At 39.1% G+C, this 124,774-nt stretch overlaps 6 protein-coding genes across 8 annotated transcripts; 4 read left to right on the forward strand and 2 right to left on the reverse strand.

The window, feature by feature from the left end:
- Positions 1-634: 634 nt before the first annotated feature.
- Positions 635-24,236, forward strand: LOC134646791 (protein mono-ADP-ribosyltransferase PARP11-like). 2 transcript variants are annotated; one of them, XM_063500726.1, is made up of 6 exons: positions 635-817; positions 1,073-1,197; positions 1,755-1,875; positions 2,059-2,134; positions 2,470-2,542; positions 17,697-24,236. In XM_063500726.1, the coding sequence occupies exons 1-6, from the start codon at positions 772-774 to the stop codon at positions 17,781-17,783; spliced, it is 528 nt and encodes a 175-aa protein (XP_063356796.1). In that variant the 5' UTR covers positions 635-771; the 3' UTR covers positions 17,784-24,236. The 2 variants fall into 2 exon arrangements, with proteins under 2 accessions (XP_063356796.1, XP_063356797.1); XM_063500727.1 differs by lacking the exon at positions 17,697-24,236 and adding an exon at positions 4,813-5,183 and having other exon boundaries at positions 636-817.
- Positions 4,842-29,909, reverse strand: LOC134646790 (sodium- and chloride-dependent GABA transporter 2-like). The gene is made up of 16 exons (XM_063500725.1): positions 29,804-29,909; positions 29,386-29,586; positions 29,092-29,226; positions 28,645-28,785; positions 28,422-28,536; positions 16,421-16,468; positions 15,633-15,762; positions 14,851-14,985; positions 13,197-13,300; positions 12,978-13,102; positions 12,441-12,553; positions 12,228-12,365; positions 11,908-12,010; positions 8,125-8,225; positions 5,241-5,387; positions 4,842-5,009 (listed from the first exon to the last, which is right to left on the reverse strand). Exons 2-16 carry the CDS (start codon positions 29,573-29,575, stop codon positions 4,842-4,844), a joined length of 1,893 nt encoding a protein of 630 aa, XP_063356795.1. The 5' UTR covers positions 29,576-29,586; positions 29,804-29,909.
- Positions 29,910-31,938: 2,029 nt separating this feature from the next.
- LOC134615722 (protein mono-ADP-ribosyltransferase PARP11-like) lies at positions 31,939-40,296 on the forward strand. 2 transcript variants are annotated; one of them, XM_063460327.1, is made up of 8 exons: positions 31,939-32,122; positions 32,378-32,502; positions 33,061-33,181; positions 33,365-33,440; positions 33,775-33,847; positions 35,467-35,594; positions 37,557-37,704; positions 37,789-40,296. In XM_063460327.1, the coding sequence occupies exons 1-8, from the start codon at positions 32,077-32,079 to the stop codon at positions 38,089-38,091; spliced, it is 1,020 nt and encodes a 339-aa protein (XP_063316397.1). In that variant the 5' UTR covers positions 31,939-32,076; the 3' UTR covers positions 38,092-40,296. The 2 variants fall into 2 exon arrangements, with proteins under 2 accessions (XP_063316397.1, XP_063316396.1); XM_063460326.1 differs by having other exon boundaries at positions 37,553-37,704; positions 37,789-40,295.
- Positions 40,297-40,432: 136 nt separating this feature from the next.
- Positions 40,433-42,156, forward strand: LOC134615902 (protein mono-ADP-ribosyltransferase PARP11-like). The gene is made up of 7 exons (XM_063460584.1): positions 40,433-40,638; positions 40,728-40,842; positions 40,927-40,996; positions 41,122-41,185; positions 41,311-41,444; positions 41,524-41,675; positions 41,781-42,156. The coding sequence occupies exons 1-7, from the start codon at positions 40,543-40,545 to the stop codon at positions 42,077-42,079; spliced, it is 930 nt and encodes a 309-aa protein (XP_063316654.1). The 5' UTR covers positions 40,433-40,542; the 3' UTR covers positions 42,080-42,156.
- A 2,825-nt stretch (positions 42,157-44,981) lies between these two features.
- Positions 44,982-47,382, forward strand: LOC134615906 (protein mono-ADP-ribosyltransferase PARP11-like). Its single transcript, XM_065469513.1, has 6 exons — positions 44,982-45,074; positions 45,169-45,209; positions 46,358-46,415; positions 46,541-46,674; positions 46,753-46,901; positions 47,008-47,382. The coding sequence occupies exons 1-6, from the start codon at positions 44,982-44,984 to the stop codon at positions 47,304-47,306; spliced, it is 774 nt and encodes a 257-aa protein (XP_065325585.1). The 3' UTR covers positions 47,307-47,382.
- A 6,293-nt stretch (positions 47,383-53,675) lies between these two features.
- tmtc2a (transmembrane O-mannosyltransferase targeting cadherins 2a) lies at positions 53,676-117,993 on the reverse strand. The gene is made up of 12 exons (XM_063500850.1): positions 117,595-117,993; positions 86,635-87,250; positions 74,065-74,899; positions 73,023-73,137; positions 72,242-72,327; positions 70,103-70,287; positions 69,779-69,857; positions 67,556-67,677; positions 64,580-64,661; positions 62,009-62,123; positions 59,781-59,844; positions 53,676-55,519 (listed from the first exon to the last, which is right to left on the reverse strand). Exons 1-12 carry the CDS (start codon positions 117,675-117,677, stop codon positions 55,316-55,318), a joined length of 2,586 nt encoding a protein of 861 aa, XP_063356920.1. The 5' UTR covers positions 117,678-117,993; the 3' UTR covers positions 53,676-55,315.
- Positions 117,994-124,774: the final 6,781 nt, after the last annotated feature.

Here is a 124,774-nt window from a genome sequence, read left to right on the forward strand (position 1 = left end):
TCCTCTGGTTTTTGTGAACAGTTTCCTTTGTCATCTGTGCCATCTACACAGTGATGTGTAATACACAAAATACATGTCAGCGTTTTAATAGGCTACATGAGCTAAGCGAACAAGCACCACAGTCCGAAATGATAACAACGGTGCTAATGTTTGAAAAGTATTAATTATAAATTGGTTCTGTAGTGTCGTACGAGACAATCAGGTGCCAAAAAATAATGTTTTGATGGTTTGAGTGTACATGGCAAAAATGATAATTGCCGTCATTATTTAGCTTACCTAATACTCGATTTATTTGTTTTATTGACTGCACTGAAAAACAAATAAGTCAAAAATGACAGGTTGAGATAATTATTACCCCTGATTTTTAGATTATTACAGCGACGTTTCGATTTTATTTTATTTTATTTTTATTATTATTTTTAGGGAGTGGGGGTAATGACTTCAGTAAGTAAGTTTCCATACATTCCTCTTATTTTATTTATTTATTTGTTTGTTTATTTATTTATTTTTACCGCGTGTGTAACTTTAAAAGACCTGAGCCGTATCACATTGCACAGTATTGCACCGGTAGTGCGCCTGTCAGGACAAACTCCGGGAAACAGTCTCCCGATTGTAGGGAGGAGTTACATGACGTCTACGCTTTGACGTGGAGTGTATGACGAACGGGGAAATAAAAGTAAACAACGCCTAGGATAACGAAAATGGTTTTTGGCGTTAGTCCCCCAAGCTTAGACGGAACCTGTGATTTTTCTGAGGCTTTGTTGATCATGTATGAAGGCTTTGTTTTCCGATAAGGACAGAGGCAGGCTGAAAACTGGTAAGACACCAGTAGAGTCGAGATGAGTCGGGTGCGGCATCCGCTAATGATAGCTTAGTTCAACATGGCAGTTTCCTGTATTGTATGAAATTGTTTACAGGATGTAATGCTCTCACGACCGTTGCTAAAAACAAGTCCTCAACGTCAGGACTGTCTGACGACCAAAACACCACCTTAGGCCCTCCCCCATACTTTCTTGTATTTTAGTTGCTATTTGCCTAAGTGTGTTGGCGTGTTTTCACTTATTAATTTCAGATTTAGCTATGTTAGCCATCAGATCGTCAGAGGAGGAGTCCACTGAGATTGAGGAGATGGACACCTCAGAGCCCAACTGGTGCTGGTTCTACTTGGCTGAGTGTGGAGTGTGGCATATGTTTGAGGTAGTTCACATGATACCACAACTTTATACACAATAGCAGACTTTGTAACTGGCTTTACTCTGTATGCCCAGCATATCGCCCCTCCTTTGGTCGTATTTTGCCAGACTCTGCAGGTTTTTATTCCCCCTTTTAGCTCATCATCAATACATTTATAGGAAAAAAACGAACAAAAAAAAAACATTGCCTTGGGTTGGTTATAGGGAGGCACAATAATGGCCATCATGTGCCACTGCTTAGGTTATGTGTTAAACTGCAATTAAAAGGAATTTAACGATGCGATCAAAAGAATCAAAAATCCATGAACACATTTAAAATGTGTTTTTCTGATTTATCAGTTTCTGACAGCGAGTTACACTCAGATGTCTTATTTATCCCACCAGTAGCTCAAACCTCCAAATATATATGTATCGATTTACAAGACAAGCTTTAAGTCAAACCAAGAATTGATGTTTTTTCAGATAAATTTTAATCCTTTGACCTAAATAAAGAAGCAACTCTCTTAACTAACTGTTAATTAACTGGTTAACTCCTTTTTTTTCCTTTTATTTCCCTGTCAGATTGATCCCAGTGCAGCCTGCTCTGTAACCAGCGCTCAGATTGAGCAGTGCTACAACAGGAACCAGCGTGGTGTGATGGAGTTTTACACAGCCAAGTACACATACAGACTGGACTTCTCAGGTGCAAACTCATGAGTTAATTAAAGTAATTCTAAAGGTACTTTACCCAGGCTGAGAGTGTTAAAGCTTTTTTAAAGGAAATCACGTCGCATCAGTTCTATTGAGGATGAGTCAGTTTTTCTGTTGTTTATTTTGTTAAAGAAATTGCACATGAACACCTAATTGTCATTAAATCCCCAAACAGTTATGCGACAGATAAATGTAACAACAGGAAAGCAACGGCCGATCAAACGCTCCCTCCACTCTGCAACTGGATTTAGGTAAGATTTGATGGTTTGAGTGTACATCCAGAGAGCCTTTTTATATTTTGGTTTTATTTACTTGCTATCATGGAAAAGTTATGTTAAAGGGGTTTAAGAAGACCATGTATTAAATGGAAGTTCAGGGGTCAAGCATCTCTTGTCCTTAAAATCCTGGAAATGAAAGTAACAAAAGAAAAGAGAAAAATTGCCTTTTACCCCCCTTTTTTTCTTTTTTCTTTTTTTTTTTGCAAGCATTGAATTATTTTTGTGTCTGAGCATAAAGCAAATACATCCATTCTCATTCTGATGCAGTGATTTGTTTACTGACTCTTCTCCTTTGCTGATCCTCTCAGGTTTATTTGTGATAATCTCGCTTTGCCTGTTCCCTGTCACTGGGAGAGAATAAACACAGATGAGCCCTATCAGGTGAGTACAGAAGTACGGAAACGCATCTTATTGTTCCACTTAGCTTGGTTCACACATTTTTAGTATTGAGACAATACCTTTATGTTCTTTTGATTTCTGATGTAAAAATAGTGGCAAACATGGAATAAAAGGTTATGCAGTTGCTACAGAAGCACTGAGACTCCTACACTTAGTTATGCTTTATTTTCAAAAATCAAAGACATGGACTTGGGGTTCTTACAGAAACAGTGCAGACTGGTCAAAACATTTAGACAGGTGTGCATGTAATTGTATGTGGTGTTTTGTCAGTCCAGAAGTTCCCAACTTTGTTCAGTCTGAGGTCAAACATTTGCAAATGAGAGAGAAAAAGAGGCAAAAAATAAGAGCAAGGCACATATTAGAGAACAAGTTGCAATGTTCTTGGAAGTAATGCAAAGAAAAGCCTTGGTCTGAATAGAGTCCATGTGTGAGTGGTCTGGGTGATGAGGGTTGCTCAGACCATGGCTGAAACTGCTGAGGTGAGTGGGCAGGGGTGGGGTGTGAGGAGGTAGTATTTACTGACAGTCTGAATGGCCCAGGGGAAGAAGCTGTTTGTGAGTCTGGAGACGTGAGACCTGATTTACCTGAGGCGCTGACCAGAGGGGAGCGGACCAATCAGGTGGTGGACGGGGTGCAAGGGGTCACCTATAATGGCCCTGGTTTTCCTGAGACAGGCAGAGGGCAGACAATTAATTTTTGGGCAGTGTTAATTACCCTGCGCTTCCTGTTCTCAGTTGTGGCCGCTTCAAACCACACATCCAGGCAGTAGGAGAGCACGCTCTCCACTGAGGAGCCGTAGAGGCCCAGCAGCATCTTCTGGTCTAGGTTATTCTTCTTCAGCAGATGGAAGAAGTGCAGCCGCTGCTGGGCCTTCTTTACAAGGGTGTTGGTGTTGTGGGTCCAGATGAGATTGATGGATATATAGGTGCCCAGAAACCCGAAGGTGGAGACAGATTCTCCATTCATATTGGGAGGGGAGTGGTTCTTTTGTTTTAAAGACGTTCAGCTTCAGGTTAATTTCTGGGCACCAATGGGACAAGTTCTCTACGCAGTCTCATCTCCATCAATGATGAGCCCACAATGGTGGTGTCATTGGCATACTTGACAATGACGTTGGTTTGGTGGGTTGGTGTGCAGTCATAGGTGTACAAGGCGTACAGTGGGGGGGCTAGGAGTGCAGACCTGCGGGGATCCAATGCTGAGTGACACTCAGGAGTGAGGGTCATTTTATGTCAGTGTAGGACGAGCGGGGGGGGGGACTGAGGGTGACGAGAGGTGGAAGACAACTGGGCGGAATTGTCAGTTAATTGAATGCCAGCTTGGATCACACAGATGAATGAGCATGGCATAATGACAGAGCATTAGCACATTCGCTAGTCACACACATCCAGTGCCATCACACATCAACGCTGCATTATTGCCTTCTTGTAACCACAGACATGCGTGACAAAAAACACGGTAGGAAGATAAATGTAATACTTTTTTTTTCTTGATACAAAACAGGAAACATGAGTTTAATTGATTAAACTGACTTGCATAGAATAGACTGGGATATTTAGCGTGTTGATATGTTATATGTAACATATGATATTTTATATGCTTGCACAAGCTACAACCACATAAAACACAAAATCATCCAAATCTGTCCACTTTTATTGATTGATTTGACAGATTACAATATTTTCAAAAAATAAAAAAAATGTTTTACAAAATAGCAACCTTTAAATTCATGAAAAAACTTGTACAGTAAAATAATCAAACAATTCATATTCAATGCGATTGGCCTTAATTTCACTGGATGTGACAGTTCTGTATGTATATTGCATTTAATGAAGACAAGAAATTTGCAGTTTTTGGTAAAAAATTGACCAGAACTCGAATTAAGACGTGTTTTAATGCATTATATTTTAATGTGACAAGGCACAGATTTTGCATGTCAAAGTTGAGGTGCTGGTGTTTGAGAGGTGCAGGTCACTGGGGATAATTTATACGTAAGCTAAACTATTATTCCTCATGACTCCATGAGTGTTACAAAAGGCACAATGTTAAATCAGCAGAGTGCTCTTTTAATCCAGTTACAGTATGCAGGATTAGAGGTATACAGGTACATGTACAATGCACAGGACTCTTATTATTCATAAGCAAAAGAGTAGTAAGGTAAAAACTCATGTTAGCAAAATAACAAACAAATACCCCTGAAGACCCTTAAGATATAATCATTTATATAAAAGGAATTTTTTTTTTCTCAACAGGTGAAAATATAAACTTTCATCAGTAAACATCAAGCACTACCAGGTTCTTCCATTACCAGCTTGTCTTCTCTATACTCCACCCTCATGTCTGGCTGCCCCTGTGCCTTGACTATGACATAATTAAACAATGTGAGCGCTGGGTTGTGTGGCCGACTCTGGCGCAGGTCACTGGATGGTGTACTCATGTTTTTGGGATCCTGATTGTTATTAGAGAAATGCAATTAATGTCATGAGATAGTCACACCAGAGAAGAATCTTACAAGTGCTGAAAAATACTGCTTTAGCTTTATCCTAGTTAATAATTTGTATAAAAAAATATTTTATTATAGTGATAACACATTTCATTTTAGATGCCTTTTAAAACACTCAAGGTCACCTTATATAGAAGAGTTAAAGAAATAAATACAAGAAGATCTGAGTTCACTCACCCTATATAGTGAGACCAGAATGAATACTGGGATGCATATCAGGGGTGTAAGAACAAGCAGAGAGCCCAGTGTGACTCCCCAGGTGCCAGGCTCAAAACCATATACAACAAGAGGCTGACTTTGTACCAGGTTATACAGCAATGTAAGCTAGGGGATAGGAAAGAGTCAAGTTAGAAAGACAGACAGCAGAACAAATGTGGTACCGCTACAGCATAGATGAAACAAGATTAACATTCATTTGGAATCATGTTTCAGGCAATTCTACAAATGTAAGTCAATTTTTCACTCACTTTTATCTCTGTTTTTGGTCCTAACATCCTACTGGCTTATCCATCTATATGAGTACATGGCTGTCAGTGGAAGAATTGGTTTTTAATTTACAGTTAGGTCCATTATTTGTTGGATTAAAACACCATATTTTGTTGTTTTGCCACTGTACACCATAGTAGATTTGAAATTAAAGTACAGACTTTGAGCTTTAATTCAAGGGGGTTTGTTATTTGGACGGGAATTAAAGCCATTTTTATAGACAGTTCCCCATTTGTAGATGCTTACATTAATTGGGTGACAATGACAAGCTTTTTTGTGAATTAAAAAACTAAAATAAAATATCAGTTTGCATATGTGAGTTTTAATTTGTATCATATTTGCTACATCTGGCCTTTTTTGATGTTATTTATTATTTAAAAAATGTGCTTTCTTTTTCTTTCTTTTTTTTCTCCATTAATGATGTAGAGCTCTAAAAAACTGAATATCAAATATTTATATTACACTTGCCATTACAAGGTTAAAAAGAAGAAATGCACTTGTATCAGAAAGGTAAAAATACAGAGAATGGAACAAACATTATCTGAAGAATACCATAACATATATACCAAATATACCATATCAATTGAGTTAATGTTTTGGCATGGATATGTATGGCAGCTAGAGGAACTGAAATACCAAGTGTTAAGTGAAGATAGAAGTAGCAGGAAGAATTCTCAAGTCTAAGACTGTACTCTCATCTCAGATTCAGCCAAATGCTGCAAACCTCCCAGTGCCCAAATGACCATATTGCAAAAGCAACCCAAGAGTTTCTCAAGGCAAAGAATTTATTCTTCACTGACAAAGTCAGTCACATGATCTCAGCCCAAAAAAGAGCATGCTTTTCATTTACTAAAGTCAAAACTGAAGGCGGACAGACCCCCAAACAAAAAGCAACTGAAAGTGGCTTCACCTCAAGGGAGGAAATAGCATTTGCTGATGCCCATATCTTCTAGACTTCAGGCAGTTATTGACTGCAAAGGATTTTTTATCCAAGTATTAAAAATAATCCCTATATTTGCAATTATGTTAGTTTATCCAATTTACTTTTAGCTGCTGAAAATATTGTATGAACAGTTCATACAATAGTTTTGGAAAATCCCTTGAAATGAAGCTAAAAGTCTGCACTTCAATCACATCTTGATTGTTCGATTTCAAATCCACTGTGGTGGGCAAGAGAGCAAAAGCTACAAAAACTGTCCTTGTTCAACAAATTATGGACCTAACTGTATGAACCAAATGCGCACAAGTAAAACCAGCTAACTGCTTTTTTTGGAAGTATAATTTTTATTATCAAGTAAAAATAAAAAAGATAATGAAAAAATCAAATAAACACTTTGATATTCCCATTTAATCTGCCTTAATCTGCCCACTTTGTGTGACAAGAAAGTTACTGACTCCTTTGTTAGTTGGACCTTATAAGCTGCCAGCAAATACACTGTGGTGGTAGCTGATTAAATAATGAATGTAATCTTATCTGCAGTATAGCATTATGTTAGCAGTCCCACTACAACAGTGACTGGACACACCTCCTTAAGCAGGTCAAGGCACAGAACACATCCATCCCAATAATGCAAAGGACTGCACTGAGGATTAAACATGCTCAGGCGCAGCACACATCATCAAATGTGTGACTACATGTGACTGCTCAATGAGCTGAAAACAGTTGTCTGGTGCAGCAGATATCAACACTTTGAAAGCTGTGACAGAGAATCAAAACACAGGCCAACCATAGCGTGAGCTGAAAATCAGTCTGCAGCTCCATGAAGAAGGGAGGTCGAGACTTGAAATATAATTCTCTGGAGATTTCACATAGTCTCATTGTCTTCTAAGATTTATTTGATGCTTTGTGATTATAAACTCACTGCCTCCAACTCTGAAATTACATTGTGCTGATCATGCCTGCAATGACACGATGTTCACGTAAAAGCACGAGCCTCACTTTCTCCTTCCCGTATGTGTATTTATGCGGGATACTATGGGAAGATTTAATTGGATCTCTTGCTCATGTTTGTTCAGGTAATGCCTTCTGGGTTATTTTTTTATGGAAGAATACAATAAATAATATGACTTCCTGTATATTACAAAATTTTCAAGAACTTTATACTCCAGCTTTTGGTGCGTAAAATTAAAAACTAGTGTTTTATTAGTCTGTGTATTTCACAGTTGAAAGAGTATGAATTTCTCTAACCAAGCTAGCCAGCCTTACCCTCTACTATCTTGATAAAGAGTGAAGTGTTAGGTTAATTTCTGATGCGAAAGCGTTAACCTTGGGACTTCAAAAACCAATGGATGATGTCATAATGGATATGTCCATCTCTTATACATAGTCCATGAGTTCACTGGCAGTTAGTTCACTGCCCCAACAATCGTATCTGTACCTGACAAATGTAATCTGAGTGCAGTAAAGCGACCTAAAACTGGTTGTCAGAATTAGTAACAGGTATAAAACAATGAATATGAATAAAAAGATGAGAGGAAATTGGCATTAAAGCAGAGATCCAGTGTGAAAGACAGAACAAAGGCACAAAGCAAATGAATCAGATTAAAGAGATATGATACAGGAGTGAAGACTCACCCCGCAAATGAGCGGTGTGATGAACAGCCAGCAGTACTTCAGCATAGGGAACGGAGGATACCCAATCATGTCTTCAATGTTGTCATAGAAACGGTCCGCGCCTGTAATGTGCACAGCAATGCAAGGGAAACAGAACTGTTTCAGTTTTACGGGAACTGCTCTAACACATAGGGCACTTCATAAATACAATGAGAAGTTGAAGCTTCATCTTAATAACTTACTTTCACTTCAACATTGTTTATTAAAGTCATACAGAACAGTTACTTCTAGTTATCGCTGCTAAAAGTGGTTCTACAAGCTAATGAATAATATCACGTACTTCCATTTTCACGGGACTAAGTTTATTTCTTTTTTTCTACCTACATGACTGTAGCTGTAATAGTTACTTAAATTGTTAGTTTGGAAATCAATCTTGTCACATTACTTTGATGTAAGCAGGGTCGTTTATACGGTATTAAATGAATCCATTAAGTCTCACACAAGAATTTAGGTCCACTCTTCTTTACAACATTGATTCACTTCTGTGCCATGCCCAGATGTTATGGCTACAAAAACAAGCTCAAAACACCACACCACCACCACCGTGCTGACAGTTGATATAACATGTTTGTGATGATATGCTATGTTTGGTTTTCACTAAGAATGGTAAATGGCATGTATTTGTATAGCGCTTTTACTTAGTCCCTATGGACCCCAAAATGCTTTACACTACATTCAGTCATCCATCCATTCACACACACATTCACACACTGGTGATGGCAAGCTACATTGTAGCCACAGCCGCCCTGGGGCTCACTGACAGAGGCAAGGCTGGCGGACACTGGCGCCACCGGGCCCTCTGACCACCACCAGTAGGCAACGGGGGAAGTGTCTTGCCCAAGGACACAACGACCGAGACTGTCGGAGCCGGGGCTCGAACCGGCAACCTTCCCATCACAAGACGAACTGCCAACTCTTGAGCCACGATCGCCCGCGAGAATGGCACAGTGCATTATGAACGAACGTCTCCACTTTAGTCTTATCTGTCAAAGGACATTGTTCCCATTAATAACTGACATTTGATTAGCAGCACCTGACTCTACTTACTTACTTATGGAAACTTTCTTTTTCACATTACTATAAATATTCCCCAGTAGTATGAATACATCTTGATATACTAATTACTACAGTTTATAAAAGTAGACTATAAAAAATCCAGTCACATTGGATTTTGCAATACAACGTCACTAACACAAATGCTTATCTATGATGATTCAGTACATGAGGAAGGCAGAGGAAAGAACACCAAACAAATCAATAAACATCATGAAATAAAACTCAAAACAACTGTATTAAAAAAAGAAGTTTTCCAAATGAGAAGAAAATGACAACGCATGGGACAGCAGTGTATAGGTTAATGAGGAGCTGAGGAGGAGGAGTTCAATTGGAGATGAAGATTAGAAAGCAGCTCACCTTCATTTGCTACCGAAAGAGGCAGAGACATTTAAAAACAGGAGGAAAGTTCTATGAGATTGGAAAGTAGACGATCTGCAGAATGGAGAGACATCCAGATATTGATTTTCTTTGCAAATGCATAATAGCTGAAGAATTTGCCAAACCTACTTAGGAAGGCAGACACAACTCCATGAATGATACAGTAATCAACCTTGAAACTAACTACAGCTTTACGGAGGCAGAAAGAGAGTGTCCTCGCACTATGCTGTGTTGAGTATCTCAACACTGTGTAGACTCACTTTGAAGAATAAGGGAGGCCAATTGAATGGATAAACAGCTAACAAAAAAGGGGGAAGAGGAAGAAACTCATCAATATCTCCATGTGCTTCAGCAGAGTATAAGAATACCAAAGAACAAGCAGTTCAGGAAATTGAAAAACTCTTTTCAGTCATAATTAGTTTCAGTCTCATGAAAGAAAACTGCCTGGATCCATAAAATACAGAGACTCTGAAAAGTGAGAATCAACCAGAAAAAAGACAAAAGATATGATCTATTGTACACTAATGACTTTGTGATAAGTCTTAATAACTAGCTATACAATCATGTCATGACACTTTTGTATATGACTTTCAACATTAATCAAAAGTGCATGCAGTAAGATTTACTGATCTGCTTGCACCAGATAATGACTATACATTTGTCAAATGTGTCTTTTAAAAATACTAGAAAATACAGCATTGGCAAAAGGTAAGATTCAAAGTGATAGACTCTAACAGAGAAGACATTTTATCAAAAAACAAATATGGTGACATATCAGAGCAGTGCTGGGAGCATTATCTATCACCAGAGTGAAAGAAGCACAAACAAGAAAGATGAAATCACGAAGAGTGTGTAAGTCTGGCTTTTATACTTTTTGTGACCTTTGGGGCCCAATCAGTGATGGGCCCCAAAGGCATGCCTGAATAAAGCCGTAAGTGGGTGTGTACAGTACTGTGCAAAAGACTTGAGCCAACCTTTATTTCTTTATATTTTGTCAGGAACCTGGCAAAAATGCTGGTGGCACTGTGACTTTCTTATCATGTCTTTGAGTAGTCTTTAGGAATAGTTCTCCAGGCTTCTTGAAGGATATTCAAAATTTTTCTTTGCATGTTGGATGATCTCTTTCATAACAATCCCGCACTGCTTCAGTAATGCTGAGATCCGAGCTCTGGGGACCAATCTTGACTGATACGCAGTGTTCCATTGTGTGTTTCTTCTGCAAAATCTGTTTTCAATTTTGACTGGCTAAAATGCATACAAACCACAAAAAAGCCTCTAGCCTGTTAAAACTGGTTCTTTGTTAAGTTGTCTGTTATGTAACACATGTTCATCCCTTGAGTAAAATGCATTTTGTTTTTGTTTTTTGCTAGAATGATTTATAGATCAGTGTTAAGTGCCTTAACAAACAAAAAAAACATACCTCTGAAAATGGTCAGGTATAAAAACTGGACTGAAAATGAGTGAAAAAGCAGCTGGTGTCCAAAGAAAGCCCGGAGAACTATCGCTGAAGAACCACTTTACAAAATTACAAGAACATCTGGCATCTTGGAAGCAAAATATAATCAGAATCAGAAGACTTTATTTATCCCCAAGGGGCAATTAACATACAACAGAGGCAGCATAATGTTGAAGATAAGTACAGTAAGAACAGGCAATAAGAGTGAGATAATCAATCTCATTGCCTGAGCAACTCAAGACTTTTACACAGTACTTGTGTTTAAAGTGAATAACTGTAGTCAGTGAGCCTCACTGTCAGTGAACATTGTTATATATACTCCATTCCCTTTGAAGAAGTTATCTAGCTTTTACCGTGTGCGGTAGCAGAAGTAAAATTAAATAATATTAAACATAAATAAACAGACAATACTCTTATCCCTGCATCATCATTAAAATTCCACTTTTAATGCTGGTCCTCTAGCTGTTTTAATTTTACTTTGGACAGACCCCAACAACTGTTTCAAAGTTGGTCCCTAAAAGCTATGCTGATGCTGATGAAACAAAGGTTTCTGTATGAATTGCATGAGCTAACTATAATAATAAAGTTCCTTTCTGTGGCTACTGTGGATGTACTGCAGTACTGATGATGTTGATATTCTGAAGATAAATCGGTGAATCACATATCCCTATTACTTAGGTTATTATAGAAGACTGTCATCTTACTAATAAAGAGCTAAATTAGTACGCTTTAATGCAAAAACATTTTTACATTTAGAGGAAAATACTTTGAGAAATGATTCAAAGAACTTACAGGAAGATAATTACTTCTGCATGGATAAATTCTGCAGTACTAGTTTAGAGCCAATAACTTACCATATACCCAGCCAATAACAATGGTCTCTGCGCAAGCAATAAAGAGGAGGCTGGTTCCACTTGGACCATATGTGTCAACCAGCTGGAAGAGGACGATCCCGCCCTGAAACAAGTAGAGAAAAATTGAAAAAACCCTTCTGATAAAACTGTCAGATGGGCTGTTTTCTCCTGTACTGTTTTTAATGTCACCATTATCAGAACCCTATACATGCATCATGAAATTGAAAAAGCTTTAACTACCAGAGAATACGCCACCTTAACAGAATGGTTCACTTTCCTACTTTATTTGAACAAGTGCTGATAGTGCACATCCAGCTTACTTCAGTAATGAAGGGCAGCCCCAAACAGAAGCAAACAATAGCGATGACCAGAACCAATATCTCTCTGGCACACGGCCTCCTCAGATAACGTGGAAACAGGTCAGTGAGCGCTGTGGCCAGGCTCTCCACACACACAAACTGTGAACACAGAACTGAAGATTAGCTTATTTTGATTTTGATCTGATCTTGGGCATTGTGCATTGCATACAATACCTGACTATCTAGGCCAAGCAAAAGGAGCATGAAGAAGAAGAGCACAGCCCAAAAGGACGAACCAGGAAGCAATGACAGAGCTGTAGGATAGGCAATGAAGGCTAAACCAGGACCTGTAAGAAGAATGTGAATGCATCTATTAAAACATGCCATACGCATTCCAAGGCATTGTTAAGGTCGTAGCTTTAAGCTGTACATGAGTTTGGACTCATAGAGATGAAATAATCCCAGATTTAATGCAAAAAAAAAAGTAAACAAATTATAGACAGACACAAATGAGTTAGTGGTCATTTTGTGGGAAAAACTGTATCTGCTCATCTTTTGAGGCACTTCATTCCCAAAGCGAAAAAAAAGAAGAAGAAAAACAGCATCACAACCCTCTGACTCTATCTGAACAGAAAGTGACATCTTGTGGGCATTGGATGAATTTAAACTTTAACACACAAAAACTAAAGACAGCATCTTTACAGGAATAATTTATCAGGTAATTATTTAGGAAACTCTATTTTACTTCCTTCATGTATGCAATTATCTTACCACCAGCTGAAATCTCTTCCAATGAAATGTTAAGGTCCTGAGCCATGAATCCCAGCACTGAGAATACAGCAAAGCCTGCAAAGATACTGGTAGCACTGTTCAGACAGCACAGTGCCAAGCAATCCCTGGAACAGGACAGAGAGACAAGCCAAAAATATTGAAAAATTAAAAAAGCAAAAAACAATAAATGTGATGATGTCTGCCTTTAAGGAGGCTGACCTGTAGCAGTTGTTGTTGTATTTGTTGTAGCTCCCCAGAGCCGTCAGCACTCCCTGACAAACAGCATAGGAGAAGAACACCTGAGTCCCTGCATCACGCCACACCTGGAGAGGGACAAGATTTCTGACATGTTTTGAAGCTGAAATTGTTAAAATAACTGAAGGCATTTCAGATCCAGCAGATTAAGAGCTGTTTTTTTGTGTTTTGATATATAAATTACCCAGGTATACAGCATTTGCATATTCCTGCTTTGTTGTTACCCAGTCATAAATTACAAGTACATGAGAGAGCGTGCACGTTGAGGCTTGTGGATGTGGGCAGGTTTGTTTTCAATATTGTCTATCTGCAGGCTACAGTTGTGACAGCATCTGGATAACATTAGAGACGCCACAGCTCTGGCTTGCTCATGATAGACCTGGCAAGGCTCCAAAGCTATATAGAGGCCTCTACTCTGACCCAGTGGTGGGCTTGGTTTATTCCCTGCCTCGGGTCAGAAATGGAAGTCTGAGACTGTGGCAAATGATCTTTACATCTTATTCTGGACAAAGAGGGAAGTGTTATGTCCCTAGAATTAATTATATTTTGAAGTCCTCTGAGCTTCTCCGCGTACATATTCAAACACGCACACTGACACGGAGACAAAAGGAGACACATTCACACAATAAACAGACCGCAGATGTGGGCCAGAACTGAACCACTCCTCTGCAGTGCACGGGAAAACAGACAATCGCACGCTAAAGCAAGTCTAGAAACCAGAACAACTAGATCTGGCGCTGCATAAATCTGCCCTGTAACCATAAGCGCTTTCACCTGCACCTCTCCAAAACATTATTTTCACACATTTTCCCACACTGCATTGGGGCTATTGGGTTCCTACAAGGGTAGCAATACTTTGTCTTCTAACTCAAACGGTCACATGTGACATGACCAGATCGTTCCCCTGATTTACACGATTCTTCTTTATGAGATAGTAACACAGCAGCTGAGCCAAACAGACAAAGACTGGACAGGAGAGAGCTGAGAAAACAGCCGATAAAAACAAACACCAAAGGGCTTCAACTCAGACTAGGGTGGAGAGGGCTGAAGACCTGCAGGACCCGAACAACCAAGTGTCGTAGTGACAGAACATCCTAAAAAATACAGAATGAAGATTAAGTGTGCTGTTTAAATGCAAATATAAATAAGATTCACTGAATCAGCTTACAAAAAATACTTTTTTGTAAGGTATTTAAACAGGTTACTTCAGGCCCTTATTTACTCTCCTTAGTGAGGAAGATGTATAAGTCTTACTGAAGATCATCTTTGGGTTGCTTTTCTTGTTAAGGCTATGTCTTGGGACCGGAAATAGAAGTCATGGCAAAGAAAATGGAGGGGGAGGGGTGCATAACTGAGGATAACAGGACTCTGTATTCATCCTGTTAGAGCGGAGAGAAATCCAACAGACAGTGTTGTGTTGAGAAATGAAGATAGACAGATGATGTTCTGGTTGTTGGTGACTTTCAGTGCAGATGGAGAACTCGTTCTCACTCCATCCTTCACAATGTGGCTTTCAGATCATGGTAAAGTGGTTGTACTGTGTGCTGTGTTTGTGATTTTTGCATTTCACAACCAAAGACTTCAACATAAACATTTGATAATCAGAGTGAGCTCTTACATCTGGATCACTAAGTCTGGTGAAGTCGGGCTTGAGGTAGTATTTCAGGCCCTCTCCAGCTCCTGGGAGCGTCACTCCACGGATGAAGAGCACAAAGAGCATCAAGTAGGGAAATGTAGCAGTGAAGTACACCACCTACAAACATATAAATGCAGGTTGTAGTTTTGCATACTTCTCATACACTCATCCGTTGGTTTTAAGTTGCACATGAATAGTTTTAGAATAAACAAAGCTATAAGCTGCAACTGTCTGGCAGTTCCTTTTGTAATGGCATTTTTGCCACCACCACCTCCTGCAGGAAAAACACTTCTCGTACACTGCTATGTGTTCCGCTGTTTATACCGGGTAGTCATTAACTTGGTTTTTATAGCTGTTTTGTCTTCATGTAATAGAAAGGGATAAAAGTCTGCGGCTAGAAGTGGGGTTAATGAGAACAGTAGGCCTGAGCCAGAAAAAGCACAGTTGGGGTCTGTAAAAACAACAGAGCTGAAGCATATCTGTCTCTACAGCACATCAAATACATATTTTCTGGTTAATATTAACATAACAGTCACAAACACCCAAGAAATATCACACAAGCAAGCTAAAAGTGCTGACTGACAGCTTGTGCCACCTTTTTAATAGGGAAGGGTTTATAAGCTACATATTTTTGCAGACTGAGAATCCCTTCTTACCCACCGACCAAACGGGAAAAATGTAACACATAACTTTGCACACAATTATAAAGCTTTAACAGGGACAGCTTTAACAGCTGATATCCTCCACGTTAAGGAAATGCTTACCTTTCCAGTTGTTTTGATTCCCTTCCAGATGCAGAAGTAACATATGATCCAGGCAAACATAAGACACAGAGCCAGATCCCAATGTATCTTACCCAAAGACATGTTTTCTGATATTCTTAACACACGGTTACTATGAAAAAAGAGACATGTGGGAACACATGAACACGTGCATGCTCTCCAAATGCTGATGAATGCTCACTAAAAACCCCATTCTTAAAATCTTCTCCCACTGCAAATAAACAGATCCTCATATATACATCAAAAGAACACCACCAAGCATCTCATCATGAATACAGATGTTGAAACTGCTCCCTGTTTATTTTGGATGAATACGGTTTACATTATAAATGGGCAGAGCAAAGAGCACATATTGTTTTCATTATGGAGCATAGTTGTAGTGCTGAGCGATTTCCCAATATTTGTTCTCACACCAAATCAGGAGGTTATCATGTGAAAAGAGGCAGCCATGTTTCAACATGTCTAAAAGAGAGAGGAGCAAACAACTTTGAATGAGGGTTGGAAGTCCAATAAAAATGCTATTATTCAGTGCTATTATGTCTTTTGAGAAATGTAACTGGCTGCTTGCTTTATTTGGGTGGCCTCGGTTCACCTTCTGTTGGCTCACTATTCACACCATGTTTTCTAACTTACAATTATCTTTTGATATCTGGGAAGCATTGAAAGCTATTGCTGAGGAATTTTCCACCCAAAGACAAGCTAAATAGGGAGGTTGACTGTCCAGCTCTTCTAACGTTCAAGGAAAATAAAGCAATGAGTGAGTTTCTAACCTCCAGAACTCCTCTTCTGGTGACGTGCTCATCAATATTGTTTCATTGCTGAAAAGAAAAAAAAACAAGTGTATAAGGAGGGGTGAAATTAATCCTTTAACATTCTAACAGCTTCATAAAGACCACAAACACGTTTATTTTCATAGTAAATGGATTTTTAATTTTAAGTGGATCTTATGTACTCATTTTTGGCTTCAGATTTTTATTGTTCAACTCTACTAGAGTAGCTTTGCATGATTCACAGTTTGAAATAATCCATATTTATCATAATGGGACTTGTTAAAATCCTTTACTTCATCATAACAAACAAACAAAATGTTTGAGTTATTCTTGCTGTAATCGGAAATCTAATCAAAAAATAAGAATATAATGCTTAAAATGAAATAAATCTAATGTTTAAACCTTTCAACCCACACTGTTTCTGCATGTGTGTGTGTGTGTGCGCACGCACTCTTTCTGTGCAGATGTGGCCTTGACCTCTGTGTGTGCATCTAAGGACCCAGCCTAAATATTTGTCTGTTGTCCGAACAACACGATATGTCTCAAATCAGGCGATTGCACATCACACTAGGTGCTTGGTTGTTAACGTGGGATGTTGGTTGTCTCAGATGTATAAAAACCCTCTACAGATAACAATTAGCCGTTTTTTTCCTCTGGGCATCGTTGAAGTGAGCAGATTAGAAGACAACCCAGTGGATTTATCCTTATTTTTCCAACCCACTATGAATTCACTATTTTTGAGATTTGTTCTGCTCACTACCGGAATCATAGATTGGGACTTAGAGGAAGTTTTGGGAACTTTGTAATGGGTTCTACCTCGTCAGAAAGAATTTCTGAAAGAACTCATCTACAGCCAGGGTGTTCTCTCTGTCCTCCACTAAAACCTCATCAAAACTGGTAATGAGTTATTAGCAACAGTTTAGATTTCATTATTTTATATTTTAAAATGTGTTACTTTTCTTGAAATGTTTAAAATGTAAAATGATTTTATTCTTAATAATTGATGAGCTGCTTGGTTTGCCCTTGTTAAATTGCTTAATAAAGTATCACATCTGCAATTAAACTTAATTGTGTGGATGATCCCTTTTTGATTTTCTTTTTAAATGAAAAGGTAAAACTTTGGTATGAGTTTGAACATCCACTTTTGTGAGGTTCTTATAGGTTATTCTAGCCTTTAAGAATTAACAGATCCCAAATTTGCTGGCAAAACTGATTGTACCTTATTCAGGGTTGGTAGTGTGGTGCATCATCTAAGCTATTGTGGTACTACCCCTAGGATCAGACACTCAGACCCTTTGAATGGAGACCCAGTCCAGACTTCTGTACAGAGGTAAGTGGGATCTTAACAGGCTTTAAAGGGTAGATGGGGCTATTGTGCCTAAGATGGGTGAGTACGAACAAGCTTGAAGTGACTTTTTGTGCACTATTGCATTAAGATCTGGTGACTGTGGAGCCCATTTGAGTACGGTGAACTCGCTGTCATCTTCATTAAACCAAATTATGGAAATTAGGAAAATCTGACCTTTGTGACATGGTGTGTTATTCTGATGGAGGTAGCCATCTGAGGATGTGTACACTATGGTCACAAAGGGATGAACATGGTCAACAATCAATACTCAGTATGTCTGTGGGATTTAACTGATGCTCAGATGGTACCAAGGGGCCCTAAGTGTGCCAGGAAAATATCAAATTACACCACCAACAATAGCCTGCACAGGCTCACCAAATTTGGCAAGCCTGTGCAAATTGTAACCTCCATTTCCTGTTCTCAGCTGACAGGAGTGGCACCCTGTGTGGTCTTATGCAGCTGTAGCACATGTGCTTCAAGTTCAATGTGCTGTCTGTTCAAAGATGTTCTTCTGCATACCTTGGATGTAATGAGTGGTTATTTTTTACCACTGTCCTGCTGTCAGCTCAAAGCAGCTTGGCCATTCTCTTATAACCTCTAGCATCAACAAGGTATTTTCATCCAGATAACTGCTGCTCACTGGACGTCTATATGCCTATGTACAGAGTCCCTGTCACGTGACTGGTCTGTTATATAATTACATTAATGACCATTTGAACAGGTTGTAATATTTAAAGAAATTAGGTCACTGCTGAACTGTATATAACCATCATCCTTATCATTACATTAATTATCATTTCATCAAAGCATTTATTGAAGCTGTTGGCATTATGTTATAATTAGTATTACAGGGGTTATCATAATTAAATATTAACATGTTTATTACAGGTGCAGTTATAACTACTTTAAAATGATTGAGTTAATATATATATATCATAACTCATAGCCTGAGTATATTGTTACAGTAAAATAGTAGCTGAGCAAAGGCCTGAATGTATTCAGCTTCTTGTGGTATTTGAGTTTGCTTAGTTACAGGTGACGAAAGGATGTCCAGTCCATGGCCTGAGATCTTTACCATATTTGGATGGATGGGGAACTTCTGTGTCTGCAGTTATCTCTTAAAATACATGGATGTTCTCTACATGCAAATTATGTGCTTGTAAACGCATGAGGGGGCGTTACAATACCCTGATGTTATAAAAGCAATCTAGAGTGTATTTTGGGTAGAGATGTACAACTGATGTTTTGCAGTTTACACCTCTCCACGCTGCGTGCATTCATTAAAATCAATTGTTTGACCGACCTCTTCTGGACTATCATTGTTTTACTCTCGTCCTCAATTTCGAACCCGTAACATTTGGTGCATTGGCCGAGGGTTGAGGGGGAGAAAGTTGGAGATTGAGACCGAGAGGGTCTGAGGTGCTCAAACGGGCAGACACGAGTCAGTGGTCGAAGTGAGTGGACATAAGCCGGCTTATTCAAAGGTAAGGCACTACCTGTTGAATTATTTCCAAACTGTGCCAGATTGACGATTACAAAACTGAAAGTCTACTCACTGACATTACTGGTAAAGGTCTGTTTTGATTTTGGTGAAAATCTCATGAGAATTGAAGTTGAACTAATGATAATGTAAGGTTAAGTGACAGTACTGATTAAAGGAAAAGCAGTTGGACTGCTACGAGGATTTAAATGCAGTTGGACTGCTAACGAAAGAGAATTTAAAGTAGTTGGACTACTGAATTTAGGATTATAGGTAATTTGAAATCTGTATATGGTAATGCAGTTATAATTGAATATAAAGCTGGGCTTGGACATCAATGCAGTCGGTTTTGTGGTTTCATAGGATGTCTTTAAAAACATAACGAAATTTCTGTAGAACGGAACTGTGGGATGTTCTAAGAAGTGCATTGTTCGGAGGTGACGCTCCCAATTTCCTGGGGACGCTCAGGATTTTCCTTTGGAAGGGATAGTCCGATTGGCAATCGTGGACAACTGAGGACGGTCCAAAATAGCTACTGATTGGATCAGTTGACCGTTTGGAACGGTGTTTGCACTTTTTTGGGTAGCAAAGGTTGGACCTTGGGCGTTGGACGCTTTTAAATTGACTTAGGAACTTTAGCAATTAGACCAGATACAGGTTGGACCTGATACTGTAATTGATAATCAAAAACTTGGAGTTTGTCCCTTGGAGGGTTAACTTAAAATTTTGTCTAAATTCTGTAGGGTACGCACTTTTAAGGCCTTGTAAATATGATTTTTTATAAGACGTCTGTGTGTCATATTTTCTAGTGTAATGTTTATGTTTGTATATATTCTCTGTCTGCCACGGGCACTGCAGCAGGCTGGTTATTTTGAGAGTGTGTCTGTGTCTATGTAAATGAGATGCCTGTGACTTATTTAGAGTGACATTTCCTGTTTACTAATGAGTGGCTAATGACTGACTGCAGAGCCTGGGTTAAGGACGACTTGAATTGGTCTTTTAAGGGAAGAATTGCTTTTATTTCTACTTTGTTGGCACTACGGTTGTTAGATACGATGACTACCTTATGATACATGTAGAACTGGAGTATGGGTTTTGCTTTAACACGTCCTTGAACGACGTAACACTTGTTGAAAGTAATAGGATTTGTGTTTTATTGACTCTTTGTAATCACACCGTGTTTTTTGACTAACATTTTATAACAGTTTGTGTAAATACACATGTTGGATTCAGGGTATTGTGTCGTTGAATATACATGGACAGGGGATGTTTATGATGTAACCTGTCGATGTCACGCTGTGGTTTCAGATACCCATTACGGCTTTTTAGTAACTTCAGTAATAAGGCGATCAGAAGAAGCATTATTACATTTTGCATGTAGTAGTATTGTTATATTTCGGGCCCTGGAATTATACTGTAGGCAGGATAGAAATCTAAATCCCACTGACGCTGATTGAAAACACATAAGTATATGCACTTAGTACACCCACTCAAGAAATGATTGTGTGACTGATGCTACAAAACTGACCTAAAGAATGGTGATGTGTGTGGAGAAGTGTTAGTTGTCCTGATGTGTGAAAGAGCGCTATTAAAATGTGTGTGAGTGAAATGAAGGCATATTGCTTTTAAATAAAGATTTAGTAGAATTACTGATTATTTGTAGACTGTGAAATTAAAAAAAAAGTCTCTGCAGAAGCTGTAGAAACAGGAAACCGTGTGTGTGTCTGGGACAGGAAATGCATGCCCATAAAAGGGAAGCTCACGGTGACAAGTGTGCACCCAGAGTCGAGAGAGAGAGTTAACTGTGGGCAGATGAAGCAAAAGGGAGGTTTTAAGATAAACAATGAATATGATACTAATTATATGCTTTAGTGTGTTAATACAGGTGAACGTCTCTAAACCTGGAACCCTTGAGCACAGCAGCAAAAGCATAGATTAACACAATTGGGAAAAACAGGCCACTCTTTGGCTTAAAATTATAGCTTCACCTGGCACTTTGTCCTTGACTCTGAGAAGAAGCTCAAAGGCCAGCTAATCTCCTGATGAAGACCGACAGAACATGGTGGATGAACAGGAGACAAAAGGAACCGAACTATTAACACTGACGACGCCAGCAGCAGCATGTATGCAACATGTACTGTGAATTACAGGCTGGGCAGTTGAACAGTGGGATAAAGAACTGTGGAAAAGCATTGGGCACTGAGTTTCATGTTTGCCATGCTGGAAAGAGAAGACTGAAAGATGGCTGGAGAAGAACAAGAGAGTAAATGAAAACAAGATTGACTGACGACTCCAGAAGCAGAATGGAGGAAACCCCATGATAAAATATGCAGGGGGAACTGGAGGCTGGTCAAGAACAGTGTCAAATGACTGGGGGGCACTGAGGCGAAGGAACTGAATGTGGTATTTTGCCAGACTGGAACTTAACGTAAAAGAAGAAGACGGAAAGATCAAGACAGAGAAGAAACAGACTGTGTTTGCTTTGAAGGCCGAACAGGACAGTGGGAAGAGAGGGACCAAGGTCAGGTGAACCAGGACAAGTTTGACTGCGAGCATATAGGATATGATTGGGTTGAAGTTGAACGCTGGACTCTCGAGGTTTTAGGGATGTCCACCACATCACAACAAAGAGGTAAACAATACAAAAGGTAAAGATAATCAAAATAACTGACAATTATATTAATAAATAGAAAACACACATATACAAACTGTTACATGTGAGATTATTTTCGAAACGAATCAGAAGTGAGATAGTTTGAATGTAGAGCTCAGTGAAAAGATGCATAAACTAAATATGAATACATGAAAATGTAATGAATACATAAGGATGTATTCTTCATTGTATTTCTTCATTGCATGAGTGTAAGCTGCTTAGCTTACACTCATGCAATGAAGAAACTGCTTACACTTAATTAAGATGATCACCTGGCATGCAATGAAGAAAACAGCTTACACTGCATTTACATGACAACATAACGCAAGGAAGAACACGCTTACATACATGACGCAATTGGTATTTTTGACTAGAAAAAGAGAAATGGGTGGTTTAGTGGGTCGTTTAGGCACCCGTGATAATAATGCAAATGTCTTAGTTTGTTATTTTTAGGAGCAAAGCAGACCCGGACCAACTCTCAAGATCCAGCAGTTGGAAGAAAATTGTAGGTTAACGCCAATGGATATGTTAAGGCAAGTCTCTGGTTGAATTGTTCACAGAATCATGTGTCCATGAACCTGGAAAACAGGCCCTAGCTCCTGGCTGAAGATTAGGAGTGCTTATTTAAGGTGGGAAATTAAAATAGAGGGTTAGTAATTCGGGGAAAGAAAAAACTGACTGCTTAACTGGAGAATTGGAAAGGAGTTTGAAAGACTGTGAAGCCATATATGCAAAATAGCAAACATAAGCATATGCAATGAAGATCTGCTTGCTGCTTGTATGAGTGATAGAATGGTGTGAATGTTTAATAAAGTAGTTTAAAAGGGTGACTTAGGAGTGCTCTTGCACTGATTGATAAAACAAGTGATTAGTATAGGAAGAAAATGAAAATAATTGAATAATGTGATAAGGTTTAAACATGCATTTATCTTGTGACTGAGTATGAAAATTAGTTGGAGAGCTAATGTGAGTGATGACAGAGGAGCTTGCTGTGTGTGTGATTGAGACCTTAGAGGAGAAGTAGACTGTTACGAGGTGAAAATTTGATTAAGAGGTTTATAAATTAGTGTTGACATATTGTGAGAACGTGCTTATATGTTTGGTTGAATGTGAGTTTGGTAAAGTGCTTAAAGGGGGATATTGTGTACGAAACGGTGTAGCTTTTTACGTTTTGGGTGTGTTCTATGGCTGAAATTTAAGATTGTTGAAGATTTTTGAGGTTGTTGTTTTATTTTTAAAGAGGGAGTTTTAATAAACATGGACATGTTTAAGGGGTTTTGTAACAGTGCACTTATAAAGAAAAAACCTGTCAGGTGATTTTGTTTTGTACTTTGATGAGCTAATACTCAGCTCTCTTTTTTCTCATTTTTGTTCTAAGCAGGCCTGCAAAAGACAACAATGAATAACGGCGCCGACAATAGTCTCAGGAAAACAAAAAGTAAGGTGACCTTTTCCGAATTACAATGGGTCAGATTGTGGGTCCCTGGCTAAGAGGATTGCAGCGAGTCAATCCAGTCCAAAAGTATAAAGAACTATTTCTTAAGAAACGAGTAAAAAGAAAATAAATGATTATATAAATAAACTGAGTTTGCTGAAGGTGGTAAATCTGATTATTTGTGCGGAAGTCTACCAATACCCGATGTTAATGCGTGTGAGTGAATGTGTGGGTGAATGGACGGACCAGGCAGACCATAGGTTGGACCGACTGGACACTGACAAAAGACTGGACTAAGGTTGGACACATGACTGATAACTGTTCTGTTTTAAGTTTTCTTTTATAACACAGGGTGGATCATAAGTGGGAGAAACTGAGTATGAAATGTGAAGTTCTGGTTAACACACAGGCTTTGTTTCTAGGACGTTTCAAGGATGCAGGCTGTGGATGGAGCCAAGAAGGGATTTTGACATGATGATTAATTTGATTTCATTCCTTAAACACAGGTTTGAAGGCCCGGAGCAACTATACCTAATATGATATGATTAACTTTTCTTTTAATTTCCTAACCTGAGTGAAGGATTTTGAGTTTGTAACACATGAGATGTGTCACAAAAAGGGGGGTCTTAATATATGCGATTAGCTACATGAAATGTGCTCTTTTAGGGTTACTAAGCAAATGTCTACGTGACCTTTACCTAATAACCTTTGTGATGATAAACTTGTTTACCGACTTGCTCTCTTGTAGAACATACAGACTTAGGAAAGGGGAACCTCAGCTCTGAGTGTATTAGAGCTTGTAATTAAATGTGGGACTTGAAAAGAGGAAGCAAATTTGGTACAGGACGTACTTGAGATGATCAGATGAGAGAAGGAGAAGGTCAGGAATAGTTTAAAGTAAGATTGAGAAATTAAATGGGGTAAAAGGGGGTGTAGCTTCAGGGCAGTTCACAGCCCGGCGTAAACGCAAGGTGCTGTCACACAGCTTAAGTTATTTGGTTGATTTAGTCTATGACAAAATAATAAGGAAACATTAAAAATATACAACACGTTGAGGAGATCTCTTTTGTTATATTTTAGTGTTTAACATGGAAGATGCCTCTCTGGAGCTTCTCTCCTGATGCTACTCCACCAAAAGACGCTTATCCATAGAGACTATGTCAGCTCCCAAACAGACAACAACAAACCAAGACTAGCAATAAACAATCTAAACATAAATAATAACAAATAAAGAACAATACAGAATAAAAATTTGAACCGAAGAATAAAATAATGAAATGTGGATTATTAAATATTAGGTCTCTCTGTTAAAAGGTCTCTGTTAGCTGACGCCAAGCGGTCGCAGCAGATGGCCGCCCGTACCTGAGCATGGTTCTGCCGGAGGTTTCTTCCTGTTAAAAGGGAGTTTTTCCTTCACACTGTTGCCAAAGTGCTTGCTCAAATAGGGGGTCACAAGATTGTTGGGTTTTTCTCTGTATATATGAAGCACCTTGAGGCAATTTTTGTTGTGATTTGGCGCTATATAAATAAAATTAAATTGGAATGTATTGAAGTAAACTTAAATGTCATAAACTAGGAATTAGTTCATTTCTCAGGGGAGAAATGAAAAAACGGGGACTGGTGTTAGGAATAAAAGCTATATTTTTAATATGAATCTGCTCATTATGTTGTTTTATGTACTTTAATAATGAAGGCTGGCTTGTAGAGCAAGGCCACCTTTTACTCACAAACAAGTGCTCAGCCAGACTGAAAAAACAGGACGTTTTAGTGCACAAGGCATATTAATAAATATAGACACAAAAAGAGGAACTCCCCATATAAACAACATTCAAAATGTGTGAAGTATAAAGTACCGAAATAACACTATATAAGTCACAGCTGATGATTCTAATGTTAGAGAGCTCTTGCAACTGGCGTCTGAGCTGTGCAGAGGTCGCTCTTAAGACAGGTACTTATGTAGGTTAACATAAGGTTGAGTCCAACAGAAGCAAGGCACCCTAAATGCGCACAGCATGCAGCAGGGGTGGCCAAAATAATATAGGAAACAGCACATGTAGGGAGAGAATACTCACTAAAAGTTCTGACTAACATAGTGTGGTGGCTTATGTGAACTTGCAGGTTTTAACTATGACATCATTAGCACAACAGAGACTGAGTAAAGTTTTAGATGCTCGAAATCTGACACTTACACATGAAGGAATCAATATGGCAGATGTAATGGGATTAGGAGGACCTAATTATTGTACTAAGAAAGCAGAACTTGAAGGGAAAGTGAGGGAAGATTTAAAAACAGGACCTGTTGGGATTGGGGATTTAGAGATTTTTATTGCTATTATATAATGTGCCTTATGATGACTGCATTAATAACAGGTTGTACAGTATAATTTTAATAGTATTGAATATGTTTGTGATAACAGTGATGTCTCTATTTACAGGTTGAGTTTATTTCAGACACAATGCATAACTGTGCTTGTTTAGAGTTCATGTTCCGTCCAAAAGGGTCTTAAGCTTCACTGGTGAGAGTGTCCAGGTGATACATGTTGAGGGAAGATGAGAACATAGCAGGTTAATTGCATGCACGCTTACAAACACACATGATTTAAATATAGGCCAGGCCGAAGGTCTGGACTTTATGTAGCTTTTAAATTTACAGCTCCTAACTTGCAGGAATGGCGTGGAGTGTAATGAATGAATGCAAAACATGTTTACAGACACAAACATGAAATGGATTTATTTTACAGGGTAAAGGTGGAACACATGTTGCTTTGTTTCTGCTTAGCAACTGCTGAGGTAAAAGGTGTTAAAGATAAATATGCAATAAGTGAACAGGAAATGTGTGAGGGTGAGCCGGGTGAAACAAAATGTTGTAGATAATGGAAACTTGTCTAACTGGCATTAACAGTAACTTTTGCATGTTATGTATATGCTTGAGGCCAAAAGAGGCGTAAATCCTGATAGAAAACTTTGAAGTGTGCTTTTTAGCGGAGATTTAGGCTGACAGGGGGATGGTGTGTATTTTACTCTGTGTTTAATAAAGCTAAAAGCGTTGCTCACACACATAAAGAGTATTGAGATTAAGTAAAGTTAATATAATGGATAGAGCCCAGAACATGATATTGTGAACCGACTTTGAATAATTCAAGGAATATTAGATGAACACAGTAGGTTAGTAAGGTGTAGCAGAGAGAGGCTGTTTGTTTTTTATCCCTTACAGGAGAAGATTTCCACTAGAGAGGGACCCAGAAAAGGAGCAGGGACCACTTAAGCATGAAGTGTTTTCAAGTGGGAGCTGGTGTTTTATTACTGGACCACCTGGAGGACATGAGGTGGTTTTCTGATTTGCTGAGTCAGAGGACGGCTAGAGAGGGTCAGAGCGAAGGAAGTGGACCTGGGAATGGTGGTTTCGGGGCCCATGATGCCATTAATGGATGTAGAGGTGACAGAGTGGGTCGAGGAGTGACACAAGGAAATGGTGTGGTGATGTCTCTGGAGAGACATCAAGAGAGGGAATTGTAATATTTAAAGAAATTAGGTCACTGCTGAACTGTATATAACCATCATCCTTATCATTACATTAATTATCATTTCATCAAAGCATTTATTGAAGCTGTTGGCATTATGTTATAATTAGTATTACAGGGGTTATCATAATTAAATATTAACATGTTTATTACAGGTGCAGTTATAACTACTTTAAAATGATTGAGTTAATATATATATATCATAACTCATAGCCTGAGTATATTGTTACAGTAAAATAGTAGCTGAGCAAAGGCCTGAATGTATTCAGCTTCTTGTGGTATTTGAGTTTGCTTAGTTACAGGTGACGAAAGGATGTCCAGTCCATGGGGACCTCAAAGGCCTGAGATCTTTACCATATTTGGATGGCTGGGGAACTTCTGTGTCTGCAGTTATCTCTTAAAATACATGGATGTTCTCTACATGCAAATTATGTGCTTGTAAACGCATGAGGGGGCGTTACAATACCCTGATGTTATAAAAGCAATCTAGAGTGTATTTTGGGTAGAGATGTACAACTGATGTTTTGCAGTTTACACCTCTCCACGCTGCGTGCATTCATTAAAATCAATTGTTTGACCGACCTCTTCTGGACTATCATTGTTTTACTCTCGTCCTCAATTTCGAACCCGTAACAAGGTGTACGTGATGAAGCATCAGTTGAGTCTATATTGCAAAAAATAAGGAATACTAGGTCCACTTTAGTAAGAAATATCACATAAATGTCCAATCAATGAGGATAATAGGAATATCCAAAGCAGTGCTTATAATAATGTAGAGAAGACATTGCATTAAATATACCTTAAATGTGGCACCTTTCAAACATTTGACATTAAACTAAAGCTTGACAAGTCCTTCAGATTTATTGGGTTGCTTTTCACCCTCATATTATCCTTATATTATCCCAAGGTAGGAGTAAGTAAGCATTTCCTACCCTGAAAAACATTTACAGTACATCTGGAAGGTGCTTCACTTGTCCTTCATTTAATTAAGTTACAGCCTTATTCCAAAATGAATTCATTTTTTTTTTCACCTTAAAGTTCTAAACACAATACCCCATAATGGCAAAGTGAAAGTAGTTTGCTTGTAATTCTTGCAAATTTGTTAAAAACTTTTTTTTAATGCCATGACATTTAAAAGAAATTAGCCATTTTTACCTTTTTTGGACCGTGGAGCAGTGAAGATAGACAGGACAGTGAGGAGAGAGAGAGGAAGACTTGCAACAAAGGGCTGCAGGTTGTTTTGATAAATTTGTAAGAATTTCAAGCAAATGTTTTTTATTTTGTTATTATGGGGTGTCGTGTGTAGCATTTCGATGTAAAACATGACTTTAATCCTTTTTGGAATAAGGCTTTAACATAACAAAATGTGGAGCAAGTGCCATGAATGCTTTCCAGATGTTACTGTAAAGCATGGGTGCGTTTCAGAGATGCTATTGTGCTGTTTAATCCCATGATTACTATTAACCTTTTCATAGTCAGACTCTTTTCAAGTCCACATGATAAATTTTCAGCGAAGTAGACAATGTGAGGACAGTTAATTTGTACAACTCAAACTGTAACTTACTAAGTTGTATTCTCATAGTAGTCCATTGAGGTGACGTTGTGTAAGAATGACCAGTTGGACCCAGCCTGAAACAGCTGGGGGTTTGCAAAGATGCTCATGCGACTGTGGCACGAGTCTAAGCGATTAAAGAAAGAGGGATAAAAGTGAGAATGTTAGCTGTTTTCTCTTGGGGAAAAAAATCAGTGCTTATCAAATACAGATGTGTTTAAGCAAGCATTCTTACCAGAGTTCCACCAGTTGTCACATGTAGACCAGGGCAGGGGACTTTTGAAGGAGTTTATTAGGTAGAAGATAGCCCATGCCAAAACAATAATGTAGTATATGTTCAGATAGATCACAATCACTTGGGATGCAAACCCCACCCCTAGAGGACAAGTGACATTTCAGACAGTTAAAGGACATCTTTGGCTGCTGTCTTCTTTTCTTTTATGACAAGAAGACAGAAACATTATATAAAAGCAATTCCCATCACCATGCACGGTCAATAAATCCTCTGTTTTATGTAATTAAGTTAGATAACAGCTTAGTCAGCTACTGGATCTGAAGCTTGGAAATATAGACTCATATGTGACTTTCTTTACTGCTAATTGCTACACTATTGTTTTTGCAATTTCCATGAAGAAAGCACTGTCAGAAATATGCAGTTTCTTAATGTGAGCCTTATTTTTACCCTGAAACATGGGACATATTTTCCTCCAGGCAGTCACCCCACCCTCACTGGTGTACTGTCCCAGCGCTGTCTCCAAGAAAAACACGGGGATGCCACAGAAGAAGAGGAACACGCAGTAGGGGATGAGGAAGACACCTAAAATTATAGACACAAACTATTTCATCTGCAAGTGGTTTTCTTTTTTTTGTTTGTTTTTTGTTTCGTTCTTTGTTTTTTAATGAAGGCGCTCCTAATCCTTATCTATTAGTTGAATGTTTCCATCAGAAAAACTCTCCCACAAACCCAACCTCTCACCTCCTCCGTTCTTGAAGCACAGGTAGGGGAACCGCCAAACATTTCCGAGGCCAATTATTTCACCAGCCATAGAGAGTATGAACTCCATGTTGTTGGCCCATTTTTCCCTCGACAGAGCCCCTTCCTCAGGAGCCTGTTTTTCTGCCTCAGAGTCTGCAGCAGGAACATTCCCGGTTGTTTCCTCAGTCATGGTCTTTCTGTCTTTTGTACAGCATTTAAATAAATATCATGGCATACCTGTTATATTCTCCCCCAGCTCTTTCTTGCATGCATGCAATTATAGATCATGAGCGTTGTAATTTAACTGATGAGCCTCACATTCGCCCTAATAACGCTTACTAAAGAGATAAAGGCACAAAAAATAGCATTTAATTTTTTCCTCCAGTTTCTCATCGAGATTTGAATTGATGCAGCTTACCAGTGAGCTTGCAGCGAGCGCCACGGTGAAATTCCTCGACTGTATGAGCGAAGTTTGCAGGAAAGTTTCATTCTGTTGAGGGGCGTGTCCTGAAGGACAAGTAGCCACACGCGCTCTGGATGTGCTATACCATCCCTACGAAAATGCTCGTGGATTTTACTCAACAAGCGGCGTAATGTCATACACATGCACACAAAGGCCATCTCAGTTCAGTGTGTTATGCGCAAGTAATTGCAGAAATTGCACTTATTGTCGTCAGATGGAATAAAATTATGCACGATTATGTATTATCGTAGAATAATAGCGTATGTAAGCTATGTATGTTTGGACCCTAACTTCTAGACGCCTTAACTAATCTGGATGCTACTATATAAACTGCCTAGGGTACCATATCAATAATAATAATAATAATAATAATGGATTGCATTTATATAGCGCTTTTCGAGACCCTCAAAGCGCTTTACAATTCCACTATTCATTCACTCTCACATTCACACACTGGTGGAGGCAAGCTACAGTTATAGCCACAGCTGCCCTGGGACAGACTGACAGAAGTGAGGCTGCCATATCGCGCCATCGGCCCCTCTGGCCATCACCAGTAGGTGAAGTGTCTTGCCCAGGGACACAACGACCGAAACTGTCCGAGCACCGGGCTCGAACCGGTGTGCCAAAAAGTGATTGTCTGCCAAAAAGTGATTTCCGGTATTTGCCAAAAACTGATTGCTCGTATTTAAACTGCTATAAATAACTTGTTGGGCTATAACATGTGAAACATATGTCAAATGCATCCCTCATGGATGACATAAAGTCATCTTGAGCCACAAACAACATTCGTGTAACAAGGTAGAAGCCGCAATCAGTTTTTGGCAGTGACTTTTATATAACCTTTATTTATGCAGTTAAAAAAAAATCTCATTAACATTAAAATGTCTTTTGTAAGAGTAAGCTGGCCAACAGGACAGCAGGAATGGCAGCAAATATTACAATAGTTCAGTAAAAATATTTTAAGTGGGGATAAAGGACCGGATTGGTTACAATGTAAGTACAATAACACAGAGTTATAAAGACACTTGAAAAACAGATAATTTTTGAATTCTATATATAATCCCTTTGTAAACCCTGTTCACCGAAGTCTATTTACCAACATACGTAAAGATATTACACATAAAAAATACACAGAAACACTGGAAATCACTTTTTGGCAGGCAATCACTTTTTGGCACAACACCTACAACCGATTACAAGACGAACTGCCAACTCTTGAGCCACATCGACACAGCTTTTAGGAATTAAATTTATAACATGCTAATTTTTCATATATATATATATATATATATATATATATATGTTTAGTAGCTGGTCTGCACGTTGTTGTCTGTGTTATCGTCTGTACATAACTGCTAATCAAACAGTGACGTTAATAATGCCGGACTTTTTTCTCCTACAATGAATATGCAGCTTGAGTAGAAGAAAAATAAGAAATATATGTATGTATTATTCATTCCTCTGGTTTTTGTGAACAGTTTCCTTTGTCATCTGTGCCATCTACACAGTGATGTGTAATACACAAAATACATGTCAGCGTTTTAATAGGCTACATGAGCTAAGCGAACAAGCACCACAGTCCGAAATGATAACAACGGTGCTAATGTTTGAAAAGTATTAATTCTAAATTGGTTCTGTAGTGTCGTACGAGACAATCAAGTGCCAAAAAATAATGTTTTGATGGTTTGAGTGTACATGGCAAAAATGATAATTGCCGTCATTATTTAGCTTACCTAATACTCGATTTATTTGTTTTATTGACTGCACTGAAAAACAAATAAGTCAAAAATGACAGGTTGAGATAATTATTACCCCTGATTTTTAGATTATTACAGCGACGTTTCGATTTTATTTTATTTTATTTTTATTATTATTTTTAGGGAGTGGGGGTAATGACTTCAGTAAGTAAGTTTCCATACATTCCTCTTATTTTATTTATTTATTTGTTTGTTTATTTATTTATTTTTACCGCGTGTGTAACTTTAAAAGACCTGAGCCGTATCACATTGCACAGTATTGCACCGGTAGTGCGCCTGTCAGGACAAACTCCGGGAAACAGTCTCCCGATTGTAGGGAGGAGTTACATGACGTCTACGCTTTGACGTGGAGTGTATGACGAACGGGGAAATAAAAGTAAACAACGCCTAGGATAACGAAAATGGTTTTTGGCGTTAGTCCCCCAAGCTTAGACGGAACCTGTGATTTTTCTGAGGCTTTGTTGATCATGTATGAAGGCTTTGTTTTCCGATAAGGACAGAGGCAGGCTGAAAACTGGTAAGACACCAGTAGAGTCGAGATGAGTCGGGTGCGGCATCCGCTAATGATAGCTTAGTTCAACATGGCAGTTTCCTGTATTGTATGAAATTGTTTACAGGATGTAATGCTCTCACGACCGTTGCTAAAAACAAGTCCTCAACGTCAGGACTGTCTGACGACCAAAACACCACCTTAGGCCCTCCCCCATACTTTCTTGTATTTTAGTTGCTATTTGCCTAAGTGTGTTGGCGTGTTTTCACTTATTAATTTCAGATTTAGCTATGTTAGCCATCAGATCGTCAGAGGAGGAGTCCACTGAGATTGAGGAGATGGACACCTCAGAGCCCAACTGGTGCTGGTTCTACTTGGCTGAGTGTGGAGTGTGGCATATGTTTGAGGTAGTTCACATGATACCACAACTTTATACACAATAGCAGACTTTGTAACTGGCTTTACTCTGTATGCCCAGCATATCGCCCCTCCTTTGGTCGTATTTTGCCAGACTCTGCAGGTTTTTATTCCCCCTTTTAGCTCATCATCAATACATTTATAGGAAAAAAACAAACAAACAAAAAACATTGCCTTGGGTTGATTATAGGGAGGCACAATAATGGCCATCATGTGCCACTGCTTAGGTTATGTGTTAAACTGCAATTAAAAGGAATTTAACGATGCGATCAAAAGAATCAAAAATCCATGAACACATTTAAAATGTGTTTTTCTGGTTTATCAGTTTCTGACAGCGAGTTACACTCAGATGTCTTATTTATCCCACCAGTAGCTCAAACCTCCAAATATATATGTATCGATTTACAAGACAAGCTTTAAGTCAAACCAAGAATTGATGTTTTTTCAGATAAATTTTAATCCTTTGACCTAAATAAAGAAGCAACTCTCTTAACTAACTGTTAATTAACTGGTTAACTCCTTTTTTTCCCCTTTTATTTCCCTGTCAGATTGATCCCAGTGCAGCCTGCTCTGTAACCAGCGCTCAGATTGAGCAGTGCTACAACAGGAACCAGCGTGGTGTGATGGAGTTTTACACAGCCAAGTACACATACAGACTGGACTTCTCAGGTGCAAACTCATGAGTTAATTAAAGTAATTCTAAAGGTACTTTACCCAGGCTGAGAGTGTTAAAGCTTTTTTAAAGGAAATCACGTCGCATCAGTTCTATTGAGGATGAGTCAGTTTTTCTGTTGTTTATTTTGTTAAAGAAATTGCACATGAACACCTAATTGTCATTAAATCCCCAAACAGTTATGCGACAGATAAATGTAACAACAGGAAAGCAACGGCCGATCAAACGCTCCCTCCACTCTGCAACTGGATTTAGGTAAGATTTGATGGTTTGAGTGTACATCCAGAGAGCCTTTTTATATTTTGGTTTTATTTACTTGCTATCATGGAAAAGTTATGTTAAAGGGGTTTAAGAAGACCATGTATTAAATGGAAGTTCAGGGGTCAAGCATCTCTTGTCCTTAAAATCCTGGAAATGAAAGTAACAAAAGAAAAGAGAACAATTGCCTTTTACCCCCCTTTTTTTCTTTTTTCTTTTTTTTTTGCAAGCATTGAATTATTTTTGTGTCTGAGCATAAAGCAAATACATCCATTCTCATTCTGATGCAGTGATTTGTTTACTGACTCTTCTCCTTTGCTGATCCTCTCAGGTTTATTTGTGATAATCTCGCTTTGCCTGTTCCCTGTCACTGGGAGAGAATAAACACAGATGAGCCCTATCAGGTGAGTACAGAAGTACGGAAACGCATCTTATTGTTCCACTTAGCTTGGTTCACACATTTTTAGTATTGAGACAATACCTTTATGTTCTTTTGATTTCTGATGTAAAAATAGTGGCAAACATGGAATAAAAGGTTATGCAGTTGCTACAGAAGCACTGAGACTCCTACACTTAGTTATGCTTTATTTTCAAAAATCAAAGACATGGACTTGGGGTTCTTACAGAAACAGTGCAGACTGGTCAAAACATTTAGACAGGTGTGCATGTAATTGTATGTGGTAGTGCTGGGCGATATGGAAAAAATATTTATCACGATATGAATTATTTTATATCACGATAACGATATATATCACGATATACCACCTGACCTGTGGTCATCTGGAAAGTATGCAGTCTTTAAACAGCGAGTGGAGAGGGTGCAGTCTTTGTTTTGAATTACTGTAAAGCATGTCGCAAATCCGGGTGCACGTAAAGCAGCACCATGTTGCAAAACCACAAGACAGAGTTTCTTTGCGAAAAATATCATTTTTTAATACTTTATTTTCTCTTGTTAAGAGTATGTATAGTGAGAAGACAACACTAATATATTTGCACAGGCTATTTAACCCTTTAAGACCTACCATAGAACCAAGTCCGCCAGAGCTTATCTTTACATTTATTTATTTTGAGTGTCTTCTTAGTTTTATTTTTGAGACACACAATTTTTTATATACTACAAGAAAAATAAAAATAAATAAATGCAAATTTGCAAAAACACAGCATGTGCATCAAAATAAACTATTTACAACAGTGTAATTTGACTTCTAAGCATCCCAGAAACGATACAGAAGAACATAAAGTCAAACATGACTTTTAAAAACACCAACATAGGCTTTGAAGCTAAAAAACTACATTTTCCGCGAAAATGACGTCACTTCCGGTTTCGGGCAGGTAATGGCGGACATGCGAGAGTTCGCGCTGACTTATATACAAACTAGGAAGTGTTATGAACAGCTGATTGGATCGGCAAAGCCTGTTTCTGGAATATTATGTTTTTGTTGCTGCAAGTCTGGAATATTATGTTTTTGTTGCTGGAAGTGCTTTTTATGCAATTTTTGCAAAGCTATATGTGGAAGAAAAGCTAATGGAATAAGATGTAAGTACAACCCCTACGGTTTCATATGCAAAAAAACCATTATTGCGCTACCTTACGTGGTTACAGTTCTACAGGGATTTAAAAATAGTTAGGCAAAACGGAGTGTGCCTGCTCCGACCGGTTGTAAAGGGTTAATGATATATTTTATGTAATAATTTGTAAAATTCGGGCTAGAAACGATAGAAACGATAGAAGACAAATGGCACGATAGACACTTTTCTATCGTCCACACGATATATATCGTCCACACGATATATATCGTCATATCGCCCAGCACTAGTATGTGGTGTTTTGTCAGTCCAGAAGTTCCCAACTTTGTTCAGTCTGAGGTCAAACATTTGCAAATGAGAGAGAAAAAGAGGGAAAAAATAAATATACACACACACACACACACATATATATATATATATATATATATATATATACATACATATAAACAACCTGCAGAAAAAGGTAGAGCTATGTGAGTGTTTCTTGCCTTTGCAGCTCATCCAGCTTGGCAGAGACACATATGAATTTAAAGAAGTAGCCAGACTGTATGAAAGAACAATGGATCATCCAATTAAATCCATCCAGAGGATCCAGAACCTGGATTTATGGGAGTTCTTCTGCAGGTAGAATATTATTTTCTACATTTTTGTGAGGGAAATTTTTTCCTTGTATGTACTGCCTTAATTATACTTGATTGCACTCCATAAGTGACAGTGGGAGAAATGTAAATTCTAGTTTTCCCAAATTTCCATTAAAGATGCTGGCTTTTTTCTTAGCATAAATTAAAGAATTGAACTGAATTCCATGAATCCACCCCTTTCAGCTGATGTCTTTTTCAAGCTCGTCTCCTGTGCACAATGTGCACTTGTGCTATTTCTAGATCGCTTCGTGGAAATTTCCAGTATGCATCTGTAATTCACACTGGATCACCTGCACTGTGTCAAAAAGGCATCTCTTCAACTTGAATGTAATGTAATTTTCATTTTATAAAGGAAAACAAAGTCTTTTGAATAGGGCAAAGGAAGTAAAACTCCTGCTTTTACAGTGCTGGCTGTGTGGGCGTGCAGTGGCATGTTGGCAACCGCTACAGTTCAGGGTGTGTGTGCCAAATTTTTTCTCAAAAATGTCCCAGAAATGTAATGCCAGTTTGACCCCGTGGGACGAATTCACAATGCACTTGTAAGTTTACGTGGTTGAACAAATTAATTCACTAAAAGGCGTCGCTTTATACATATACCTCCAAAAACGCTTTGTGATTGGGAGGTTTCTGAGCTGGCTGCTCATTCCGGCCTTCTGAAAAGGCAGAGGACTCTTTTTTTTCTTTTTTTTTTGTTCTTTGTTTGATAATAACCATTCAGCTGAACCAGAAACGTATCCACTTCAAAGCCCGCGTTTGTACATATTTCCTATAAATTGTTAGATTAAACTTAGCTGTATTCCCCACGAGGTGAACATAATGCAAGGTGACTGGGTCAGAAACAAAAGCTGTTTTCAGTTTTTTTCACTTGCTAACACATCCTAACATGTCAACACACAATAAATTACTGTACTGTTGTTATTATAATTGTTCTTATTGTAAACATATATTTATTTAATTTTGTATTCATAAACATCCAACACTTTAAACACCTTAAACATATGGCAGTAAGAAAGCACTAAGAACACAAGACATTCCAAAAACAAATTAAAAAAATAATTAAAATAATAATAATATTAATAATACTAAAGGAAATTAAAAACAATATAAAATAAAATACAAAAAAAAGTACAGGATAGTCTATACTGTATACATTCCCAAATTTAGTTGCATATTTTCATTACTTTACTCTTTCTCCAGTTCCTCAACGTCCCCAGTCTTTAATAGCTCCAGAAAAATCAAAAAAATTTGATGATCTTTTCCTAACCACATAGGTCAGTTTCTATTATTGTTCTCATATTGTTATTGTTTTAATGGTACTTATATTGCGCCTTCCTGCTTAAAATAGTACTTAAAGCACTTTCTATTACAAGTGTCGTTCACCCATTCACACATACATTCATACACTGCTTTTATCTATACCTAAGCCCTTTCTCACATTCACACTGCGACAGATGTATCAGGGTCAACTCGGGGTTCGGTGTCTTGCCTGAAGATAATTCAGCATGCAAACTGTAGGAGTCGAGGATAAACCAACTGGCCTTCCAAGTCGGTAGACAATGCGCTCTACCACCTGAGCCACAAGTGCTAGAGACTAGGGGCACTGGTGCAAGGTATTCAACTTCACAGCTGACAGTCCACAGCCATTTCCAAACTGTTTAATGCGTTTGAATTTAGTTGAAGTTTGCTTTCTGCACTGTGTACAAGTGGTCCAAGCAGGCCTTCCAGGAAATGATCTAAAAATAGCAGCAGTACTGGAAGTGATATAGAGGTGCACAGGGTGAAAATCCTGAATTGCATAGATGGGGCAAAATTTAAATTGGGTATGATTTTTGCTCTTCATGGGAAAAGTTGCTGAACTTTTCACTGATCAAACTTTGTACAGTCATGCAGTATCAAAGTCATTATTTGTTTTATGTTGTCATTCCTTGGTGCTCCTCTAAGGAAGAAAACACAGTTGCGAAAAGTCAAGCGAACACTGGATATTGAGGAGCGAATGCTGTTTCATGGCACGGGACACAGCAATATACAGGCTATATGTACATTTAACTTTGACTGGCGGCTCACAGGAAGCCATGGCGATGTCTATGGCAAAGGTAGATCTTTTATGTTGTATCATGAAAGACTTTGCTACTCTCCTTTTGTCCAGTTTTAACATTGCGCTCTTGTCTTTCCTGCAGGGAGCTACTTTGCCCGCGATGCCAAATACTCCAGTAAATTCTGTCACACCACAGGGAAACACAACACCACCTTACAGAGACATGGACTCGCACCACCGATATTTGCGAGTGAGCCGCCTTATAAGACCATGTTCCTGGCCAGAGTGCTTGTTGGAGAATACACAGTTGGTCATCCAATGTACTGCAGACCACCCTCTAAGGATGCCAGTTTCACCAACTTCTATGACAGTTGTGTGGATGATATGGCCAATCCAAAGATCTATGTCATTTTTGACAGTAATCAGATTTATCCAGAGTATCTGATTGAGTTCTACTGATGCCTAAGAAAATGATACCAACTTTTTTTTTTTAATAAAGGCTGGAAAAGCTAGGATATGAAATTAGATGACAGGATAATTGATTTCCATGACTGAATGGAGCATGGGTCATCTAAGTGCCTTTGAAGAAGTTGGTAAGACAGTAAGGACTTTGTGTCAAATTGTATACTGTACAGCATACATAATTGGACCCAGAAGTTAGAACGTTTCCATGACTTTAAAAAATGCTAACCGAAGACAGTCTTTGTGCTGTTTTTATCTTTAATCCTAAGTCTATGCTTGCTTACTGAATATGTGTGCACATTTGCTTAGATAAAATAAGAGTGGTGCTTGCAGCCTGTAGATCATAGGCAATATCCGACCACCGGCTCCATCACTCCCTCTACTTCCACAGTGCCATACATATGCTTCTTTATAAATCCAAGAACATGCTCTGCTCACTCATTTTGCATCATGTTCTGAAAATCTGTGTCTAGTAGTACCATGTATTATATAAGCATGGATTTTTGTTCATGTTTTTGTCATAAAAACGCTCCTACCTCTGCATTTTTTTTATCTTGCACTTTTCCGCCCTTTCCATGAAAGGTTTTGTAATTGTGTCATATTGACATAAACATGTGAAATGTGTGATGTCGTCCCCGAGCAATTCGTTTCTGTGCATCATTTCTGACCGCTGAATTTCATTGGGGTTTTCAACCAAGTTCGTCTGTCCATCCGTTTTCTAAATTATTTTGGGTCTGTCACATTCATAACAGAGAAGCAATCAATCATTCATACTCACATCCACATGTATGGCCAAACTAGGATCACAAATTAGCCTAAGATATATGATACATTGCCAAAAGTATTCACCCAGCAGTGCAGATATTGAATTAAGGCGTTCCAATCACTTTCATGGCTACAGGTGTGTAAAATCCAGCACCTAGGCATGCAGACTGCTTCTACAAACATTGTGAAAGAATGGGTCAATCTCAGGAGATCAGTGAATTCCAGTGTGGTACTGTGATAGGATGCCACGTTTGCAACAAATCCAGTCATGAAATTTTCTCATTACCAAATGTTCCATAGTCAACTGTTATTGGTAACAAAATTGCAGCAACTGGTAACAACAGCAACTTAGCCACAAAGTCTTAGGCCACATAAAATCCCACAGCAGATTAAGCTGATGCTGAGGTGCATAGTGCCGCAGAGGTTGTCAACTTTTTGCAGAGTTGATCACCACAGACCTCCAAACTTCATGGCCTTCAGATTGGCTCAGAAACTCAGCATAGAGAGCTTCATGGAGTGGATTTCCATGGCCGAGCTGCTGCGGTGGTTGCCAGGAGAACGGTACTTGTCTGACCTCACTGTGCCAAGTGTAAAGTTTGTTTGAGGAGGAATGATGCTGTGGGGTTGTTTTTCAGGAGTTGGTTCGGCCCCTTAGTTCCAGTGAAAGGAACTCATAATGCTTCAGCATACCAAGCCAAGACATTTTGAACAATGTCATTCTCCCAACTTTGTGTGAACAGTTTGGGGATGGCCCCTTCCTGTTCCAACATGGCTGTGCAGCAGTGCACAAAGAAAGGTCCATAAAGACATGAATGAGGGAGTGTGGTGTAGAAGAATGTGACTGGCCTGCACTGAGTCCTGACTTCAGCCTGATAGAACACCTTTGAAATGAATTAGAGCAGAGACTGTGAGCCAGGCCTTCCCGCCACTTCCTTGCCACAAAGGCACAGGGACGCCCCAGGCAGGATAAACCCTATTGCTGTGAGGTGATACCACTGCATCACCGTGTTGCCTCCAATGAAGTTAATTTTTAAAATTGTAACAATTCAACATTGAATTTAATTTCCAAGTCATCTGGGTTTGATGTTAAAACCTGAATAACGCAGGTTTATTTTTGCACTTTGTATAATTTTAAAACAAAAAAAAGCAACAAAAAAAAGTGCTCAGCACACTTGTTGTACTGCAATGTAAAATTATTTTTCTGTGTGCATTTGTTCAATTAATTGTATGACCATGTTTGTATGTGTTTTCGACCTGCACAAGGTGATGCCACAAGGTGGTGCACTTGTGGTACTTTTGAGTTTATTTATATTAAATGTATGGGGGGAAACATCTTACAGCTATGCGTGTGTTAAGCTATACTTGTCTGTAATTTGCATGTCACAATTAATAAATTTTTCAATTTAAACACATAAAATAATTATTGTAGACCATCTTTCAGGTTAGAAGACTGAAAACAAATTATATTGTGCATGTAATGTCACATGATCTACTTTGCCTTCTAGGGCTATGTAGAAGGTGTGTCTATGAATGAGGTTTGAATCGTGAGGAGTCAGAAACACCAGTAGTTTAGTAGTAGTTAAGTCATAGAGAGGAAGCAGGTTAATTTTTCAGCTTTTTCTGTGATATAATCAGTTACATTTCTGACAACAAGAAACAGCAACAAAAAATGTTGGAAAATACAGAAGTGGAATACATGGATACAGCTGACACCCCTTGGTGCTGGTATTACCTGGCCGACTGTGGACAGTGGCACCAGTTTGAGGTAATTTGTGTATTTCTTTAGATCACACTATCTGTTTCCATACTGTCAAGTAAAGCTTATGTTTCTAGTTTCTTGTCCCTTTTCTGTAGGATGACCCCGATCTCCCCTTTAGCAGCGAGGCTGTTGAAAATTTTTACCTGAAAAACTCCAAGGCTGTTTTAAACATATCTTCTTTCAGTTACAAGGGCAAGATTGATTTCTCTGGTAATTTTTGTGCATTTTCATGCTCACAGTCTTCATTCACATATTAAGAACTTGGCTCAGATTAATACATGTGTTTCTGTGCAGCGATGCTACTGACAGACCTCACCGCAGGGAGGCAAAAAAGAATCAGGAGAAGCTACAACACTGAAAAAAGGTTAAAAAAAAATGTATATTCTCAATTGTAACAGCAGTGAGGTTTACAAGTTAGTGTCAGTATAGTTTCTATCAAAATGAAAGTGAAAGTTTCAGCACAATGGAAACTTAACTCTCCTCCTGTAGGTGTTCCTGTTTCAGCCTTGCTCCTGTTTTCTGGGAATCGTTTGATCCCGAATGTCCATATCAGGTGACAAAAATGTTGCTTAATGTCCAAAATCCATACAGCTAGAGCACAAATATACAATACAGTTAGAAGCATAGATTAAAATGGCAGATATTTCAGGAATAACTGGTTTCTGATACTTTTTAAAGTTAATCCCTCTGAGTGAACACTCCCCCGAGTATCAGACAGTGGAACATTATGTAAAGACCGATGGGCTGTTGAGCAAAACCATTCTGTCAATCTACAGGATACAGAATTTGGATCTTTGGGAATTATATTGCAGGTAAGTTAAGTTTTACACTATGTCTTTTGTGAATAATTTCCATTCTTTGTTACCAATTTTTTTTCTATTTGCATCAAAGGAAAAAGAAGCAGCTAATGAGGATTCGAGGCATCAAAGAAATTCAAGAGAGACGACTCTTTCATGGGACTGATATCAAAAATGTGGATTACATTTGCAAGTATAACTTTGATGTACGGTTAGCTGGACAACATGGCAGCATATTTGGCAAAGGTAAGTTCATTGTTTTGATAATTGTGCAAAAATGAATTTCTAACTCTTCACCATTTCTTCTCTCTTTTTTCTTCTCAGCTGATCTAAGTTTCTTTTTTTACGTAGGAATTTATTTTGCCAAACATGCAACATATGCCGACAGATACAGTAAGAGCAGCTCGAAACCACTGCCGGTTTATGGTGAGAAAACACAACATGTACACTCTGGAGAAACTAAAATTATATTTTTGGCTCGGGTGGTAATTGGAAAGCCAATTGCTGGACAATCTGATTTCCGAAAACCCGATGATGGGAGTCCTGAAAACTTGCATGACAGCTGTGTTGATGATGTCTCTCATCCTAATATTTTTGTCATTTTTGATCCAAATCAAATATATCCGGAGTATGTGATTCAGTACAGCTGAGCGCAACATGTGCAAGATCAACATGGCTACCTCAAACAGTACATTTCAAGCACAACTCCTGATGGCTTTGATGAAGTTTTTACAGCATTTTGACAACATTTTTAACATTTCTTTTGACAAATTTGCAGTAAACTAGGTCGTTCTCAGCAAGACAATCTGTCAGCAAAGTTATCTTTACATTTCATTACTTTGGATCAGAAGTACCAATAAAATGAGTTTACTTACCAGGTGCTACTGCTTAGTATTAGAATAGTTGAATATAATACTTGTGGTCATGTAATGTAGATTCCCATCTAATTTATTTCTATTTAATTTAGTGATAATATAGCTTCATAAATAAATAAAAACGTCAGCAGAACCAAATCAAAGTCTACATGTGTGTTTATTCCTGTTCTAATGTTTATGTTTGTATTTGTGCTAGACATAACATTCGCAAGCATTTTAAAATAACATGTGCGAGGTTAAGGAAATTAAATTCTAAGCTCATGTAGCTTATTGTTGTTCATCTGTTTTACATATATGTGGGGAAAAAAAGCTTTTATAGGGCTCTGTGCAGGATGTGGAAAAACAACATATGATTCAGTTACTTTAGAAGCATCTTTAGCAGCAATAACCTGAAGTAATAATTTTCTGTTTGATTCCGTCAGTCTTTCACATAAGAAATTGAAATTGTGAAGAGATTTTGACCTACTCTTCTTTACAGAGTTGCTTCACTTTTGAGGTTTGTGGGCAGTTATTTATGTTCAGCTCTCTTAAGGTCACGACACAGTATTTCATTCACGCTGAGTTCTGGTCTTTCACTAGACCACTGGAAAACCTTTTCTTTTTTTTTCAGCCATTCTGTTGTAGATTTGGTTTGGCTTGGGATTGTAGTGTTGCACTTACCCAATGTTGGCCAGGCTTTAGTTGGCGGACAGATGGCCTCACATTTCACTCTAGTACACTTTGGTATACAGACTGCATACCAAAGGCTGACTGCAAGGCTCCCATATACTGTAGCTACAAAATAAGCCCAAATCATCACCCCTCCCCCTCCATGCTTAACAGTTAGTACGAGGTGTTTGTACTGATATGTTTTCACCAGCCCCCCTGTCGCCCTGAATTGGATAAGCTGAAGTGGATGGATGGATGGATGGGTGTTTTCAACAAATATTGCTGTGCGATATTGCTAAACATCTCCATTTCGGTCTCATCTGTTCAAAGGACTTTGTTACAGAGGTCTTGTGGCTTGTTCAGAAAAAACCTCCAAACAAACCATACTGTTCAGTCTTTTTCTAAATGTACTCTCATGTAATTATCAGTGTTGGGCAAGTTACTTTGAAAAAGTAATTAATTATAGTTACTGGTTACTTCTTCAAAAACGTAACTGAGTTAGTAACTGAGTTACAATATTCTAAAAGTAATTAATTACTTGAAAAGTAACTATTGCGTTACTTTAAAAAAAATTTTTAACCCTCTGGGGTCCAGGGTATAATTGGCCATTTTTCACTACTTTTGATGTTTCCTCTACATTTCACCATTAAAAACTATTTACTTTGCCTTGTTTGGTATCGTTGTTTTCAGCACAACCTCACGTGTTTGAATTTACAGTTATGCTTTCATTTTGACATACTGTATTAACAAAATTGATCTAAAATCAGACAAAAAACATAAATTCCAAGTAGAAAAGGTTTTTTACTGTAACAACCACAAACATGTTTATTTAATCATATTTCATAATTTTAAATGCAAATATAAATTGCCAAAATGATATGCACAACTTTTGCAAACAAAGTTATTTGCAGCCATTTACCTTTTACCCTTTTTTAAATAACCATTTCAAACTATTTACAGAACAATCAGGTGTTCTGCATTCAATAAGATGCCGCACAAATTATTTGTACCACTCCAAAAAAATAATTTCTATCCACTATAAAGGAGAACATCACAGCCTCTTAATGCTTCAGCATACCAAGACATTTTGAACAATGACATGCTCCCAACTTTCTGTGAACAGTCTGGGGATGGCCCCTTCCTGTTCCAACATGACTGTGCACCAGTGCACAAAGAAAGGTCCATAAAAACATAGATGAGAGAGTGTGGTGTAGAAGAATGTGACTGGCCTGCACTGAGTCCTGACTTCAGCCTGATAGAACACCTTTGGAATGAATTAGAGCAGAGACTGTGAGCCAGGCCTTCCTGCCGCATCTTAGCCCCAAAGGCACAGGGACGCCCCAGGCAGGATAAACCCTATTGCTGTGAGGTGATACCACTGCATCACCGTGTTGCCTCCAATGAAGTTAATTTTTAAAATTGTAACAATTCAACATTGAATTTAATTTCCAAGTCATCTGGGTTTGATGTTAAAACCCGAATAACACAGGATTATTTTTGCACTTTGTGTAATTAAAAAAAAAAAAGTGCTCAGCACTCTTGTTGTACTGTAATGTAAAATTATTTTTCTGTGTGCATTTGTTCAATTAATTGTATGACCATGTTTGTATGTGTTTTCAACCTGCACAAGGTGATGCCACAAGGTGGTGCACTTGTGGTACTTTTGAGTTTATTTATATTAAATGTATGGGGGGGAAACATCTTACAGCTATGAGTGTGTTAAGCTATTCATGTCTGTAATTTGCAAGTCACAATTAATAAAGTTTTCAATTTAAACACATAAAATAATTATTGCAGACCATCTTTCAGGCTAGAAGACTGATAACTAATTATACTGTGCATACAGTGTCATGTGATCTACTTTGCTTTCTAGGGCTATGTAGAAGGTGTGTCTATGAATGAGGTTTGAGTCACGAGGAGTCAGAAACACCAGTAGTTAAGTCATAGAGAGGAAGCAGGTTACTTTTTCAGCCTTTTCTTGATATAATCAGTTACATTTCTGACAACAAGAAACAACAACAAAAAAAAAATGGGGGAAAATACAGATGAGGATATGGATACATCTGACACCCCTTGCTGGTGGTATTACCTGGCCGACTGTGGACAGTGGCACCAGTTTGAGGTAACTTGTGTATTTCTTTAGACCACACTACCTGGTTATGTACTGTCAAATAAAGTAAAGCTTACTTTTCTACTTTCTTGTCCCTTTTCTGTAGGATGACCACAATCTCACCTTTAGCAGTGAGGATGTTGACACGTTTTACCTGAAAAACTCCAAGGCTGTTTTAAACATATCTTCTTCTTCAGGATTGATTTCTCTGGTAATTTTGCACATTTTCATGCTCACAGTCTTCATTCACACATTAAGAACTTGGCTCAGATTAATACACGTGTTTCTGTGTAGAAATGCTACTGACAGACCTCACCACAACGAGGCAAAAAAGAATCAAGAGGAGCTCACGGGCACGTCACTGCAACCCCCCCTGGCTTCTGCTCCGCGGCTGCTGAGTGATCCCTCATCTGGGACTCTCCTCAGCTCTTTCTGGGATAGTGGCGCGGCTGCCCCTCTGTTGGTCTTCCTTGGTCTCTTGTGTTCTGGGGGCCTTTGGATGTCTGGAGTCTTGATCTCCTCCATACCTGCTTCATGCCCTGGAGGTCGGGGCAGTGGCCCCCCACACCCTCTAGCAGATCATTACATGAAGGAACCTTTTAAAAACAAGCGCGTTCATGCTCACAGGTGTACACACGGGTGATCACACACACAAATTACACCCTTTTTGGCTCCTACCTCAAAGCACACTGTGCGCTGTCGATCTCACGTGCTGCACAATAATGTTTAATATTTAGTATTTACTGTCATATTCTCATATATCATTGTGATCTTGTTTATTACTCTCGTTTTCTTCTGCTTGCTTTCTTTTTTCTTTCTCAACAGGTGATCCAGGTGATCGATATATGTATTTTTTGTCTGCTTATTCTGTTGGTTTTTGTTTTTTGCCCTTTTTCCCCGTCCCTCTTCTCAGGTTTTTTTCTTTCCCTCTTTCTTTCTCCACATTCTCTCCTCCAGTCAAGTCTGTCCCGTATTCAGCAAGTGAAAATAAAATAAACAATAAAAAGTTGAATCAAATGGACCATTACGGCAAGGCTGGGATGGTCCATTTGGTAAAGTAAATCCGTTGGGCATCTTTCTTCGCCTTTAGACAATAATTCTGATGGCAAAAGAACCAAACGGGACAGGTTAAAAAAAAAAAAAAGAATCAAGAGGAGCTGCAACACTGAAAAAGGTAAAATTTTTATATTCTCAAAAGTAACAGCAGTGAGGTTTACAAGTTAGTGTCAGTATGGTTTCTATCAAAATGAAAGTGAAAGTTTCAGCACAATGGAAACTTAACTCTCCTCCCGCAGGTGTTCCTGTTTCAGCCTCCCTTCCTGGGAATCATTTGATCCCGAATCGCCATACCAGGTGACAAAAATGTTGCTTAATGTCCAAAATATCTACAGCTAGAGCACAAATATACAATACAGTTAGAAGCATAGATTAAAACCGCAGATATTTCAGCAATAACTGGTTTCTGATACTTTTTAAAGTTAATCCCTCTGAGTGAACACTCCCCCGAGTATCAGACAGTGGAACATTATGTAAAGACCGATGGGCTGTTGGGCAAAACCATTCTGTCAATCTACAGGATACAGAATTTGGATCTTTGGGAATTATATTGCAGGTAAGTTAAGTTTTACACTATGTTTTTTGTTAATAATTTCTTTTCTTTATTACCATTATTTTTCTATTTGCATCAAAGGAAAAAGAAACAGCTGATGAGGATTCAAGGCATTAAAGAAATTCAAGAGAAACAACTCTTTCATGGGACTGATATTAAAAATGTGGATTACATTTGCAAGTATAACTTTGATGTACGGTTAGCTGGACAATATGGCACATATGGCAAAGGTAAGTTCATTGTTTTGATAAAGGTGCAAATCTGAATTTCTAACTCTTCACCATTTCTTCTCTCTTTTTTCTTCTCAGCTGATCTAAGTTTCTTTTTTTTACGTAGGAATTTATTTTGCCAAACATGCAACATATGCCGACGGATACAGTAAGAGCAGCTCGAAACCACTGCCAGTTTATGGTGGGAAAACACAACTTGTACACTCTGGAGAAACTAAAATTATATTTTTGGCTCGGGTGATGACTGGAAAACCAGTTGCTGGACGATTTCTTATCCAAAAACCCGATGATGGGAGTCCTGAAAACTTGCATGACAGCTGTGTTGATGATGTCTCTCATCCTAGAATTTTTGTCATTTTTGATCCAAATCAAATATATCCGGAGTATGTGATTCAGTACAGCTGAGCGCAACATGTGCAAGATCAACGTGGCTACCTCAAACAGTACATTTCAAGCATAATTCCTGATGGCTTCGATGAAGTTTTTGCAGCATTTTGACTACATTTTAAACATTTTTAGAAAAATTTGCAGTAAACTAGGTCGTTTTCAGCAAGATAATCTGTCAGCAAAGTTATCTTTACATTTCATTACTTTGGATCAGAAGTACCAATAAAATGAGTTTACTTATCAGGTGCTACTGCTTAGTATTAGAATAGTTGAATATAATACTTGTGGTCATGTAATGTAGATTCCCATCTAATTTATTTCTATTTAATTTAGTAATAATATAGCTTCATAAATAAATAAATACTCCAGCAGAACCAAATCAAAGTCTACATGTGTGTTTATTCCTGTTCTAATGTTTATGTTTGTATTTGTGCTAGACATAACATTCGCAAGCATTTTAAAATAACGTGCGAGGTTAAGGAAATTAAATTCTTATTGTTTTTCAGTTGTTTTACATATATGTGGGGAAAAAAGCTTTCATGGGGCTCTGTGCAGGATGTGGAAAAACAACATATGATTCAGTTACTTTAGAAGCACCTTTATCAGCAATAACCTGAAGTAATAATTTTCTGTTTGATTCCGTCAGTCTTTCACATAAGAAATTGAAATTGTGAAGAGATTTTGACCTACTCTTCTTTACAGAGTTGCTTCACTTTTGAGGTTTGTGGGCAGTTATTTATGTTCAGCTCTCTTAAGGTCACGACACAGTATTTCATTCACGTTGAGTTCTGGTCTTTGACTAGACCACTGGAAAACCTTCTCTTTGTTTTTTTTAGCCAGTCTATTGTAGATTTGGCTTGGCTTGGGATTGTAGTGTTGCACTTACCCAATTTTGCCCAGGCTTTAGTTGGCGGACAGATGGCCTCACATTTCACTCTAGTACACTTTGGTATACAGAGGAGTCAATGACTGCAAGGCTCCCATATACTGTAGCTACAAAATAAGCCTAAATCATCACCCCTCCCTCACCATGCTTAACAGTTAGTATGAGGTGTTTGTACTGATATGTTTTCACCAATCTCACCCTCTTCTTGTTGGGATAGACTCCAGCCCCCCTGTGGCCCTGAATTGGATAAGCTGAAGTGGATGGATGGATGGATGGGTGTTTTCAACAAATATTGCTGTGCAATATTGCTACACGTCTCCATTTTAGTCTCATCTGTTCAAAGGACATTGTTGCAGAGGTCTTGTGGCTTGTTCAGAAAAAAAACTCCAAACAAACCATACTGTTCAGTCTTTTTCTAAATGTATTGTCATGTAATTATACAAAAATGTCTCATTCTAGGAGCATTTTTATTTTACGACATCGGAAAAGTTAATCAACTATTTAGATTTTAAATATTTTCATGCTATAAACACAGTAACCTATACACAGATATTCATTTTGTGAGATTTTGCCAGCTGTGCATGTTGAGAACCAAACCTGCACAATCAATAAATATCAGAGAGAACATCTGTGCCCAACTGCCCGAGCAGTAAAACAGCATTAAGCACAAAATCTTCCTTATGTGAAAGAACTCACCATTACATGTGCTATAATATTTCTAAATTGGTACAGTTAAGGCTACGAAACGTGTGTTCATTATAGAAGTTGCTGTTTCACCACGAAACAGAAACTTCACTTGAAAACCTGTTTCACATGCTGTATATTTTTATTACCATACATGTCACAAGAAGCATTTTCCATTCACACCCAAAGCAAATACTCCCCCATGCCAACAAGAAGTCTCAATGAAATAAAATATAAACGGTCATGCCCCCACTCACTACACACACCCTCTGATGCTTTGTTAAACACGTGCTTAAAATGATTAGCTGTAGTTTACCGAAACTGCCACGAGAGGTTGCTGTTGATACAGTTTTCATTCACTCTTGGCACAGGTCAGCATCAGTTGGTCCACATTAGATGTATCAGTTTTTCTTGGCAATTTATTTGTACTATTATAAGTGGAAAGAACATTAACTGAATTATCAGATTTAGATTTACAATTTTAAGGTAACTTTTCATTTGATGGAACTTTATCCTTCAGTTCCACTGCATTGATTTGCGAAATTGGGCTACTAGTTACTTTGATGGATTTTTCAATGTAATCTAGACCTTTGGTTTCCAACATTTCTGACTTGTGCCCTCTTAAACATCTGTGAATTTCTAATAGCCACACAAAAGAGGTTACTAGAAAGAGATACCATACTGTACATCAATCACAGAGATCACATTTTATGCAGAACAAGTGTTATAATATATATTCTTTTAAACCTTCAATAAAATTTTTTACATCTTTTTTAAAATAGGTTTCTGTAATGGGTAATCTATCGGTATGTGCAAGATCTTTAATCAAAATTTTATTTTTAATGCTAAATCTTTAAATTTTCAAATTAACTATTTAATAACAGTAAACAATATTTTTATTATTATTGCATTTTTTGATGAAGATGTCAAATTACAGTTATTTGCTCACAATACTGAACAAAAAATGTGTTAGAGGTTTAATGATTTATGGCGGGAAAGCACAACTTATTGACATTATTGCAGATGTTTTTAAAAAATACTGATGAAATTCAGTTTGCTGATACACGATATAAGGAACTGCCCATGTGCCTTTCCCCTACTCCCATATGTTTGTTGCCAGCTGAAGTGGAGAAGGTCGAACCGTTTATCTGACCCTGCCTCATTTTCATACCCATAGGGTGTTTTTTTTAGTAGTTTAACAGTGTTTCCAGCTGTTGCTCCCAAAATATCTGGCAATAATCGAACCTCCCGCACACACATTCAGCCCTCATGTGTGAATCCCTTTCATCTCCTGAAACACAAACAGTTTCTTACAGTTAATTGGCGGTTGAGTGTAAAGTACAGTAAGAAGCACAGATGGCCTTGACTAAATTAGACAGGGGCCGATTCGTCAGCTGTAGAGTCAGATTTTTAATTCTAGTGTGACATAAAAAGTAAAAGAATTTTTCATTTTTTGTTGAATAACATATGGGGAAAAATTAATTTTATATTGTTTGGTAAATTTGTGTGGCTGTGCCCTGATTGGATGGACCTGTTTTCCAGAGTCAGGTCATCAGTGCTCATGAAACTATTTGACATGAATTAATTGGTCCTCTGGGTATGATGGACTCATTCAATCCAGCAGATGGTGTTTCAACACAAATGTATTTCAACACATAATAAGCACGTACTTTATTCTGTGCTGTTATTCTTCTTATTATTACATAACAAAATATGTCCTCACAGACTTACGCTAACTTGGAATGCACACTTTAAAATGTTAGAAACTAGGACTTTGAGTTCATTCAACTCAATAAGTGAGTCAAGTTTGATATCCTCTTAAATATTTACAGCTTGGTGTGCTCAGAGAGTCTGGCATGTGATTACAAAGTCTTTGATGTCTGCTTGATCAGATGATATCAACATGTTGAGTTTATGAAAAGACCAACTCTAATTAGTGGATCAGTATGTGTGCGTGTGTGTCAGTGACAGAGGGGAGAGACTGAGACTGTGGCACTATTCACTTCTAATGAAACCAAGAGTAGGTAACAGGGTTGGAGAGAAAATTACATTTCAGCTCTCAAAGACTCAACATTGTGGAGAGTCTTCATGAGATGGAGTAAATCCTGGAATGTGGTACTTGATAATTCTATTTTGGGTCTTGGATGCTCTTTAAAAAAATGAAAAAAGCTTAATTTAGCTTCATTTTATTTTATTTATCACATTGACCTTTATCAGAATGTCAGAGATGGTGCCGGAGCTACCTGAGCTGGGGCATGTCGTGGTCATGGTCATGCCATTAATAAAAAGGAGAGCTGATGCTGCCATATTGCAAGCCCTGGTCTGAGCAGCAATGATTCAGCTAGGGTCATTGCTGCTCTAGACTAAAGCTTTAAAATAAAAGTGCAGAAAATAAAACCAAAATATATTTGAGTAAAAGCAGAAATTATAATCTTAAAATCCCTGAAATACGATCCCCCACCTCCCACCACTGCAAAAGAAGAGCTCAAAAGGGCCTGGACTAATTTAGCAGCTCCTAGGTCCAAACCAGATGGAAGCTAAGTACAGCCTGGAGAGGAGACACAAACTAATTAATTCAATACAAAGGTTAAAACTAGCATTTTTAATCAAACTCATGATTAAAATTTCATATCTGGCGTGGCAGCAACAAACATACATTACAGTTATGTTAAAAGTATTGTGTTTAGTGTTGTGTGGGCCACAGAAGGTTGGTCACGCCGGTAACAGCAGGTCAGAAATGTGCAACTTCACGACAAGCATTATGTACAGAAATGTACAGAGGAAGCACAGAGTGGACACAGAGTCAATAAATATGAAGACTGAAGAGTAGAGGAGAGGTGCAGTGGGAGATCCCACAGCAGCAGGGGCCTGAAGCAGCATAACTGAGATAATGGAGGAACAACTCCAAGAGGGTGCCTGTCTCTTAAACTAGCAGTTGGTTACACAAGAGAAGACCCTGATGGCTGAACGCTATTGATATATATCTTCATTCCTAATGCTTTATGGTAATTCATGTATTCAGCTGCTGTTCATATGGCATTTTATATACCAGCATTCTGACATATAGTACTAACCTGTCACTTCTCAGAAGACTTGTGGAAGACTTCTTACACTTCACACTAGTCTTGTCATACCAGCTCTGTCTTTAATTAGTCTTGTCAGCTCTCTGTTACATGTGCAAATCTAGCCTCGGGGGCTTGGTACGTACTTTGATGCTTGAGCTAACACTCATATTTTGACTTCATTTTTTAGGGGAAAGGTTTAGTGTTCTGGACAAATGTGTTTCTATGACATTTGTTGAGGCTGGATACAATGCAAACATTGGTAATAATTGTAAATTTCTTCTTCTGGTTAGGCTGTTTAAATCAAGAGACAGCATTCAGTTTGCAACAAAGATCCGTAGCTTCACAGAAACTGCATTTATGGTTTGTGCTTTGGGGTGAAAACAAATGTTGACTCTCTAAACAACATGTTTTAGTCAGAAGTTTACATACATTTATCATTTACATGAATGTCACAGTAATTTGGGGTTTTTAATGAATTCTTTGAGCTGTTCTTTTTCCAGGGTGTACAGCTTAGATCTTTGATGACTTCAAAAAAACAAGAAGTAGGTGCAAATGTTTAGATTTATTATGGATTTTCTGTAATCCACTCAAGGTCAAAATTATACATGCAAGTTCAATAATATACAGGCATCCCCACTTATATTTAGTTAAATGCAAACTGCACCTCAACCAATTTTGGCAGACATCAACAAGGTTCTGGAAATAGTAGCTGGATATGTGACCACTCTTCTTGGTCATTTTAATTGGTTGGTTTCCTAACATAGTCCACACATTTTCAGTAGGGTTGAGTTTGGGACTTTCAAAGGCTATTCCAGAAGCTTAATGTCAGCCTGCTTTATCCATTCTATTCTACCACCACCGTGCTTGATAGTTGGTACCATATTCTCAAGTTTGAAAGCTTACCTTTAGCAAATGTGGCCAAACAGGTGAGTCTTTGTGTGGCCTTACCATAAAACATTTCTTTAGAAGGCCTTTGGCTTGTCCATGTGGGCAGCTGCACATTTCAGTCGAGCTTGAAGGTGTTGATTTTGGAGCAAGACCTTGTGTCTTGGTCAGCACAAGGTCAGTCCACAGCGATGTAAAACTCACTTCAATGTGGACAGGGACACTGGTTTTCCAGCAGTTTCCAGTTCATGGCAGGCTTTGGTTAAGATGTTCAGGAACCTCTCATCTGATGGGTGACAGTTTCTGTCTTCTTCCAGACCTTAATAAAATGGTGACACATACAAATATTCACACACAGTGGTTTAAACTGATAATCTTGGAATCTGCAGCTTATTAGAAATGGCTCCTAGAGCCATTCCCACCCTGTAAAAATCTACAAATTTCCTAGTCTTCCTTAGACTTTCTCAATGTTCTGAGTATTGGTTATTCCAATGAGTGCTATCAAGCAAATGGTTTTTATTCTGGCAAAGAGAAACTACCAGTTGTAGTCAATCATGATCTTTAACATTTAGTTAATAGGCCTTATAATTTTAAAAGATATTGTAGAACCTTCCGTACCACTTATCAAAGATTTTATTTTATTGCATGTATTTGAGCTTGTATGTATACATTTGACCCTGTGCGGATTAGCAAAATTCCAAAATAAATGTAATCTTGTTCACCCTTTTTTATTGTGAAAAATGTATGCTGTATAATCATTCCACCCTGGTTCTAGGGTGAGTTTATGTAAACTTGTGACCGCAGACTTCTGTCTGAAATTTATGCTTTTGACTTGCATCCTGGACAACATTATGGAGCACTAAAATTAAAAACAAATTATTTTTTTATTATGAAAAAGGTTCACTTTTACAAAACACAACACTGTTTGAGCTACACATTTCCTTTAATTTAACCAAACATCACAATCATCAGGAAAAAAAACAACATAAAACTCTAAAATTCTTTAAAAGATCTCTCTGTGTCACAAACTATTTCTGTGACAGGAATCACAACCTGATGTCCCTGAGCAGAGAGAACAAAAATACACATATGAAACCATTTCAATGTAGTTGTCATTTTGCCTACTGTAGCCTATCTATTGGGAGGAATGAGAAAGGGTGGGCAGATACAACAATGAAACGGCACAGTGTTGGCATATTCACAAGAAAATAACATATTAATAAATAAAATTTGATCACATGAAATGTAACATCTTTATTTGACACGAGGAACACAGGAGTGAAGAAAAGTTCTTGCTTGGCACGAGAGGTGTAAAGACTCAGTACAAGCTTTGGCACCACTGAGGAATTTTTCATCATTACAGTCACGAGAATTTAAAATGCACCACGTGCAAACAATCGTCAGTGACGTGTTTGGCTGTACATTATGCCTAAACCTATTCCTTTATGTGCTCGGAGCAATGTACAGCACTTTATCTGAAGGCGGTTCTAGAAGATGTTTATGCACTTGCATGCTTTTAATGTTTAATTGAGTGTGTTAGGAGGCAAATTCAAAGCTAGACTATCCTGAGCAATCCATCGGGGATTTCGTTTCCTTTCTTTACAAAACAATTAAATAAAATAATCCACCTATTTAGGATTGCACCCTTACAACATTATCACTGGGCAGTTAAGCAAAAGAAGACCTTCTTCCTTGTCCAAAACAACCAAAAATGGTGCTTACATTGCCCATAATGCAGCTTAACAGACAACAATTTGGTCGAAACTCAATTTCGCGCCACAAGCAGCGAAACTTAAACAGAGATGCTTCTGGTCTGTTAAGCTTGCTTCTTTGTAACTCCTGCCCCCCAGAATTCCTTCAACTTTCACACCTGTAGTCTTCAGCCTCAATCAGCACTGACTGAAGTGACATCACTTGCTCCTTTGGGAGCAACAAAAGACTTTACACAAGTTTTCACACACACAGTAGTTCTCCCTACCACCTGCAAATAGAATCTGACATGTACAAGTGTGGTAGTGAAGTCCATCTTTCAGTTAAACTAGCTGATATAATGAAACAACTTGAGTAATTTACCCATCAGTGCCCACGCTTTAAAATCTATTCTGTAAGAATTATCACCTGAAAGTATGCTCTTATTAAATCAAGTGCTCTAAATCATGCCAGATGTTTAGATTATATCAACTAACAATTAGCTGATATTTGAGACCTTAAAGAATTTTTGGGGGACTTTCAAATTATTTGCTTTTGACTTCAATGTATATTTAACATCATAGCATTTTATAAAAAATGTATGCAAAAGAAGTTTGTTTTAGTAGTTTGAGCTACCATATGGCAATATGGCATACTGTGAGGCAGCACATGCCCACTGAATCCTAGCCCTCAAACCTTCAAAGTGTCTTTCACAAGCACTGCGAGCTGAATCGCTAAAGAAATAGCCTTTAGTGAAATGTGAGCCACCAGCTCTTTCATATCTCTGAAGGAGATGACATCATCAGTGAGGGAGGAGTTCAAACATCGCCTTTCTGCATCCCGAGCGCACGTTTAGTCCTGAGTCCCTGCCTCTCCATGATGTTCCACAGCTTCCGCAGGTTCGACTGGGTAATGACATCATCAGGTTTGAGCTGGAGAGCCCGCAGGTAGTTGGCTTCTGCTTCGGTAAGCTTCCCATTCAGGTGGAGGATGGCACCAAGGTTCATCAGAGCAGCTGGGTACTGGAATAAAAAACAGAAAGAAAAAAGAGAAGGGAGCAGTGGATGTTAGGCATAAGGGTGATAAGATACAGGATTGTAGTACTTTTGCAACAGTGCTGACCTTGTATTTATTTGGGCAAACCATTTTAAACCTGCCCTTGTTATTTCTGCATCTTACACAGAAAATGATGTGAGATACACAATTTAGGAAGCTTGCCAGGTCTGGATGGTAGATTAAAGAAAGGGCTCTGGTGAAATTTATTTTAGGCCCTCCTTTAAGAAAATCAAATACCCATTAAATTAGATAGAACGCAATCTCTCTGTGCAGATCATATAGATAGGAGTATGTCCTCTAACAATGTCGCAGTAAACAAAAGGGTAGCTACAGATTGTGTGTGGGCAAGGGCTTAGTATTTATTGTGATATGCACGATCAAACCCATTGAGAAGAGTGTTTCTGGAGTCCTCTTGATTAAAATGCCATACTTTTAAGTTGCAAAGTGAAACCATATGACCCTGAAAAGCAGTCCAGTTGTGGGGATTTACAAAATCTAAGTCATAGCCATCCGTAACTAACAAATACATCCATATCTCATCCTAAAAATCATCTGCACCTAATCGCCCAGGCCTGGCCTTGTTCCCAGGACTGCATCCCCACTGCATGACATGTTGTTACTAACTTGGAAAGTAAATCAAAAGATTTTCCCAGCATGAACACAACTGTTTGCCTCTCCTCAGCATGGATTTTTCACTTGTTTACGTTCCACTTTTCAGTGATTGTGAGTGCACTCAACAAATGCACACATATAGAGCTTGATTATTTAAAGCAGTGATTGGAAAGCTGTTGATTAATTGCAGTTTTTACAGGAAAACAGCTATACAGCTAACTTTTTGTTTTCCTCACCTACACAAAAAAGGACAATAATTATAATTAAATGTTATATTTCAAAATTTCAGAGCTCCTCAGTTTTTGCCCATACAGGAATTTTGTAGGCAGGAGAGGCATACTTACTCTTAATGAGGGTTCCTTTGTTATTCGGGAAAATATGCAACACACTGGCATATTAAATCACACCAAAGCCAATCATGGGACAATAGAATTGGACAGACGAAAGAAAACAGGCAGTTTGAGGGTAAAAGTTTCTGTATTTTTACCCTCTGTGACGAAAAAGAAAGTATCGACCTCTGATCCACAGCTTTTGAGAAGAGGCCTTTAAGCCACAGTGGAATATGATCACATTATCCAGCATATTCTGTTCAATTCTCTTTCTCAGAGGACATTTCTTATAGTATTAAATCACACTCACTGTTACCACAGTAATGACAGGTGCAGCCACATCCACCAGCACTAAAATCTTGAGGGATTATGATCTTAAGCGCATACAAATTACAACATAACCTCATCGTATCATAATTTTTGATTTGCCGGGAGCAAGACATGTTCTGTGTCATGATTATACAATTTTCACACGCTGGAAGCATTGCCTGTTCTGCTCAGACTCGACATTATATTTGTGATGAATCTCGGAGTGGGTAAATACAGCGTTTTAGTGTGTAAAATGAAAAACACCCTCGCACCTTTCTCTGGGGGCACATATTCATTGCTTTTCTTAGCACGTAAAGCCAGAGCTGAATCTTTCATGACCTGAAAGCTATTGGATTAAGCCGATATTTGAGAGACTGTCATTCACTAAGCAGACATGTACAGGGAAAATGTCAAAGAGAAGAGGCACTATAGTCCTGAAAAATGAAAAGAGGAGCCCCTCAGTGTGTCTGAAAGTGCATGTGAAGGCTTTAAGACTGTGAATTATAATGACTGGGATTGAAGAAACATATTTCTTACAGAACAAAATGTAAACACACAGCTTTTCAAATTAAAATGGACAACCAGTATTCTTCTAGTCAAAGATCTGACTGTGCTCTTAAGGCTTAAACAGGATATAAAGAGAAAGGCAGCCCTTCTCTTTAAAAGTGTCAGATTGTATAAAATAGTAATACCAAGCCTATAGATATTCCCTACGGCAGTAGGTCAGATTAGCTTATTTTAAAAAGCTCTCTAAAAGTAAAGAATTAAGGGCCATAGTAACAGGAACAGCACCAATATGGGAACACGAGGCAATGTAAATGAAATTCCTTGTAGGAATAACAAGCACAAAGGCTGTTAGAGCAAAGGTCACAGGTATTATATTACTAGTCTCCATTTTCAGCAAAGTTAGAGAACTAGCTGGGGCAAAGGATACATTAGCTGATATACAACTAAACAGAAACTATACAAGAGGGTTAGCTACATCCATCCATCCATTCGCTTCCGCTTATCCTTTTCAGGGTCGCGGGGGGCGCTGGAGCCTATCCCAGCTATCATAGGGCGAGAGGCGGGGTACGCCCTGGACAGGTCGCCAGTCTGTCGCAGGGCTAACATACAGGGACAGACAACCATTCGCACTCACATTCACTCGCACATTTACACCTAGTGGCAATTTGGGTTATCCAATTAACCTATCCCCACAAGCTGCATGTCTTTGGACAGTGGGAGGAAGCCGGAGTACCCGGAGAGAACCCACGCAAACACGGGGAGAACATGCAAACTCCACACAGAAAGACCCCGGCCTGATGTTGGAATTGAACTCAGGACCTTCTTGCTGTGCGGCAACAGTGCTAACCACCGTGCTGCCCGTGGTTAGCTACATGACTTGGCTATATTATGACTAACTGTTACCTGAATGGAGTGGATAAGACCTAAACTGTTTAGCTAAAATAAGTCTCCAGAACTGATATGTGAGTCAGTCTCCAAGGTTGAACTAAGTAAAGGTCATAAATAGAAAGCAGAAGCAGCTAGCATGTAGCTAGCCAGCTAGCTGCATAAATGCCTAACTACCATAAAATATATTAAATTCCTAATAAAAACAGTTATAGTTCATGGTTAGTTAGAACTAAACATAATAAAACATTTTTGTTTTCCGAGGTCATATATGATAATCTTACCAGTTCTAAGTCACTTGTGTTTAACTTGCGAAACTGTGGAGCAACAGTACTGTGACCACGTTTATTATTTAACATTGTTCAACACTGCCTGAACTCTCTAACAGGCAAACTTTCTTCTAATTTCTTTAAAAAGTCTTTAGAAATAGTTCTCCAGGTTTCTTGAAGGACTTTAAAAGCTCACATGCACCCCGCTGTTAAACAGTAGTGCCCATTCAAAATTTTGTATTGCATAAGTTCTAAGTTGCGGCTTTTAGTCATTTTGAAGGTGTTTAAGCATATTTGTTTTCAGAAGTTTTAATCTGGATTGATAGAAAAATCTCACTGCCACTTGACTGATCAATTTGAATTAATAGCTTATACATTCTCAATAGCCATTTAAGGGTTAAATATTACAGATATTAACAAATTTTGTTACCAAAGTAGGTTTTTCTTGATACAGTTGATTGGGTAGCAAATGACCTAAATATACAATTTAAAATTTGTTCTTTGCTAAGATGTCTGCTATGTCTAGACACAACACTGGCTCATCCTTTTGTTGCTTGGATGAGGCAAAGGTCAGTGTTAAGCAGTTTAACTTGGAATAAACTATAAATTAATAAGAGTTGGCCCAAGACGTTTGCACAATGTGTTAGACAAACACATTGGGAAACGCTGCTATAAAAGGTGTAGCCTTATAGACTTACACCAGTTAATGCAGTGGAGGCAGGATGAGGTCTAACCCCGTCATACAACTGAACATAAGTCACAGAGCAGGGCATCAGTAAGCACACTAACATAATAAATGACTCCAGGAAGCTCCTTCAGACCTCATCTAACAACACAGGGGTTCCTATAACTCTAAATCACCTTCCACAGACTGGTCCATGCACCCTTTCCCTTTGAAGTGACTGAGGTATACCAGACAGACAGGCTATAATAGCTCCCAACTTCCTCAACCACTTGTGCAGACATCAAGAGACATGATCTCTGCAAAGCTTGGTCTGTTTAACTATAGTGTTATGATCAAGCATTTACTCTGAAGCTAAGAGTGTAACTTCAGTGTCAGACAACAGAATCACTAAGCTCTTTTCTCACTTGGAATTTGGTTGGTTGTATAAAGGTACCAGTTCACAGGCATGACCAGAACACAGTTTCCATTTCATATTCAGCACTATCACTGCTTGCCAGGAACAACAGTACTATAACGTAATGTCAGAATGATGGGTAATACATGGTATGTTGTAAATTGAATTTACAGTGCAGCCGTGTGTTTGTGCATTTCCATGATAAGTGCTAACAGGCCTACCAGTCCAGGTACTTACATCTGGTCTGAGGCTGGCTGCACGCTTGTACTGCCTTTCCGCCGCCTCGTTTAGATTGGCCTGTCTGAAGAGAAAGAAGAGCCGAGAGTAAAAAATTTGCACATTATAAGATATTTTTATCAGTGATAAAAACGAATATATTTTCCAGCTAATGATTGTATTCACTCATTGTTAAGCTTCTTAGTATATAAATTATCATGAATATTGTTCATTTAGCGTAAGAAAGAAATGTGTATGATTTCACTTATCAAATTAATTCATGTACTCATTAGTGTCATTTAAATTCTGCTGGTGTAGTACTAATAGGCACAATGATACTTAAGCTAAGAAAATTTCACACACGCACACACACACACACAGAGTAAGCTCCACAATTACATTTTTGGGCCGTTTCTGACAATTATAATTAACAATTTTTCTAGTCATTAGTGAGATCAAATTTCTAAAGAGGGTCTTGAACCTCAAGTTGGTAACTGCTGCTTTTAACTCTTATTTTAAGTAAATGCAGATTGGCTCAAATTGTATAATACTATTACAAGCTGCAAGATTTCACACTACATTTTTACACACTGTGTTAAAGTATTTGACTGAATAGCAAGTCATAGTGAAAATTATACTACTATTTGTACCTGCCAAGGCTTAAAAAATGACTTACTGGTTTGAAAGACTTGCTTATAATTCTGTCTCACATAATTGTCAAATGACAGTACAAACTCTTTGCCTACTGCAGTGATGTTGTAAAATACTGGAGCTTCTAATATAGCCACTGGTAAACAATATTCTGGGACAAGCGGCAAATAGGCTTGCCATAAATGGGATCATGTGTTTGGACACTGATTCACCACATTAGGCCTTACTTTGAGGTTCTCATTTATAAATAGATAAAGAGAAGCAGACGATGTTGATGCCAAGACTGCTTAAAGCACCAAAAGTCCTGTACAGTAGCAGTAGTTAATCGGCTCTACACTAACATTATTCATGGAGTACATGATCTGGACTTTGCTGTGCCAAAGTTAATAAAGCCCTTTCTTCCTGACATGCTAATTCATATTTATAAGGCTTTAAAATAAAGGGCACATTATGGATATCATAGTCATCTCCTAGTGTCCTTCCTTGGTCTTTGTTTTGCTTGGGGAAGTGCTAGAGAGTCATTAAATAACAGATAAAGTTACAGGAAGCCACGTTTAAAGTCAAAGTCTTTAGGTATCAGGGAGGTCAAAAGTAAAGTCATTTCCTTCTTTTTCTGATTAGAAAATTGCAGACTTCCTAATCCTCAGCCTGTAAAATAAAGTATAGATTTGTGTTGGTAAAACACGTCACACAACAGCAATGTTACACTTGCATGATGTGTATTTAGAGTTAGTTTGTGCAGAACAATTACAGGCAAATCCTACATTGCACTGGATTGTCAGGTCATTCTTATCATCCTGTTTATGCTCAGTCAGTTACTGCACATAAAGCAAGCCCCGATTTGTAGCTTATCTTTATTATCAGGCAGGACAGCTTTAGCTTTGACAGGTGGGCGTCATATCAATAAACACTAATCCTAATCTGTTTGGATTTATGTCCCGAGGGTCTCAGCTTAAAATAACCAGTCGGATCAGAACTCGAAGGAATGACTTGTCATTTAGATTTATCCTTAGGTTCTCGAATGCAAACCTCAGTCAAGCCCTTAGACTTTTAACTTTTTATAAACCCTCTGTGGCAGCGCACTGAGATGCTTCAGAGAAGAAATGACTTTTCCAGATATGTAGAGCAAAAATGAGTTAAGGTTCATCATTCCAATATTTTCCCTCAGTTGCTGGGAGTAGAGGACATTTGCAGTCCCTTTTGACACATTTTAAGATTTATAAGCTGTCCGTGTACACGGTTGCCAAACTTTGAGGGAAAAATTCTCCTATGGCTTCTTTACAAGCCGTGCACAGAAACCTCACCACTTCCATTTATATATATAATACATAAAAACTTTACCAACAGCTTTTCCATTGAGAGGACATTTTACTATTCTGTAACGCTGGTATAATTTATATTTGAAAAGATGGCTTTTAAAAGGCAGTGGTAAAGAACAAAACCCACAAATGTTGAGGCACCATGAGGGCAAACTCAGCAAATAATGAATTTCCAAAACACCGTAATTCCTTGAAATATCTGCTCATTCAATATTCTGTACTAGTAAGGGAATCCCCACGCAGAAACACAGCTTTTTCCAAGTGGGGATTTTAGCCAACCTGAGCATGTGAGCAGCACTGAAGACCACATCAAACTCAAAGTTGTCCAATTCTGCGGCTTTTTCCGCCATCTCCGCAGCCTCGCCAAGACGGGACTGCTCCAACAGAAATTGTCCTGAAAAGAAAGAAAGATGAGGGTAGCAGAAGTTCTGTTAAGAACCTGTTAGCTCCTGTGTCACAGAAATGGAGCTTATTCATAAGTCCAGTATGGAAGATCTGTAATCACTCATCCGTCTGCTTCTTGGGTGTTCAGCTGCTAGTCTTTTCTTTACATCTCTTCCATTTTCCCATGCCGTCAGACTCAATACTGACATCATTTTGCACATTTTGCAAGACTGTTATTTGTGCGAGACACGTCCTCCCCTTATCTGCCTCACATTGGTCATCCAGAACCCCATCCAAGCCTCCATCTTCCCCACCTGCAGCTTCTAGACTCCTGGTGGTCCTATCCTAACTCCTATCAATTCTATCTACCAATCATAATCTAATTTTAAAACAGATAAGCTGAATTCTGTATCTCAATAAATCCTGTCAGTTTTTTCCAAATGATGTCTCTTTATTGAAATATACTGATAGTGCCCAGAACATTCAGATTCAATTCATCTACTAGATGTAGAAATATTTTAGTACATTTCATATAGGGCCATTATTAGTTCAAAATTTCAATTTATTCCTACTACTAATAAGACTTTTTGCATCAACACTGAAAATTCCGGCATACTGACATTAGCATTTAGCTTTAAAAATAACTGTGCCTAAGCAAATCTTTATATGCAAAATAAAGATACCAGAGCTACAGGGGCTTTTTGTTTCCTTTTCAATTTTACCAAGCAAATGCACAACTGTATTCCTTGTTATCGCACTGCAGCAAACCAATGGGATTGGAATGAGATGGGGACATCTTGTAGAAGAGTAATGACAGGTAAAGATGGTGACTGGTGTGTAAAGAAAAGAAGATGAATGGAAGCTGAGTAAGAAATGAGTGAGACAGAAAAAGAGGCAGGGAAAGCAGGAGACAAGTCAGACAGTGATAGATTGAAGGATTGTTGTTTTGCTCAGCAGCGTTTGAGAACACAGATGAGACGCAGGTTTTCATGGGTTTTCCTGTGGGAGTCTTGCCACCTGGTTCAGCACCTTCAACTCCCTGCACAAGCGGCTATAAATGAAAAGCCAAGCCTAACCACAGATGTTACTGAATGCTGGAAAAAATTGGAATGTAGGGATAAACTCAGGTGTATGCCTGTTTGCATTCATGCACTGAATGCTAACTGTGTTTGCCTGAGCTTCCTGAAAACCAAGTGCACTCCAAAGGAGACTACCTAGAAATGGTTCTGCATTAAAATGAGAACAATGACAGGAAAGGGGTCTTTGTTTTAGCTTTCGCCCTCTGTGTCCTTCCTTCCGAGCACACCTTTGTACGTGTATTTGTTGTTCTATAATGTGAACAGATAGCATCACTCCTAACATACTCACACCTGGAGATCATCCAGTGACCCCAGGATAGCAAAGGCAGGCAGATGTGCGATAAAGGGAGGAGGCAGCCCAAATAAACATCACCTATAGCAAAAAGCTACAAGATAACATTGGAAAAAAAGAAAATGGAGAGAAAGAGCGTAAGGACTTCAGAAGGGGAAACTGCTTCGTCCAAAGTCAGCAGCAGACAGACCCTTCATACACTGACCAATCTAAACTCAAAACCAAAGATATCAGTGCAGAGAAAGCACCAGGAGGAATAGAAGGAGATAAGAGGAGAAAGGGACAATGCACAATGGTGCTTTGAGCGGGATAACACAGAATTCATTTCCTATGAATATCCCGGAGATAGCTCCTTGGAGCAGAAGGGAATCTGTTCCCCCAAGCTGATATGAAAAGCCTCAATAACAGCGGCATGGGAGGAACACGGTACCGTGTTTAACAATCGTAAAATGTGTATTCAGACTCTGTCTTCTCACGCAGATAAACGCAGCATACGTGGCTTTTTCTGAGTGTGTTTGCACCATCTGCAACGCTTCAAACAGCTCCAACAGTGCCAGCACTGATACGAACAAAAAAAATGAAATGACAGCGTGTTACCGCCATTATTTTACGGAACTCTAATAAAAGCACTGAGAGATTCGACATTTCTGGATTATTAACTCCCAGCTTTGATTTTTTTCCCCCCATAATTCTTATCAAGTTACATAAGCAATCAGAGTGGAACCAGTGTGGTTTATAACATTATTTGTCAAATGACATGGTAAATTTAATTGCACTCTGAGGGTGACGCCATTAAGTTTTTGTCTTGGTTTGTGGAGGGTAAAGAACTACGAGTGTGAGCACAGCTGAAGGCAGCAGAGGCCGATCATAACTGTATTAATGCAACGCCTTACAGTACTGGCAGCCATGCATGATTTAGCTGGTAGAGAAACACTTCAAACTAGATTGTCGCTAAAATAACTTCAAAACTGTCCGTCAACTACAGGCAGACACTTTTGAAGATAAGGGCATTCATGGTTTTATAATTAGAATATCTATTTTTAAACAGGCTTTGTTTAACGTGTCTCTAAATAAATCTTTTAATATGTTTCTTACCGTAGTGCATGTAGCAGTTTCCTTTCGTCGGGTCTAGCTGAATAGCTCTCAGGTAATATCTCTCTGCTTCTGTTTTCTGCCCCTTAAAAAACAAAAAGCAACTCAAGTCATTATAAATGATGGTTGAACATGAGTTTTTTTGAGAGGTTTTTGTTACATCCTTGATTATTCCACTTATACAACATAACCTGAACACTGCAGGCCTGAAAGAAAGCATACTGAAATAAATGCACTTCCACACGGGGTAAATCAATACTGCCAAACACTTGTTCATTCATAAGCTCCTCTTTTCCCATCAAATTAATTCTTTTTAGCTGTAAAGACAGCTCTGAAATCTAATATACATATTAAAGATTAAAACAAAGGGTTAAAAACATAAACCTTAAAAAAGCTAAACCTACTTTCAGCTGCCCTCATATTCACAAGGGTTCACCACAGTAGGTAGCGCAACATGTTTTATTTGGCACACTTTTTATACCAGATGCCTTTCCTGACGCAAACCCAAAGGGATTTGCGTCTCCTCCCAGGATGGAACAGGGAAGCTAGGCAAATGGTGAATGTTTAAACCACAACACTATTGTTTTGACATGGTTTAAAATGGTATAGATTATGCTGACCACCCACAGTACATATTATATAACACACAATATGTATAGCTGGGCCTGAGCATGTATTTCTTTGCATCTGAAAAACTGTAGTGCATCAGCAGGCCTAATTTGAGTCAGAGCAACCCAGCTTCTTAGTATCTGCAGAAAAGAGACGCTATTAAAGAACACAGCCGCCCAATCTCTCATGCCAAACCGTTAAAGGAAAAACCTCCAAGGTGTTGGTGTGGGCGCATTTGTGTGCAGACTCTATTGCCTCTGTGCACGAGGTTGAATTTCTCCATCTCTTTTGTTTCACACGTCAGCGCCGATTGCTTCTATATTGCCAGCGGACTTGTCATGCAACAAGAAATGAGAGGGCAGGGCTCATTAGGCTTGCTTCATTAGCTTCTCCCAGTGCCGCCAATCGCTCTAAGTGAATGACCGAATATCAGGCATAGATGGCTTATTTCACATTTTCTTTGGCTCCATACTCTTTACATTCAATTAAACCTTTTCCCTAAACATCCATCAGAAAGTACAGTGGTTCAGTCCATTTAGGTAGGAGCAAATCATCATTTAGCAGATTTATGGAAGAGTTCAGGTCAGTGGAAAAAGGATGATTTTCAAACAACTATCAAAAGGATATTCCGTGATTTGTAGCTGAGTAAAAGGTTAGTTTAGGTGCTTCTACGTACTTTATCGTGTGGTCTTCCACAGTGCGAGACCATAGTTAGAATTAGCGCCGAATTATCTAAATATATGGCTGAGATTAAAGTCATAAGTCTGCATGGTGTTGAATGACCACAAATTTCCTTAATGCACACCACACCACTCTGACTCCAGCAAGATACGTCTGACAGACAAGGAGGCCTGTAATATAGTGGAAAGAGTACACTAGCGGCTTTGGAGTTGCACTTGTTATTTGCTCAGGGATGTGGACGTGCGCGAGACTATCAGGTTCTGCCTATTATTTTGTGGATTTACATATGTAGCTTTTTTGTGGGCAACTTTGAAAGCTGAAATGTGGTCGCTTTCGAGCTAAAATATTCCATGTTTCAAAGAAAAACAGTGCAGGCTGGGGTGAACCACAGTACAAGGCTCGAGTTTGACCTTTCCTTCGCCTGTCTGTATTGTCGATTGACTCTAGCAGGATGGCCAAAAATGTAGCCGATGGAGTGATTCAATAAGGAAGGAGAGTAATTGAATAATAAGCCCGTCCACTGGCCTATTGTCCCGAGCCCATCCAATCTCATGTTTCTTAAGCCCTCTAGTAGTGGAGGTGGCCTCGTGGTGAGTGCATAGATCTGGAGCCCCTTGAGCATAAGGGAGCAGAGCAGATGTCCGGCCACCCTCGGTGACTCTAATGTGAACCTACTTAAGGTGTGTGTGCGTATGCTGCATATCTTTAAATCTTTCAGCAAAGAGGGGAACTGGTCAGAGGTAAGGTTTAAAGCCCTTAGGGTTTGCAGCTGCCAGTGTGTATCACTTTGTGCACATAACGGTTTTGTAACTTCAGCTCGGTTGTGTTTTTATTCAGCACCCGAAGCCGTGGAAGGAGAGAGGTCAGCGTCGTTAAAAAAGGTTACGCAGGAAACACAGTTCGTCTCCCAAATCTAAACTTGACTCAGCTGCGAACACATCTGTCACATGCATGTGTATTTGTTTTTGTTTAATGGAATGGGAGAGGTGGAGGAAGTACAGGAAGTGACAGGAAGTTTAACATTTAGAAGTTGGGCAAGTTTGTGTGTCCTTGGATGTCTTCTAACACTCCCATGAATATACAGGCACATGTAATGAAAGACAGAAAAAAAAAGAAACATGGTTTATCAGGGTCATCCAATCACAGAGGGATCGCTCTCATCCACACCAGAAAAACTCCCTGCTTTCCTGACCTTCAGATGTCAGCCATGTATTTACCCTGCTCCAACACAGCAGTTTGTTGGCATCAGTCCTGGATCAGGATCATCCTAAGGTCACCCAAAATCTATTTAACATTTCTGCCTTCAGTTTTTCAGTTTTTTTCTTTCACACTGTGTGGAAAGTGTGTGAAAAGTGTGAAAGTTCTGTCCAACTAGTAGCTGCAAGGGTCACACACAATGAATTCATGCGTTTGAATCCACCCTTGCCTTTCCTACTCAGAAAGCCCATATGTAATAACAGTTATCACAGCTCTTCAGTCTCTGCAGGGAAATCAATAGGATGGGTTCGCCTTGCTCCAGTGCCCCATAAGTTGCTCTATATGCATTATTCATCATTCCACTGTGCCACTCCAGGTCCCATTTAATTACACTCTGCCACATAGTTAACCACTGCAGTCATTACTAAGATAATGCTTTGTCTTCTGCTTCTTTCTGTGTGAGTGTGTGTGTGTGTCTGTAAGGGAACATACAATGATGGATAGCAGTTTTCCATAAGTGAGGTGGGCAGGGATGTGGTCAGGCTTGACCCTGAGGGACTCTCTGTACCAGTGGCCTGCTTCCTCCAGCCTGTTCAGCCTCATGTAGGCTTCTCCTGAAAGGAGAGAGGAGAATGGAAATCAATAATAAAAGGAACTTGTTTTATGTTTTTTTAGCATATGCATTTTAAGATTTTTTTTTATTAAAAAATTGTATTATAACATGCTAAGAGCTAAGAAAAATTATAGCTGTTGGATTTAGTATTAGCATTCAATGAGTCTTTATTTTTGTGTCTTTTTTTTTTTTTTTTACACTTTTTTCTTTTATAAATTCATTGATCATTGAGGTTGAGGTCAAGTTGCAGCAGATGGTGGCACACTTGGCATTGTCTCCCCAAACACAAAAACATGTGCTAAATTATCTGGCTTAAGCCATATTCACCAACACTCTTAGCTTCCCACTCACCCTGGTGTTTTGACCAATGTACACTTGTATTTACACGCTTATTTCATCAGGGGGCTTTGCCTTTTTCAATGAAAATAAGCACCTGTTCTTGATTAAAGTACAAGAAAAAAAAAAACTAAACTAAAAAAAACAATGTAACTATGGCACCATATTTTAGAATTGAGTACAGTGAGGTTCTAGAGGTAAAAAATCTCATTCATATTCTCATATTCTTGATTATGAGCCATAGTGTTAGAATCATCCAAAGAAGACTTCCTATAAGCTGAGCCTTTGTGATGTGATGGCATGTGCTCATTTAGAAACCATAAGTTTGTATGATAACAAAAACTCACAATACTAAATTGGAACAGTGACACCCCTGATTTATGGAGGTCAGTTTTGGCTTGGTTCAAGGCTTAAAACATTTTTCTTCAGCAAGGACGTTCAGAAACATCAATGGGGAAACTGAATGGGCAATCAGTTATTAGATTTGGAGCCTTTACAAAAGTGGGTGAGCACTGTTGCACTCTGTGCTATATATTACACTTATAATTGTTCTTGCTCTTTTTGGGTACTGATTCTTGTCAGTTTTAATCAGTTTTTGTTTTTGTTTTTTTTTAGATCTTTTTCTCTTTTATTTCAGCATTTCTTTTTTCCAGTCATTTTTTGTAGCTCCTACAATATTAATCTATTTAAGGGTACTTATTTTATCCTATTTGATTCTTCTCCTTCTGATCTTTTTTGTCTTTTTAGTCTTCTTTAAGGTGCTTTTAATCTATAATTAATTGCATTGTTTTTATTACATTTATTCTGACTTGTTATTAGCTCGTCAGTCATCTGTGAAGCTCTTTGAACTTCATCTAACAGCAGAACATGCTGGAAGTCTAACTGATTAATTTATTCATGGATGTTAACTCTGCGCTGTCTGGATCTCCCTATCTGAGATAAACAGATAATGATGTAATGCTGGTTCTCATTATAATGGTTCGCTGTAATAGGTCATTTGAGCAACTTCAAATTCTTCTTAACCCCATGCTGACTGAAGTGACCACAATGCAGATAAATCTGAAATTTCGCTGAAAGAACAAAAGCTGGTTATAAAAACTCAGAGATGTTGTTGGATGTGAGGGCATGCTCTTGGCCCCTAGAGTAAGAAGATAGGCTGATGACATATATTCAGTATCCCCTCCCATTACACTAATGCAAACACTCTTCCTTAATCCCTCTCTCCACCTGACTAAACACATATCTCATTTTCCTTCAGCCTGCCTGTCAAAGGAATTTATGCAGACATCTCCCTGCAATCTCAACTATGTCATCGAGATGAGTTTAAAATAATGTAATTAGTGTTACAATAACAAAGAGGGAGATGTGACTTGTTCCACAGATGAGCTACACTTCTCCTCAAGAGGACACAAAGTGTGCGCACACATCGTTTATGAGTTACAGTGGTGGAATCCAACAGGTGGGGTTCCTTGGCAATGGTTAAATGGCAATTTGTTTAACTCACATTTTAAGCTCTCACAAGCCAGAAGGCCAACACTTGAGACGGAAACAATAATGTCAGATTGCACGGCTTTTACTCACATTATTACTCTGTTCTTCACAGCTCATGAATGTGTAATTTTATAGATCAAATGGTAGCGTTATCTCATCAAGATGCTTATTAACATTTCAAGCAGGAATCACCTTTGGAGTGATTTTTAAAAATAGATTTTTTTTATTACTGTTTAAAACAGATATTATAGGTGAAAAAAAAGGTAGTCGCTCACCCATCATGTTGAAAAGGCTGTGTGGTGCAAACTGCCTTGGCATTTTCTGCACTGCCTCCTTGAAAATAGACAAGGCCTCCTGTAGAAAGAGAATAGTTAATTCAGCTAGTTCAGTTTTCAGTTCGCGTCAGCATAATTGTGGCCTTTGTAACTAAGTAGTTAAATCACAAGCGGCACGGACAAAGTCCTAATGGAAAGCATTACAAAAATTATTTTGGTCCTTCTCTGTTTATTCATGTTATGAAAGCTGAGATACAAAACAAACACTTCTCAGCTCCTTCAAATATTCTCTGGGCCCTTTTCCCACAAACGGGACACACTGACCTCCTGCTGGCCCTGTTCATGGAGCAGTTTTCCCAGGTTGTACAGGCAACTGGTGACGGAGCTCTTGTGAGCGTGGGGATCCTTCAAATTCTCATCGGGAATGTCAGCACAAGTAAGGAAGGTGCGTTTGGCCTCTTCCAGGTGGCCCTGGTTCATCAAAATTATTCCTATATTCAAGTAGGCCGCTGTGAGTTCAGAGTGAAGAGGAAGCAGGTTCAATTAAAGGCATGTGAAATGATATAAAATGTCTTCTGACATAAATACATTTGTGTTCAGAAGTTTACATACACTCATCATGGAACAGAATGTCATGGCAATTTTAGGATTTTAATCATTGTTTTTAATTGTTTCTTTTTCATTTTTAATGACTTTAAAAAACAAGAACTGGGTGAACAAGTCTGAATTTATTTTGGATTTTCTCTAATCACTACAAGTTCAAAACTATACATACAGGCTCAAATGTATGCATACAGCCTCACTAATATATGGTTAGAAAGTTTGACCTCAACCAGACGCTTTTGAAATAAATCAACAAGCTTCTGGCAATTTTGGAATTTTCACCACACTTCTCAGCACGATTGCTAGAGGTCATTTAAATTGGTTTGTTTCCTGGCACAGACCAGGCTTTTAAACAAAGTCCACAAATTTTCAATAGAGTTGAGGTCAGGTTTTGGGAAAGCCATTACAGAAGTTAGTCACTCCAAAACCAGTTTTGCTGTGTGTTTGGGATTATTGTCATGTTGGAGCACCCAATTGTGCCCACATTTCAACCATCTATTTGTTGATTTTAAGTGAATTTGAAGAGGTAGTCTTCCTTCTTCATTATTCCATCCACTTTGTGCAGTGCACTGTTACTCCCGTTACCACTGGCAGTAAACAGACCCGGAGCATGATGCTACCACCACCATGCTTAACAGCTGGTACAGCGTTCTTAGTTTGAAAGCCTCACCTTTACTCACCCAAACATCTCTGTTATCAATGTGGACATATAGGTCAATCTGTATCTCATGTGGCCAAAAGGCAGGGTTGTCGAACTCCAGGCCTCGAGGGCCAGTGTCCTGCAGGTTTTAGAAAATCACCCTGGGTCAAGAGAATCAAATGATTACTGTTACCAGGCCTCTGGAGAACTTCAAGACATGTTGAGGAGGTCATTTAGCCATTTAAATCAGCTGTGTTGGATCAAGGACAGATCTAAAACCTGCAGGACACCGGCCCTCGAGGCCTGGAGTTTGAAACCCCTGCCATAAGGCATTTGACTTGTCCATGTGAGCTACAAACTTCAGCCAAACTTAAAGGTGTTGAATTTGAAGCAGGGGGATCTTGGAATTAGTAGTGGTATAGTAATATAGACGTTTTTCAGTTTGTGTAAATCTCCAATTCCTTCTTAGAGCTTCACTCCTGTTCCTTGGACTTCCCCATTGTTCTGAGTTTTGATCAATCCAATGAGCGCTGTTAAACCAATTCTTTTGTTTATGTTTGCAAACAGAAGCAGCAAGTTGTAGTCAATCATGATCACAAGCAAGAAGTTAATAGGGCTTTAACTCGTCAGGTTAAAAGGCATCGTAGAACCTTTAACACCTCTTATTAAAAGATGGAAATGAGAATGTGCATATATTTGAGCATGTATGTATAGTTTTGATCTTAACAAAAATCCAAAATAAATTCACACTTGTGCAGCCAAAATTCCTTTTTTTGAGGTCAAATATATATGCTGTACAATTATTCCACCCTGGAAAAAGAACAGTTCAAATAAATAATTATCAACTGTAAATAAAAGAGCAATAAACATCAAAAAAAAAAGCTTTAAACAAAGAAAAAAACTTGACGATCTACACAGAAAAACATGATAATACAGCCTAAAGGAGGCAGAACTTGAGGTCAGAGCAGAGAAAAGTAGGACACATAAATAAATACATGCCAAAAAAGAGATAAAGCTAACAATAAAGCTACTCTACTTGGTAGAGTAAAAGCTGGACCCTCATCTAATGTGAACACATGTCCATGCAAAAAAGAACAACCACCTCAGCAATAAAATTAAAGTGTAATTAACCCAAAAGTCTAATTGATGACAGCTCTTCCCCTCAGGCTGACCACCTCATAGATCATTTACAAAAATGAGACTCTCCGAGATTTACTTACATGCCAGCGTAGGCCGACTCCCAATGGCAAGTTTGTAATAATGCAGCGCTTCAGAAAAGCGTTCATTCTCCTGCAGAAGCAAACCCCTGGTCCAAGAAAAACGCAAAGATGTGACAAGCTGCAGTACAGTTTCTGTTAACTCTGCATGCAAAGTAAGCTTTAACCTCTCATCAAAGTAATGAGTGGTGAAAGTGGCAGGTTTTGCTTCCCGTATCCCATATACTAATATATAATCCCAATATAGCCAACCATCCATCAAGCTCAAGTAGCACCTCTGTTTTAAAGAATGCAAAACACCTTTCAGTTTTCCCTTCTCTCTTTGTTTCTTTGCCAGTTTCTTGGCACCCGTAACTTGAGAGGGAACGGAGAAGTGGGAAGGAAAACAGTGTCTGCATGAGAGTTACAGACACGGGTCTGCTATGAGGTTTTGGCATCTGTGACACCTTGTGTTGCAGGATTCTAAGTGTCTTTGTGTTCCCCCAAACCCTGCAAACCATGACTAATCAAATCAGCAGCAGAAGGTACAAAGAGCCACAAGGGACACACAACTCTCTTGCGTCAAGCCATACTCTGTATTTCATTTGCTTCTTCTCCTGTGTTAGATCTATTCTTGTGTGCCCTCTGTAAGTTTTTCCTGCTAGTCACTCTGTGTCTATATGCGCTCTCCCCTTTCTCTTCCTTTTCCACAGTGATCTAAAGTGATGGATGGTAGGAATCAGAACTTGTTTGTGTCAAGACTATGCAAACACGAGGAGGCGGAACGGGCATCTTTATCACTCACAGGTTATACAGCATGTCAGCCATGTTCCCTCGGTAGTGCAGAGCATTTCTGTATGCCTTCTCTGCCTCCGCCATCTTGCCCTGGTTCTTCAGTACGTTCCCCAAATTTCCCCAGGCTAGAGGAAATGTGCCAGTCAAGAGTTATACAGCAGAAAAAGATGCAGTTGGTGTTCATGTAAAAGCAGTTATTCACACTAATTTGTCAAAGTAAACTAGTATCAGTTGATAAAAACAATCAATTGTACTTCCCATACTTACTTGTTTATTTAAAGTGTTCTCTTTTTTAATTTAAGTACTCTTAGGCAGTTTTCTGTTATTTCCTTGCACATATTTCCACTTGCCTCTTTCAAGATCAGGCACCCACAGTGGGTTTCAGATCTCAGCCCAGTTAAAAACATGCATATTAAGTAGAACTGGGTATTGTTTGAGTTTTTAAAAATTTGCCGTACATGCCTTTTTTCCCCTCTTTAACAAAACAAGTGATATGTCTCAAATGTACTAAAAACATACAGAAACAAATGTTAACACAGCACAAAATCCAAGCAGCAAAAATGCATTTGCCAAGCAGAGTTTTTACATTCTTTGTTCACTTTCATCTTGAGTAGCTAGCAGTATTCATTGATGCTGTGAAACTGCTTCGTTATCTTTGAATGTTACCTGTAGAATAACATGAATGGATGCGTAATGTTCCCCTAATAAAAAAACAGCTTCATAGCTATAGTAACGGTTGCTGTGGCCAAAAGATTGATAAGCTAGCTTTGAGTTTGTAAAATTAACTAGAGCTTGAATGATTTATCGGCAGGCAGATACTACTATCCAATTTTGCTGACATATCTGTACTAGCATATCTTAATAATAATAAATAACTACACATGAAGATTCTGTTTAATTTCTACGTGCTGGAAAGAAAACATCACTATCAGTCCTAAAAATTCCTGTATCAATTGAGCTCTAAAATTCAGTCATTCAAATTCGCTCCTTGCTTTAGGCTGAAGGTAGGAGGATTCCTATTTACATCTAAAGATAGCCAGTGGCCTTCTTACCTTTAGCAGGATTCACATTAATCCCAGACTTGTAGAGGTTTTCCTCATTGCTCCAGTCTTTGTTTCTTTGAACAGTTCTGAGGCCATTCAGCAGTACTAGACCCATACAGAGACACAACAGCACAGCCTTGCAGCCTCTAGTCCTCAGTCTAACAAACGAGGCTCTTGCACAAGCAGCAACAAGCAGACAAAAGCCTATACTGGGAATGTATAGTACTCTCTCTGCAATTACAAAACCCACATAAAAGAATAGGTTAGTGGCTGGGATGAAAGGCAATGAAAGGATGCCCAGTGAAAATAGTACTAGGCTTTCTGTAGGGGGCAGGGGTGTCCGTGGAGGGCAGTGGTGCAGTCCAGCTGAGCCATTTAGGGCGGTTTTTGGAGAGCCATGCTCTGTGTTATGGTTTGCATCAGGAGCGTGGTAACCATTACCATTAGTGATGGATTTCCCATTAGTGAGATGGGCCTTCCCATTGGTCTCCTTGACTTTGGAGGTGGGACCACGAAGGCCAAACAAAACCAGAATGCTCACTCCAACATAAAAGGCAACAGTGTGAAGGTTCCTACAGTCGGCCAAGGACCTGACCAAGGGCACGGCATCCATGGACCAATCGAAACTGAGCTTGTCAGGGCAGAGGAGGAGCCAGGCGTTGGCAGCAGGCAGGTGGAGAAACGTTAGCGTTCGAGTGAGGAAATGAGGCGAGTCGGCTGCAGGGTTGTCGGAATTGGAGAAGTTTGGAGGTTTATTGCCCATCCAGTAGAGACGAGCTGACAGCAAGAGTACTCCCCAGGAAGCTAGCATGCCAAGACTCAGCAAAACATTGATGTTCTTTTTCTGAAAAGTAGGGGAAAAAAATGTTAAAGGGAAACACCTAAATCAACATTTAGGTCAAAGCCAAAGGCTTTTGTCTGTGTTCAAGAACACCTGATGCACTTCCTGCTAGACAACTATCTAAACGTACATCAGACCTTTTAAAATCAGCCCTCAAGCAAAACATAGTCCTGTTTGTGTTTTTTTAATCTATATGAACAAGATCCTTTTCTGTGTTATAATAAGTAATAACGTTTCATTATAATTTATAGATATGCACTTGCTTAAATATTATTTACTTTATTATCTTTTCATTCCTACAATACAGAGAAAAAGAAAGTATGTAAAACAGTCCCTGGAATGTTTTTGCCTGGGGTTTAAACCACACTCGTGAACAATTATACTGCAACACTGGCAGACTTCTTAAAGTTAAAATGCACAAAAAGCCAGAAACAACACTATGCAAACTGGTGAAAGACACATTAGGATCTGGAAAGCAGGGCGCTCTCGTTGATGTCAGTTTCAGTGTGAAGCAACAGGATTGTTTATATGATGAAATATTTGCTTCAGATTGAATGTGTCTTACTCAAAGTGATGAAATATTTTTTGTTTGAAATTCACAACTGGTTTGCCAATAAATGTTTGATGTTCAGAAAGTTATAATAAAGATAACAAGAGAAAATCTCAAACGTCCAAAATCAAAGAATAGAAAAAAAATCAACAAACTTCAAAAAATGTCAGTTTATTAGTATTCCACACACCCCCCTCAGTTCTGACCTCATTGTAGGCAACTCCGAAGTAAATTTGAAGCAGTGGAGGTTTTCTTCCCAACTCTTTCTGCCTGTTGCAGAAAGTGTGACTGGTAATCGGCTTAGGACTCATTGTTCTGATCTATGCTGTTTACATCTCATAAGAGCATTACTTCTATAACATAATCACTATTTTTTTTTTCTGTCACGCAGCAACTTTGACCAAACTGCCACACAACTGTTTAGGAACCCCTAAAATTTGAACTAAATAGAGTTTGTGTGACCTTTCTAATTTTGCACAGAGTTCTGTTGCTTATTGATAAAGCACATGCTTGAAAGGAAGTAGAAAGAGGATTTTTTAAAATAAAAATCCTTTCACTGCAACTTGGTTCAAAGTTTTTAAGACATGACAAGGTTGCCAGATCACACCCAGCAACCCCCCCCCCCCCCCCCCCCCATACCACAGAAAGATAAACTAAACAATCCAAACTGCAGTTCCTATAGCCGCTTGAGGCTCCAAATGGGAGTTAATCCACTTAAACTGCTGCTTTGGTCTCTATGGAAGCTTGCTCCTTCTAATAGGAAAAAAATTAATTGAAATAAGGCAAGTTGAAATTCTACATGAAAATTAATATTATAATTTATCTCAAAATCTTGAGTTTTGTATCTCAATTTCAACTGAATAATATCTAATGACTAATATCTCAAAATTTTGAGTAACTCAAAATTTCTACATACTAACCCCCCAAAAAATAAAAAAATAAAATCTTCAGTGGCAAAAACAAGCTTCTGTACATCTCCCTACCTACCTGTTTGGATTTTCTTAAGATTCAAAATTAGGGGTGTGGATGCTCTAATTAACAGCTGTGCCAACTTAGGCAATTGTTGCTAAAAATCTTTCTGCTAAGCCTCACCTCACCCGTTCAAGTCACTCAGTTGAATCTCTGATAGTCAGTGCCTTTCGGAGCAGTTTTAATGGAGTTAATCTGCAAATAATATTTCCTGTTTTGAGGTACAGCCCATTTAAGAAGTTTGAGCCCTTGTTTTAATGATTCATATTCTAGTATTTTTCTTAGTCTCTTAGAGCTCCTTAGCAGTTATCTGTATCCTTCCAATGCAAACCAACTTGCACCTTCTTAAAAATGGTCAAGAAATAAACAAGGCATTGATCAAAAATGCCAACAATGAGGCTTCAGCATGCAGTATACACAAATGGCTGACGTTACAGAGGCAATGTCCATCTATAATTTACAGTCTGTGATCTCCTTGATTGGTTAACATTTGGTCACAGATTGGTTAAATTACATTTGTTAGGTGAAATCTGAGGGAGCTGTAAGACCAGTGATGCTTTTGAGACCATTTTAATTTGGTTTTCTATCTGTCAGATGTGACGCCAGACTTCCTCAATACCACAATTTGACATGATGCGTTCTGAAATCAATTACTGCTCGAATCTGATTTAGTGGTATGTTTTTGACAAGATTAAGCAAATCTGACTTCATTTCTTATACACTGATTACTCTTCAAAGTCATATAGTCAAAGACTTACTGACACAGACAGTGTGGCGCCACACCAACTAAAAAGTGTTTGTTAGTTATATTACTGTGTACTGAACATGGCATAACACTGTGAGTGATGATCACAGAGATGCTGCTAACTTCCTATTTTCTGGGGCCATTTATTATCCAAGCACCGCTGTAATATGAACTCTATTTGAACCTACAGTATCCTGAGGGAATGGAGCTCTCTGTGTGTATACAAGTGCATGCTCACAGTGTTTTTTATAATGTGTACTATCACTGCCCAGGACAGGAGGAGCACACATACTTTTGGTCTAGTAGTCATATTATCACCCGTAAAGCTTTAATACATCTGAAAATTACTACAAGAGCTCATATAACTCATATTGTTGATCAAGTATAGCACAGCTTTGGCTTTTATCTCCAAGTAAATTTATTCACTATAGTAATCGTTTATACTCCGCTGTATAATCCACGCAATATGAATTGCCATTTCTTACAGCTTCACAATGCACAAAGAGCAAATCAGTCGTGTCATTAATGAACTCTGATGAAATGAGCATGCTCGAGTAAGCTCACGCGTGCTCATGTTATCCATAACACGCCCATGCTAGGATTAGAATAAGAGGCTTAGCATTTACCCTGACCTGCTGGCTCCACTTAAACTGTTGATTTCTCCAGATCTGAAAAGGAAAAGCATGGTCTCTTTGGAGAAGTTAGATGAGGCAAGAAGTCTAGTTACACTAGATCCGTTGTCAACTGTAGGATGAAAAAGGACCAGTTTAAGGACTTCAGCATTTAGAGCATTCTGAGAGGCAGGGGGCAAATGAGTGAGGAAAAATTGGATATTGATTCAGATGCCAAAAGGTGGTGCGCAAAGGATAAAATAGAGTGCCTTTTACACAAGAAAAGGTGGGATGTGCTTATTGATGGATGAGACCACACTGAATGTAAAGAGAGGCAACTGACAGAGAAACCTACTTCTGCTCAGTATTGGAAGATTAGCCAATTCCTGTAAGAGAGTCATTTGTGGTATAGCTGAATGGGTTTCATTCTGCTACTCGATGGCTTGTCTATTTCTAAACTGTTCCTTAATTGATTTCGCAATCAGCTGCACACACAGACACACATAAACACACATCTCAAACTGCAGAACGGTGGGGTGCACCGCTAGTTCTACTTTCCAGTGATGCACCACTGCGCCTTTACAAATTCAGAGAACAAATAACTCTTAACACCACCTTTCGTTAGTGCATTTTAGAGGAAACTGTTTTTTGCTTCAGGAAAGTCAGTTTAACCTCAGCAGAATATTATGTGCTAGCTGAAAACAGATCTCCACTAACCCAACTTTACCCTCTTCACACAAAACAATCAGTCCTTTAACAGATCCAACTTCTAACTGCTATAAAAGTCTGTTTATCTTGTCCACTTAGCAAAGAACTCATCCAAATATTATAGAGTAAATTGCTATTTTGAGGTCATAGGAGCATGTGTCAGGGCATCTTTGATATTTGCCATTTATCCAATTTGTTTACCATTCTCAAGGTGCTTTTTAACTATGGGCAAGGTGTTCCAGGCATGAGAAGCCAAGGTATAGCACCTTTTCAGACACGTGACACAAACTATTACTCGCTTCATCGGTGTGGTTATTTCACAGAATTCTGTGGCTCACACAAAAGGTGTTTTCCACTTGCAGTGCCATGCACTGTCAACATCAACTGCACTGAAGTACGAGTAAATTGAATGCTTGTTTTGTGTTCCGACTGCATTTCATTGTTAGTTTTCCACTCCCTCGTTTCTATTCTTTTTAAGCGGGTGCACTGTCAAGAGGTTGTCATCTTGCTTTCCAGTTCACATACGTGGAACGTGTGCTTATGTGCCTATTGTGTAGTACATTTTGAGTTTAGGTTTCCAGGCATCCACAGACACGGAAACCACAGCTTAAACCGCATTCTCTCATCTGATGTAAAGCCTTGCAAAATATTTTGGATTAAGCCAGGAAGCTAATCTGTACATTATTATATACTCTAAAATGGAACTGTGGGATTGTGAGCATAACATAGTGGAGCCTGCATTGTATTTAAGCTACTTTTACCTTTCTGTTGTGTAAAGCACAGCATAGCAGACAAATTTACACACTGGACACTCAAATACAGCAGTGGCCAGTATACTGTTTATAGTAAAGAGAGTCATTCTGCATCACACAGCATCAGAGACAGATGGTAGTAAATGGTCACCTTGTGTATTATCTTGGCCTTTAAACTGCTTTCTTGAAAGAGTGTCAGCATTGTTTAAGGCAATACAGGTACTCTTGATGCATGTGAAAGTAAACACAGAAAGCAGTCCACTGGATTATGAACAGGGATCCTTATGAAGCAGGGAGTCGAAACGTAGCAGCAGAGTGACTGATGTGAGCATACTGAGAATTTGCCTTCAAACTCATAATCCTGAATGTCTGGGCTAGCTTATAAGTGTAAATATTTAGTTTTTTAAACCACAAGTTCTTTTGTCTTGAAATAAGACTGCATTGCAAGTCATCTATATCACTGCTTTTCATTGTTATCTGTGGATTCAAGACTCAACGGATCCTGGAGTTACCACTGGTCTGTTTTTAAAGTTTTGAAGGGGCTTTGTGATTTTAAAATTTTACCGTTATCAGTCGGAGTGAAATTCCTGGGAACTGGTTCTTACTCTTACTAGCTTTCACAAGATCTGCGTGTATCCACGGAGAATGGCTGGCATAATCCCCAGCCAGCTGTCAAATGTAGCATCACGCTCGCGTCAAACATCCGAACCTAATACTCTCCCACATATCTCCTCCACTTTGGATCCTCATTTGGAAATTCAGCATCAATTTCTGAAGCTTTCGCTCAAATACTTTTTGTTCTCTTTTGCTTTATTATCCATGTTCTCCCTTGAATTAATATTCTCTCCATCGGCCTCTTTCTGCACATAAAACATAGCTCCTAAGCCTTCATCTTTAAACTGCCACTCATTATTAACTCTGCTTTTATAAATCCCAGAAGTGTGTGGTGTGCCTGTTGACACTGTAGCGTGCAGAGTGTTTAAAACATGTTTCAAGACAAGGCACCCTACAGTTGACTTCATATTTGTGCTGTTTAAAGCCGCCATGGACTGACGTAAGACAGCAGGGGAACAATCTTCCTGACTTTTCTTGTTTAAGGCATGTCCCATTTAAACAAACAAACTCCTCATAATGCTTTGGAACGTGGTGGGCAGCTCATGCAGAGTATTTTTTTAATCAAAATCTTATATTCTTATCCTTTGTGATTAGAAACCTTGAGTTGAAGTTGTGCCTTTGGGGTGATTCGTTCTCAATGACATGTGCATGGAAAGGCCTACAAAGTGTTGGACGCCCTGCATTTGTATAACAAACATCCAGCAGCCTGTCTTATTTGAGGCATTAACAGTGACATAATACACTGTGATGAAAGGTACAATGAGGCACGTATTCGGTGCTTTTTCCAGCAAAACGTATTCTGTATTGTGCTGACTTGGCGCAGCTCATCCAAGTCATCAGACGGCAGCGTGGCTGGCACTGAGAACGGCTGACTTTGATAGAGTGACCCAATTATCTCAATGTTCTCCTCATGAAAGCTTTGCTGCTGCTGGCACAGAGACCTGTAATGAGATAGGTCACAGGGTGAAGCTTTGCACGCCGTCCAGAACAATAGCTGATCAAAGAAGAGGCGCTGTCCATGTTGAGCTGACTTTTAAAGAGCTTCCTGTGTGTGTAATGTCAGGTCATCAGTATCAGAAAGAGACAGTAAAAGTCAGGGCTGGGTGATGCTGCTGAAGAGCTGTCATGTATCTGATTTAGACTTTAATCATTAATGCAGATTATTATTGAAGCTGTGTATAAGGAGCTAAAATGCACGTTCCAAATATGAAAATTATAATGAGCCTCTTGAAAGATACGCTTATGTGAAGACGATCAGATTTAATTGCCCCCGTGAAAATGATGTAAGCCTCTAATTACTCAAATATCTTTTATCTGAATGAAAACCAGATGCAGTCTTTCATTTACATTTAGCCACATACAGTAAATATGCATCTGCAGTAAGCTAAAAAAAAAAAGCAAATCCATCGGACTTGATTTTTTCATGAAACATGCAAATAGGTATTGGCTCTACTCCTGAAGCTGTTTAGTCACTGAGAAAATGTCCAGAAGAACATTTTGTGCACTGTAGTAGCAATATTTAACAACTAGCAGTAGCCGTTCGCTAGTTAAAGGTGCATAAAAGAGAACCCAGCAGATACTGAAATAGTGCCGTGCCCCTCATTTTCAGATGCCAGATCAGATGGATGGCAAACCCCCTAGAAATTAGGAAATACTGTCGCTTTCATATTTTTGTTATGAAAAAAGAAAATGCATCTCTTTAAGGCAATACCCTTTTTTGATTAAATTTTATGGGTGAACTGCAATAAGACACTACACTGGATATTCATTCAATATACCTATGACATAAGAAGAGTCACAAGAGCTTGATGCATTCATTTTCTTACCTATAAACAAAATTTAAAAAGCGGTCCAAGCATGTTATTTGCTCTATGTCTGATTTTCCCCACTGAGCAAAACATTTGTTTAACCTTTAGCTTCACCACGTTTCTTAAAATTAATGTTTGGGTGTTTTTTAGTTGGAACACTTTACAAAGTAAGCAAGATTCGGGGGCTAAGTATATAAAAATATGCTTCCCTTGCCAGCATCCACAGGAATGCAAGCTAAATAGAGAGCATGCAGCAGATCTTGCAACAGGGGCCATCATTTCATAGCCGAATGCTTCTGCTACAGGATAATTGGCACAACATTCATCAAGCCGTCAGCTGGTTAAACTAACCTTAATCTGTGTGTCTGGGGCATTCATTGAGACAAATGAGGAGAAGAAGTCCACACCAATTCAACTTCGACTTTGTAAGCCTGCCATCAAATCCCTCCCATTGTCCATCTACCTCCACTAAAACATTTGCCGTCATCTTTGATTACACTGCAGATGTGGACGTTGATGTTGCACATGCAAGTTTAATGTGTCAAGTATGGAGGATTAAAGTAAATAAATTCCTAACATCTAATCTATTTTTCTTGAAGGAACTACTTTTAATTTCATACCTTGGATTTAAAGATTTTCATGCAATACTTTATCTGAAAGGTACAATCACTGATATTCATGTTTTTCATGCAAGTAAATGCTTGAAACCCCAGGCCTTCCATGCTGTTGCTATGAAACAGATAGCTGTGCTTGGGAAGACGCCTTCCGGCTCTTGTTGTTAGTTACATGGGTTGCGTATAATCTTGTACAGATTAGCCAAAACACCATGCACCAGCTGCAAATAACAGTGCTACAATACTTCTAAGTTATGTATTTAGACTCAAAGGTATTTATATATATATATATATATTTTTTTATGTCATTGTATGTTTTAGGTGCAACCTCCCTTTATTGCAAGAGATTATGCCAAACTTTTCATCAACCCCTGGGTTTACGAAATGTTTGGCTTTCCTTGGCTTTTCCTAATACAAACAAAAACAAACTATTTTCTTGGGCCTGTTGTCAACATGCTTGTTTTTGCAACTGACAAACCCAGAATTGCGAAACAAAGACATAATGTCTGGGATATATGCCTCATTCTGTTTTCTCAATGCACTGCGGCTCTAACACCTCACCTTCATCTGTTTCCATCTATCACCACCCAACTCTCCCTCCATCCTACCTTGTTTCATTTGAAATCTCATCTCAATCTTATTAGAGAGTTAACAAGATGAGAAATGGAGTGCTGGTCGAAACACACCTGTCCCCTCTGCTGCACTGGAGCTGCTTTTGGAGCGTTTCCTTTTTTGTTCATAGCTGCTGTGAGGCAGCTCATTCAGGTGATTTGATGTTGATGATTTTGTATTATTCAACTTCATTTGGAAGAAAGCATGAAAACGTGTATTCAGACAAAATCACAATATGCACCATTGTTCTCTGAAGCACGTCTTTGCAGTCTCTCCACCTAAGATACTATCCAATTCAATAGCAACTGATTAAGCCTCAGTGGCAACAGGAGAGCCCCCCATTCCCAAAGTGCTTTAAGGGCACCGTGGGCAAGAAAAACCAAGAATAGATAAAGGAAAGGAAGTGAGAGCATAGTTTCCTTCTCCCTCGCTTGCTCTTTCTCTCACTTTATCCATCTCCCTTGTTTTCCCATGCGTCCCGAGACGTCTGGCTCATAATGGAGGAAATGATTGCCCCCACGGCTGGCCCCAGCACGTAACGAGCTCTTTGCCAAGATAACTGTGACTAGTCCAGCAGACAAGGGCATTGCCAGATTGATAAATGAGCCAGATGTGCCGGCAGCAACAGGAGTTGCTGGGGGGTTGGCACCGACCTGATGGGTTGGCACAAGGATGCTGGCCAGGGTTATTGTGTGTGGGCAAAGAGGTGCAGGTTGCTGTTAATATCTCTGCTACACAGCTTGATAAACACACAATAAAATCTGACTTTCCATAATTCCGTCTGTGAAGCTATGAGACAGGCTGCGACAGGCTGAAATAACATTAAACTCTCAAGTCAGCCCTGGAAGCTTTCTGTGAATAAGCCGAAAGTGTCCAATCAAGACTGTATACAGAATTAGATGGCTCGCAATTCGCAAATTCAAAGTTAGAAATGGGTACATGCAGCAACCTCTAGGGCTTAAAAAAAAAGCCAACACACAAACGCCATTTCCTGCAGTACCATTTTCCACTTGAGGCTGACTCCAAACACAAGTCAGCGTTCACAGCATGGCACAAAGAATGTGGTGCTAACTGACAAGTAATATAGCCCTCTCTGTGGTACAGAGTGACCGAGAAGTATGGGTTTCAATTTTAGGACATTGTTTTTTAAGTCTGTTATCAAGCATTAATTAGCAAGTACAATTTATGAATACTGCTTTCACCAAGGTGGATAGCATTAGCGGATAGCTTTGAAATACACACAGTGGTTTGTTTAATGTCATGGTTGCTTTGTGGAATTCTTTCTTAGTATATTTAGTTCTTTTCTGAGTTGGTTTAGAGTTTAATTCCTCCCTTGGTGTTTGACTGTTTTGTGTCAGTAAGTCTCCTGTCTTTGGTTCACTCGTGTGTCTGTATTTTCCCTGTTTTGTTTTCCTGCTTTTGTTGATAGTTAGTTGCTCCATGTAATTTGCTTTTAGTTTAGCTTACTTTGTATTATCTTCTGTGATTCAGTTCAGCTGTGTCTCGTTCCGCTCAGCTGTCTCAACTTTTGCCCTTTTGTGTGTGTGGGTATTCCTGTCCTCCCTTTAGTCATTTTTCAGAGTAATTGTGATCTTGCCCCAGTGTTTTTCCTAGCCTTATGTTTCAATTTTTACAGTTTTCAGTTCCTGTTTTGGACTTTGCGTTTTGTCTTTTCAGAGGACCTAAAGCTAGCCTGAATAAATGTTTCACCCTTTCTACCAGAAATTCCACCAGTCTTTGGGTCCTCATCCACATAACGTGTAACACTTCTAGCTGCAGGGCATCTTTTATATAACCTATGTTTGGTTAACATTAGCCAAAACAAGTCCAGCTTAGGCTGGTTTTCGGTTGACCCCATGCTGACCCACATATGTCCTGCTTTGTAGCTTCTCTGGGATATTTTCACTTCTTGGATAGATTAGCTTCAGTAGATGAAATTAGCTTACGTTACCTAATTTACCTAGCTTACCTATTGATGTGAACAAATTGCTAAGCAGTCCATATAGCACCTACCAAGCTAACCTTTGTATATGTGTTTTTGTTTTTTGTTCTTAACAACTGGATTTTTCCAGCAACTCTTAGTCCTCCAAATTTTCAAATTACACTACAGTCCATTTACACATTAGCATTTTAAAAAAGTCTTTATCTTGTAAAAATGGCTACATATGGCAATTTCTGTACATAAATATAATATAAACTTCCCATTTGGTTCTTACTTTGTTTTCATTTCATACAAAGTAAGATATTGTGGTCTGGAACAAAAAAGTGATAAAATATATGTTTTCTGTAGAATGTAAAAGATCATTTTTCACACTCTCTAAAGGCAATGTTGCACAAACCTGGTTTTAAAGGGTTAACCTTTAAAACCAGGTTTTTTCTTTTTCACTCATGTATCTTGGCTTGTATTACGGCTATTTTTTCTCCATCAGCATATGCAAATACTGAATTATTTGTATAATGATTTGCATATGATGGTCTTTCACTTCTTGTTATACTAGATGACTGAATACAATTTGAAAGGCAGGTGTTGTTTTGTATCTACTATGGTCTACTGGCTGTGAAAGCACATATAATTCCAGGTTCTCATGCCAAGAACACAGTAAAGAAACAGACTGTGACTTCTCTGGTCTCTTATCTCTCTGGGTCACTAACTGCAAACTTCTTAATAACAGTCATGGTTATTTATTCTGCCAAAAACAACTCCTGAAGAAGATGGTAAAGAATGTGTTTTCGTTGGAATGCTGGCAGCATAAAGAAGACACGAATGTGCTGACACTCTAAGCATAACAGAAAGTGCCACAGGACATTTGAGATGAACTGTACAAGGTTGCATCAGAAACCTTCAAGCAAACATAGGTATTTATAGATGTTTCCACAAGAAGAGATTATTATAAACAGATCCTCATGCAGACACATGCACATTTAGAGTGAGACTGTCCTTGCACAGTAAACCCAAGGGGACTTTTTATTACACTAGTTATGCATTTTACAAGGGCCATCATGTTGGCTGAAGAGCAGCTTCTCTAATCAAATGAGGAGTGTGCAGTCACACACTCTTTCCCATAATCAGATGAGTCACCACGTCAAGGTTGTCTTCCTTAAATAACTTAACTTTGGAAGAGGGGGGAAAAAATTGAGCCATGCCGGGTTTCCCTGCAGAGGAAGCACATGTTATCTTTGTGTGTGTACATCTGTGTATTAACTGTGTGTATAACCAAATACACCTGAGAAGGATGTGCTGTTGCTTCTCTGCACATACCTTTTGTCACCTTCAAATGAGAAATCAACTCACCCCTGAAATAGCTTTTTCCTGTCCAAGCCCCGTTTCCTCAAATGCACATGTATCCACGCATATTAGTCCGAGATCCTAATTTAGATTTCCTTGCATGAATGTGTATCCATTTACTGCAGCAAATTGAAGGTGGTGGCAGCATTGTAAGGAAGTGAAAAACTTCCAATCTTCCTGTTTAGCAGGCGAATGAGGAAAGCTTATTTTTCATGCAGCAACTACGGAGTCTGCATAAGCAAACAGCTTTCCTAATTACACCACTAATGAAAGGCAAACACACAATTCACACACAAACAAAACCTTGTTAAATACACACACAAAACTTAATCCAGGAACCATTAACAGCTGGCAGGCTGAGGCTCACCTCTAAGGGAAGGAAGAGGAAATTGGGGTGCGCAGAGATGCCAAAACAAGAGCCAGTGAAAATACACAGACATTTACCCCCGGCGGCAAGAATTCATTTACCTTTCCTAATAGGTGAAGAAGTGCCTGGCGAAACCGGAGCCTCTGGAACACGAAGAGGTCATACACAGCTGACACAGCCAGCACCGTCACCCCCTGCTCCTTCCAAAGCATGCTGGCTGCTGCAAACCACAGGCTACCCAGCATCCAGCCCCAGCACCTGATGACAGAGCCTCCACCACATCGCCTGTTCTGGAAGGCCCCATGTGGCACCGGTCGGAGTCCACAGTGTCTCACATAGCAGAGAAGAGACAGCAAGAAAAACAAAGCGGCACCAACGTCCGCCCTTCCCACCACACCAGCGACTGCTTCAGTGTGAATCGGGTGGGAGGCAAAAAGAAGGCCTGCCAAAAGGCTCCACAGTCCCCCACCCAGCAGCGGCCGGCTGAAGGCTGTGACAAGGGCTGTGACCAGGCCGTGCAGCACCACATTCAGTAAGTGGTAGCCCCAAGGGTTGAGGCCGTGCAGGGAGTAGTTGAGGCGGAAGGAGAGGGTGCAGAGTGGACGGAAAGACTTGTGGCTGCCACTGTGAGTGAGCAAAGTGCCCCAGAAGTCGTCGTACAAGATGTTGGTCCAGGGAGTCTCAGGGAGAAGGTCCTGGTTGGTCTTGATGGCTCGGCTGAAAGAACAAAAGGAATAGGTCAGAGGCGTTTTTTGATTTAATATTGATATTTTGTGCTATGCACCATTTTCAACATACAAGTATGCATGTAGTCAGTTTAAAATATTAGATTAAAGCAACTTTAAGGTCAACATTCTTTAAAATGTGTTTTCAACTGCGTGTATTAATAAAGAATTTCTTTGCAGAAGCCCTTACGTAGCATCCATCTGAATTGTGTACACAGAGATAGAAAACTTAGTATTCCAAATGACTCCTATCTTGCTAATCATGCACTCATAAGTGAAACTTAATAGCCAAATGCAATGAGAACACCACAGAGTATTTGATTAAACACAGAGACATGTGCACACTGCTGAGCTCTCACACACACAGCATGCGCATATGTCACATGTACCTGCAAACACACACACAGACAGGTGGTATAACACCCCCGAGGTTCTGCGGATTCTCGTAATTAGCGTCTCATTACTGAGGGACATGAGCTGCATTCGTGTACAGTCACACACTGCAACAAATGAAGATCACCGCAGAGACTGAGACTGATGAATGGGATCACTGCTACAACAACAACTCGAAGCCAGGTGAGTGAAAGAAAAAGCTTGCGCAGATATTCCACATATTTATAAGTGTTTGTCAGGAGAAAAGTGAGACCACAAAATAAAGACAAAAGAATCAGTAACAGAGGGGAAACTGCAGTGAAACTTACATTTTCCATACACTTTAATAAAAGTCTGTGTTGTCACAAAACATCTCCAGACACTTACTCAAACAAACTGACCTTTAACAAACTTTATTTAGTCAAATGATAAAAGTCACTGAATGTCTTCTTAAATTTTTATTTACTTTTTTCTGTAATCATTAAATTCCCAAGAAATCATTTGTCACTGTGGTCTGCTCTCTGCAATAAGTCAGTAATATTATTATCATGACTACAAAGTCACCAACTTAGCCACACACACACACACACACACACACACACACACACACACACACACACACGCACACACACAGATTCCTCCATCAGTTACCACAGCAACCAATGCAGATATAGAAATTCAATCAATCTTTTAAATGACAACGCAACAGTCAGTCCTTAAAATGTGATTTGCCTAATAAACCAGGTAATTTTTTTATATATATAATTCAGGTTTATAAAACTGCATTTTCACCAGATCTGTGCAAAATTGAGTTATTTTCCTCATTGACTAAAATAGGCAGTATCTGAAATTTCTGGGTAAAGCGAGAGAAGCCCTGTTTTCGTGGAAAGCAGCGGTGCATATCCAGTTTTTTTTGCAGCATTTGCTTTCCCACCATGAACAGCCGTGTCAGATAAAAATTATTCTTGCTTCACAGCTGCATGCATACAGCAACCATTCAACATATAATTTATATCAATTTCTGTCAAGACTTGTTCTTCAAAATTGTCCAATATAAAATGTCACCACTGAAGACAAAAAAACAAAACAAAAAACTGTGTGTCCTTGTTCTTTCATGTGCTGACTACATCCTAACACCTTCTGTGTGACTTTCCTCTTTTCCTCCTCCTTGGGAGCTCCATTTTTACCTTCCTTTGTCTAATATATCCACTATCCTTCCTCTGCACCTTTCCAAACCATCACAAGCTTGCCTCTCCAATTTTGCCTCCAAACTGCTCAACCTGAGCCGTTCCTCTCATACATTTCTAATCCTGTCCCTCCTGGTCACTCCCAATGAAAATCATAAATCTTTAACTCTGCCACCTCCAGCTTGTAAACCTTCCCCTTTACTCTTGCTACCGTTCTTCTGTCACAAATCACGCTTGTCTCCATCCACTCCACCCTGCCTGCACTCTCTTCTTCACCTTTCCTGTGCACAGTCCATTGGTTTGAATGGTTGAAGCCAGGTATTTAAACTCATCCACCTCATCAATACTTCTAGTCCTTACATATTCACAGCTTCAGTCCCTACATTTAAAGGCCTTTATTTTTTTACCTATTACCTCTGACAACACCTACCCATGATCCTCCTCCTGTCTTCGGAGCACAGTTTTCGCTCCACTGGCATCCTACTGATCAACTGTACCAAAGGCGGTTGTTGTTAATTGATCTGATATGGATAAGTAATTGATGGCTCGCATATATGATTTGGCATTGATTTTATGCTCAATGTCCCTCCTGACGTAACCCAGGCCTGTGACCAGCATGTGCCGGGGCCCACACCCACTCAAGATGACTTTGACCTTTCATCACTTCATCCTTGGGTTCAAGTGTCAAATCTAAAGGCATTCCATCATCACATGGAAGAGATATTGCATTCACAACAATGAAACAAAATTACCTATAGCCAGCTAAGCAATGAAAATAAGTGCAGCATTTGAAAAGCAGGACTGATGCACTGAATAAATGAAAAGGGGACTGAAAACACCAGAACACCAGTGTCTGCACTGAAAAATCTGCTGAGTGTTTGATGGATAGTAATTTGATGCAATGTCAAGTATCACTGAGGCAGTGTGGTTTTCAAAGAAGGGTTGCATGCTGTCGAGAATGCAGCCTAATGAGTACCTACGAGGTGACTGGAGCAGACAAAGAAAATATTACTGTAGATCAAATTATAGTGGATGTAGAAAAACAGAGAAGCCCACAATACAAGAAATATGCCACTAATTGTTGGAACAGGAAATAAGAGTAAACTGTGTTTAATTTATAACATAGAGAAAACCAAAAGATAGCCAGATCTACTGATCTCAGGGCTGACTTGCCAATTAAAAGCAGCTGGGTGATGACAACAAGCAGATTCATTCCAGCTTTTCTTGTCCTCTGAGGACAATGCTGATTTTTTTTTTTTTTTTAAACCAGGCTGAATATATTATTTTAATATCGTTAGGAGAAGCTTGGGTTATGTGAGGTTGATTGCAAAAGCTTTGCGTTTCCAGGATTTTAACACTGACCCAGTAGTATCCCCCTTTCTCTCTCTCTGGGTTTGATCATCCTTTGCAATGTTTCTGTGTTTGTGCATGGCACACTCGGGAAGGAAAGGAACAGCAAAAGGAGGCCAGTTGGGGACTTCCTTTGTCTACAGACTGTAACTCAGAGCTGAGCTTATAAAAAAAAGAGGACAGGGGAGAAAAAGACAGGGAGAAAGAGACCGAGCTGCCAGCCTGTAATAGAAGACAAGATAAAAGTAAAAGAATAACTAAAACAGCAAAGAGAGAGGGAAAAAAGTCAACCCATTAGCCTACAGATCCAGTGTCAAAACAATAACTGCTGAAGGAATTAATTTAAATGTTTTTTTCCTTTAAGCCTTCAGTCCTGTCATCGCGTGAGCTGTAGTAAATTCCTGCATTTCCCAAGATTGTTCTGTCAGGGAAAAGCATTGTGTATTTCTCAGGCTCTCACTTACAGCATATAATATTTCTAAGGAGGCAGTGCATTACATCATCCAGTTTACAAAGCCTCTTCCTTTTTTACTGTAGTTCCACATTGAGCTGTTATTTTAGAAATGATTTACAGTCCCAGCATAGCGTGGAGCATGAGGACAGCGAGGACTGAGGATACAAGGAAAATAAATGTATCCCATGTTTATCAGAAATTCAAGTCTTTAAAGTAATCTCACATTACAACTCATTCTATGCTTATCCCAAAACACTCCTAAAAGATGTTGGCTATTTACTGAAGCAGAATAAATATTTTGTCCGTGAAAATCTGCAACTCTGCTCACGCTTCTTCCCATCCTGTCCCTTCGGGCGCTTAGTTAGCACACCATGAAATCCATACATGGCTTGATTCAGTCTCACCCAGCTCCCTTGTGTCCCTCTCCATGTCTTGGGTCTCAAAACTCTGCGGTGATAAATAATTTAAATATTCAAATCAGCACCAACCACTCATCTCCCTCCCTGCTCCTGCCCAGCACTGGAGGATGAAAAGAATGCATTACCCATGAGAGTTTGGCAACGGGTCTGTGCACGCGCACGCAAAGGAATAAATGGTTACATGCGACGTGTCCGTTCTTTGTGTTTGCGAGTGCATGCGCATGTGAGATTGTGTGACAAGAGAGCCTGTGCTGATGGCTTCATTGAGGCCCGTCTCTGCAGCGGTGCAGATAGAGTGGCCTCCCAGAGTGATTGCTCTTACAGAAGGGGGTCTTTTGTATTCAAACGCCGTATGTGGGGCAGGCAGGCAGGCTGCAGGGCACTCTATTCACAATCCGTAAAGTACAGGACAGGGTTTGGGCTTTTCAATTTTCTTCCCCCCCCCCCTTTTTTTGGTGGGGGGAGGTAATGAGGGATTTCCACATTGTCTGAAAGGACACATTGGTGAGCAGGGATTTTTTCCCCCCTCTTTAGATCAATTTGTGATGGGGTGAGGTCTACTTTCACCTGTCCGCTGCTTTTAGTGGAAAGAAAATTGGCTGTCTTTCTGTGTTTGGGTATGTTTTTTTTCTCATTATGCAAATGAACCTCTCCAAGCGGTGATCTCACCACCAGTCATTTGGTTTTTCATGTGTTGTTGTTGCCTACAGACACACACCAGACTTTTTCCTACACTGAATGTGAAAAATATAGACAAATATTTCACAAATATTTATTCTAAAGTGTCTTCAATATATTATAAGTTATGCCCTGCATAAACTTCATAAACGACAATTTTACCAAAACCCAGATAAAAGACAAGCAAAAGTAAATGTATTTAAAAAACAAATATAGCATATCAGCAGATATTACTACTATTTTTTACTATTTTGTCCCTTTGCTACAGTGCATAAAAATGTGTAACTTCCTTAACGGCTTAAGGATTTATATTTACTGTCACTAACAACCAATCTTTGTCACGAGGTGCACAAACTTGGTCTACAGAGCTATTTCACTGATTAAAGAAAGAACTCTAAACATTTACTCAATTGCTCAAAGATCAGATCACATCCCAGAAGAGGCTCCCATGCTCTGTCAGAACAGATGAGGAAAACAGGAATTCAGACACAGGAATGGCAAAGAGCATCCTGACAATTTTCAAAATAAAACACCCCGCTTCTGGTCTACTTTGCAGTATTACACTTTACAAAAAATACTATTGCTACGGTGACTTTAGGATATTTTAGTTATATTTAGTATGTTTTTTTTAATGCACTCCTAAGTACTAAAAGGGAGCATTCCAGGAGTTCTAGGTACACTTGTAAATCGTTGTGATTTCAAAGTAAGTTTCAGGGTGTAGGTGAGCACTAAGAACAATTTTGTAATCACTTTCAGTGACCCTTAGAAATTGTCTCAGTTGCAGATATGCTGCAGACACCATGGGCAAGTAGTCATTCCTGTTACGCTTTTTATTTCATGTTTGCTTAAGGTTGGCCTGAAAACTGCTGTTGGTGTGTTGTCGTGTAGTGTTTCTGGCATCACAAAAAGTGTGTTTGCAGACCAGGCAGATGTCTGCAAACATATGCTCTCCATCCGATGAGGAAATTTATGTCAGTAAGACCGAAACAGAGCCCAGCACAATAAAGCCACCGGATCTCCTCCTTGTAGGGGTCGAGGCTTCAAGGGCTCCATGTGTTGTCATATTGTATGGACATCAGCTAAAATCTTGAATCCCAAGATAAACAGACTGCATCCCATCCAAAACTTGTTTCCTTAACTGCAACCTTTTAAAGTTCAGCTTACAGATTTCTCTCCCACTGCGTGCTGGGTGAATAAATCATTAGTTTACATGTTTTTTGCGACCTTTATTCAAAGGACAACATTATTAACAACATTGCAAAACACTACACTTGAGCCTGTTTTAAATATTTGGGCTCTCGTCCAGCTTCGTACGTCTGCAGCATGTACACTGGCAAGCCTGTTCCGCTGTAATAAACATGTCTAGTATAAACTGCCATCACTTAACATAATCAGAACTGGCTGAATTACAGGCTTTTTGAGCAGAGTGCATCCTGCTGCTCCCCGACAGCAGTAACGAGATGGATTAGCCAATCATCATAAAACAGCACTGTTAATGGACACTGGCCTAGACATTATTTCATGGATATCATCACCTCTTGGTTCGGTTTCCTTTCACTTCTCTTCCATTTGCTTCTATTAATACAGATCCATTTCCCCATTTTTTTTAAATTCACTTCTGCTTTATATAAAGTCAACACCACTTTCTCCATTTCCTCCATTTCATTTCTTTTGTCCTCCACCTCTCTCTTTATCTTCGCCATCAGCCTCTAAAGCCTTATCTGCTCCAGATCCTGCTTCGCTACCAAGCCTTTTACAATATGACTTGTCTGGCCAAGATCTATTAAATTCCCATCTCCTTTACTTGAGCAATCTGAGTGCTAATTAAACTCACAGACAGAGAGCGGCAGCAGACCGGCCTATTCACACACTGCTAATCTTGGTCTGGCGCACCGCTGAAGTAAACACGGCACTGATGCTGCTGGCTTTATGCAGAAGTATCAGGAATGCAGATAATTAAAACTTTACGAGGAGAAAAACTGTCCGCAATGGAGGGGACAAAGCAAATTCATATCACACTGGCACAGCAGAAAATGTGTACAGGTGGAGGGTTTAATTAGAGAGCTGCCATCTCTGTAAACAAATAAGAGCTGCAAGACTTATCATGTGTTTGTGCACCCATTTCATTCTGAAGTTAATTACTGTTATGGAGGGACACAAATGCCAAAATCTGAAATAAATGAATAAGTAACTCAGTAAACAAATATGCCAAATATGGCATTAATTCATTTCAAAAATATGAATTCATGAATTTATATTTGTAGTATTTTCCCATTCATTTCTTTTGTTAATATTAGTTTCCCTTTGCATTCAACACTTTATTTCCCAAATAAATTTAAGTATCTATTTAAGTCATTTCTTTGTGAATTAATTTATGCCTGTGTTTATTTTTCATGTCAATTCTACATTTAATACCATATGAACTGTTCACTGACTCACTTGTTTTAACTTATTTGATTCTAATAGTCTATTAAAATGAATTTAAAAATAAATATCACTTTGAGCTTAATCTGCATATTTTCTCTGCATCGTCTTTGCTTTGAAGTATTTGAATTATTAAACTGACATATATATGCTTCTGAAAACACTGCTGATAAAAACACTTGTCAATAAATAGATTTGGGAACCTTTGAGTTCTTAAAATTATTAGCATTTTAACTGTGCTGCAACCAAGTCCACTTATTGATTTCATCTTCATTTCAATTCAGTCTCACATACAGTGGGATAAAGGCCAGTGTGTTAAAGAGAGGGCTTGTATATGGGTGGATGTAAAGAGTCCAGAGAGCTTGTGTGTTAATCCAGTGCTAACAGGAATTGAAGGTGATCATATAGTGCTCTGAGTTTCTGAGACATGCACAGAGGTTGAGGTCAATAACTAATCTGATTTAGGTCTGTGTATTATATGTATGTGTGCTCAAGTCTCCTCACTTGTGATTCTACAACACAGTGTCCTGATCCAGCTGGGGAAGGCGTTGTTGCCTGTAAACGCCACAGATAAGGCTGAAGATAAATATTCCATGAGGCACCTAACACGTCAAATCTCGGCAGAGGAGTGTCACCGAGCTAGTTTTATGGGCTTGCAACGTATGTTGAGCCTCTATTTTAAGCCGGCTAGATCACATAGTAACTTTTGCTGAACGCATAACCTCGTCTGGAGCAGGTTATGTTCAGAGTTTTGGTTCGTCATGGATTCTTTTTCCCATGACATGCTCTAACTGCCTACACTCATCGTGGGCATGAATGTCATGGTTATTTGGGGCTTTTAATGAATTCTTTGAACTGTTCTTTTTCTAGGGTGGAATGAACAGACAACATACAACTTTAATAACTTCAACAAAAAAAAAAAAGAATTGGGTGAATAAGTGTGAATTTAATTTGGAGCTGCAGAAGCCGACATACACAAGTTCAATGCTGTCAGGAGAAAAGATTGAGCTGTTTGGAAAAATGACAAGAGGAGTAAAGTTTAGGTTTTTCAAACCTCACTGTACCATTGTACCACCTGTTAAGTACGGTGATGGCAGTATCATGCTTTGGGGCTGTTTTGCTGCAGATAGTACTGGTACACTACACAAAGTGGATGGAATAATAAAGAAGGTAGATTACATCAAAGTTCTTCTTTACCTCAAATCAATATCTAGACAGTTAAAACTTGGACACAATTGGGTTTTCCAACAGGATAATGATCCTAAATACAAAGCAGGCTAACATTAAACTTCTATGAAAATTACCAGAATATTCATGCCCTTGATGAGTGTATGTAAATATCTAACCAGAACTGTAGTTTCAGCAATTTATGTCCATTAAGTTGGTGATGCAGATAATCTCTAAATATGTTTTTATAGATGTTTTTATCCTTATCTGCTGAAACTCCATTTTACACTGCTAACTGCAGCTAGTAGAACAGATAATCAATCCATTTTATCATAATTTCTGCCCAACAACTGCAAAAATCTAGTATAAAGTCATTATGTTTACTTGCTTGCCCCAAGTTATTCACTGGCTGATTATGATCTGCTATAATCCTGTGAGTACGTTGCCACAACATGATGACAGACTATGAGGAGATGATGATGAAGATGAGTGAGATGCTGAGGGGGATCAGAACCCACAGTTCATAATTACCTGTTCTCAATATTACCTAAAGTAATTACCCCTGGTAAACCTACTTTTTTCTTATTTGAACCATAATTTTTCTCCTCATAAAATTGTTAAGCTGGAGAATCAATGAGAAAATAAAGACATTCATCATTTTTTATCAACTTTTGTATCTGTTTAGTTTGTGTATCTGAAAGGTCAGGAAGTGAGCATTAAGGGTGTGTTTAAACATCACACGTCATCAACGCGACTCGCAGAACAATACTAGAAGTGGCACCGCTAATTTCCCACACTTTGTCCCACGCCAGTGTGGCACGAATATGGGAGGAGGGAGGGGAAAAAATGCATAAATGTCTAAGATAGCATTCATAAAACCCATGCAGCCAGTGGCCTGGTGAAAGACTTGTACAAAGGTTTTCAGAGGCTCTTCCTTTTCCTTGTGTGTGAGGCAACATCTGATATTAATTTGGCTGATTTTATGCAGAGTTCAGATATAATGAATTGTTTCTTTCAATCAACTGAAATGTACTAAATGTGATAAACAGCTGCTGGATGGTGTTCCATACAAACTGGGCTCTGAAAACTGGCAAGATTTTCATTTGTTTTTTATGTTATTTGAAAGAAAACCTGAGACACAAGATGAAGCTTATTTTATATTCAAGGTACTAGACTTTTTTTTTTTCTCGCTCGCTCAGTTTGTTGGATCTATATTTTCCATTGATTTAATAGCCCATCATGCTGCTCCCAGCAGTTTTCCCTTGGGTGGAAAAAAACCCCACATTCAGCTGAATGAACAGACCATTTAGATGACTGATTTTAACTCTTCACGTAAATGTGAACTAGCTGCAATTAATTCAGCAAATGTGCATATTTGCAGCCATTTCTGTGGTCACAAATCCCTCCAGTGGATGTATGTTTACTCAGAGGAAATGCTTCTTGACCAAGTGTTTATGAGGAAATTGTTTATTGTGTAAAGGTAGCCCACTATCCCAACAGTTGTATATAAACAAAACTTGCACAAACACTGTAAAGGAAAGGCTGGTCTTTCTCAATCTCTGTTATTGAAAACACTCTACAAATACCCGTCACTTCAATGCAACCCAGCTTTGCACTGACATACATAATTAGGCTGTAAAGAAGATACAGTTGCATCCACATACTGTTTTTGCATTCATACACTCCTGTGTCCACATACCATGGACCAAATGCAAAGCTGCAATCAATCCATCCATCCCTTAACTGCCCATCCACTTCAGGGAATCTTTTGAGTTATAAATTGTCTGAACGGCTTATTTATGTTAATTATTTTCTGTAGCCACTTATAGTATATGCCTCATACATAGGGCTAGGCTATATCATACCGTTCACAGTAATACCGGTGTAATGTTGGGCAACGATAAGAAAATGAAATATCGCGATAGAATATGGGTAAAACGCGCATGCGCAGTGTCTTTGTTTACATACGCACATGGCGGCGACGCAGAATGAGAAGAGCGAAAGTGGATCGTTGAATGAAACGAATGAACCAGAACTGGTTTGTAAAAATGCTGCAACTTCAGTGGTGCGGAACTGGTTTAGCTTTCGTCCGTCAGATACACAACAAAGCACTATTTTTGGTAGAGCATGCTAGAGGGCTGTCATTATTACCGTATTTTTTGGCACACTTAAAATCAATCCTTTGATTCTTCTGAAAATCGACAGTGTGCCTTATGTATAATCCCGTGTGCCTTATGTACGAATTCTGGTTGTGTTTACTGACCTCGAAACGATTTTGTGTGGTACACGGCGCTCGAAAATCTGTCAAATGTTTTAGTACAACTTTGCTAAGCTACGAAGCCGCACCGCTTGATGGATTGTCGGAGCATTACGGCTATCGTAGGCAGGCACCTCGCGGAGTGGTACGTACTGTGCTTCAACATAATATTACCGTATTGTGTGTGTATAACCTCTTCTTAAGTTTTGTGGATATTATACATGGTTACGCTGAGGATATGTCGGCCAATTTCCACTGGAAATGCCTTTTGGTTAAACTGTCAGCAAGGATTTGCATTTGCACTGTAAATTTTTTATATAACTTTAATGCACTTAAAAAAGCTGCTTGTGTAAGTGAAAATAAATTGATGTTTTGTTTTTTTTTTTGCACTAATAAAGTTGAGGAGTTGTAAAGTATTTTGTCTAGTGTCAATTATATCATCAGTTATATCATTATCGTAAATTTTCAAATGTATATCGTGATAAATATTTTTGGTCATATCGCCCTGCTCTACTCATACATGTGAATTTAGCTATTCTGAATGAATAGCTAAATTTGAACCATGTCCCTAAATAGTTACTCAGAGTTCATATAAAGTCCCGATCAAAAGTTTAAGACCACTTAAAAAATGGCAAAAAATCATATTTTGCATGGTTGGATCTTAACCAGGTTCCAAGTGTGGTTCAATATGCAACAACAAGAAATTGGAGTGAGTAATAACTCAAATTCGCTTACACTCTAACAACAGATAAACTAATTTGCTATGTCATGTCTAAACTGTGATGACACCTAATGGACAACTGGATACCAGCGCTGCAACATTTGGTCTCAGCCCAATTAAATATTATAACTATCTGCAGATTTAATTGTTGCAATTAATCGTAAGCTCTCATTTATGACTCATCACTGAAGTCCAGCTGTTTTAGCTTCAGGTCAACTCAGTGTTGATTAGGATAAAGGCGCCTCTACATCCTCAGTCTGCCTAAGCTGGAGAGTCAGGGCAAGAGATTTCTTCCGGGGGCTTTGAGCTTCAAAGAGGGAGAAACAGTGTGAGTTCAACATCAGGAAGTTGACTGTCTCTCTTTTGTCAGGGAACGGACTTGCTTTCATGTTTCCTATAAAGCCGGTTTCCTGATAAGCAGCACAACTAAAACCCAACAGTGCACTGCCCTAAGTCAATGACCTAAATAAACCTTGAACAGGAATTGTTCAATTTTTAAGTCTCTTAATGTATATCAGAATTGTTTCACAAGTGTTCAAACCTTATAATATCGGTTTTGATTAGTGTGAAAACACTGACGAAAGGCTGGGAATTTGATATAACAATGAGAAAACTAACTTTAGTCTAAAGCATGCGTGAAGCTATGTGAAAATTCATGCCTCTTGTAAATATCGTGACTGGTTGAGTGATGCTGATGATTCAGTTTATGTAGAAATTATAGATGTGGTTTTGTCTTAAATGACATGTTTCATTATTTTCTATTTTTATTATACTTAACAAATCAAATGAAAAGACTAACAACAACAACTGGGTCTAATGATTTGTCTGTTTATCCATGCAATCTTGGTAGCTGTGGCTAACTGAACCCGATGTAGCTCCCAGTGGAAAGCAATTACCTTGTATGGCAACCAATGATATGTTAATGAGAAACACAGTAAAGAGTTTTACAGAGCTTTGGTAAGGTTAAAAGACCGTTTATGAGTGCAGACCTTTTATCTTAACCCAAAGTGACAGATTTGGGGAAATATAAGACTCAGACTTACTGAAAATTATTTCTGTCTGTTTAGCTTTAGTTTAGAGCCAGGAAGTAATTAACTTTGCTGGCTTTGTCCTTTTACAAGTACTGACCCCCCAAGAAATACTTCCATTCTGCTCGTTAAATAAGTATCTTCTGTTCATGCTCAACGGACAGTAAAAACTAGTATAAACCAATTGATGTGATCCCATTCTCAGCACTTTCGTGATACGATGAGCTGTTCACTGTTTTATACACTGAAACAAAGTTTTGTTAAAAACTTTCAAAGTCTTGAATAAAACCCACTGTCAATATATGGAATTAGTGGTAAAAAGATCATGAACCTAATCATTGAGAGTGTTACTCCCTCGTCTGTTTTTCAGCAGATTGATTACCCAGTCTTTATCTCCATCTTTGTGATTGATTGATCACTTCCCATTACACTTGTCCCGCAAAATCGAAGTGATCTGACTACAATGCCTCCACTGCCACCTCAGCTAAAAATGGTGGCCGGGGCCCCTGCAGCATTTCCTGAGAGCTGATGTCAATAAAAGGTTGTGATGAATCCTCAGACTCACCAGCAGGAAGGCTATGAGAAATCAATTGCTAATAAATCTAATGCTTTACATCTCTACGGGGGGAGCAGAGCAGGTGCAGTGAACAGAAAGACTTGGTTGGGATTTAAAGGGGCCAGCCCTGACAGCACAAAAAAAAGCTTTATGTTGAAAGGGGTTAGGGTTAACTTACCGGACTGAATTGCAGAAGTTGTGCAACTGTTCATCCTTGAAGAATAGCAGTTTAAGTATGTTGCAGACCAGCTGTATAGAGTTGTCGTACAAATGACTAGATGCATTTATGCAGAAAAACAATAGAGACTAAGGCTTGGCTAGCATTTCAAGTGTAGCCTTTCAATTCAACAGCAAATTACAGTTTTACATCTCCATGAACACCCCACAGACCACCAGGAATGCTTATACAGAGTTGTGTTTATCCTGTATACATTAAGATGGGAGCACTACTGCAAAATTTATAGAATTCTGCTAAGCCTCACCCAATAAATATGCCATACAGTTTGGTACTGTGCCCAACAGCAGACGCAGCGTGAAACACTTTTAAAAGAGTCCAATGTCCAGGAGCAATGGATGCTGAGTTTTATAGGGTTTCCCCACACAGCCAGCTCTTATCAGTGAAACAGTGGCCAACTCTAACACCCTCCATCCCACCAGTAAGATCCAGCCAGAACAACCTCCAGCAATGTTACCAAAAAGCAAATGAGCAGCCAATCACCTCTCAGTTTTCCATCTAGCTTAGGCTCGACAGTTAATTACAGTGTCTGACTGTGGACGTGTAATTAGAGAGGCCTCCGCGAGTCGCCTGCATCCCGTGATAAATGTGATGCTTGATTAAAAACGGACAGAGCTCTGTATCCTGACTTAGTCAAACAATGCATAAATCAGTGTTGTGTACAGGCTGGGGATATGTTGTAAAATGCAAGACAGTTGTTGTTGTTGTTGTTGTTGTATCTTCGCTTGCTGGGATTAATTATTGCTTCAACATAAAAAGCAAAGAAAGCCTGTTTTACTCAGGTCTTAATTTGCTGCGTCCCATTTTTTATCACCTCATACTATGTGAAAACAAGCGTTTGTACTTAAACCCCAAACTACTATTTAAATGTAAAAAAAAAAAAAAAAAAGAGGAATTTTTGTTTAACTTCAAATTCAAGAGCACTGGGGGAAAAAGAACCAGTTTTACAAATTAATTGTTATGCTATGCTTAATTGCTTAATGTTATGCTTAATTCGATTAATTAAGCATAACAGAGATGCTTATTCATAAAACGGTCATCACTGAGTCACAGACTATTCCTTTACACTTTATCCCAACTGATTGAGTTTTTGTGAGTTGTCATGCCCCAGAGGCCCATTCTTGGAAAAGAAAAACCCTAATTAATTATAAGTCTATAATTATATTTCAATTAAAACTGCAATTTAATCAACCAGACGTCTATGGCACAATCCAGGAGGGGATGTCCCTAAAATTGTTGTATTAATTTAGGCTAATGTTCTCTCTATTATTGAAAAATCAGGCCACCAAACAGCCGGACAAATCCTGTAGGAAGCCTTTGGACTGCATCATAGATGGAGAAGCATATTAATATATAACATATGAATATATATTTTGTTGGCTTTGGAATATGAAATGCTTTAAAATAACATTAGCTTTTGACTTCTCAGTGAGGCTCTAAAAACAGAGGTACCTGCATTTTGTTATATTCATATTACAGTTGTCACAATACAAAACCGTCAAACTTTATGCCTTACAATAAAAGACACTATAGGTGGTACCATTTTCAATAACACATTGCTAAAAAAAGAAGCATTGTTTTAATGAAGAACAAGACCGATCCGAGCAATTGTATTCACCTACAGCCTTGTTTATTTCCTGTGTGTCTGAAGACCTGGCATCATTTTATTATTAGCCATAGTTCCTATCTGCCACTTTAATGATAACTTAATAGACAGCTAATGTGAATAATTGGCAATGGTTAAACGGAAAACATGAATGTGTGCACCGGCCAAGTTAATATTTATAAAGACTGCTTACCCTCACAAAACTTTGCCTAAAGATTAGGGTGGCAGACTTTAAGATGGGTTTGTTGTGCTGCTGGTTTGTTGTGCTGCTGTTCAAGTGTTCAGCTGCTAGTGAAGGGAGGGGCTGTGTGTCTACGGCAGTCCTGTGTGAAGCTGTGCATCAGCTGGAGGAGGTGAAGATGGCACTGCCGCTTTTAATACTGTTGAAAAATGGATATTAGTATCCAAGTATTTGTTTGTTTGTTTGTTCTTTTGATAACCACAAGTAGTATATCTATTCTTTCTTCTGGCATTTTCCTGTTTGAGGTTACCTGGGCTTTACTGCACCAGTTTTTTCTGTTTAGTCTTTACTCCCTCCCCTCATCATCTCCCGCATGTTCATGAGTCTTCGTCATCATTCCCTGCATTTTGGGGTAGTTTTTTTTTTTTTTTGCTTTTGTGTTTTGTCCATTTTTGGGACTCTTCTGTTTTATCAAGCATCACTAATTGAAGTTTTTTAATCTTCTTAATTTTGTCTTTCTCTTTCTCTTATCTCCATTTGTCTGCAGCTGGGTCCAACTTAGAAACAGTGTTGCAGCAGTACAGCCTGTCTACCATTACATTGTGCAACTGAAGTCTCCATTAAAGAAAAAAATTATTACATTGTATTTTTGTATCCAAATACTCTAATATTATAGTCACAATACATACAATTTTAAACAGCAGGTAAAATTCTCTTTCCTTTTCCTCTTTAATTCACTTCACCTTTTGCTTCTACAATCAATTCCACTGGCCTACTTCCAAATAGCTGCAGGTGTTGGCACAGTGACCTATAAAAAGGTGCACCCCCCGCCACCTAAACTAATCACTATGAAACACTCCACACTTCCATATTTGAATTGAAATAGGGGGTCCAAGACCAGGCCAGTGCCTGGGATTGATTGTTCTCTATGGGGAATAGATGGGTGTTGACAGGTCACGAAGAGTCGTGTCTCCGAAATGGTTGCCAGTGTTCTCGTCTCACTTTTCACCCAAGTCCAGCTGTGTAACTTAAATGCACATGTTCAAATTTACACGCAGAGCACCAGGTGTGGACACAAAGCATCACCGATTCCCTCTCCGGTCTTGCTGGCCTAGTTTGTTCACTTGCAATGTCCAACAGAGTCTACTGTCCTTCACCAAGGATAAGGTTCCCTCTCTTGTTCTTCTTAAAAGTAGCACACAGACATTTTAAAAAAAATGGTATTTTAAATTTTTTTAATTCCTGAAGGTTAATCAAAAAATTATGAGGATTCTATAATCATACTACAGATCTTTGCCACTGAGACACGACTTCTGTTCAGACTTTGCAGTTTCTTTGAGAAACTGGATCGGTTTTGATCTGCAATCGAGATTATAATGAAGACAAGTTTAATTGCTGATGACAAATCGCAGAGCCAGTAGAGGATCGCAGTGCTGCAGCGCTGCCAAGGGAGCAGCTGGAGAAACAAAGCAGCATTCTGTTTCTGCTCAAACGCTTTCTGTCTCTGATTAGGAAAAAAAAAAATTCACTTTAATGCTCCCCCAGAATCGTTTTGTAATCCGATCACAAATTTAAAAATGCAGCTATTTTGAGAATGTGGAGGATTTGCATTATACGTAAAGAATGGCTACGAGTCTTACAGAAAACAGTGTTCAGTGTCACATTCTGGACCAGTCAAGTTTCTCTCTGTTTTGACAGCTTTCAGTGGTCAGATTCACATGCAGAATTTGTAATGGCCAAGTAAGCTGCACTAACAGACCATACAGCACTGTATCCAATTCAGAATAGGCCCCTCTTTCTTCTGCCGTGACCAGTTGTCACATTCCAGCATTAGCCAGAGAGAAACGGCAGCTAAAGAGGGGTACCACAGGGGCCAACCCAAACTAAATCTGTCTTCTTTTCAAGGATCGGTGCTAATTATCTAAGATCTTTTCAAATTCTGATCTGTGATCTGTTAAACACGGCTGGTACAATAAAACTATTTTCCTGAACTCAACTTTAACACTGGAACCAATGGAGTCATCCCAAGAGTGGAAACAGCATCCATTTGACCCTCAATTTTGGACAAAGCAAAAGTTGTCAAAAGTCATTCAAAGATAGTTTCATTAAAGACTTCTTTTGAAGCCTTTAATGAAACTATCTGTGGACTACTGGCAAGTGCATGGATTATGAAACTGATAAGATTTGGTGGATTACACAAAAACATGCTAAATTCCCTTCCCTGCAGGAGGTTTATTATAATCCAAGTTTGTCAAACTATCAGCAGGTGTTCTAAAATATATAGCTACGTTTGAATGCTGCAGGAAACCCTATTACAAAGACCATAAAACGCATTGTGTAACACTATAAAAAGACCATATTCCCCTCTGAGATAGACTGGAGGGAAAAGCAGACATGATGTCATATTATAACATCATGACAAGTGTATGGAGGACTGGGTTACAAGTGACTGTGGCCAAGTTGTTCCCTTTGTTATTCAATACATACATATTACACAAGGAGGCGAAAAGAAACTGAACATTTTTTTCTAATGTTTCCACATATATGAAGGAAACACTTTAATTTGCTTAGCTTAGCTTAGCTTAGCAAAACAACTAGAAACAGGGCCAGCTAGCTTGGCTCTTCCTGAATATAACAAATTCTGCCTGTAAGCCATGCTAATGATAATATATTGTATCATTTCTATTCAGGGAAACTATTATATACTTTTTTAATTTTCTGTCATATATGTGAGATTCATATATTAAAAAGCACAAAGATTAGCACAAAAAATCTGGATAAGCTCGACAACTGCTAACTAATTCCTTTTTATTTGTACAAAAAAGGCAAAGTGTAAACTAGAGACCACCTTCCTCTGAGATTGCAATAACTGCAAGACCTGTCGAGATGGTCTTGCAGTTATTGTAATCTCGGCTATATACTCCATAATGTTGCAATTATGGAGTATATAGTAAAGTTAGGATTACACTTGCATATATACTGCAAGTGTAAATGAATGTCACTCGGACCAACTCGACTTGGTCCGAGTGACATTCATTTTGTCAGACGGTGAGCACAAGGGTGCATGCAGATGTCCATGTGCCTGTCCGTTTGTGGTGACCGCATAAACTTGTTCATGAAGAATTCACATACCTCAAATGGCAGACATCAAGTAGACATGAAAGAAGAATAAAAGACCGCTTGGCCATTGGGTCTTCAACTCTCCGTGTACATTATTTGTGTCCACAGTAGAGTCCAATCAAGGCCAAACGACTATACAGATCTTCCACCTTCATGTTATCTCAACTACACAGCTATTATCGGAACAGTAAAGGTGACAGCAAGGTTGAAAATAACACAAAACCTGTGGGATCATGCCCAAAAAACAGATTCATAAGATGAAAAGAAAAAAATATATGATAAAAGATTAAGTACCAAAAAAGTTCTGTATCCCAGAAATCACAAATTTTGTGATTAAAGAAATTACTTCAGCTAGCCAACAAGTTGAGTCTTCATTTTCCTTGTAGCAACACAAGAGCGGTATCAACTCTTCAACTCTCAATAGGAAACCATCTGCTTCTAAAACAAATGATAGCATGCACCCTAATCTGAAGGGATATATAGCAAGATGCTACCTAGACAGATGTCTTTGGTTTGTCCAACAAGTATGTTTCTTCTGCTAACAACACTATTTATCAGTAGATGCTGCTGGTCATAGTAGGAAAAAAAACCCAGCAAGACCACAGAGTATAGATTAAATTGGCGCTGTCAGTCAGCTCAATAACGGTCTAACTTGAAGTGGTATCACAGTTACAGGGAGCCTTGGGGGTGGGAGGGTATGTCTGTGTGTATCTTTTGATGAAATATGCGCAGTGTGACGGATGAGCTAGCCCATCACGTTCCACAGTGACTGCTAATCGGACTGCTGGCTGCGTGTACACAGCACAGATACAAATCTACCACAGGCCAGCACCTTTGGATGTTTCTTTGCTCACACTCACATGAAAGGGCATGATTGATTGCCTTTAATACTGAATTTCTTTTAATCAAGGGCAAACCAATTATAGTATCGACACATTCCAAGTTCTCTGGTGTCTGCTTCTTATCAAAGTGAAAGCGAAGACACATCACAGAGCTCATATAAATTGGTCTTGTTCTTATCCAAATAAAAAGCATGCATTATTCAATGGCCTTCAATACAGCCCATAAGATTAAAAAAATGAAACTAACTAAAAGGCTAAACTGTATAGGATATTCAAAAATCTATTAAAAAGAAATTACAGAGCTGTCATAGCTTGTCATAAAAGCACAATAACTGTACAGCATTTCCTAAAGCCACTGATCCATGAATATTAAAACTGCACCTCTGAAGAAAAAGGGAGACTGGCTGGTTTATCTCCAAAGCAGCCATTATCATGCAGATTTGCTGCAGTCCAAACTGCCATGTTTATTTAAAGAGCAATTCGCCTTATCTTCCAAAACTCCCAATACCTGCAAAGCCAGCCAGTGATTCCATCACAAGGTTAACTCCAAAGAAAAAAAATAAGTTCAGTTTCTTTCTGTAAAAATGGGTGAGCAGACTATTGAACAGTGCTTAAAGGGCAGTGCAAAATAGGAAAATTAGCTTAAATGTTTCCTATCCTTGGCTTGGTAATTAGAGAGGATAGTTAACTTGAGTGATGATATGCTTTATGCTTCTAAACACAGAATAATGACCTTGCAACTGAGCCAAACCTGAGTGACTCGGTGTTTTTTGACTGAAACGGTGTACCACAAACCCGAAAAATGCAGCTATATGGCAAAACAGGAAATTAGTTAGAAACTCAGAACAGCTCCGGATCAAACCATGCTTATTCCACATTTCTGAATAAAGCAACGCTTTAAGAACAATAGAAAATGCTTTCATTTCCAACAAGCTACAATAATAATATTATTTCCCTTCATTATGCAGCTTGTGTCATCACTCCTCCAAATAGCCCTCTGTTACACCACAATGAGTCAGGGGCTAAACAACACAGTAGCATTGAGATTTCCACACTTCCTCTATCTGTATTATCTCGTGTGATTCTCAACTTTTCGCACTTATCAAGAGGAAAAAGGGAACAAAGAAAGGCTATCTCACTCTGCAGAGTAAATCAAGGGCATTGGGTGAGAAACAACAAGCTATATGCCTTATAAACATTTATAAATACAATACGGTTGAACAGACATTTTGTACACTTCATGATGACCTCTTAGAGGCTTTGCTTCTGACGATTACATAAAAGGTAACAAATGCCAAATTTCAGCGTGATCACTTCACTCCTGCTACATCTCTGGACCACATAATATACCTTTGAGTAAAGGTAGCAGGGCTGTCATATGATCTCTCCTGAACCCCAAATCCCTCTAGCCCTCACACTAGCTTTCACATTCTCCACGTCTCAGGTTTTTATGAGGTGAGAATCACAAACTGACTTTCCCCCACACACACACTGGGTACTCTGCAGCCAGCCCTGTTCGGGCCCAGAAAGCCTTTTTCATATTACTATATTTTTATTAGCTGACCATGTGTGAAGCTAAGTTAGTGCCAAGGCTGCCAAGCTAATGAATCTCTACTGGTTTTGCGAAGCGCTTGGCACTTGGAATAATAATTAAGGCACAGTGCAATCTGAGTGTCCCATGCTGAGATGAATGGGAGTTTCATCGCAGCTCGCATGGCATAATCATTTTACTTCATCATATTCTAGGTATGTGCCAAACAGAAAAACAGTTTGGCAATAAAAAAAAATAAAAAGAACATTTATTCATCATAATATTCTGACGAAATTTCTACCCAGCTTAAAATAAAAAGCACTCTAAATATCCAATAAGCTGTAGCTGTTTAGTTGTAAAACACAATGTGGTCAGCAGGATTGAATTCTTGAGTATTTTGTTTGCTTGTGTTTACTAAGAAAGAGTTGACACTCTTCATAGAAATACCTCTAAATTAATTCATTATACAATTTGTTGGGGTTAAAATTCGGTTGAGAGAGATCCAACTTTAGCAAAAACACCAGTGAAACTCATGTCATATGTTTCCTATACTATCCCAAATCCCCTCTGCAACCACCTATTGCAACCTTCTACCATAAATAGAGAAAAAAAAAGTTAAAAAAAAAAGCCTCCACACAAAGCTCCCAGCTCATACCAACCACAAGCATAATCCATCAGCCCAATCATTTACACGACAATCTCCTGACGGCTTCCTCATCACAAGGGAAGGGCTGTCAGTGGTCCCCATACATGAAAAAACAAACCCTTCCACATCCATGAACACATCCTTTTTAGACTGTGATCAATGTTGGGATTTGGTTCAGACTCACTTTTCAATGTGTAGTGAAACACAACTGCTTTGTCAAGTGCAGGAAAAAAAAAAGAGAAAAAAAGGCACGTTTGAGTTACTGTCCTGACAGCTGTTCTGGGCTAGAAAAAACTCAACAGTCACTGAAAAATGATACACAACGGCTATTGATTACAAATGGTAGAAAGAGTGACCGTGTGATCCCCGGCTTCGGTTTGGTTTTGTATTACCCCCCAACTGCCACGACTTGTTTTGAAGTCCACCTCGCAGTGTAAAGAGGGAATGTGGATGCTCACTCCTAAGTAATCCAATGCCACAGAAAAAGTGCCTTGCTTACAAAGAAAAGTTTAGTGCCCTGTGGTAGAAATTCAACCCCATGCTGCTGAACACAGTGATGAAGGGTCTCAGTTTAAGAGGATACACGCATTTGGACAGATTATAAATTTAAGACTATGTTTTCACCACTTTATCTACAAACCTGAGAGTTCCGTCCTACCAAATCTAGCATGAGTGCCACATGACAAATCTGTGCCTTTGGTATGTGTATTGTGCAGAGGGCTGGCAATCTTGTAAGCAGAGTTGTCAGTGGCTACCACTGTTTTGGGATACGCATATGGTGTGTACACAGGGAGGGTCGTGGGACTGAGGTTTGGCGGTCCTGTCTTGGCAGAAAGGCGGGGCGACTGCGGCCTGTGGAGCACAAAGGCCAGCCAAGGGTTACTGCAGCAGCCTCAACCAGCCTCATGCATCACTGGGATCTGATGGGACAAGGAGGGACAACCTAAAAATAACCAATACATCTCTTTTGTGTGTCTGTGTATTGGGTGCAAGCATGGTACAAATATTAGGTGTTCCTTACTAGCTTTTAAAAAGGTACTGAGAAATGTACTGACGGTTTTTTAACATGTTTGCAACAAGCAGATATGTTTATCACCGATTTACCTGCTAGTTTATTATCTACTTAATTTTTTTTGACCTATGAAATGCAAGAAATGCCAATATCAGTTTGCAAAAACTCAGCAACACTAGTAAACCTAAAGACGTTTAATTTATGATTACACTGGGGAAAGAATACATTAGTTTCTTACTATTGAAAAATCAGGTTAGTTGAGGATTTGACATTTTTGCCTTTTAAAAAAAACAACAACCATGATCTAAATGCTTTATGTGAATTGATTAATAATTTTAAACAAAAGTTTATTTCATTAATGACCAGAATTCTACCAAAAGCAAATTTGTGGAGTAGTGTATTAACAAAATAACAGTGTAAGTGGTAAGTGCAAGTGTTTTTCTCAGAAGAACATGTCAGTTCAGAATAAATAAATGAGAGAAAGCTGAAGCGGACTAAATACGTTTATGATACTAGGGTAAACTTTTCAGTTAGAAAATGCTGGCAACTGTGTGCAGTCTTGAGAACCAACTCGAGTGGAAAGCAGCATTTATCAAGGGAGTTCCACCATACAAACCTGAAATCTGTGTGTAACAGATGACATGTACGATGTGTAGAACACAAAACATTGTTTACTGTCAGATCCCAAGCCATCTGTGTGTTATTAAAGTTATTGTTACTGTACCACATGCGTAAATGTGTGCACTGCTGCAGTCTGTGAAACTGAATTTAATCTGTGCCCTGGGGCTGGTGTCGCACATCCCACAATTAGAAAGCCTTGCCTTTGTAAAACCTAGCTTTGTTTGGTATGAATATCCAACAGTATGTCAGAAAAGCTTAAAAGGTCCACTTAGTCCACTTAGGATTGAGGCCTTATCACAAACAAGTGGCACAGCACTGCAGGAAAAGAATGAGAGCTTTAGGCTGTAGTCACACAATCCCAGAAACTAGATAGCTTTTTACAGTTTTGCTAGCAAGTAACTGGTGAATGTTTGCAAAGAAGTTTACCATATAAATTACAAGCTATTGCAAGGAGCTAACAACAGCAAGCAACCTTCCACAACCACTCCCCAACTGGTTGGGAAACACACATTTTTCCCTAGTTACCAGTCGTCATTTAGGGTGCCTGACCAGTCTCTTGGCCAGGGCTCTAACAACTGCTTTCACAGCAACTGCCAGAAACTTCCCACATCCACTCGCATCTAGCTGAAAAATACAGTTTTTTCTGGTTGTCAGGCAATTGCTAAATGGTCTTTAGGCCTGTGTGACTAGCGCTTTCAATGTAGAGGACCCTGGAACACAGTCCATATAACACCACTTAATGAGGAGGCATGAATTGCGACCCATTTAAAATAAACTAGTATCACGCAAATAGAGCTGCTTACATTGTTGTGTGCATTTGTGTAGTGTAACCTTGAAACTGAAGATTTAAAAGGAAACTTAATCTTAATCATGTTCTAAAGTTAGACATCAAAGATGGCAGACCATACAACTCTACAATAACAACTTTAAATCAATAAAACCTCTCATAAGATGGTTCTGATCAACAGAAAATGTCTCAGTGCCCCTTTGTTATGAAGAAAAATCTCTGCAAGTGGTTTTATTTACCACTCCTGTAAAAGCTTTGAGCTCATGCCATTTCAAGGAGATTGGCCTTGATGTTTCATTCTCTGTCTTCAGCTGATCTATTGCCATTTGTTCCCTTAAACGTGGAGCTAGACAACCACTATAGGGGAAATCTAATTCACCCCATTCAACTTCCTGACTTCTCCAAGCCTTCATTTTTGGCCTGAAAACAGTTTTGAAGCCACAATATCTTAAGGGTTGACCACTAAGTGCTTACGTTGACTAAATCTGCAAGTAATCAAGATGAGACTCCTTCCCCTGCCTTCCTATTGTTTTAATGATAGTCTGAGGTCTCCATCCCAAGTGTAAGGAGTCTGCAGAAACAAGACATCAATGGCAACACTTCTTAAAGCTAGGGAGCAAAAACATATGTGAGTGGTTATTGGGTGCATATGATGGTGACACATTACCAGAAAAGCTTTTTTTTTCACCACGAAACCACACTTTTCATGAGGTCTGCCCATTTCTCCTCGAAAGCACATAATCCTTTAGTACGCAAATCTGGTTAAAAGTTCCTTGCCTCAAAACTATCTCAAATTACTGTTCATAAAGACCCTTTTTCATCAGTTATCCTTACCACACTTTAATTCTGTCTTCAGGCATTTTACACTCAAAACTCTTCCTGACAGACACAGGCCGTTTCACCTCAGCTGAATTACTTGCTCCACACATAGTTCAGAAAAAGAGACCTTGTTCAATCATTTGATTAGCTTTCCTCTTGCCTCAATATTTAGCATCTCCAAGCACATACTGTAACTTAAACAGCCTCAACGCAACTAGGGCAGATGTTTTAGATAATTATTCCACTAGAGGCAACGGAATTCCTGGCAGCATTAAATATGGTGGGCTGAAACTGATCACAACGAGCCTCAAGCCATAAGAGATAATAATTATGAGCCGTTATCATGAACAGATTTGATCGAGAGGTGACAGGGGGCATTTGGTTAGAAATCATATTTTTTTTAAAAGTGCAATGTGCTAATTATAATTTTTCATTTCCTCAGCCTCAAAAATTGGTTATTCCAAAACATTAAATTGTTTCTTACTGTTTTAGTCATGATACCATGTGTCACCACATCCGCGGTGGCAGATATTTTAATGAGGTATTTCAGTAATGGTAATGTAACAGCACACGAAAGAAGTTTGTCTTCAATGCTTTTTGCCAAATAGGCTCTGTAAGACCTGGTTATCATTTTTTGAAAATATTTGTGTGGAAATGTCTTCAATGTGCATTATTTTTTAAAAGTGAGCAGGAGGTGACTTTTCTGTTTGTAACATAAAGTCTGGCTGTATGCATCTACGGAAAACTGCCCCTTAACTCCTTTGATCCATGTCCCCAGTAGAACTTCCTGATGAGGTTAGGGTCTTAATCATTGCTTTAAAGTATTTTTGAATACAGCATGATGTTTATTTTGTAAAACTACAATCCCATTGGCTTCACAAAGGACAATACAGCAGGGTCTACTGTGAGAAGTCGCAACTATATACACTGTAAAAGGTAGATGTAGCAACCATGACATCACCCACTGGTTTCTAAAGTCCTGTTTTGAAGCCTCAGTCTTTTTGCAACCACAACTATCACCATCTGGTGCCTCGGAGAAAATCCAGGTTTAAGGCACTTCTGACCTGCATACATGTTCTACTGTTAATGGTCACTATCGCATGAGCTTGTGACATCTGGTTTCAAAAGGTTAAGGCAGAAAAAGTGAAAAACCTGCTGCTGAAAACTAAATATAAAAGAGGAGAGTTTTGGTGTTTTTTTTGCCTCCCACTACCTACGGCTTGGAGCTATTTTGGAAAAACAAAGCATTCTGTCTCCTTTAGATCCTCCTTTTAGTCTGGCCTTCATAGAGCTCACTGTGGCTGCTTCTATATACAGATCCTCTTGCAGTTCTCTTGCCCAGGGTGCGCCACAGGGTTCTGTTTTGGGGTCTTTATTGTTTATGTACAGATCTTTCTTGGGTGCTTAAGATTATATATAAAGTTGGAAGGCTTAACAATGGGGAAACATAAATCCTTGTTTGTGCTCTGAACAGATTTGTGCCTCAGATAGTATAAACTCTTGTCCCCTTTGCACGGTTACCAAATCTTTTATCAGGAACCTTGGGGTGACTTTTACTTTGCTGTTACTTTGGATGTTAATGTTAAATTTCTGGTTAACTTTAAACTTTCAGAGCTCTGCATGGAAGAGCACCAGCGTACATCAGTGAACTTTTACATCCACACATTCCCTGAGGTCATGTGATCAGGGCATGCTGGCTGTGCAGCATACAAGGCTGAGATCTAAAGGAGACAGAGCTTTTGCAACAGTGGCCTCCAGACTCTGGAACTCTCTCCCACTGAGCTTAAGATCTGTGGACTCAATGGTCTCTTAAAAAGCAGCTAAAACCTCATATTTTTAAACTTTCTTTCAGGCAACTTTTCACTTTGTGATATTTACCTTGAAAAGTATTATATAAATAAATTACATACTTATAGGTTACCGATATAAATCTATGTAACCATCAGTATTTTGATAATTTAAGGAATTTTTGTTTGTTTGTTTGTTTGTTTGCTTAATGTCTTAGCAAGAGCTTGATTTAGTTTTGATATTGTCTATGTCTTCTACAGATCCTAGAAATTTAGTAGTCAATACCTCTACCAGTAGAACTACACAATCATCAATACTCAGTTTGACACCAAAACAAAATGATTATCCCTGAACACAAACTCCTATATTGAAAATTTAAATAACAAAATTAAACAGAAGGGAAACATAATGAAATGTTAGTAGGCTACTCATTGACCAGCCTAACACTACTGAGGTATAAAGTTAGTTACATTAAATTACCTCAAGGTATAAAGTTAGCCACTGCAAACGTTTTAGCCTGATTTTTACAACGGCAATACAGGATGTCTCAAGCAAAAAGGTAACATACATTTTTAGAGTAATAAAAGAAGGACAGAACATTGGATATTGTTTAATGCTGAAGTTTTTAAACAGATCTAGATGCTGGTCTATTAGATACATTGCTAATATTAGAAGTATTTCGTCCCTTGGTCTGAGTAAAGGTATTGCAAATACCAGTTCTGGCAACATCCCTACTATGTTCAGTAACAGACTGGCTAGGACGTGCCCCACCTAAAAAAAAGAACCTAGCTAACTGTTAGATCCAGTTAGATTCAGGTGGTTACCTGAATCTAACTGGATCTAACAGTTATCTTGTTTACATTATGTTTATGTTTGAGCTGTTTATGTTTGAGCTGATAGAAAAATATTACAACATAAAAGCATGGCTATATTGCAGCTGTGCAGAAGACATTATAAATACAAAAAAAACTTGAAAACTTTTTGTCTAGTTAACTCCTGATTCAGTCTGCTGTTAAGCACATACACATGTAAAATCTTCATTATTAAGTGAGCATGCTTCCACAACGTGACTACATACAGAAGGAAGCAAGAAAAGCAGGATTTTCTGGATTTGATTCTGTTTTCTCTGAAAGTGCACAAGGCAGTTTTGTTTGTTTTAGTAAGTGTTCCACAGTGCTAAGCAATGTGTGCATCATTAACATACATAATCCATTAGCACTTCAATTCAAAGCTATATGGTTTGAACTATGATGAAAGGGTGCTCCTAAAAGGCAATCTCATATTGAAGCATTTATCGGTTAACCACAAAACCCGAGCTAGAAAAGGAGCAGATGCTGCGACTAACAGACTCTGTGATCCTCAGTCTTCACTGTGCCACATTTTTTGAGTCACTATATGTGTGGTATATTTAATTAGCGCTGAAAATATGGAGATTTTCACAGTGCATTTTTCAGGACCACGTTGTGCCATACAACAAAATCCATACGTAGCCAAACTTATGCAGCCCCGGGAGATGAAACTGTTTGGCTAAAACAAAGAAGGAAGATGTTTTCACTTCAATCCCCTTGGGGACCGTAATGCACTTCTGAGCTGAACAGAGGATCTGTGACGTTACTGGGGTCACAGATGTTTCTTGGAGACACTGAAAGGCACTTAGCATGCATTTCATTTCTCTCCTCATTCATTTATCTCTTGTCCTTGCCTCACATTTGGCATCCACTGAATAATGCCATCTAAGTGAAGACATCCATTCATCCACTTGATCCATTAGTCAAAAGGTGTGGTTATAAAACCAATATTATTGAGATGTCAGAATTACACAGAGCCACATTTGTCAAAGCTGCGATGATGGGTATTCAAAGGAAAGTTCAGAGGTTATGGTGAATACATTTTCCAATCTATTACCAAATCTCTCACACAATCAATCTGACAAATACAAACATCAACACTATGGACATTTTGTTTTTTATGGATGAAATCATAGATGAAAAGTCTGCCCTTACATTTGGCCAAGCCCAAGGAAAGCCCTACAATAAAAGAAGACTCGATCTTTTTCCCTGAGTCAAATATGGCCTGGCTCAACTCCCCTCCCAGCTCCCGTAAAACTTGGTCATTTCACACGCAGAGGCTTTTCATTGTGATTACCACTGGCCAAGAGACTTCTTGGCCAGGCCCTGAGCAATGCCCAGGAAAAACACTTGACATGATTGAAAAAGCAGAGACACGCCATAACATCCCCACAACTCGGAGTGCCTGAATTGAGAGGTTTTATCTGCTTCAGCATCTTGTGTAGGATGCTAGGAGCTGCATGTGACATGTAATGAGAATTTGATTAGAGAGCTAAAGGTCAGATAAGATCATGTAAGCTCCCTACCAGGGGACAAACAAACTTGACTACAACCAAATCAGTCTTTGCAGAGAGCTCCGTACCAGAACGATTAGTTGAACGCTCCTCCACTTCAATCCTTCTGCCACCTTAACCTTTTGCTCATAACTCTCGTTCAAACCCTGAGGGAAGAGACCGGGAGCGCACGACTCTTGACCCCAAGAGAGGACTCCGTTTGATGAACGACCAGGGAATGTCAGACCTCTGATTGGTATTCAGCCTCCTCCATCTGAAAGCACTGAACCAAAACACCAGTTCTTGTCCCCCAGAGTGTAAATTACCATGGTGACTTTGATAGATACACAGTGTTGGGTGGGGGAGATACTGAACTTTCACTGACGGGATGAAGAGCAAGCGTAGGCTGGAGTGGGCAGAGCAGCTCCCCCGGATAATCTTTCACCGACTGGCTTTTTGACAACCTTGCAATGCCGTGCAGACAAAGCCGATGGCCACAGAACCTCTGGGCATTTTTACAGGGGGATACTTGGCGAGGTGCGATGTAACTGAAGATAGAATACGAAACTTATTCCTACCACCACTCGCACGTTTCTGTGCTGCCTCACCTCCTTTTTCTTCACTCCGTCCTACTCAAACACAGCACACAGAGGGGTCACCGATGGTGCTGAAAAGTGAAAGTGGGGGGATATTTTGACTTTTAAGGGCTGTCCATAGATGCTAACCAGGCAGCACCCTTTCTGACTGAGCTGTGGCTGAATAAGGGAGGCAGCCTGCTCTCTGTCTGTTCATGCTTTTAATCCACAGAGAAACCTACCGCATACCTTGCATATCAGCAGCTTCGCCCCGTGATTCAACACTTGATAATGGAAGATGAATTGATATCAGGATTCACAGAGCCAAGCTCTCTTTATGGCCATATACAGTATTTCAAGGTCAGTGGGGAACTATCTGTCCAGATGTTCTTTTTCAAAGGAGACCAGCTGTGCTGCAACTCCCAGGCATTTACATTACGAATTGGCGATTCTAACAAGCACAGATGCATTGTGAGCACACCCACTCCCTGAAATGTACCACATTTTTCTCTTTTGTACATGGCTAGTGTCACCTAATCTGATCTTCTGCATTTTGTTGAGCCCCTTATGCTTATGGAACCATCTATCTTACTGGTTTGCGCACATCTTTTTTCCTTTTTTACTTCTCAGACTGTATGAAGACAATAAAGACCAATTGCAGTTTCTCCAGAACAAGGAGAATTATGTTTTACAGCATTAAAAAAAAGAACACTTGGGCTCTTGGCTGTTAATTGGATATAGTTTATAAAATAGGTGAATATTTGTCAGCGTTTTATAGGCTAAACAATAGAGGAGTCAATGGAAAAAATAATGAGCAGATAAATCTTGCTGATGCAGATACCCCTAAACATAAGACTTCTGTATGTTTGCTTTACAGTGATTATAACTTTGAGTCCTGTTTTATCCACCTTTACATTTTACAGTACATCCCTGTCCATCTCTGTCCAGAGGTTCTCTCTAATCGCTCTTCCATAGCTATTAAAATGCTGGCATGTTTATTCAGCTGTTTGCAAAATCACTCCCGGTTTAAATTAGCCTTATTCCCCGGAGAGTAAGGCATTGTTAGAACAAGCATGAGTGCAACACAAAGAGCATCAGAAGCAGTGCATGTGCATGCAGGCGAGGGGACCAGAGCTGCTATCGGTTCACAACGTGTTGAACTTGAGCTGTGAGGTTCCTTACTGTGGAAATAAACCCCGCGTCTCTGTGGACTTTAATCGTGTCCATCATACTTAAGAATTATTTGTGGGGCGAAATACAGAACATTAAGACGTACACTGAGTCATGAGGCTATATGAACTCAAGAGCAGCTCAAGTTATATGAACGCACAGTTGAGCACAGTAGATGCTTTAGGAACATTACAACATTTATTTAACGCTTGGGTTTTAGTGCACTCCCACCCCCTCACTCTGTCTTTGTGTCTTGCCTTAAGCCGACAAATAAGCGGTGATTCATCACAGGCTACAGACAAAAGCACATGCAAACATGCGGACAGGAGCAACGACCCGTCCTCTCCGCTTCCCTTCCGTGCCGACGTAACCGGAGGAGATGACAAGTGTAGGAGCGGGCTGTGATGTTGTTGGCAGCGGCGCTGCTGCGCTCTGTGGGCGAAACCTACCTGTCATCGTAGCAGAAATCTGCGTCCAGCGTGTTCAGATAGAGACCCACAGCCACGGCGGTGCACACCAGCTCCGTGATCATCTCTCAAAACCAAAGTGGGAGAGGAACCGGGATAGAAATTATTGGAATCAGGTCCACTCGTCTCTCTGTTTGTGTCTCTCTCTCTGAAGTCTCTGTTATTATGCTCTCAATTCAGCCGCTCGGCAGCAGAGCTCTACAGGCAACGCAGGGCATTTTCCCGTGTCATGCAAAGTGTGTCAAAGTTTGCCTTATCACCCTCTAACCCATTGTGCTGTGAAACGCGTCAAGCCTGGAGAAGTGGAGGTGCAGCTGTCGCCCGGTCCGGCTCGGAACGGTGCGCATTTCTGTGCTGCGGTGCCTTCAGTGTGAGCATCTCCCTGCCTTGGCACTGGAGAGAGCAGAGCGGGGAGACGCATGTGGTTTTCAGGGAGGGTGAGCATGCGCAATGGGCTCTGCATTGGAGAGAAAAGGTGGCGAGTGAAGTAAGGATTTGTGGTTTTGCGTGTTACTGATGGGCTACACTGCAAATCAATTATAAACAGGGAGTCATGCATGAAATGGTATTTGCAGATTGTTGCCATGACAAGATTATATTTTTGATTTTATGCCACGGAATCCAATTTTAACCAAAAATGAGGAACAGACTTCCACTTACTGTACTTAGTGTATTCTTCCAGTGAAATGTGTGGCACGGTAATTATTATTAGTCTAAAATATGACATGGAATAATGATGTAACTTTGAGCTGGAAAACAAACCTTTGGGGAGTAAAAAAACAAAAAACATTATTAAAATAAAAGAAAGCTTTGGTTGCCGGACAAATGCCACTCTCTGGAGCTAAAATACGATGCAAACATCAAAGTGTAGTTCCTCCAGTTGCCACTTGATGATCCTAAAGCTAATCAGTTTCTATAGATTCGCATTTTAAAATGTCACACTAAAGCTGTGAAATTTACATGTTTCTAGCCTGGGTTTGGTCTTCATAGCTAATTTGCCTCTTTAATACAGTTTTTAAGTTACTCTTGAATTTTTCTGTAGCTTAAAATTAGAGCCAAAGCAGCTTTGATTGACCACTGTGCTGACACAGCTGATAGCTAACCTTAGCTGATAGCTCACCACTTCACCTTTTAATTTTTGACACTAAGAAGCAAACATGTCAGTTGCCAAACTGTTACCACTGAGACTTTGAAATGCAGAGCACAGAGGCTGAAATCACAATGGCCATGAATATCTTTTGTGTCCACATGGTGTATCTGAAATAGGATTTGAATGGTTGAAATTCAGGTTGCTGCGGTGGTCTTCATGTGACTTTAGAAGGGAGAATGGTGACCATCAACCCTTAGCCCCCTTAGGGACTCAGTAGCTCTGCTGCTATCCTACTGGTGGAGGATAGAGGCGAATTCACACAAGGTTTCTTTAAATGATTGTTTAATGCCACAGTTCTATCCTGTTCGAAGCGGTCTTCTCTAACCAGAAGACCTGAGAGGCAGATAAACAGTGCCTCCATCCAAAGGGCACAAATGGTTGCTGTATTGTTTGAGTATGAAAATTTAGGTTATTATATTTTATGGCTTCTGCCATCACCAGCTTTCTGGTAGCACTGCCGCTTCACGGGGTTCAATTCTTCCTGGGCCTTTCCTGTGTGTGGTTTGCATGTTGCATTTACATGCAAACCACATGCATTTTCTCCAGGCACTCAGGATTCCTCCCAAAGCCAAAAGACATGCATTTTAGACAGTTTGATTGTAAACTGGCTGTAAAATGTTGGTGAGACATAGATAAACTGCTACAGATTTAATTGTTGTGTGAAAAGGTGAATATGGCTTATAATGTAAACCATTGTGAGTGGTTAGTAAGACTAGAAACGTGCCATGTAAACTCCATTCCATTTTTAACTTAGTGAGTCAAAGAAAAGTACACTGAAGCTGCTCCTGTGGTATGTTTTGGATTAATGTGATAGTAACACACACGGTATTGTCTTTTCCTTTACTTTGTCAGTAGTTTTACCTTTTACTGATTTTTCTGTGTTTCAACATGTTTTGCCTAATATGAAAATATATCATTTGTATATATTCAAACGCCATTCTCATGCTGCAAGGGGATAACAGATAATCATTTCTTAGCACTTTCTCATCAGGCATATGTTGCCTAATGACTGCAAACTGGTGGAAGCCTCAGGCACTTTTTCTTTGAAATTCTATTCAAATTTAACTCTGGGAAGCTGAGATGGGGAAGCCACTCCCACTGCAGGCGTCACATTAGCTTCTTTCTTACTCCAAATTGAAAATATTGATTAATTTGCCACACCAACCCCCCACTGTCTCTATGGAGAAGCTTTACTGAGAGAGTAGGTGTGATTGATTAACTACTGTACCTCACCCTATGGTGAGCATGCATAATAGTTTGGAAACGCTTTTGGCCCCGCTGACTACCAGCTGGACAAACGCCTGTCCCACAGTTGGGGATCCAAGACGATAAATCCAGGGCAGAGCAGCGGAGAAAGAAAAACAGATGGCTGGAGGAGGATGTATAGAACATACGGGCACTGGCTGACAATGGCCAAGACAGTGACAAAACATTAAGGGTGGAAGTAAGAGAGACGTTTGTACCAGTGACCCTAATTCTGAGCAGGACTTGACCTCCACCTCATGGAACTTGTCTGCTGGATTATTTAGGAGACCTGAGACTTGTGTTGATGTTTTTACTCTTCTACAGTATTCATCAGTGTCAAGAGGTAACAAATGAGAGTTGGTGTTGGGCTGTTGGAAGAGATTTGATCTATTTAACAGTTTATGGATGAGACAAGCTCAAAATATATCCCTTTTTTATGTTAGTCATGATAGATAAGGAGTCTTGTGAATGAACATTGTCACAAGCTATACTCAAACAAATACATGCTAGCAGGCAAACACAAACATGAACACTGTGCCCTCTGTCTGCCCCAAAGGGACAAGGAGATATTCTGTATGGGAGAAGCCCGCACAAGTAATTAAGGGATTAGTAACGGAAAAAAATCAGGAAAAAATATTCCAGGGGAAAGAATAAACAGCTCCAGGGCAAAACAAACACATTGAAGGGAATAAGTGTTTACTCCCTCAGACTGATTACCTGCAACCCTCTTACCGTGTTGGCTCGTAACGAACATATTCCGTGCTCTTTTGGTGTAAACAGCCAAGAATCCTAAATAAAAACATCCTATTTTGGTTTCAAATGCCGGCCTGAAAGGTCACTCGAGGCCTCAGTAAGTGGAGGATGAGGAGTCTTTTGAGCATTCAGTGCATTTGCCATAATTGATTAATGTATTTTTCCTTCTTTCATTTCCTGTTTGGTTTCTGTTTTGGGGGGAAGTGGCAATCATTTTTAAAGCTTATAATTTAAAACTTATGTGTTTGATCATTAAAACCAGATTCTGTTTTGCTCATGGAAAAAGCTAATGCTCACATACTGAATATGATATGCATCCAGACTTGTTTTTGCATGATTCTTCACAATGAACATTATGTTTGTTGTTGATTAGCATAAAGACAGCATGGCTCTGTCCTAAGCCAACAAACCTACCCTGCCACCATCTCCAAAGATCACGTTGTGAATTATTTATTGTATTCAAAGCTACGGTTTTACACTGGGGTGTGCATTAAACTATTTCTTGTGTACAAGCAGTAACCTTATATTTCCAGGGGTTTATCAGCAACTACAGATAATTCCTTTAAAAAGAGGAGCTGTCTCTCACTACTGTGTGCTCACTACTCCTAATAGCATCATTATACAAGTGCACGGGTTAAATAAATATGTTCTTTAGCAGTTCACAAAGCAAATCTACGTAAAGTAAAAGGCAAAACTGACAACAGGGCAATTATTAAATGCCACAACTATGTCCACTTCCTCATCTCTTTTAGCCCTACAGAGCAAGTAATGGTAATTTCCACATGCTATTCACTCCGGAACCACTGCTTCTTCCCCTGAAGCAGATTAACATCACAAAGGAAACAGATAATCACAGCTGGAAGGACCAGGCCTCACAGAAATAGCACACTCGTGGTATTAATATCAACATTGAAGCTTGGCAACCGAAAATCAGAACCTCAGATCAAACCCACCCTGGTTTGTGGAACATCCGCAAAAGCCTTCACGTCCTAATTCAGGAAGATCAGAAATATCATTTTGTCTTGAATAAGTGTGAGCACGATTATTGTTTGGCTTGGGCAGTAAATTAAAGTGGATAAGTTAATGAGGTTTTGTTATTTGACATTTACTTTTAAATCAAGATAATGGTTGACTGAAGTTGGCTTGAATAGTGGTTAAAAATGTCACTGGATTGTGTTCTTTTTGTAAAAAAATAAAACCTTTATTAGATAAAAAAGTTGCCCTAATGTGAGGATAATGAAAACACTCATGTGTAGTACAGTATAAGTATCTTAGAGTATTTTATTGAACAGCATTGAACAGCACATAGATTGAGCTTCTGTGCTCATAGCCACTCTGTGTACTTGAGCGTATATACACTCGCCAGCCACTTTGTTGGATACTACCTCACTGGGCTGGACCCCCTTTTGTCTTAGTGGGATCCAGCCCAGAAGTGCCTTTATTCTTTATGGCACAGGTTCAACAGGGTGCTGGAAACATTCCTCAGAGATTTTGGTCACTTTGACACAATAAGATTATGCAGATTCACTTGTAATGTGAATCTTCTGGTGCACAACATCCCAAAGGTGCTCTATCTATTAGATTAAGATCTGGTGACTGTAGAGGCTGTTTTAGTGCACTGCTATGTTCAGTATATCGGTTTGTGCTGGTTTGAGCTTTGCGCCATGATCCACGATTTTCATGTTGTTTACGCCATATTCGGACCTTACCATCCAAATGTCAAAGCAGACCAGACGATGTTTCTGTTAAACGTCTGCCTCACTTTCAGGTTCTTAGCTGACAGGACTCGAATCTGGTGTGGTCTTCTGCTCCTGTGGCCCATCTGCTGCAAAGTTTGATGTGCTGTGAGTTCAGAGAAGTTCTTCTGCGTACCTTGGTTGTAATGAGTAATTATTCGAGTTAGTCTGGCCATTTTCCTCTGACCTCTGACATCAACAAGATATGTCCACCCAGAGAACTGCTTTTCACTGGATATTTCTCTTTTTTTTGAGTATTCTTCGTCAACTCCAGAGATGATTGTGCGGGAAAATCCCTGTAGATCAGCCGTTTGACCTCCAGCAGGTTGTTTTGATAATGTCACATTTAATGCACTGAGTTACTACCATGTGATTGTCTGATTATTTATTTGCTTGCAACAAGCAGTTGAACTGGTGAACCCAATGAAGTGGATGTCACTGTAAATGAACACATCATTACTGCCCTTTAATAATATATATAAGACAAACCATTGTGTAACACTGACTTTGGACTTTCTGCTGACCACACGTAACAGCGTTTCTTTTTTTTCTCTATTTTTTCATGACTTAGCAGATGTTTTAAATCAGTCTAATTTGCTATTAATCTGGATACCATTCCAAGGGAGCGGGCAAGATGAATGGAAAATATGAATCAGAACGACAAGAACTGTTTTTCAAAGGATGTGATGACTGTGTTTCACACTGAAAACATCATTTGTCCATTCTCTCTTAAGTGGTTCTTCACGGCGACGCTATTTGGAGCAGAGAGTCAAACATTTACATAGTTTGACATCCCTGTTTACACTTCCACAGATAAATCTCTGACAGGTGAATGCGTTTTGGTCCACGTGCGTCTTCAGAGAATGTATCTGCAGAGACCGGAGGTGATAACAATAAAAAACAAGCCGCGTGTTTCCAGCGCAACGTCCAGCTGAATCTCTTTATTTCCACAAGCCTGCCGTCATAAGCGGCGACAAGGTGGTTTGTGACTGGCACGCAATCTCCCAAAAGTCCCCTGTTTCTGTTTAGGTAAAAGAGAGCACCACAACAACCGATTCTTTAGATGGAACATATTAAAATAACAGCAGAGACCTAATCTTAATTCGCAATCTGGTATTTTAGAAATGACTACTTGAAGTAGTCATGCTATCTCTGATAAAGTTCGCCACTTCCCTTCGACATTGTATCCTTTAATTATTTTGGATTCATTGACTAAGACTTTGTTTTCCCTCTCGGATGAAAGAGCATTCTTCCAGTCTACATTCATTCACACAGACCTGCTGTGTAATAGAGATATTACTGGACAGAGTAGTGCTTATTACGTTAGTGGACCCTTGAGATTTTTTCTTTAGTTTAAATCAGGGAGGGTGGCAGGAGCTTGTATTGTATCCAAACACCACCGTGAGAAACAGTGATCGCAGCTGAAAGCAAATGTGTTGACACACTCCCCTCGCTTCCTCTCTGCTTCCTCTCATTCCTACCTTACAGTGAGAAGTCTGAGGTGGGAACGCTTTGAATGATTTTCCTTGGAGACGATTTCTGTCTGAAGCCGTCATCGCACCCTGAAACATTTCTTTCCCTGTCATCTGTCAACTGCAAAGTCAGGAAATTGCAGTTTACCTACACTGCGCCGACTATAGCTTTCAACTGGTTTCTTTCACGTGTCTGTGTCGGATGCAGGCCTTTCATCGTGCCATTTTCCTCCTCTTCCTTGTGGGCACATGAAAAGGAGATTGAATTTGCGTAAACATGCGTGCTAGAAGTCAAGGATGGGAAAGGTCAAGAGGACGTGACTCACATGCCGCAACAAAACCCGGCAATATTTATATCCTAAACAAGCTTTGTACACATCTTGAATTGCTTGTATTCGTGTCAGTCCAGTTTGGCCACTACAGCAGGCTGTCAGTGTGAAGCACGGTGCCGGATCCAAACACGGTCCAGACACAGCAGAGAGAGCCTCGCCATGTGTCTTTACAAAGATAAAAATAACACTCGAGGACACAGCTTCACCACGGCAACGTTGACAGACCTATGAATTGCCAACAGATGTGCAGGCTGCTGTGGCTACAGTGACAAATAGTAGATGCAGTGGGAGAAAACACGAAGTGCTTTGCACCAGTGCTGCACAGTGGGAAAGTGTTCTATGGCCTATTTCCTTACTTTCAGGCTACGTTTGTTCAGTCTCCATAATTTACTACCTAGCTTTAATGAAAATGTTCACACACACAGCTGACATACTCATTACTGGCTCAGTGGTGGGATTTTGCACAAAGCGGAA

This window comes from Pelmatolapia mariae, linkage group LG17, assembly GCF_036321145.2.
Source record: "Pelmatolapia mariae isolate MD_Pm_ZW linkage group LG17, Pm_UMD_F_2, whole genome shotgun sequence".
NCBI lineage: Eukaryota > Metazoa > Chordata > Actinopteri > Cichliformes > Cichlidae > Pelmatolapia > Pelmatolapia mariae.

Excerpts from the sequence above, each read along its gene's own strand:
- LOC134646791 (XM_063500726.1), top strand. The coding sequence starts at position 772 with ATGAAGGCTTTGTTTTCCGATAAGGACAGAGGCAGGCTGAAAACTG. Across the intron at positions 818-1,072 it reads CAGAGGCAGGCTGAAAACTG|ATTTAGCTATGTTAGCCATC; the intron begins GTAAGACACCAG and ends TATTAATTTCAG. Across the intron at positions 2,543-17,696 it reads ACACAGATGAGCCCTATCAG|GATCAGACACTCAGACCCTT; the intron begins GTGAGTACAGAA and ends TACTACCCCTAG.
- LOC134646790 (XM_063500725.1), bottom strand. The coding sequence starts at position 29,575 with ATGACTGAGGAAACAACCGGGAATGTTCCTGCTGCAGACTCTGAGGCA. Across the intron at positions 13,301-14,850 it reads CCAGACTTAGTGATCCAGAT|GTGTGGCGTGATGCAGGGAC; the intron begins GTAAGAGCTCAC and ends GTCCCTCTCCAG. Across the intron at positions 13,103-13,196 it reads TACAACAACAACTGCTACAG|GGATTGCTTGGCACTGTGCT; the intron begins GTCAGCCTCCTT and ends GTCCTGTTCCAG.
- LOC134615722 (XM_063460326.1), top strand. The coding sequence starts at position 32,077 with ATGAAGGCTTTGTTTTCCGATAAGGACAGAGGCAGGCTGAAAACTG. Across the intron at positions 33,441-33,774 it reads CACTCTGCAACTGGATTTAG|GTTTATTTGTGATAATCTCG; the intron begins GTAAGATTTGAT and ends TGATCCTCTCAG. Across the intron at positions 35,595-37,552 it reads TTATGGGAGTTCTTCTGCAG|GAAGAAAACACAGTTGCGAA; the intron begins GTAGAATATTAT and ends TGCTCCTCTAAG.
- LOC134615902 (XM_063460584.1), top strand. The coding sequence starts at position 40,543 with ATGTTGGAAAATACAGAAGTGGAATACATGGATACAGCTGACACCCCT. Across the intron at positions 40,843-40,926 it reads GGGCAAGATTGATTTCTCTG|CGATGCTACTGACAGACCTC; the intron begins GTAATTTTTGTG and ends GTTTCTGTGCAG. Across the intron at positions 41,186-41,310 it reads ATCCCGAATGTCCATATCAG|TTAATCCCTCTGAGTGAACA; the intron begins GTGACAAAAATG and ends TACTTTTTAAAG.
- LOC134615906 (XM_065469513.1), top strand. The coding sequence starts at position 44,982 with ATGGGGGAAAATACAGATGAGGATATGGATACATCTGACACCCCTTGC. Across the intron at positions 46,416-46,540 it reads ATCCCGAATCGCCATACCAG|TTAATCCCTCTGAGTGAACA; the intron begins GTGACAAAAATG and ends TACTTTTTAAAG. Across the intron at positions 46,902-47,007 it reads ATATGGCACATATGGCAAAG|GAATTTATTTTGCCAAACAT; the intron begins GTAAGTTCATTG and ends TTTTTTACGTAG.
- tmtc2a (XM_063500850.1), bottom strand. The coding sequence starts at position 117,677 with ATGATCACGGAGCTGGTGTGCACCGCCGTGGCTGTGGGTCTCTATCTG. Across the intron at positions 74,900-86,634 it reads TTCTTCACCTATTAGGAAAG|AAAAAGAACATCAATGTTTT; the intron begins GTAAATGAATTC and ends CCTACTTTTCAG. Across the intron at positions 70,288-72,241 it reads GAGTCGGCCTACGCTGGCAT|CGGCCTACTTGAATATAGGA; the intron begins GTAAGTAAATCT and ends CTGAACTCACAG.